Source organism: Hypanus sabinus, chromosome 27, assembly GCF_030144855.1.
Source record: "Hypanus sabinus isolate sHypSab1 chromosome 27, sHypSab1.hap1, whole genome shotgun sequence".
NCBI classification, from domain to species: domain Eukaryota; kingdom Metazoa; phylum Chordata; class Chondrichthyes; order Myliobatiformes; family Dasyatidae; genus Hypanus; species Hypanus sabinus.
Genome location: NC_082732.1, coordinates 27,165,623 through 27,287,518, shown reverse-complemented (window position 1 = coordinate 27,287,518; position 121,896 = coordinate 27,165,623). Strand labels below are relative to the sequence as shown.

General features: G+C 41.2%; 3 protein-coding genes across 6 annotated transcripts in view; 2 read left to right on the top strand and 1 right to left on the bottom strand.

Annotated features, from left to right (window-relative positions):
• Nucleotides 1-2,568: 2,568 nt before the first annotated feature.
• LOC132381904 (zona pellucida-binding protein 1-like) lies at nucleotides 2,569-40,750 on the bottom strand. The gene is made up of 8 exons (XM_059951617.1): nucleotides 40,609-40,750; nucleotides 29,443-29,574; nucleotides 27,814-27,966; nucleotides 24,393-24,611; nucleotides 24,094-24,170; nucleotides 22,638-22,812; nucleotides 17,850-17,952; nucleotides 2,569-3,096 (listed from the first exon to the last, which is right to left on the bottom strand). Exons 1-8 carry the CDS (start codon nucleotides 40,748-40,750, stop codon nucleotides 2,913-2,915), a joined length of 1,185 nt encoding a protein of 394 aa, XP_059807600.1. The 3' UTR covers nucleotides 2,569-2,912.
• A 133-nt stretch (nucleotides 40,751-40,883) lies between these two features.
• Nucleotides 40,884-66,459, top strand: nol9 (nucleolar protein 9). 4 transcript variants are annotated; one of them, XM_059952069.1, is made up of 13 exons: nucleotides 40,884-41,128; nucleotides 42,524-43,131; nucleotides 46,514-46,733; nucleotides 49,914-50,044; nucleotides 53,125-53,269; nucleotides 56,409-56,505; nucleotides 56,796-56,893; nucleotides 57,249-57,410; nucleotides 59,072-59,363; nucleotides 60,221-60,332; nucleotides 62,472-62,649; nucleotides 64,397-64,530; nucleotides 65,486-66,459. In XM_059952069.1, exons 2-13 carry the CDS (start codon nucleotides 42,550-42,552, stop codon nucleotides 65,606-65,608), a joined length of 2,274 nt encoding a protein of 757 aa, XP_059808052.1. In that variant the 5' UTR covers nucleotides 40,884-41,128; nucleotides 42,524-42,549; the 3' UTR covers nucleotides 65,609-66,459. The 4 variants fall into 4 exon arrangements, with proteins under 4 accessions (XP_059808052.1, XP_059808050.1, XP_059808053.1 ...); XM_059952067.1 differs by having other exon boundaries at nucleotides 42,521-43,131; XM_059952070.1 differs by lacking the exon at nucleotides 40,884-41,128 and adding an exon at nucleotides 41,145-41,390.
• Nucleotides 66,460-72,354: 5,895 nt separating this feature from the next.
• The window catches only part of LOC132382156 (pleckstrin homology domain-containing family G member 5-like), a 118,597-nt gene continuing 69,055 nt past the window's right edge, over nucleotides 72,355-121,896 (top strand). Inside the window, 3 exon segments of the mRNA XM_059952065.1 lie at nucleotides 72,355-73,327; nucleotides 104,368-104,444; nucleotides 119,536-119,665. Coding sequence (XP_059808048.1) covers nucleotides 73,255-73,327; nucleotides 104,368-104,444; nucleotides 119,536-119,665 — 280 coding nt within the window. The 5' untranslated portion in view covers nucleotides 72,355-73,254.

Below are 121,896 nucleotides of genomic sequence, written 5' to 3'. Positions count from 1 at the left end.
TGGGGCAAGAATTCCTTATAGTCAGCAGAAATGTTGAATTTTTTTTCTCAAGGAGGAATAGCGGACATCCTTGAAATAGAGCAACTGTTTCAGGAGCCTGGTATTGAGCATACGAATAATATGGTCTGCCCAAGGATTGAGTATAATTAGGGCCAACAGCTGACAGGGATGGCTTTGATCTTCCCAATGCTTAGTAGGGTTCTGGTATGAGAATTGACAGTTCACTCCATTAAGGGAATTTTCTCAGAACATGCACATCTTTAGTGACTTTTCCAGGAACTCACATTCTCTGTAAAAGAAAAATAGGCATAATGGTAACACGGCCAATATAAAATGCCCTTTACTGTAAAAACTTCAATGAAATATAAAATATTAGTACATAATAAATAATTTAATCATTTTCAGGTTAGTTAATAAATATTTGAAAACATTGTAATGTTTGACTTCGAGCCACTTTTCCAACTGTTTGATCCCATTGGGAGGAAATATTCTTTGTACAAGTCAAGTGAATGAAAAGAAAAGAACTTTCAGATTGTCTAGGGCACTAAGCCATCCAAGTGGTTTCATATATCCCAGTCTGACCATGACTTCATTCTTTCCTACTTTAGTACTCCTTCACAGCAATTGATCTTATACTTTTATCCAGTGTACTTACAAGTTACTTCTTAAACCAACAACCACAAGACTTGTTACTCTAATTGTGTTTAAGCTTGTAGTGTCTTACAGTTGGTATTGATTCATGGTCTTTCCCTTTCAATCTTCCCTTTCTCACCACTCTTGCCACTCATTTCCAGTGCTGCCACCAGCCTCAAGAATGCAGCATCACCATTCAGATTCGAAAGATAATAGAATCTAAGAGTAGACATTATTATGAATATTTACTCAGAGGTCTATGAATGTTTGGAATTCACCACCCAATGGTTGCTTAATCTTTAAATATATTCACGGTTGAGATTGAGAGATTTTAATTTTAGCAAAATCAAGTGATGTGCAGATGGGATAGAAAAGTGAAGATAATGTATAATGTAGAAAATTAACCACGATTAACCTACCATCAGGCAAAGCTTCAGCAGTATTTAATATTACTGCTGCTCTTATTTTTTGTGTAAGTATCAATTACTCACCACAGATGTGGATCATATAAGGTACAATATTCCTTCATGCTAGTTCAGCCTGTAGCACATTAAATACTTCTAAAATGTTCTCATAATCCTTATGACTAAAATTCCTAATGGAAAAGCATGGAGGATTTTGATCATCTAAAGTAGCTAAGATTACTTACTTGCCAGATTATATCCTTATACAAGATGTACTTGATTTCTTTATTCAATGTTCCCAGTAGTCAAAAGCGTATGCAATATCTATATCTTCTCCTGAGGGAAATCCTTTATCATTCAGATGACTTGCTTCCACGCTGATCTTGCGGGTTCTGAGATCATGGATGAGGGCGCTGTGATTACCACAGACTGTTCCAGGGCAGGAGATGCCTGATCAGTTCCTGAGTGGTAATGCTCTTTCTGCCATTTATGCAAATCTGTGTGTTCCCAGTGCAGGGGCTTGAGGTTTTTAATACAGTTTCTAATTGCCCTACTCCACTTTGTGTGGTTTGGACCAAAGAATTAAGGGAATGTTTTTTTTTCCAAGGAGACTTTCAGCGCACCCTTGAATCTTTATCTAACTTCACCTGATGATCTCTTTCCATTACAGGATAATGTGTCGGTTTTGCAAGTCTAGTTGATATGAGAATAACAAAGCTTGTCCAATGGAGCCAACTACAAGTAACTAGTGCCTGAGAGCTGAAAATACTGGTCTGGGAGGGAACAATGCTTTGTTTCACTTATCTTTCTAAAGAATTTGGAGGACTGAGGAAACTGGATTGCTGGTGTCTTTCCAGTGGCTAAAGATGCCTGATGGAGATTGTCCAGGTTTTGGAAGACGAAAAGAGGATTGAGATTACTCCTGCTTGGTATTCAGTAACAGGTCTCAAGCATTAATCTTAATAGACCCTTTTTCTCAATTGACCTGACTATGCTGATGCATTGAATATGATGGTGAATATCCTTGAGAAATGAGAAGTCATTCCTATTTTTTTGGGTCTCACCATGAATTGTTATTGTCAGAGGTTAGTTTTATGTTGTGGGGCATTTTGTCAGAGGATCTTTGTCTTACAGATATTGAGTGTGTGCCCCATCCTGTGGTATGGCTCAGTGTAAGTGTTGACCGTGGCTTGGAGCTTGGCCTTCAAGCACATTCAAATCCAGGCATGGTCGAATACCATTGAGGTTGAGATGACCATAGTTCTAGAGTGTAATAGCTGCAGGCTGAACAGATTAACTTACTTACTATAACAGAAGGAGGCAACTCAGGAGGATTTAAATAAAAAACCCATGTATAGTAACATGATTTGTATATAAGCTTCTGTTTATTTCTTTTGACTCTGTCCTGGAGATATCTGCAATGCAGGAGAAAATCACCTACGCCTGTCAATTCCTGACAAAGAACAAAAGCAAATAGATAAAAATACTCATGGACACACATAAGTACTTCTACAAACTTGCACATTCAGAGTCACAGCCAGGTACACATACTCATTAGATACACATGTAGACAATGGTGGATAGAGTCATACACACATCTGTTTATAGAGACACAATATATAGACACAAGGAGATAGACCAAAGCACAAGGCACACAATCTTTCACAGGTCCATTCAATAACATGCACACTGAAAAATACAGGCTCAGGGTCATACACATTATCAGGACAGCTTCTTTCATTTTTGTTGCTCTCTGCTGGTTCCATCTTTGGACCATGTTTAACTGCAACCACTGTGTGTGCCCTTGTAAATTCTTGTTCATTTTTTCAACCTCTGGTTCATGTTTCTGTCACCGAATGCTGCTTTGTCTTCGTTTTATGATCCATGCCCCCAGTTCTGAGCTGCTTCCGTTGGCAGGTTGTATGGGAAAGATTTTACCTGTTTTTCTGTCATTGTCAGATGATGTGGGGAGTATTTCATACTTCTCAAGTTTGCATTTTCCTTTACTCTAAGTGGAGACTGATTGATTCTGACCTCCTTACGCAGGGCTGCCACCAGGCTGCAAATAAAGAGAGATTACTGGAATACCTAATCACCCATATAAAGGTGTTTGTACAGTGATACTCATTTTTAAATATTTCTAATTTGTGTTTTTAATTTTTCCCATTATGACCATTTTCTTTGCTTCAGTATTAGGATAAAGATTTTGCTAGTACAGCTGAAATTTATTGTCTGTTCTTTATTGCCTTTGAAGTTTTCTATGCCACTTCAAAGAGCTGTTAAGAGCCAACTAATACAGAATCAGATATAAATCAGACCACTTAAGGATATCAGGTTTCTCTCCCAAAATTAAATTAGTGAATCGTATGGAATTTTGTGATAATCCAATTCCTTCATTGCCACTTTTAATGATACTAGCCTTTTCATGCTGAATTTAAGTTCTCAAACAACTGAACAAGTGATATTCCATCTGGGTAGTCTCTCCAACCTGATGGAATGAACATCGATTTCTCAAACTTCTGGTAATGCGCCCCCCCCCCCCCCCTCACCATTCCCTATTCCCTTGGGGCAGCAGGCTGAGGGTAGCAGACACCAACAGAATCAACAAACTCATTCATAAGGCCAGTGGTGTTGTTGGGGGTGGAACTGGACTCTCTGACGGTGGTGTCTGAAAAGAGGATGCTGTCCAAGTTGCATGCCATCTTGGACAATGTCTCCCATCTGCTCCATAATGTACTGGTTAGGCACAGGAGTACATTCAGCCAGAGACTCATTCCACCGAGATGCAACACTGAGTGTCATAGGAAGTCATTCCTGCTTGTGGCCATCAAACTTTAAAACTCCTCCCTCGGAGTGTCAGACACCCTGAGCCAGTAGGCTGGTCCTGGACTTATTTCCTCTTGGCATAATTTACTTATTATTATTTAATTATTTATGGTTTTATATTTCTACACTCTTTTTGGTTGGTGCGACTGTAACAAAACCCAATTTCCCCTCGGGATCAATAAAGTATGCCTGTCTGTCTTTTCCCTCTTCCCTCTCACCTTAACTCCTTACCCGACCATCACCTCCCTCTGATACTTGTCCCCCTTTTCTTTCTTTCATGGCCTCTGTCCTCTCCTGTTAGATTCCCCCTTCTTCAGCCCTGAATCTCTTTTATTAATCAACTTCCCAACTTCTTACTTCACCCCTCACCCTCTCCTGGTTTTACCTATCACCTTGTGTTTCTTCCTCCCCTCTTCCCACCTTCTAACTCTGATTCCTCATCTTTTTCTCTCCAGTCCGGATGAAGGACCATGGCCTGAAACATTGATTATACTCTTTTCCATAGATGCTGCTGGCCTGCTGAGTTCCTCTGTCATTTTGTGTGTGCTGCTTCGATTTCCGTCATCTGCAGATTTTCTCTTGCAAAATTGTTATTTCCAGATTATTTCCTGCAAAATTCTCATGAAAAGTTTCCAAAATGATCCAAATGTTGATGAGAAGAAAACATTATGGTTTTAGTAAACAGTGGAGCAAGCTGTTAGTCAAGCTGCTGCCTCACAGTTCCAGCATCTCATATCCAATCCAGAACTAGGGTGCTGTCTGGATGGAGCTTGCACATTTTCCCTTTTACTGCCTAGGTTTCCTCCAGGTGAACTTTTTTCTCACCATGTCTCAAAGACGTTTAGGTTATTAGATTAATTAGCAACTGTAAATGTAAATGTAGGTGAGTGCTAGAATCTCGGAATTGATATGAATGTGAAGAGAATGAAGTGGGATTGGTACAGATGTCTAATGTGATTGCACACTCAATGGGCTAAGGAATCTGTTTCTGTGCTGTATAATTCCACCACGAGGGAGCTGAGAATGAAAACTAGATGGTTAGCAATTGAGAAATATAATTCAGAGATAGGTATCCTTTGAAGTCCATGTGTTGCCTTTGGAGGTGCTGACATAGGGAGCTGAGTAGAGCTGTAGAAACATTAATTGTAGAGAAAACAAACTAGAATTGGCTAAATTGATTCCATGCCAGAAACACAAATTTAAAAAAGAGACCAAAGGGTTTGAAGCCATTTGCTGGAACAAGGGTATCAAAGATGGGGAAGCAGTGAAGTATATTACAAATGCAGAAATAATATTTCAAGTAGGATCCTAAAAGTGCAATTGTAAAGTGACTTTGTGAAGGATTTTTCTTTCCAGGAAAAGGCAATCAGGGAATAGAGTTGGAAGGGTACATGAGATGCTACTGTTAGAATAGTTAAAGATGACAGAGACCATGGAAGTAGAAAGACCCCATTGATGAACTGTTACATCTAAGAGAGGGTAAACTCTGATTTCAAACCTCTGCTGCCTTGCGGCCATACTCGCTCATGGGAAAGGCTTCGGGAGTAAACCCTGAGGACAAATCCGGAGCTGGAGTCCCTAAGGCAGTCTGACGAAGCCTTCAACCTCACTCTGGCAACTCCTGCGACGTCACTGGTGCCAAGCTGTATCGGCCTTTGCTCTTCCCTTGGACAACATCGGTGTTGTGGAGAGGGGAGACTTGCTTCATGGGCAACTGACAGTCTTCCATACAACCTTGCCCAGGCCTGCACCTGGAGAAGACAGTCCAGCATCACCTCACCACAATGGCACAACATGGAAAGCAGCAGTCTACCAGTTATAAGCCTGCACGATGGGCATAGAGTATGGTGCCAGGGGTTGCTTTCAACAGAGGGAGAGACCATCATGTCTCACTGGACAGCTACCGCCCGCCTCAAGCTGGGCAGTCCCCAGCCAATTAGGTGCTGTCCCGCCACAGTCCACCCACTCCACTGGGTGTGTGGGGTTTAGGGATACAAGTAGCCCAAACTGCGGACTGTAAACACTGTACCAGGCACAACGAGAAGACAAAGAAAGAAGCCAGCACTCAGACTAGGATGCTGAAATATATGGACCATGACCACTGGTATATCAGATGACCTTTGAGAGATCAGCGGTGATTAACAATGAACTGCTGAGACTCTAAGGGGACATCGCAAAGCTCCAAGAGACACATCTCACAGAATCGGAAACCCAACATGAGAGAGACTATACCTTCTTCTGGCAGGGGAAAGGCTTAGATGAGATCAGAGAGCTTGGTATCAGCTTTGCCGTGAAGAACTCGCTACTGAAGGTGGTAAAGCCTAGCGAGAAAGGGACGGAGCGGATTTTTTCACTTACACTCCACACATCCGACTGGTCTGTCAAGCTTGCCAGCTCTCGATGATACAGGAGATCCCAAGTCAGGAACAGTTGCTGCTACTTGGTGACTTCAACGCCAGAGTGGGTATTGGCCATGACTCCTGGCCAAGCTGCCTGGAGCGGTATGGGATTGGCAGTATGAATGACAACGGGCAACAACTGCTCAAGCTCCACAAATTGTGTGTCACCAACACCTACTTCCAGACCAAAGCTCAGCACAAAGTGTCTTGGCAACATCACCACTCCAAACACTGGTACCAGCTAGACCTGATAATCAAAAGACGCCGTCACTTGAGAAACGTGCTCAAGACACTCTCTTTTCCGAGTGCCAACTGCGACACGGATCACTCTCTGGTTTGCTGCAAGATCAGACTTCAGCCAAAGAAGATGCACTACGGTAAGCTTCCAGGCAAACAGTGCATCGATGCCAGTAAGACGCAACGCCCAGACAAAGCGGCGGAGTTCATCAAGTCACTGGGGGATGCTCTCCTTGCAGACCCACCAGAAGGAGATGCTCAGCAGAGATGGGACTCTCTCAGGGACACTATCCACAGCACTGCACTCAGGGCCTTCGGGAAGAAATGGGCAAGACACAGGACTGGTTTGAAGCAAGCTCAAGTAAGCTCACTGCTGTCATTGAGGTAAAGCTACTACAGCACAAACGCCACCCCACCAGGCAACACTGCAAGCGCTAAGGACAGCACAAAGCAAGGTCCAGGACACAGCCAGACGCTGTGCAAATGACTACTGGCTACAACTACGCGAAAGCATTCTGTCATGTTTTGACACAGGCAACATCCGTGGAGTGTACGAGGGGATCAAAAAAGCCATCAGTCCAACCCAGAGTAAGATAGCTCTACTGAAAACCATAACAGGTGAGACCATCAAAGACAAAGGTAAGCAGATGGAGAGATGGGTGGAACTCTTTTCCAGAGAAAACAGTATCTCGGACAGCACGCTAGACGCCATGGAATGCCTGCCTGTCACAGAGGAACTGGATGCTTTGCTGACTGCTGAAGAGCTGAGTAGAGCCACCGACAGCCTGCCCACTGGGAAGGCACCAGGACTGGATGGCATTCCACCAGAGGCCAGCAAGTGCACACAGGGGTCCTGCTAAACCACCTGCACGAAATACTGTGCCAGCGCTGGATAGAGGGAGCAAAGCCGCAAGACCTGAGACACTGCAACATTGTCACTCTTCAAAGGGGACAGAAGTGACTGTAACAATTACAGGGGAATCTCCTTGCTCAGCATCGTTGGGAAGGTCTTCGCCTGCGTGGTCTTGAACAGGCTGCAGAAAATAGCCAGAAAGGTGTATCCCAAGTCTGAGTGCGGTTTTAGGTCAGAACGCTCCACAATCGACATCATCTTCTCTCTTTGACAGCTACAAGAGAAATGCAGAGAGCAAAGACAACCACTCTACGTCGCTTTCATTGACCTCGCGAAGGCCTTCAACCTTGTGAGCAGAGACAGCCTGTTCAAAATCCTCGCCAGGATTGGTTGTTCCCCGAGGCTCCTCACGATAGTTCAGTCATTCCACACAGACACGAAGGGTGTTGTTCAGATTGATGGTTCTTCTTCAGAGGCCTTCAACATCTGCAGCGGTGTGAAGGAGGGCTGTGTGCTTGCCCCCACCCTGTTCAGCATCTTCTTCGCAATCATGCCGAATCATGCCTTTGGAACATCAACTGATGGTGTTTACCTCCACACCAGATTGGACGGGAGGCTGCTCAGTCTGTCCTGGCTGAAGGCGAAAACCAAGGTTCGTGAAGTACTCATCCGGGACATGTTCTCTGCAGACGACGCGGCACTGGCAACGGACTCTGAAGAGCAACTGCAACGTCTCATGGACAGCTTCTCAGGAGCCTATCAGGACTTCAGCTTGACCATCAGGCTGAAGAAGACCAACGTGTTGGGCAAAGACGTTGAGCACCCCCACTGCCATTATCATCAACAACTACGAGCTGGAGGTAGTTCACGAGTTTACATACCTTGGCTCCACCATCATGGACAGTCTCTCCCTAGACCCCGAGATCAACAGACGGATCGGACAAGCAGCCTCAACATTCGCCAGGCTGACAAAGAGAGTCTGGGAGAACAGAAAGCTGACGATGTACACCAAGACTGAAGTCTACAGGGCTTGCATCCTCAGCACACTGCTTTATGGCCGTGAGACCTGGAGCCTCTACTCCAGACAAGAGCAGTGTCTCAACGTCTTCCACCTTCTCAGCCTGAGACGCATCCTGGACGTCAAGTGGACTGACCGAGTCACCAACAATGAAGTCCTGGCCCGCGCCCAGATACCCAGCCTCTTCACCCTGCTCCAACAACGCTGTCTCCACTGGCTAGGCCACGTACATCGCATGTCAGACAGGAAGATCCTGAAAGACCTGCTGTACAGGGAACTGGACTCTGGTGAGAGAGCACAAGGACGGCCCCATCTTCATTTCAAAGATGTCTGCAAGAGGGACATGAAGTCACTGAACATAAATGTTGAGATGTGGGGGGACATTGCAAGTGATCGCACTCACTGGAAGCTGGAACTACGCAGAGATCTAAAAAGAGGAGAAGAGAAGCTGAGGCTTGCTGCTGAAGAAAAGTGCACTTGCCAACAAAACAGCACCAGGACAACACCGGAGGACAGTGCCTTAAAGTGCAGTCACTGCAGCCGAGACTGTCACTCCCGTGTGGGCCTCAACAGCTACGACAGACACTGCTCTACCAACACAGACTGAAGCAAAACTTTCCAGGCGCAGATCCATGGTCTCACAAGACTAACAAATGCCATCATCAAGTGTGGAGGTAGGTATAATGAAAGTAAGAAAAGGTTGGGTGGTATATAGGAGACTCAGATGCTGGAATCTGGAGCAAAATGTAATCTGCTGGAGAAACTCAGATGTCATCTCTAGGGAAAGGAATGGTTGATATTTTGGGTCAGAACACTACAGCAGGAATGAGAGTGGATAAATTTAAAGAGGAAAGGGGGAGTGGTGACAGCGGGCTTAGAGATGATTGGTGAACTGACGGGATGAGTGAATGTTGGAGTGAGCAGATCAAGCCAGTTAGGGGAGGGGAAGACTAAATAGGTGGAGGCAGACAAAAACGGAGGGAGGTGGGGGGCGATATTAAGTGGGAACACAAAGGCTACCTGTGTTGGAATCTCATATGTAAGAAAGATGATAAAGGGAACAGAGGTGAAAGGCAGAAAAGACCACGACGGGGTATGAGTGAGCCAGTGGTTGAAATATGTGGGCAGTAAGAGAATGGAATTGGGAGGGGGGAAAAGGATTGAAATGGGTAAAGGGGGCTGAAAAGAGAGTATGGAAAAGGGGATAAAAATAGAGGGGTCACTGGAGGATTGAAAGTGAAAGTGCAGGGCAGAAAGGTGAGGGTGGTAAATACAGGAGAGGGTTCATATCATTGGATTGTAGAGCACTCAGGCAGAATATAAGATGTTCCTGTAGTTTGTGTTGGGCTTCATACCGGCAGTACAGAAGGCCAAGGGTAGACTAAGGAATTGGAATAATTGAAATAGTGTTTAGCTGGGAGCTTGAGATGGCCATTGCAGAGTGCAGATGCTCTGTGCATCAGTTGCCTAGTCTGCTTGGACTTGCCTATGTTTAGGTCACACTGGAAGCATCACATACAGTATACACGATTGGAGGAGGTGCATGTGAATCTTTACCTCAATTGGATGAGCTGTTTAGGTCTCTGGATGGTGTAAGAACAATTGTTACACTTTCTGAGGTGCCAGGGACCAAGGAGGGGTGGTTTGGGATGCATGAGTGAACAAGGTAGTTATTGAGAGAATGGTCCCTGCAGAAGGCAGGGAAGCACGGGAAAGAGTGGGATGTCACTGCAGCTGATAGAAATGGCAAAGAATGATGTAGACACAGATACTGTTAGGGTGAAAAGTAAGAACTATGGAATCCTATTTCTGGTGTGTCTGGAGTGCGTTGGGATAAGAACAGATGTCAAAGAAACAGAAGAATTGGGAGATAATAGATGTAGAGCCACATTTACTGAAGAAAGAAGACATTTCAGATATCTGGAATATAAGCAGAAAGCAGAGATGGAGAAATTGGATGAAAGGGATGGCTGGCCTCCTTATCAGAGACAGGGTGAGAAGAGATGTGCACCACGCAGCTCTGGAAGTCAATGGATTTATACAAAAAGTCCACAGATAGTTTGTCCTGAGATAGAATCAGCGAGTTACAGAAAAAGGAGAAAAGTATCAAAAATGGCCCAAGTGAATTTGAGAATGAGATGGAAGTTAGTAGCAAAGCTGATAAAATTGTAAGATAGAAGCAAAAAGCAGCAACAATGCAATCATTGATGTAACAGAGAAAGAGTTGGGAAGTAGTATTAGAGAAGGTTTGGAATAGGGACTGTTCCACACATATAGTCAACAAAGAGACATGCATAGCAAGGGCCCATATGAGTGCCCATGGGTACATATATAGGATAGTATATTCTGTTGGACAAAGTATAAATCAAATAATGGAGGTTCACACAAAAGGTTTTGACATAACTGCAGGCAGTTTAAATCATCATATAAATAGAATAATACAAATTGACAAAGGTAACCTGAAGGACAAGTTCATAGAAGCAAGCTATTATGTTTAAGTAGCAGAGCCCCAGGAGATGAGTGGATGTTTAAAATTTCTCCTCAGTGTTCAGTGAGGAGAAATTCATGGTTGCTCAAGGGAAACAGGTGGAAATTTTTCATATTCATATTACCAAGGAGGTGGTATTTGCTCCCTTGTAGAGTATTAAGCTGGATAAATCCCAGGGCCTGACCGAGTGCATCCTCCTATTTTGTGGGAGGCTAGAGGAAAAATTGAGCAGGCCTTTGAAGAAATACTTGCTTCATTGTTAGCCACTGGTAAAGTTCCCAAAGACTGGAAGATGGCTAATGTTGTTCCATTGTTTACGAAGGGCAGGAAGGACAAGCCAGGAAGCTACAGTCATGTCAGCCTGACATCAGTAGTGGGGAATTTAGAGGGACAAAGTCCGAATAGGACTTTGTGCATAGAAAATTGTGCTTGAAGAACCTTTTAGTTTTTTGAAGTGGCAGCCAAGGAGTTTGCTGAGGGTGGGGCAATGGATGTTGACTGTTTGGACTTTAGCAAAGTCTTCGATATGGTCCCACATGATAGATCGTTCTGAAAGGTTAGGTCCCATAGAATCCAGGAAGAGCTAGTTAAGTGGACTCAAAATTGGCTCAAAAGTAGGAAGCAGAGGGTGGTGGTTGAAGTTTGTTTCTTGGAAAGGAGGCTGGTGACTAATGTGTGCCTCAGAGGTACTCTTGTCATTGATTAGTTATATAAATGATTTGAATGCACATTCTCAAGGCATGATCAGTAAGTTTTTAGCATGCTGGTCTTTATCAGTCAGGGCATTGAGTATAGGAATTGGAACAAATGGGCAGTTGTATAAGTTAATGGAGAGATCATATGGAGTACTGTATCTAGTTTTGATCACCCTGTTATAGGCAAAATGTGGTTATACTGGAAAGAATGCAGAACCGATTTAGGAGGATGTTGTCAGGACTGAAGGCCTGAGCTACAGGAAGAGGTTGGCTGGGTAGGTCTTTATTACATTGCACATGGGAAAATGAGGGTGACTTTTATGCCTCTCATGATCGATAAAATCTTTTCCCCCAGTGTAGGGGAGTCCAAAACTAGGGATCATAGATTTAAGGTGAGAGGAGAAAGATTTAAAAGAGATTTGAGGGGCAACATTTTCACAGAGATGCTGGTGAGTATATGGAATGACCTGCCCAAGGAACTGGTTAAGCCAGGTACAATAGTATTGTCGAAGAATCATTATGATAATTGCTTGCAGGGGCAGGGCTAAGAGGTATATAAGACAAACACAGCATCTGAGACTAGGTCAGTGCGGACTCACTGTGCTGAAAGATTTGTATCTGTGTTGTATTGCTCTATGACTATGGTTTCTTGTTATATAAAGTTAGGAGAAGCATGATAGGGCAGACATTCAAAATCTCTTTCCAATGATGGGGATATCAAAAACAATAAGGCATAGTTTTATAGAGAGGGGAAAGAGTTCAAAAGGGAATCTGAGATTTATATTTCTACTCAGCATGGTTGGCATCTGGAATATCAGATGTGTTTGTGGGATTAATGTAGATGGGAACAAAGCTCAGTATTAACATAATGAGCTGAAAAGCCTATTTCTGTGCTGCACAACTCCATGGTAGAGACACGCAGACAGAGTGAAAGACTTTGATGAACATACTTGAACTGACAAGTATAGTAGAGAAACATACAAAGAGACAAGAGAGACACATATGAACTGAGACTTCCACAAACATAGCAACAAAATAACAACATTTACAAACATAAATAAAGACAGTCAGTAACAAAAGACACATCGAGGCAGAATAGATAGCCATTCACACAGCCAAGTATAAAGAATAACCTCAACAAGGAATAGACACCTTTTGAAAGTGTCACGGTGAAGTGGTTGCAGTGAGTAGTAAATGCCACCTGAGGGCGTCATACACGCTTTGCTAACATTGTACAACAAAAAGCAGAAATGTTTATGCAGACTTATGAAAGTGATAGAAATACATTTTTTGTCACTATAAACCAACAGAAACTACCCCGGCTAACCTCCACCCCAAAGCATACTCCAGCCAACTGGAACTGGCTTTCTTCCTTTTGTTTAGGCAGTCCTTTGAGATCAAAAATGATTTGCTACACCTCTAGCAGTACATACAAAATGCTGGAGGAACTCTACATGTCAGGAGGCATCCAGGGGAGGGGGAATAAATGGTCAAAATTTTGGACCAGAGCCTTCATCATGACTGGAAAGAAGGCAGAACAGGAAGCTGGGGGAGAGGGAAGAGTACAAGCTGGCAGGTGACTCATGAGCCAGAATATTCCAGGAGCATTGAATTATTTCAATGAGACTCTGACCATATCCTTGAATCTTTATCACTGTCCATCTTATAATCTCTTTCAGTGACAGCACTTGCAATAGAATGTGTTTCAGGAATGTGGTGCTGAGTATCACGAATATGTGGTCAAATCTAGGGGATTGGGGACATGAGCCAGGTGTGTGACAGGAGGCAGGAGCAGGAACATGTGCCAAGTCTGTGGCAGGAGCCATGACTTGGGGATGCGGGCCAAGTATGCAAATAGAACCAGGCACTGAAACCAGTTACAGTAATAGTCATTTGTGGCATATGTAGCAAGGGATGCAGACCTGAGAGTAAAGGGGTTAAGGGATATGGTTTGGAAAAGACGCTTAGAATAAAAGAGCCAAAATGTGTTGATTTCTTAAAAGAATCTCACACTTCATTGTTTGTATGGAGAAGACAACGAAGAGTCCATGACAGGTTCTAAAAGGGGGACAAATTCATGAAAGAATTTGTTTTTTACAATGGAGCTCAATGTGATAACTTCTGAAGTTTTCATTTGTTATAAAGCTGAACTTGGAGTAGGAGTAGTTGGTGGGTGTAACCCAGGTTAATTAAACCTAAAATGGTAAAGTTAGAAAGTTCTACCTGCAGAGGGATGAAAACAAGGTTTATTAATTTTTAAAAAAGAATTTGAAAAAAATACTATGCGAAGGAGGGGCAAGCTGGACACAGGATGGACAAGGAGAAAAATGCAGCATCAGTTAGATGCTGAAGACAAGAACTGTTATGAGTGGAATTAGTAGTGAGTATCTTTACCCTACTAACTTGAAACCCTCAGGGTGAAACACCTGGAGGAGATACAATAGCGATAAAAGATTTATTGAAGCTACAGCTATAATGAGACAATATTGGTAGACACTAATGTCTAAAATCCCTACCATGTAGTTGGGAATCAGTTCTGCAAAATCATACCAAGGCATTTGGTCAAGTTTTGTACAAGTCTGTGGATTGACTTGCTGTGGATGATCAACTATTTCATCCAATGAACCAAGATGGCAAGCCACCCAGATGAAGAACCAGTACAGGAACAAAATGTGTAATGACACAGAGGATTTAATATGGTTGGCTGTGTAAGTTATTTTCATTCGAAGAATCCGAATTTGATTTTTTGCAAGAACTGATTATTTTTGCAAAGACTTTGATAAGTTACTGAATGAGATTTACTGTATTTAAGAGTTGTGAGGTTGGAGAATTGTTGTGAAAGGAGTTAAACTGTGTACATATAATTTTTGAATTTGAATTTAAACTTGTAGGTACAATATACTGCCTGGAACTGAAACTGAAGTTAACCATAACACTTGAGAATAGGAATTATATTTGGTTTTCTAACTAACTAGGGATAAGTAAAAAGGAAAGTTTAGTCTGTAAACTTTTAAATAGAGAGTAACACTAGATCTAATTAGTTAGAGAAATTGGAGTAACCAAGGTTATTCTAATGAATATCACTGATTCTAACTAAACAGGAATTTGTTTTTTGTTGATATCTAAGATTTGATGCCTAACCTGAATGTTTGAATTTTGAATTGTTCTTGCTCTTGTAAATATTTTATACATATTGTTTTTTTCTTAGAAAAAAACCTTATTTCCAGAAGTGTGTGGTTTCTGTTCGCTGCCTCCTTCTGATACCTGGATTCTTCTGATGGCCTATTAGCACCTAGTGTAATTTGATTTTCTCTAAAGAGTGCAACAATTAGTCACATATGATAAGACTGGTGCTACACAGGTGTAAACATAAAGTTCAGTCTACAACCCCATTTCTAACTCCTATCTTCCTAAACTGAAAGGACAGGCAAGTGGGCAGAGGGGATGGGCTGTCTCAGTTGATAAAATCAAATTCTTAGATAGAAGTGACATTGGATCAGAAGATATAGAATCCTTATAGGTAAATATTATAAATTATGATGAATATTATAACTTACAATAAGAAATAACATTTTGTGATTATGAACCTGATTCTGATTTAAATGGGATTAATATGTAGACATGTGAGGTCATGAAATATGACAAAAAGAATCCAAAGGTCAACTACTAACCAAGTGGAGAAGAAACGCAGATGATGAAATACAAAGAGATCTGGGTGCTCCTGTGGGAAAAGTTATAAGGTAGATGCAAGTGTTTAAGAAGGCAAATGGTCTTTATTGCAAAAAGAGTGGAATTTAGAAATAAGTAAGAATAACGTTCACGATACTGGTGAGGCCGAATCTGGAAAACTACATTCTGGCTTAGCATGGTCCCCTTATTTAAAAAATGTTATGAGTGATGAAGGCAGGCCAAGGGAGATATATTTGCTAATTCCTGGGATGAGAGTATTATCCTCTATGAGTGTCTAAAGAAATTAGATCTATAATCTTTGGAGTTCAGATCAATGGAATCAATCTTATTGAAGCGTATCAGATCCAGAGGGGTCATGTCAGGGTGGATATCAAGAAGTTTCCATTAGTAGGAGAACCTCAAATTAGGGGAAATAGTTACAAGATAAGGGGGTCTTCATTCCCCCTAATTGAAGTCTTACTGCACAGGGATGTTCTTTTGAAGAACATGGGAGGTTAGTTAGGAAGATTCAGTCGCTGGGTATACATGGAGAGGAAGTAAATTGGATTAGACATTGGCTCAATGGAAGAAGCCAGAGAGTGGTAGTGGAGGATTGCTACTCTGAGTGGAGGCCTGTGACTAGTGGTGTGCCACAGGGATCAGTGCTGGGTCCATTGTTATTTGTCATCTATATCAATGATCTGGATGATAATGTGGCAAATTGGATCAGCAAATTTGCTAATGATACAAAGATTGGAGGTGTAGTGGATAGTGAGGAAGGTTTTCAGAGGGATTTGGACCAGTTGGAGGAATGGGCTGAAAGATGGCAGATGGAGTTTAATGTGGACAAGTGTGAGGTATCGCACTTCAGAAGGTCAAACCAAGGTAAAACATACAAGGTCAATGGTAGGACACTGAGGAGTGCAGTAGAACAGAGGGATCCGGGAGTACAGATACATAATTCCATAAAAGTGGCGTCACAAGTCGATAGGGTTGTAAAGAGAGCTTTTGGTACATTGGCCTTTATAAATCAAAGTATCGAGTATAAGAGTTGGAATGTTATGGTGAGGTTGTATAAGGCATTGGTTAGGCCAGATTTGGAGTATTGTGTGCAGTTTTGGTCTCCTAATTACAGGAAGGATATTAATAAGGTTGAAAGAGTGCAGAGAAGGTTTACAAGGATGTTGCCGGGACTTGAGAAACTGAATTACAGAGAAAGGTTTAATGTTAGGACTTTATTCCCTGGAGCATAGGAGAAGGAGGAGTGATTTGATAGAGGTGTATAAAATTATGATGGGTATAGATAGAGTGAATGCAAGCAGGCTTTTTCCACTGAGGCTAGGGGAGAAAAAAAAGAGGTCATGGGTTAAGGGTGAAGGAGGAAAAGTTTAAAGGGAACATTGGGGGGGGGGGGGGCTTCTTCACGCATAGAGTGGTGGGAGTGTGGAATGAGCTGCCAGATGAAGTGGTGAATGCGGGCTCACTTTTGACATTTAAGAAAAACGGACAGGTATATGGATGAGAGGGATTTGGAGGGATATAGCCCAGGTGCAGGTCAGTGGGACTAGGCAGAAAAATGGTTTGGCACAGCCAAGAAGGGCCAAAAGGCCTGTTTCTGTGCTGTAATGTTCTATGGTTCTAACATAATGAATCTGTGGAATTGTCCCCGCTGGGTTCTGGAGGCTAGTGGGCAGCTGCTTCCACCAGGCCATCAGACTGATTAATTCATGCTGATACAATTTATTTCTATATTATATTGACTGTCCTGTTGTACATATTTAGACAGAGACATAACTTAAAGACTTCTAGCCCTTGTGTACATGAAGGATGTAAGTAATAAAATCAATTCAATTCAGGTGCTTATCAATTTAATTTCTGTGTAGAACATTTAGAGTGTACCCTCCAAGAGCAAGCAACCTTGTCCTGAATTTGTAAGTTAGCTCTCAGCAGTGCTGATTTCTGCCCTTTGAATCAGGATATATATTTGTGATTCATTCCGTGGATTATAACCATTAAGATCACTATGTCAAAACAAGATTTGTTCAAAGCAATTAATTTAAATTCCATTCCTCCGTATCCCTATCCACTACCATTTTGAAAATCCATTGTAGGTAACAATCTCCAGATCATCATTACTTTCTATTTTTAAAAATGAAGCTGTCTAATCCATGTTGCACCTTTTACCCATTCATTTTAATCTATAACCCCTAGAATTAAATGATCTCTTAGTGAAAAAGAGCCTCTCAATTTACCCCATCTAAACCCATCATCATCTCCTCTCACCCTTCTTTGCTCCCAGGACCACAAGCTGAAATTCTTGAATCATATAATTAAATCTTTTCCATTTCCTCTTTTTTCAAAGTGTGAACAGAAATGTATATAGAAATTAAAATGCTGTAACTTAACCTCCATTTAATGATTCAACAAATCACCCTCAATATTATACTCCGTGCTTTTATTTATGAAAACCAAGATTCCATGCTTTATTAGCTGCTTTTTTAACAAAGCTTGATATGCTTGCCACCTCACTGATCATATTCATAAGAATGAAAAGCTACTCTTACCAATTCCATATTCACTCATATTCCACTTTAAAGGAAAATATGCTTATCACATGATTCACTCACCAGTACATTGTTAGAACAGTGATTCCAAGGAATGTCAGACTACACGCTACAATAGTTATCAGGAGATGAGTGGAATTGAAGATTTCTCTTTCTTTCTTTGGAGCTGTTAGAGTATAAGCACATAAGAATATAATAAACTTCAGAAAGAATAGGCCTTTTGGTATTTCAAACCTGCTCTGCTGTTCAGTAAAGGCATGTCTGATCCAATCTTGGCCTCAAATGTCAATATATCCCTTCACTTAGTTCTAAATATCCACGAGTCTCTGCTTTGAACGTATATTCAGTGACACCACACCTATGGCTAAATGCAGTAGAGAATTATACAGATTAGCAAATCTGAGGGAAGAAATTCTTTCTCATCTCACTCTGAAATTGGCAAGTTTAATGCAGTCTTTATAGAAGAAGCATCCCTCAGCATCCATTCTTATATGTTTCAGTAACATTCCTTAGTCAGAAGACATCTACTTGTGCTGTAAGATGTTTTCCTAAAAATGAAGCTGTGGGAAGAATACTCTTTTCTAGTGATGGCACATCTTTACAAATGTTATTAAGCAGATTGCTTTAGTTACAGGAATGTAAGAACAAGGAGCACGAGTAGGCCATCTGGTCTACCAAGCCTGCTTTGCCTTTCAATAAGATTTGGCCTTGGACTCAGCCCCACCTAACTGCTTTTTCCCCATAACCCTTAATTCCCCTGAAATGCAAACATCTAAAATCAAGATGTAACTGTATCTTAAATATATTTAATTAGGTAGCCTCTACTGCTTCCCTGGATAGAGATTTCCACAGATTCACAAATCTCTAGGAAAAGCAGTTTCTCCTCACCTGCATCCTAAATCTATTCCCCCATATCATGAGGTTATGTTCTCTAGTTCTATTCTCACATACCAGTAGAAGCAACTTTCCTGCCTCTGTCTTATTTATCCTTTTCATAATTTTATATGTTTCTATAAGATCCCCTCTCATTCTTTTGAATTCCAGTAAATATAGTCCCAGGTGACTCAATCTCTCCTCATAGGCCACCCCCTCATTTCCAGAATCATGATTCTGTAGATGCTGGAAATCCAGATTTTCTCTCTCTCTCTCTCTCTCTCTCTCACACACACACACACACACACACACACACACACACACACACACACACACACACACACACACACACACACACACACACACACACACACACACACACACACACACACACACACACACACCCCTGGAGGAACTCAGCAGGTCACCATCTCCAGAATCAATCTAGTGAACCTCCTTTCCATTACCCCCAACTGTCAGCAGAACTCCAAGTGTGGCCTCACCAGTACCCTATATAGTTGCAGCATAAGCACCGTGCTCTTAAATTCAATCTCTCTAGTAATGAAGGCCAACATTCCATTTGTCCTCCTGATGCCAGTTGTACCTGCAAACCAACCTTTTGCGATTCATTCACCTCTGCACACAGTATGCTGCAATTTTTCACCATTAAATAATAATCTGATCTTCTACTTCTCCCTCCAAAATGGACAGCCTCACATTTACTGACATTGTACCCCATTTGCAATCACTTCAGCACTCACTTAACCTATCTATATCTCTCTGCAGACTCTCCATATCCTCTGCACAGCTTGTTTTTACACTCAGTTCAGTGTCATCAACAAACAGATATACTATACTTGGTCCCCTCTTCCAAATCATTCATGTTTATCATGAACAGTTGCAGGTCCAAAACCAATCCCTGCAGCATTCTACCTACCACTGACTGCCAACCAGTGAAACCCCCATTTATCCCAACTCCTGGTCTTCTATTGGTAAACCTATCATCCATCCATGCATTACCTCCAAGTTCATACATCTTTATCTTATGGATAAGTCTTTTAGGTGGCACCTTATCAAATGTCTTTCAGAGATCTGAATATATAGCATCCACTTGTTTCTCTCTATCCATTGCATACATTATATCTGCAAATAACTCCAGTAAGTTTATTAAACAGGACCTGCCCTTTGTGTATCTATGCTGTTACCTTTTAAATCATTCTCTGGAGACCTTTCTTGCTTTGCTGATTTGGATTTGATATCCGGTAGACTTCCCTGAATTCTACCATTATAGCAATCAGTTGAAGATACTGCTCCCTCTCCGTTTGTTTCAAAGCCTTGAGGACAAGCCAGGCATTGAGTCCTGCCAAATCTATGCTGGTAAAAGTTCTTTGGGCATGGAATACAGATGGAAGTCCAGTTGAAGCTATAAGAACCTGGTCCACAAGTCACTGTGTGAAAAGCATAAGAAGGCAATCGACCCATTAAATATTATTTTTGCATCTGGACAAAGGGAAAAGGTATCGGTCTTTCAGCTCTTTCTGCCCTAAAGGTGTTCACGCTAATCACATATCTTTCCTCTATATCAGAAGTAGAAAAATTAGAGGACATAAGTTTAAGATAAGTTTTAGGTATAATTGTATCAATATTCATGGCTTTACTTGTCTTTCAGTCATCACCCTCACCCTTATCTTTATCACATTGCTGCTTTAGGGCATTTTGCTATGCATGTTGAATTAGTGAATGGTATATAAAAACATGTATTTTCATTTTGTATTCCTTATTGACCTACCTTATAAAAATTTACTAATCTCTGTTTTAAAGACTGCTGTTTGATGAACATTACCATTGGCAGTGTTATGAAGTAGCATTTACTTACCAATAACTCACTCACTCATCAATGCAGTTTGAGTTCTGCCAGGGTTATTCAGCTCCATATCCTATCACACCCTTGGTTCACACATAGTTAAAGAGCCGATTTCTAGAATTGAGTTGAGAGTGACTACGCTTACACTAAGGAAGAAACCCTCTGCAAGGCACAGGTAATGAACCTGATGGAATATTCTCAACTTGCCAGCAAATATCAGGAAGATTAACACCATCCAGAACAAATCAGCCTTAATGATTGGCACATCCAACAACCACCATAAACATCATTTCCTCCATCATCAGTGCATACATACAGTACAAAACACTGCAGTTACTCACCAGGCTGCTCTGCCAGCAGCTCCTAAACCTGTGAGGTCTACCACAAAAAAATAAAGGGCAGTAGAGACATGGGAACACCAATGCTTGTAGGATCTTCTCCAAGCCAAACTGAAGACAATGAACATTGAATGGAAAATACTCCACTGACTGGAATCATACCTCACATAAAGGGAAACAGTTATGGATGTCAGAGAACAGTTATTCCAGCCCCAGGACTTCACTGCAGGAACTCCTCAATGTAGTGTCCTGGGCCTAGTCGTCTTAACTGCTCTATCTTAACGATGACATTGGAATGATCAGTAATAATTGTATAATGTTGTATTCCTTTTCAGGTTGGAGGGGCAACACCTCATAATCCATCTAGAAAGCCTCCAACCTTTGGTATTTTTTCATTCTTCCTCTACCCTCTCCTATTCTGGCCTCTAGCCTCTTAACTTTTCTCCACACCTCCCTACTCCCTCCCCCAGTGCCCTTCCTCCTTCCCCTTCTTCCATGGTTCACTCTATTTTCCTGTCAGATTCCTTCTTATCCAGTCCTTTACCTTCTCCACCTATCACCTCCCAGCTTCTGACTTCATCCCCCCCTCCCCAATCCACCTAGCTTGTCCTCTTTCCCCTTGCCCCCACTTTATTATTTTGGCATCTTCCCACTTCCTTTCCAGTGCTGATGAAGGATTTCAGTCTGAAATATTGACTGTATATTCATTTCCATGGATGCTACCTGACATGCTGAGTTCTTCCAGAATTTTGTGTATGTTGCTCTGAATTTCCAGCATCTCTTCTTTTCCTTTTCCAACTCATAAGAAACTGCTGGAATGCAACAAAACCTTGACTTTATTCATCTGTGAACTGATAAATATTTGGCAATAATATCTGCAACAGAGAGATTTTAAGCAACAATTCTTGACATCCAGTAGCATTGCCTTCACTGAATCCCTAGTCATCATTGTACTGGGGCTCACCATTGACCAGAAACTAATCAGCCACATAAGAAGAGCAGGTCAAAAGCTGAGTATTGTGCAGAGAAAGATATACCCCCTTCCCTGTAATGCTTTTCTATTCTCTACAGGGCACAGATAAGGAGCATGATGGAATATTCTCCAACTACCTGGATAAGTACAATGCTAACAAATCTCAGGAACCTCAACATCATCCACAGATCAGCCTACTTGATTGGCACACCCAACAACCATCATAAACATTTATTCACTCTTTCACTAGTGCACATATACAAAACACATTGCAATTACTCACCCAGGCTACTCTGCCAACATCTCCAAAACCCGCGAGATCTAAAACAAAGAAAGACAAGGGCAACAGCAACAGGGGAATACCACCATCTGTAGAATTCTCTCCAAGCCATGCACCATTCCAATTTGAAAATACATTGCTTGTTCTTCGTTGTTGCTGGGTTTTAATCCTACAGCTCCCTGCCCAACAACATTGTAAGATTACCTTCAGATGAAGGAATACCGCAATTCAACAATGTATCTGAACATCACACTTTTATGGGCAGTTAGGGCTGGGCAATATATTATGGCCTTGCTGGTGATGCCCAGATTCCAAAAAATAATATTAAAGAAATTCTATTAGCAACAAGGGGAAGATACTTCTTCACTCCTTTCAACCTTTTGTAAAGAAAATGTGCTTCTTTAATAGGATTTTTGAACAGTCTGTCTTCAATTTTAAAATTATGTCCCTTTATTCTTGATTTCTTCATCAAAAACAGTAATTCATTTGCATATCATGTTTGAATAATATAAAATATATTTACCACAGCAATCCATGCAGGGTTTGTTCTTCCCAAATAACTTCCCCATTCCTGTCAAGCAGTGGTCCACCTTCATTGCCTTGAGACTTCCCTGCACATAGTACAGAGGAGGAACATTGTTGGAAGCCTCCATCACAGGCTTAGATTGGGTAATAAATGTATGTATTTCCTGGTAGGCCTGTAAAAACAAGGAGTTTATCAGTTACCTTTCCCCAAAGAGATGCATAAGAAACTTACATGACATTTTTAACATCTAATTCATAGCAACCTATACACTCTTTAGACTTAGTTCTCACACATTTCATGCCTACTTTGACATTTATTGCCCAACATCCAAACTTCATGCCCATGTATTTCATGTCCACTTAACATTCTTCATGCCTGTTTGTAAATCAAAAATGGATCTTATTTGTGTGTTTTCCTGTAACTTGAGTGACTTCCATTGGAGCCACAACCCAATTATGATGCCATTTTGTTTTTCACCATATTGAGCTAGATCTTCAGAAGCCATGCTGCGCAATACTGGTCGCTGAACTCCAAGTTTGCCAGATGCCAATAATAGAGGTGCTTCACTGAAATACTGAACAGCTCTCTACTCCAATACTAAGCTGCAGCCTTATATCATTCAAAGCCCTATGCCCCTCACTTTTGGCTGTACTGAAACGCTTCCATACTTTGGATGCTAGGAGAGCAGGAAGCCAGCAAGTGTAAAATGTCATTCAATTCAGAAGTGTTATGTGCTAAGAACAAGTTGTGATAAGAACAGTATGATCACCAATTGATATGACTGGCAATCTGTCTTCCCCATAAGTTCCATACAACAAATTAAACTCAGGACATATAGCAAGAAAACAAGAAGTCTAATTCCATCATCGCCAAAGTTTCACTCAGGTGCTGCCAGACTAGCCTGAGGTGAATAACTGCAGTGTGCCTTATATATGCATGCAGGTGATGGAGGGAATGGATGTTTCACATGGTTGTTGTTTCAGACCTATATTGCAAATGGTGACTCCCAATACTACAATAACAAGCTAAATTAAAACAACATTTACAATTAAATGTATGAGCCTGGGTTCATATTGAGTATGGGTCTGAACATGCAGTAATAACCTTGCATTTTGGTGGATTTTGCTGATTTACTTGAAGCAAGACTGGTAAACTGCCCTTGGAACATGCTGGAAGAATAACATTCCCTCAATATGTTAACACAGGCACAGCATTAGTAAGAGAGCATTTTTCCTTCTACACTCACAAATCTAACACTAACTAAGCAAGGGTACTGCAAATTAATTAAAGCCACAGTATCCTACCAAACACTACCAAGACAAGTAGATTAGCAGTGAAATATATAGTAAAGTTTACTTTTTCATATTCCTTCAAATAATCCCAGAGCAAGCAATACTTATACATTAAGTATTGTTTGGTAAAGGAATTAATCTACTCCCCATATAGTCCTTACCTCCCTTAATATCTTTTCATTGTGGCATTCTTGGCCAGTTTTGCATGGTATAATTACATCTTCACTTTGTGGCTGCACTGTGTTGGAAAAGAAAATCAGCTTTATGTAGAAAAGGAAGAAACTTAGACAAGACTGCACTGTGAGATTTAGTCACATATCCTGTTTTGCACTACTGAACAGTGAGGCTTAGTTCCACATCAGATATTGAATTTATTCACTTGCATTGACTGTCCTTGCCTTGCTTTTTTAAAAAAACTTATTATGAAGTAGTCCTTGTAATTTAGTCCACATCTATATACCTGTGATATTGAGCTGAATGTGATGTTCCAACGTGCCTTCTGATGTTTGCCATTGTATACAATTAAAGGTTGTATATAATATCACACAGGAAAGTTGCTCACACATAAAGCCCAACACTGTCTTCAGAGATTTAACAGAATTCTGCACATAAATCTTTTCACAGGTTGTAGTTTTAAATTGCACATTAACTTGGAGACTTCGAAATGGCATGTGGTAAGCTGAAGCAGAAGAAAACATATTTTACTATGTTTTACTTTACATATTATCTGGATTGAGTCTCATTTGTAAAACAGGAAATATCAGCATGGTTCCCTGCCCCTAACTCAAACTTGTATCCAGTTCTTGCTCAAAACCACGATGAACCCCAGAAAACTGATCAGTCTAAACCAAGTCAATGTAAGGAAAGGAAAATGTACTGCATAGAATTGAGATCAGGCCTTTAGGTAGTGACACAGGAGTCTGCATAATGACAGAGGTCATTGGGTGGCGTGGGAAATATGGGGTCAGATATAAATGGTGAGGATGTCATAGGTGAATGGTGGTAGTACATTCAGCCAGCAGAGAATGGGATTGGAGTGCAGGGTGTTGGGGGTTGGGTTTAACTTCATGGGTTGAGCAATAGCTTAGCCTTTGGAGGGTCAGAGTCAGAGAAATTTGGCTACATGATCAGTCATGGCCGGCAGAGAAAAATCAGAGACTTGAGGGAAGGGAAGAATGAAGTCAGCCATTGTTGGAATGAAGGAAGATGAGGTAGGGTATTGGGGAATGAAAGTTAAAGTTTCCTTTCCAGGAGATGCCCTCGTTCAAAGAATAGGGTTGTCCTTCCTCCACAATTGATACTGCCATCACCTGCATATACTCCATTTCCCAGACATCTGTGTTCATCCCATCTTCTTGCTGCCTTAACAGGGGTAGAGTTCTTCTCATCCTTATCCACCACCCCCTGAGCCTCAGCATCCAACCCCTCATTCTCCACAACTTCTGCCATCTTCAGTGGGATCCTATCACCAAACACATCTTTACCTCCTACCCCCCAACCACCACTCTTTACCTTACACAGGGACTGCTCCCTCCATGATTCCCTTATCCATTTGACCCTCCCCACTATTCGCCCTCCTGGCACATATCCCTCCAAACAACAAATATACTACACTTGTCCATATACCTCCTCCCTCACCCCCATTCAGGGCTCTAAATAATCCTTCCAGGTGACGCAACACTTCACCTGTGAATCTGTTGAGGTCTCTTACCTCTTCTCATCTGCCTATCACCTCCCACTGGTGTTCCTTCTCCTTCCTTTTCTACTATGGTCCACTCCTCTCCTATCAGATTCCTTCTTCTCCAGCCCTTTACCTTTCCCACTCGTCCTGCTTTACCCTTCACCCTCTAGGTGGTCCTCCTTCCCCACCCCCACCTTCTTTTCCTGTTCTGAAGAAGCATGTCAGACTGAAACGTCAATTGTTTATTCATTTGCATAGATGCCACCTGACCTGCTGAGTTCCTCAAGTATTTTGTGAATGTTGCTCTGGATTTCCAGCATCTGCAAAATGTCTTGTGTTTGGGAGTTAAGGTTATAGCTTGCATTGGAAAGTTGTCATTTCATGATCAGAGGTTGCACAATTAGAGGAAGGGGCTTGTTTAGGAGGAATTAGGGAGTTGGAGATTCCTGGTTTGGGGCCATTGTGTGATAAGTCAAATCTGTGATAGGGCACCAAAGGACAGAACTTAACTACAATATGTTACAGCAGCAGTCATGGCTATATTGATCTGAAGCCCATTCTCCCACCTCCTTCCCATAACCCTAAACCCTTTACCAATCAAGAATCAAGATAGGACTGCAAATCTTGCAAAGGCAAAGGAGATGGAATATGCTTTATGATCAACTCCTTGGGGTATACAAATATCTTGGTGCTGCCGCAGTCCTGCTCACCCAACCTGGAGCATCTCACGATCAAGTGCCAGCCATTATATCTGCCACGGAAATCTCAGCAAACATCTTGGTAGCAGTGTACATCCCACCTCAGGCCAGCGTCGAACAGGCTCTAGAAGGACTGAGCGAACAGGTATGAAACAGCATATCCTGATGCCTTTCCTATCAATTTGGGGGATTTTCACAAGGCCAGCTTGAAAAAGTCCCTATATTATTGCCAACAAATCATTTGTAGATCCAAAGGAACCAACAGACTGGACCACTGCTGCATTACCATCAAGGGTGCTTACTGTGCTATCCCACACCCATGCTTTAGATAAAGTCTGAACACCTGGCTGTAATTCTACTCCCTGCGTATAGGCAGAAACTGAGGACTGTACCACCAGTTGTGTGGATCAAAAAGGTGTGGAGAAGGGAAGCGCAGGAGGACTGCTTTGAATAGGTGGACTGGACTAGATTGAGGGATTCATCTTTGATTCTGAATGATTATGTCACAGTTGACACTGACTGTACATACCCGAATCAAGAGTCATGGATGAACCATGAACTTTATTATAGCCTTCTGAGGGCTGGATCTGTGACATTGAAGTCTAGCGACCCAGGACTATACAAGAAAACCAGGTATAATTTGCAGAGGACTATTTCAACAGCGTATCAACTCTGGCTGAGTTTGCAAACCATTGCTTTGTACAAAGTGAAGCCTGACATCATGAATAGCAGCAATGCTTCCCTCCCAGATGAACTCAACACTTTGAAAGGGAGAATAAAGCCTACAGCTATGAGGATCTGTGTAGCACCCAGTGGCCCTGTGATCTCTGTCTCGGGGGCTGATCAGACTGTCTTTCAAGGTGACATGCCCTGATGGAGTACCTGGTAGGACTCTGAAAACCTATGCCAATCAAATGGTAGGTGTGTTCAAAGACATTTTCAATTTCTTATTGCTACAGTCAGAAGTTCCCACCTGTTTCAAAAGGGCAACAATCATACCACTGCCCAAGAAGAACAGGGCGAGCTATCTTAACAACTGTTGTCCAGTAGCATTCACATCTACACAGAACAAGCAAAGCTTAAATGTTGTGTGGGTAGCAAATAATAATCATTTTAACAGTACAGAGGGATTTGAGTGGTGCTAGACCAGCAGATTTTCTAGTCGACTGCATGTTATTTCTATTAATAACTCGGCACAATCTTAAGTGACTTTTCAGATGTTACGAAGGATCAAAGAATCAGGAGATTAGCTCACATGGATGCATGATTCACAATGAAATAGTGTCAGTCATGCAAACACAACTCATCAACAACTACCCAAAAAAGTTTTTGAATGATGCAGGACATTTTGCTCTTGCATTTCACTACAGGAAAATGTATTTTCAACTACATAGCATAGAAGTTGGTGCTTTCCAAGTGATTTACACTCTAGTGAATTTTGATAAAGAGAAGCAAAAAATTATTCTTTGAATTTTTAGTTAACATCGTGAAAGTTGGCTCACCTACTAAACAAAAACGGAGTGTGAGCCTCTGTTCCTTCTGGTCATAGATGTACTTTGTGGTGCAGTAATAGAAACCAGTGGCCTTCGAAGTTTCCCAGTTTAGCAACATCAGACTCCCATCAAGCCGCACTCTGTACTGATCACCCTCTCCTCCTAGACAGATTAATTCAGGGGTCATCAGAGAGAATCAATGAATTCTACAAAATAGTAGAAAGTTATCTGACCCAATATAGGCTAGGGTTAAATTGCTGGATTGCTGCCAATGCGGCTCAAAGGACCAGAAGAGGTTATTCTGTGCTATTTCTCTAATTAAAATAAAGTACGCTAAGCCAGCCCTCTAAAAGGACTAACCAGTCAGTCCATTGCCCTACTCTTCAAAAATAGCCCTTCACTTATGATACAGATTTGCAGCAGGGACTCATCTTATACCAGGAGTAAAAGTTTTTCTGTACCAAGGTACAGTTTTACCAAAGTGGAGTGAAGCAGCCTCATGAAAGCACTATATGTTAATGCATTTGTGAAGAGGAACACATGACCATATAAGAAGACTGTTCAAGATAGTCTTAAGACAGAGAGATAGAAGATGATGTGCCTCATTGTGCATGTTTTCAAGTTTTTGAATCTTCGGTATGATGGGAGGAAGAAGAGAGAATGACCAGGATGAGAGGAGTCCTTGATCATGTTGTCTACTTTCCCAAAACAGTGGCGAGGAGAATGGGTTTCATGATGTGTTCACAACAATGCAATTTTTTGCGGTCCTGAACAGATACGTTACCTAGCCTTGATACATCCAGATAGGATGCTTTCTGTGGTGCATCTGTTAAAATTGGTCAGGGTTATTGGGAACATGTCAAATTTCCTCAGCCTTATGAGGAAGTACAAGCACTGGTGTATTTTCTTTGCCTATTTCCCTTCTCAGAAATCTGATAGTTAGGAGACACCGACTTAAGTTAGGATTCAAGAAGAGTTGAAAATAGTTTTCACCCAAAAAATAGTGACAGGTTAGAGCTCAAAGCTTGGTTAAGTTGTAAAGGCCACAACCTTCAACAGTTCAAAAAGGTACCTATATAATCAGGATTCCACAACTGAATTTTCAAATTAAATAAACTTGTTTTCTCTGAGCAGTGGAAATAACAAAAATTATAAATTGGACACTTTTTATAATAAAAGCAAATATTTGCTTCCCAATAAATGTAAATATTTGAATTAGGAACAGCATTACTGGTGAGGTAAATAGGATTTTTAAAAAATATTATTTTTGTTATCCGTTTACTCCCTTAAATTATCACCCCCATTATGTATTTGCTTTTTCAGTTAGTGAGAGTGACGGCAGATACAGTAATTCGGCAGAAATTAATGGAAGAAGCTTGCTAAAATGGCAAGGAAACAACTTATTTTCTTACTCCACCCACTTTATCCTAAAGGGAATGGTGTGAAGTCACAGGAATTTAAGAAAACGGAGAAGTAGGAGGGCAATAAATTAACAAAATAATTAGAAAGTTTTTCTTAATGAAAATTAGAGAGAAGAATCAGTTTTGTTGCTGACTACTGCTCATATTGACTCCATTCAACAACATATTTCATTCCTTGACTCTCCATTAGTTGCAGTCTCAGTTTTGATTAACATACCTGTGACATGTGCCTGGGATATCCCCTCTCTCCACCAGAAAGTCACAGGATTGCTGATGGTTTTCTGACTCAACTCTGGGGTCAGACAGTAAATAGCAACAGGAGATCCTTTCAATGGGATGAAAACTTCAACTGAAAGGCAAGTTGAGACACCTGAATGTATATCGCAATACATTTCAATAATTCCACAATTTCCCAATGTTTATCTTTCTTGAAGGCAAACTGAGGAGGGGATCCAAGGGCACTTTCCAATAATTTGAAATGAATGGGAGGAAGCACATCCACTACCTGATTTAATTGAGTGAGAAACATTCATTGTTTTGAAAATGCTTAGCTGTTATGTATTTTCTCTACTATTTTTTGAATAGCTGGGACCATTGCCTTTGAATTTAGGGCCAGATTTCAGGAATGATTAATTGATCGATCAGGGAGGGATCCTTTACCTTGTGCCTTCTTCCTGCCCTAACTGCAATCAATAGTCAAAAAAGCCTTGCAACCTAACGCAACCCAATAATCTAACCTCTACGCTCCTGTCGCTTTCGTATATTATATTAGTGACAATAATTCTTTAGCTTCAGGATTTGGACATTCGGTTAGAGTAGAGTAAGGGTTACACCATTAGCACTGAGGTTCGGTGTATTAGAAACCGAAGGAAGTCATTCAGCCCTTTTTAGTTGTTTTGTTTTAGGTTGATAAGGATAGTTTTGGGATTAGAGAGGTGAGTTAGGGGTCAGGTTAGGGTTTAGAGACATGGATATTGGGGAATTAGAGGTCAGAGCAGAGTCAAGGCCTCCATTCTGCATTTGATGGCCAGCGATATGGACAAGTGATAAAGGATGCTGTGATCAGATGTCAGGCTGGCAGACCAGGTCAGTGAGTCATCAGCAAGTTCTGGGATTGAAGTTCTACATGGAAGAAGCTGCAAGTGATGGTGACATGACACAAGAGCAGAATTAGGCTATTCAGTCTATCAAGTCAGCAAGACTGGATTTTGTGGCTTATTGGTTGGGGTCCCAGTCATCGGAGAGCCTAGCATTTGAGGCCTGGCGATCAGGGTGCTCATTGGTCATCATTAATGAGTCGGGGTCAATATCAAAAATCAAAGCCTGAAGGTCACTCGGATGTCTCGAAGTCAAGGCCCAGTAGCCAGAGAAGTTGAAGCCCAATTTTGGCGAATCTGCAAGTCCACTGGAGGCTGGAGATGGCCCGTCCTGCTGTTAGGAGATGTGTGCGTGTGCGTGTGTGTGCGCATGTCCGTGTGCGTGTGTGTATTTCAGAGGTAGGAATGAATGGGGCTTGTTTTGCTGTTGTTGCTTTGTTGCCTTCTGTGTTTAGCTGTCTGTGGAATTTGTTGTCACTGGCAGCTGTGAAGGCCGATTCTTTATGTATATTTAAGGCAGAGGTTGATAGAGTTTTTTAATCACTGATTTTTATTGCAACACCAACAAATTACATTCAATACAACCGGTTGTCAATTACATTTTGACTGTTTAACCCAGCCACCCCCCAACCTTCATCACCATCCCCCCCACCCCTCATCTTCTTCCTGATCCCCACCCCATCTCCATCCCTCCCCCCTCCACCTTTCTCTCTCCCCCCCCCCATCCCTCTCCCCTCCAGCAACCAACTGAATAGCAGAGCATACACAGATGGAGCATTCCTATTTTAGCAGAAGATCTTTTAAGTTAGATATCAAATTTGTTCACATTAAGATTGTGTTTGGTCATTCCAGGTAAGAAATGTCCAAAAAGCTCTGAAGCCAGTGAGTACTTGAAATATCATGGGGAGGTTTCCAACGCAGGACTACAATCTTCTTAGCTGCAGTCAAGCCCACCAGCCACACTTTACGTGTTTTTTCCATAAGGGAAATGTGGGAATCGTTGTTTAGAAGATGTACAGTGGTAATTGTACCCCCGTTAGTTCTGTAAGAGTACTGATAATCTTCCCCCACAAACCAAAAACCCCTGGACATTCCCATACAACATGTATAAAAGAGCTAATGGTTCCGTGGGGGCAAAATGAGCAATATAGGTCAGGAACCAGTCCCATTTGATGTCTAATTCTTGGTGTTAGATATGCTCTATGACAAAATTTCAAGTGTATATACCAAGGATTTGGGTTTTTCGAAGCATCGGCAGCATTATCCCAAATCGCATCCCAGTCTTAAGTCTTGTCCCAATTCAGATATGTCCCTATAGGTTGATAGATTTGTGATTGGTCAGTGCATGAAGTGATACAGGAAGAAGGCAGGAGATTGGGGCTAAGAGGAAAAATGAAACAACCATGATGAAATGACGGAGCAGACTTGATGCACCAAATGGCCTAATTCTGTTCCTATGTTCTGTGGTCTTATTATCCATTATGTGTTCTGCCGAGCATTATGGGTATGCTATGCTGGCACTGAAAAGCGTGGCGACACTTACAGACTGACCCCAGCACATAGTTAGGTTGTGATGATTGTTAATTCAAACAGTGCATTTCACTATTTATTTCAATGCACATGCGATAAATGAATCTGAATATAAATCTTTGGGCCTTGAATGAAATGTCTTTTTTATCCCTTTCCATAATCCATAATTCCTCAAAATATTTCCTCTCCCACTCAAGTTATGTTTTGAATGTTATAATTCCTATATGCATGGTTTCCAATCAGTTCAATAACAATCATAACCCGGCCTGAAATGTCAACCATTTATCCCTCTGCATAGATGCTGCCTGACCTGCTGAGTCCCTCCATCATTTTGTATGCATTGTTCTGGATTTCCAGCATCTGCAGAATCTTTCATGTTGATAACAAGCACATAAGTTTTTCCTCATGTTGTCTAACAATTACCTTAAATTGTTCTCTGATTAGTCAACCTTCTAATAGAATAAAATCAGAATCTCCATGATTTTGGATATCTCTGGTCTCAAACTTCTACAGAAAACAAATTAAATAGTCCTTCTACCTCAATGTCACTCAAATCTTTCATATGTGTATTTTTTCTAGCAGCTCTTCTCTCCACCCATTCGAAAGCTGCTACATGAAATTGCGTAGTCGGTATTTTATAAATGTTCAATATAACTTTACCTGCAGACATTGTCCATATGTCTTAACAGATGTTGATTTCCATAAATTTGTTCAATTAAATACTATTAGAAAAACACTAGCTTCAGTTGTGTTCATTTTTTAAAATAGTGCTGAATTTAACATATATTTGGAAATCTATGTACATAACATCAACCACACTCCTGCCCTGTTACACCACTGAAGTTCTCAATTGATAATTTATTTACACTTGTTTTCTACTCATATTATTTTGTCATTATTTTCCACTAAGAGTTCCTTAACACTGAGATGAGATTGACTGGTCTATCCTTACATTTGCTGCACCTTCTTTGAAAAGAGATTTGCAGTTCCCCTGTCTACAGGTCTCACTCATAAAGGATTCAAAGGATGTAACCAGACCTGTAATCGCCACCTTCACTTCACCTTGCCACTTGCCATCTATGTGTTGGGCTCAGGGAAGATTCCCTGAGACATTGACCTTCAGGAACTTGAAGCTGTTCACCATTTCCATCGTTGATCCTTAAAGGGGCCTGGTGTGTGTCGTTCAGAAAACTTACCCACACATTTTTATGTGCATTCAAATAGATCTGCATTTACAGTATATATGTTCAAAATTCAACTTATTTTGCCTTGCATTTACCTCTGCTTCATCCCTTCTGTTTCTGAACTGCTCAGATGAATTGTTGACAATCCAAATCATTAATTTGGTTTCTTCCTTGATAAATTCTTACTCCTTGTTCTCATGTTGTTTTGTTCCCCCAAAAGCTCTTTATATAACGTAATCTCTTACGAATCAAGCTTTAACAGTTAAGTTAAACTCCCACAATCTTGGTTAATATTTCTTCAATTTCAAGGATAGATCTCTGCCAAGGAAGAATCTGTTTATCTTGCAATTGTGTTTTCTTACCACAAAACTGATTACATTTCTTCAGGATTATTTTAGAATTATCATTTAGCAGTCATGTTGAAGTATTAAGATTGTATTTAAAACCACTATTGACCCAGCAATATTAAATGCACTGAAAAAACCCCCATAACTTCCTGCATTATAAATTTTGAGCATAAAGCTAATAGAGGAACTAAGTAGGTCAGGCAGCATCCATGGAGGCAAAGAACGAGTCAACGTTTCAGTCAAAACACTGCATCTGGACTGAAAGTGCAGTGGACATAGAATATATAAGTTATAACAAGCTGAAAAAGAAAGGTGCGACACTGTCTGGCAGGTGATAGGTAGAATCAGGCAAGGAGAAAGATGGGAGCTGGATGTGAGGATGGGTGATGGAATTAGGAGACAGAGGCTTGTGGATCTTAGGTAGAGAGAACTAATGACAGACATTAAGAAAAAATTCAACTCCCCTTCCCATTTTCACATTGACCTGTCTGTCCTCGACCTTCTCCATTGCCAAGATGAAGCCAACCACAAATTAGAAGAATAGTACCTCATGTTCTCCCTGAGAAATCTGTAATCCAATGATATGAACATTGAATTTTCTAACTTTGTTTAATTCATACTCCCTGTGGTATCTTTCTCATGTTTCACCACACACCTCTGTCACCCAGTTCCATTCCTCTTCCCCACCAATTTCCATCTGCCTATCAACCAACACTGCACCTTCTGATTCTCCTGTCCGTTTCTTCAACTAGTTTCATCTGCTCCTCATCATTTTGTTATCTGGTTCCACTTGTCACCTTCCTTATATGTCAGATTCCAGCATCTGCAGTGTATTGTTTCTAGTTCACTTTCCACCCCGTCTCCACCTCCAGCACAAGCCCTCATCTACCCCTTTGTCATATTTTATTTCTCTTCCTTAATCTGTCTCTTCCCTTTGCTCATCAATCACTAACTCTTGACTTGACCCCTCCCCTCCCTTCACCTGGCTGCGTGTGCCCAGCATCTCATCTGGTTCCACTTGTTGCCTGCCATCCTCTGCCTCACCACTCCCTCTCAGCTCTTTACACTGGCTCTCTTCTGTAAACACTTGACCTAAAACTTCAACAATTCCTTTGCCTCCAAAGATTCTGCCTGAACCTGCTGAGTTCCCCCAGAAGCTTGATTTTTGCTCCAGATTCCATTATCTACAGCATTTTTGTGTCATCTTATAAACCTTGAATATCCGCATAGGTTGTAATGACACCCACATCAAGGTGATGCGGCTTACCTGTCTCTCCCTCTCTTCCAAAAACTTGATGAATACGGTCTGTGATTTCAGAAGTTCTCGCTAGTGAATTTGTGTAACGTAGGAATTGTTCACTCAGAGTTTTGACTGGCTTGTGATCATCTGTTTGGTCATTTTTGTTGAGCCGACAAGGTAAACCAGCAGAACACAGAGAGTTTCCTTTAAGATGGAGAAGGAAAGAAAAAAGGATAAAATATAAAGGATAAAACACTCAGAAAATATATGTGAAACAAAAAGGGCAAGTGAAGGATAGAAAGGAAAGCAAGATGAAAGCTTAATTATTATCAAATTGAGACACTCTTTTAAAAATTAGTGCTAATTTAAAGCTACCTTTGTTTATATTCACTAATTAATCTGTTTATTATCCAACACCTTGAGAACAAGGTGGCTGAACTTGAGGAGGAAGTAGCTGACCGGTGTTGTAGAGAATTGGCAGATGTGTTCCAGATATCCTTTTGGGAGGTAGTGTGCACCCCAAGAGAGCCACAGGTTGAGACTCCAGAGCAGAAAGAAAGAGACAGGTGAGTTACTGTGGGAAGGAACCGCAGAGTAAGAGGTGCACACTGTCCGGGGGCATCAACTCCAGAGTTGGAAGTGTCCAACCATTTTGAACACCTAACGATGCTCAACAATGATCATGAAACCCCTGAGGTGGTAGGCAGGATGGAGCAGCCTCACAGGACCCTCTCTAATCCTAAACCTAAACCCCGTGAAAAGAAAGTAGTGATAGTAAGGGACTCAGTTATTGGGGGGGGGTTGCGAATCAGGTGTGTACTAACAAGCAGTCTCGTACGGTGTGTTGCCTACCAGGAGCACAAGTAGGAGATCTCCCTGGATAAGCAGATAAGCTCCAGACCAGAGCTGGGGTGGATCCAGTAGTCATTGTCCACATCAGAACAAATGACATAGCTAAGAGCAAGCTGTCAGTTCTGCAAGACAAATTTGAAGAGTTAGGTGGAAAGCTTCGGGGCAGAACTGACAAGGTGGTCTTCTCAGAAGTCCTGCCTGTGCCACGCGTCAGTCCAGATAAGACGGAGGAGATTAGAAGATTTAATGTGTGGCTAAAGTCAATGTGTAAGTTGGAGGGGCAGAGGTTTATGGGACATTGGGATGACTTTTGGGGCAGATGGAACCTGTACCGCCAGGACGGGTTGCATCTGGACTGGAGGGGCACTAATACACTGCATAAGTGTATGCTTCGGTTAGTTGAGGACCGTTTAAACTAGGGAATAGTGATGGGAGGCGGTGGGGGAGGCTGGGAACTTAGAACAGGCCAGGCTCAACTGTTTAAACATCTTAGTGGAAAATAACATATTCGGACATAAACCAACTATAGCCTTCAAAAATACAAAAATGGGTCAGAATTGTATGAAAAATGTCAGTAATAGACTGTATAAATGCAAGTACTAAAAGTAAAATAAATGACCTGGAATTATATGCAAGTACATACAAGTACTGTATGATATAATAGCAACAACTGAAAACAGGCAGACCTCAAAGGATGGTGTTGAATATAGAATTAAAAAATATACTTTTTTTAAAAAATTACTTAAGAAAAGCTTAGCGAAGATATGTCGGTGAGAATTGAAAGCTGTAAGGATAAGGGAATAATATTGGATGTATGTAATAGACCTTTAATGTAGATACTGATTTTAATACACAACTCTAACAGAACATTAAAAAAGCAAGTTCTGAGGGTGATATTATAGTTATGGGTGACTTTAATTTCCCAAATATTAAGTGAGAGAACCCAATGACTAATGGATTACAGGAAATTGAATTCATTGAGTTATTGAGTAATTGTTTTTTGACCCCATATGTTAATGCACCAACAAGAGGGGAGGCCTGTCCAAATTTGATATTCTCCAACAATCACTATGGAATTTTGAGTTCAGAAGTTGTTGAGCCTTTAGGAACAAGTGATTGTAACATCGTTGATCTTGAAGTTTTTTGGGAGAGTATATCAATAAAAACCAAAGCCATTAAATTGAATTTCAGAAAGGCAAAGTTTGTGCAGAATCGACAAAGACTTAAGAAGGTAAACTAGAAGGTACCACTTAATGTCGAGTTAGTTGAGGAACAATGGCATCGACTTAAAGAGATAATACATACAGTGCAGGAAAAGTTCATACCCAAGGTCGGGAAAAGCAATAAAAACAATAGATCAACTACATGGCTGAATAAAGATATACATTAAAAATTATCGAAGAAGACACAGTTATATAAGGAATACAGAAAAATAGTAATGATGTTGACCGTAGGGCATATGAAAATATGAGAGCTTTAGTCAAGAGGGAAATTCAGATTGCCAAAAGGCAGGTTGGGAAGGATATTGCTGATAATGCTAAGATTGACCCTAAGAAATGTTTTCAATAATTTAAAAGTAAAAGAAAATTTAAGGAGGAAGTTAAATGTATTAGGAATAATAGTGGGGTGTTAAATTATATACAGAAGGACTTGGGTGGATACTCTTAACTTATTTCACTAAAATTATTTACCTGCAAAGACATTAACAATACGCCAGTAAGTGTAGAGAAAAAAAGGTGTTTTAAGTGACTTAGAAATCTTAGAAAGCGAGGTCCTGCTTCAGCTGAAAGTTAATAAATCTTCAGGGCCAGACAACATATATCTAAAGGTACTTCAAGAGATTGGTGATAATATATACCATACAAACACCTAACATGTATTTTTCAAAAGTCATTAAAGTCTGGTGAAATCCCTAAGGACTGGTAATGGGCTAACCTTGTCCCAATATATAAGAAGGGTAACTACACTGACCCTGACAACTGTCGACCAATAAGCTTAATGTGTATCTCAGGTAAGATGATGGAAGCAATAATAAAGAATGAGATGGGAAAGTAGATGATAAGAACAGACATGTTAGCAGAAAGCCAGCATGGATCCAGAAAGTGAAATCATGTTTTACTAATATGCTGGAGTTCTATGAAGAGGCTACTAAGATTTATGATAACAATAAAGCGGTTGACATCTACTTGGACTTTCAGAAGGCTTTCAACAAGGTACCTCACGAGAGGTTAAAAATCAAATTACTGGACATAAGGATTTCAGGATAAGGTGTGCAAATGGGTGCAGAATTGGCCCAAAAACAGAAAACAACAAGTTATGGTGAGAGGATAATTTTCACCATCAAAGATGGGTTCCGCCAGGATTGGTTTTGGAGCTGCTGCTGTTTCTAATTAAATTTAATGATTTGGATAAGCACATAACAAATAAACTAGTAACATTTGCTGATGACACAAAGTTAGAGGATGGGCTGATAACATTCAGGGGACGGAAATAAATACAGTTGGATCAAAACAAAATGCAGATGTGGGCAGATAAATGACAGATGAAATTTAATGTAAAGTAGTATATGCAGGAAGTAGAAATATTGTATATAAATATACAGTGGAGGGTCTTGAATTAGAATGTGCACTGTATGAGAAGGATTTGGGCATCCTGGTAAACTCATCACTATCAACATCAAAACAATGCATTATATGTCTTGATATATAATTAGGAAAGTGATTAGGAAAGATAATTAATGTTGGGTTATATAATGCACTCAGTGGAGTTCAAGTCTAGAGACATTCTTCTTAAGGTGTATAATGCACTTGTGGGGCCACACCTTGAATACTGTGTACAGTTTTGGTCACCATATTCTGTAAGGGATGTGAAGGCACTGGAGAGAGTCTAGAGAAGGGTGAGTAAACTCATTCCAAGACTGTAGGCTACATAGAATGGAAGGAGACGTGATAGAACTGTTCAAAATCATTAAGAGTATAAGTAAGGTGAATGCCAGCCGCTACTTCAAAATTAATCCATCATCAATGACACAGGGCCATAGGTGGAGACTGGTTAAGAGGAGATTTCAGACTGACATCAGGAAGCATTTCTTTACACAGCCAGTTGTGGACACATGGAACAAAATACCTAGATGTGTAGTTGAGAGTATTACCTTCGAGACTTCCAAATCTAAACTTGGTAGTTATTTAACACACTATGGGAATAGGATTTTGGCAAGCTTTGTTGGGCTGACCGGCCTGTTCTTATCAAAAACTTTCTAATCTTCTAATGTTCTGTTTAATCTGTAAAATTAATTTAACAGTTTAACTAACCTCTTACCCGCCTTAGGGATATCAGAAGACTTACAGTAATAATGACAAAACAACCACACATCTCTACAGTTGAAGGATGTCAATCCTGTTAATGGGATTAATTGAGGACAGTTTGAATTGAGTGACTGAGAGCAGGAGAAAGAACATTAAGCTCTGATGTATTCCAATCCCATTGTTGGATTTGCAGACCTCACAAAGAAACTTAATATTTATACTTTTAAGATTCCACTTTTAAAAGCATCTATTGCTAAAAATGTGACTAAGCCAACAAAGGTGAATGTTAATCAGAAACTTACATAAGGACAAAAGAATTTTTTAGTAAGTGCTTTGAATGACATTTCTTGAAGCCTAGTTAAAAGTTATATTTTAATTAGTTGTTAACAAACCAGCTTGTTTGTACGTGTTAAAAGTTATATTTGTTTATATGCTGAGAAGCTACTGTTGAAGTAATTGTGTTGTATACACCACTGATTAGCATTATTCATGGAAATGTTTGGTTTTTTGTTTGTTACTTAGTAGATATAGTTTTGCAAAAATAATTAATCACCTGTTGGTCTTAATCACTTTGGACCAATTCAAGATTGCCTCTAAGTCTACTGTATCTACTCTGAATTCTTCTCGGATGCCAAGAGATTGTTCACAGGTTCCAGTTAAAGTGGACTTCAGAGCTGTCCATAAGTTATGGTTACTATAAATCAGGGGTACCAACCCTTTTTTTATGCCATTACCCCCCTACCATTAACTGAGGGATCTGGGGACCCCTGGTTGGGAACCCCTGCTCTAGATACATTCTGGCGGGGAGTTAGCAGATTGTAATGTGACGTGCCATCTGATCTCTTTTCATGGGGTCCTTGAGAAATTGGACATTGATCTTGCAACGATGCATCTATTATTGCTGTTACTTTGGGTCCAGATTGATGGAAATAATTGGGTGGATTATCTGGTGTTCATTCCAGCACTGATTGGCACCAGCCTTGGTACCATCGACGCTGAGATATTTTTCTGGTCGCTCAATTAGACAAAGTATTGTGATGCATACTCCCGTTCTAATGATAAAACAGGATTTTCAGCATAATAAGACTCTGCTCCAACATTTTGTCAAAAGGACGGCCACAATGGAGTTCTCATTCCTCACTATATCCTTGCCAATCATGCCTTTCCAAAGGGCTGCATCTCTTTCCAACCTGGTATTGTCACCCCATTGTCTCCCTCTGAGATGGGGGACCAAGATGCTTTCACGTGTGGCGCAGAAGTTCCACTTTGCTTTGTCAGAGGTTTCCAGGATTGGGTCATGTGCACTTGATATTGAATTTTGGTTCTGTGAAAAAGTGATCTGAAGGATCATGACTTTTGATAATTCCATGGGGAGTCACTGTGATTTTGGACTAACTCATTCTTGATTGCTAAGATCAGTGTGTAAGGACAATCTTCTTTCTTCAATTTGCTCTTCTAAATGAAGGTACAGGCTTGTTCTTTAAAGTGACAGCCTCATAAAGTGTTTGAGTACCCATGCTAGGATTGTGGATCAGCATTCGGGTTTGTCATCATTGGGATTGTCCTTGAAGGCCCTAACTTTGCAAGTTCCAAACATCACACAGTCGAGTAGAGGGTACCTGTGTGTGTTGCATGTGTGTACTTTATATCATGGAACACACCAGCACCATACAAGCTTCTCAGAACTGGGACTCAACCCAGTGACAAGGGAGACAAAGATGTCTAGAGACCAGACTCTGTTGCATGGGTGGTATCTCACACATGGAACTACTATCTAGCAGGTACCCTCTTGGAACTCCTATCCACTATGTGCCTCTTGACATCTCACCTACCCTCTTCCCACTCATCTTTTTACCACCTCTCCGGACTAAGCTCCGGTCTCTGGCTCTCATTACAATCAGTATACCAAACTCCAGCTGCATACTTGACCCAAGTTCCCAACGCTCGACTCCAGCACAGCTGGACGACATTGTTGACCGGAAAGCCACTTATCAGGCCTATGTTCCTGACGCCCCCACAGGAGATCCAGCAACACAGAAACAGGAAGCACACGCCAGTAGTGCCAGTAGTGCCAGTAGGGGGGGGATTACAAAATTCTCAAGAGGGGTAAACAAATTCTGGACCCCGGCTCATATGCCAAACGAACGGGTGAGGGAGAACCCGATGTTGGAACAATCGGATGAAGGGTTCTCTGCAAAGGCGTCTTTAAACTTTGGAAGTTGCTGAAGAGCTTCGCGGACTGCTATGACCTCCCGCCACCAGGAGGCGCCAAACGGGAGCGATGTCGGTCGGCCACCTACATCTCGTAGGCCAGCACGGTGTGAGCGGGACCGCCGGGGCCAGAGCCAGTAAGCGAGGCTTTCTGTTAGTCATGTTGCTAAAATGCAGCTCGCTAAAGATGGGGAAGCGAGAATGAAGATAAGTGGCTGGAAATGAAGACGGGAGGCGCAATGAAAAGGGATAATTTGGTAGCCTCGTTGGCGACAGTGGCGTAAAAAGAGTAGAGAAAGTAACGTGGGTCGTGATCGACTGGAGGCATAAAGTGGGGAGGGGTAAAGAGACAAAAAGAGTGAGGTTTGGAGAGGGTTGCAGAAGAGGAACAGAGGCAAGGTTAGGGATAGTTTAACATTTTTGCACGTTATTTTGTATCTGCCATGTTCTTGTCAACTCATTCAGCTTGTCTGTAATCCCTTGATATCTCTTTGCAACCTCCTCTCTGCTCACAGTAATACGGTGTTTAGTATTATCAGCCCAAATGGAAATATTACATTAGTTCTCTCAGCCAGATCATTGTATAAATTATGAATAGCTTCTGTGCAAAACACCAGCGCCAACAGTATTGTCACAGCATGTAAACTTGAGAAAGATTCATATGATCCATTCTTGCTTTCTGCCCAATAATCAATTCTCAGTGTGTGTCAGCATTGCACCCGCTTCTGTGTGTTTTACAACTTTGTTAGCCACCCTCCTATGTGGGACTTTCTCAAAAGTTATGAAAATCCGTTGCTCGTCACGTGCCCAAATCAGGAGAAATGTGCGGATGATCGAATGAAGCTAGATCAATTCACATTGAGATCAAAAATAATAATGTGAGGATTAACAGTTTTATGTGATTGTAATGTGAGAATAGGTATGCTTAAAGCATCATGGTTTGCTCACAATATTTTTGAGTTACTGTAAACTGTGATGATTGTCACATGAGGCATAGGAGCCGTAAATAATTGGAATTTATTGCAACGTGCACTATAGTGAGCAGTCAGTATTGTGGCTGACTATGTTTAATGCATTAAATAATTATCAAGGAATATGAAGTTAGCAACAAATGATTATCAAGGTGTATGGAGTTAGCAACAATTATAGGGAGCTTTTAATTGTCGGCAGTTTACGGGCAGTGTGCTCACACAATGCCATTATCCTGACGGGGTTCAGAGCTGGCTGTGGAGGCAGTGGAGGTTTGGGAGTGATGACTGATTAAATATTGAGAGTTTAGAGAAGAGGCACAGTTAGGCAATGAAAAACAAATATCTGAGACCATTTTTATTTCTGCTACAAAGTAATGAAAAATAGCAGAGACTAAAACACAAGTATTTTAAGAAATGTGGTAGGCAGTACATTTTCTTGGTCTTCCTAATTTCCAAGGAATCATTCTGTAAGATCTGTCTATCAGTGTGTAAGCATGAATCAGAAAGTTGTATAGACTTGTATAAGGGACTGATTTTAATACTATTTCTCCTCTTAAGCAGCTGGATCGTCCTGAGACTAACAGAAAATGAGAGTCAGTAGTCCAGGGCGGATGAGTCTGAACCAGGCTGTTCCCACAGCAACTCGGCGCCGCAGGTGGAAGCGCAAGACCATGTTGGTGCTGACTGATGTTTCAGGGGCCAAGCAGTTGAGTGTGCTTACGCGCCGGTGCTGCTTGCTTGCGCCTTGTCGCCGTAGACTGAAGCGACCACGCCATAGGCCCAGCGCCATCAGTGCTGTTCAATGGGAAAGTGCAGAAGAAAAGCTTGATGATGATGATGATGAAGATCAGAGATCAAATACTGATCAGCAGCATGAGGAAGAAAGTAACACTGGGCCGTCATCTCAGAGCTTAGATGGAAAGGTCAATGGTTCACTTCACAAAAGCAGGACGTTAGTGGAGCAGACCAATGGAACTGAGGAGGCAGAGGAAGGCACAGAGCAATGTGTGAATACTGGCTTGTTTACAATTAATGGTGTACTCAGTGGTGAACCATATGAAGATTTTGTTGATAGTGTCACTGCATCCTCTGATGTCATAGCAAGATTACATTTCACTGCAGTGAACATTGGGAATGAGCAGAGTATCGTCCTCATGTCACCATCACAGGTAAGGGGAAAAGGTTTAATTCTCTTTTTCCTCCTCCGTCAACCCCTCCCTTATCTCCAAGTGCACTGGGAACAAAGGTTGATTTTTAGACAGGGGGCCTCTGATGAATAGTCTGCACAGGAATAGATGATTGTTGTTTGTCATTTATGTGAACTATTTGGATGAGAACGTACAAGAAATGGTTAGTAATTTTACAGGTGTCATTAACAGTAAACAAGGTTGTCAAAAATTACAAAAGGATTTGATCAGCTAGCTAAGTACAGTGAGGAATAGCAAATGGCATTCAATCCAATTGCATCACCTTGTAAAGGTATGCAGCCCCCAATCCTTTGTTCATATCCATCAACACAGGTGCACCACGAGTCTGTGTGCTTAGCCCCCTCCCGCTCAACTCACTTTACACTTATGACTGTGGCTAAGCACAGCTCCCATACCATATTCAGGTTTGCTGTTGACACCAGTGTCATAGGCCGAATCAAAGGTAGTGACGAATCAGCGTATAGGAGGGAGATTGAAAATCTGGCTGAGTGGTGCCACAACAGCATCCTCTCTCTCAACATCAGCAAGACCAAGGAGCTGATTATTGACCTCAGGAGGAGGAAGCAAGAGGTCCGTGAGCCAGTCCTCATCGGAGGTTCAGAGGTGGAGGGGGTCAGCAACTTTAAATTCCTCGGTGTTATCATTTCAGAGGATCTGTCCTGGGCCTAGCACGTAAGTGCAAGTATGACTGAAGCACGGCAGTGCCTTTACTTTCTCAGAAGCTTGCAAAGATTTGGCATGACATCAAAAACTTTGACAAACTTCTATAGATGTGCGGTGGAGAGTATATTGACTGGCTGCATCGTGGCCTGGTATGGAAACAGGAATGCCCTTGAATGCAAAATCCTACAAAAAGTAGTGGATATGGCCCAATCCATCACATGTAAAGCTCCCCCCACCATTGAGCACATCCACACGGAGCACTGTCACCTGAGGTTTGATCATTTTAAGCGCCCAGCTGAATTTGGAAAAGTTGGGTACAAGCAGCAGGGCCAGGAGTGGGGAATGACCGATATATGCACTGGGCCAGACTGGAAAAAGTCAGAGTGTACAGGCCAGAGGCGAGGGATTGGCTAGTCCAGCTTGCTGCTCCTCAAGTTTTATTCGACTCAGCACAGAACTGTGGCTGTGGTTTGCAGCTAACAAAGTGTGAGCTCACTTTTGTGAACTTCAGCTCCGACGTAGATTGGGAGACCGTTTTGCCGAGCACCTACACTCTGTCCGCAAGAAGAAGCAGGATCTCCCAGTGGCCACCCATTTTACTGCCACATCACATTCCCATTCCAATATCTCAACTCATGGCCTCTTGTTGTGATGAGGCCATTCTCAGGTTGGAGGAACAACACCTCATATTCTGTCTGGGTACCTTCAACCTGATGGCATGAACATTGATTTCTCAAACTTCGGGTAATGCCCGCCCCCTTCACCATTCCCTATCCCCCTTTTCCCTCTCTCACCTTATCTCCTTGCCTGCCCATCACCTCTCTCTGATGTTCCTCCCCCTTTTCTTTCTTCCATGATCTTCTGTCCTTTCCTATCAGACTCTACTCCAGCCCTGTATCTCTTTCGCCAATCACCTTTTTCATCCTTCCCCTCCTGGTTTCGCCTGTCACCTTGTGTTTCTCTCTCCTCTCCCCCACCTTTTAAATCTACTCCTTGTCTTTTTTTCTCCAGTCCTGCTGAAGGGTCTTGACTCAAAATGTGCACTGTACTTTTTTCCACAGATGCTGCCTGGCCTGCTGACTTCCTCCAGCATTTTGTGCGTGTTGCTTCGATTTCCAGCATCTGTAGATTTTCTGTTTCTGAATGCTATTTGCTTACTTTTATTGTTTGCACACCTTTTTTATTTTGATTTCTGTATGTTGGGTGTTTTGACAATCTTTTTTAATGAGTTCTATTGGATTTCTTTATTTTGAGGCTGATTTTAAGAAGATGAATCTCAAAGGCTGTATAAAGTATACATACTTCAATAATAAATGTATTTTGAACTTGAACTTGAAACCACTCCATGGTTGCTCTGACAATGTGCTTTGGGTCATTATCATGCTGAAAGACGAACTTCCTCCCCAGTTCAGCTTTCTGGCAGAGGTTAGCAGGTTTTTATCCAGGATCTTTCTGTATTTAGCAGCATTCATCTTCCCATCAATCCTGGCTGGATTTCCGGTCCGTGCTGCTGAAAAGCAGCCCCATAGCACGATGCTACTTCCACCATAATTGATATTAGGGGTGGTGTTATGCAGTTGATGCACAGTATTAGATTAACACCACACATGCCGCTTTGTGTTGAGGCCAAGAAGTTACACTTTAGTCTCATCTGACCACAAGACCTACTTCCACATCTTTATAGCATCTTCTAAGTGATACTTTGCAAACTCTTTATAGGCCGGGAGATGCTATTTTTAAGTCAGGGCTTTTTCATTGCCACTCTTCCATAAATACCCTTTTTGTACAAGGCCTTAGAGTTTGTGGAACCTCGAACTTCATCTCCAGTTGCAGCCACTGACTTTGGCAGCTCACTCAGAGTGACTCATCATCACAATAGCCTCTCTTACATGTCCCATTCTTCTCCAGCACCTTAAGTTTAGAGGGGTGACCTGACCTTGCAGTGTGACTTCGGTTTTGTGTTTTTTGCACAATGGACTGCACTGAGTTCCAAGATATGTTCAATGCCTTTGAGATGGTCTTGAACCTTTCCCTTCTCTTGTATCATTTCCCTGACTTGTCGTGAATGTTTTTTTATCTTCATTTTAGTTTGGTCTATTGAAAATCTACTTTACTGTTGGACCTTGGAGGGAGGGGCATTCTTATGAATTCATTGAAAACAGGTGATTCTCCAATTTTTCACATCAACAAATAGGGTGGGCTGGTAAGGTAATGTTGTATAATGCACCTATGGACATTGGGCCAAAGGACCTATTTCTGTGCTGTATACTGTGTTGGCGCGTGGCCAAGTCATTAAGGCTTTCGTCTAGTGATCTGAAGGTTGCTAGTTCGAGCCTTGGCTGAGGCACCCTGGAAACTTTCCAAGGCACAAATCCATGGTCTATCAAAACTAACAGAGGCCTACACATTGTGTCACTCTATGAAATCTTGACATTTCTGACCATCCTGGGACACAAGTCCCTATCTCCTGACAACAACTCAAAACTTCTGCGATTCAGACCCCCCCCCCCCCCAGAAGCCCTTGATCCTTCCTTTGGCCTTTTCCAATGTCATATTTTCTTTTGTGAGCTCAGAGATTGACTTTTGTGAGACATTATATCATCTAATCATTGTTTAGAATGAAAGATATTCTTTTACCATGGTTTTCAGTTTTCCTGTCACTACTGTTTTTGTTTTGTAGCGGTTGACCTTTCGAGGAAGGTGTCAATTGAAATGCCTCTATGGGAACGTCCAGGTATTCGGATTTACAGTTGGACAGGAGCAGCCCCCATACCATCTGTACTCCTTACCAACACACGCTGCCCTGACCATTGAAGCTCTGCCTCACTGCAAACCAGGCCGGACGAAGCGTGACATGAAAATGGAAGTAAAAACAGTTCTACGACAGCATGTACCATCAGGTGAGGATCTGGAATCCACAGAGAGAAATATCCAGTTGTTAGGTCAGATGCTTCACCTGCCTGTTTTACCATTTGGGATGGCAAGGGATTGTTGACCTGTGTAACAGTGTGGTCATTTATTTATTAGCATGCAGTGCAGAATAGGCCCTTCGAGCCACATGGCCCAGCAATCCCCTAATTTAATCCTAGCCCAATCACAGGACAATTTACAATGACCAGTTGACCTACCGAACAGTATGTCTTTGGACAATGGGAGGAAACCTGAGCACCTGGAGGAAACCTATGCAGTTACGGGGAGAACGTGCAAACACCTTGCAGGTTGCATCAAGAATTGAACCAGGGTCGCGGATACTGTAAAGCGTTGTGCTTTTAAAATTAAGATGTGTTAGAATTTGTTCTTGCTACTTGTTATGACTGTCTTACCTGCAGTACAGCTGAAGTGGGTGTATTCCAGCACACCCATGGATATTCTTTCTGTGTCTGCTCTCCCTAATTTGAGGGGACCAAAGACTTTACTGCATCCTAACCTGGATCAACTTCCATTCACCCAAACGCGGATATAGACTAGCTCTGGTTAAACAACACATTGACTCCAAACTTTATATCTGGGTTTTCAATTTATTCATCTATATATTTACCAATAAAACAACCCTTTGATGTATCTATTCTTCTCCATTGAATGCTGCGCTGTGGATAGTCATGCCTTCAGCTGCCAAAATTCTTGGTTCTGTATTTCCCTTCTTATGCCTCTCTTTCCTTATTTAAAAAGCTCTTTAAAGGCCATAACTTTGCTCATTTTCAGCAATCTGTCTCAATTTCTCCTTGTTTAACTAGCTGGCAACTTCTGAGTTTAATAATCCCTTCGTAAAGATGCTTGGAGTATTTTGTAATTTAAGGACATATAATTGCAAGAGAAAGTTTGTGAGCCCTTTACAATTACTTGGTTGTCTGCATTACTCATAAAATATGGTCTGATCTTTTTCTAAGTCACTGTGGGTTCAGTGGTTTTCTAATAGTGGACAAATGAACAGTGACTTTAGCAAGTTCTTGAGATTTCTGCAGGTCTTTTGCTGTTGCCGGTTTCTTTTTCTCCTCCTTCAGCATTGAACTTTGTGCTCTTAGTGTGATCTTTGCAGGACGCCCACTCCTAGGGAGATGAATAACAATACTGAATTTCCTCTATTTGTACACAATTTCTCTTAATGTGGACTGATGAACACTCAGGTCTTTAGAAATGCTGTGTCGTCTTTTCCAGCTTCATGCATCTCTACAATTTTTCTTCTGCGGTCACTGAAAGTTGTTTTGACTGAGGCATGGTGCACGTAAAAAGACATATTTTTGAGAAGAGCAACCTCTGTCAGTAACCTGACGAGGTGTGTCCTTTTAATAGGGTAGGACATCTCTACAACCCACACCTCCAATCTCATCTCATTGATTGGAACACCTGACTCTAAATAGCTTTTGTAGAAGGCACTACCCCAGAGGTTCACATACTTTTTTTGAACCTAGACTTTGTTTAAATGGTATACTCAGCATTGATGAGAAATACAGTTGCTTTGTGTGTTATTAGTTTAGGCAGATTGTGTTTGTCTACTATTGTGACAGATGAAGATCAGGCCACATTTGATGAGTAATTAGTGCAGAAAACCAGGTAATTGCAACAGGTTCACAAACTTTTCCTAGCAATTGTATATAAGCAGAACAATAATGGTATTTTCTATTCTATAAATCTGCATCTTTATATTACCACAAATAACTGTCAACATTTCTAAGAAGACTACAAAGTTGGTATAAAAATAGAATGCAAGAAGGTCTGGGTTATTTTGTGAAGTTAAAGGTTATTTGGATTTACATTCAGTGGCCACTTTTTTAGGTACACATGCACATCTCATAAATGCAAATATCAGCCAATCATGTGGCTGCAACTCAGTATATAAAAGCATGCAGATACGGTCAAGAGGTTCAGTTGCTATTCAGACCAAACATCAGATTGGGGGAGATTGTGATCTAAGTAACTTTGACCGCAGATTGATTGTTGGTGGCAGACAGGGTGGTTTGAGTATTTCAGAAAATGCTGATTTTCTGGGATTTTCACTCAAAGTAGTCGCTACAGTTTACAGACAATGGTGTGAAAAATAAAGAACATCCAGTGAGTGGCAGTTCTGTGGGTAAAAAAGCCTTGTTAATGAAAGAGGTCAGAGGAGGATTGTCAACTGGTTCAAGCTGACAGGAAGTCGACAGTAACTCAAATAACCACGTGTTACAGCTGTAACCATCTCTGAACACACAACACGTCGAATCTTCCAAATGACCTTTAACTTCACAAAATAACATAGACATTGCATTCTACTTTTATATCAGGTGGTGCCTAATAAAGTACAACTGAGTATATGTTGACAGGACCTTTAATCTGTACCTACCCTGTTGTTAATTGCCCTTGAGGTGTTTGTTGAGATGAACTGAGATTTCTCCACCTCGAAATTGCTTCCCTAATTACCTGCTAAATTCAGGTTTGATAAATCTTGGTAATTGACTTGAATCAGCTTGAAACTTTATTTCTCTGTAATTGCTGCTAGATTTAATGAGTACAGGTAGTCCCCATTTTTTGAACGTTTGCTTTACAACAGCTCGCTGTTACAAAAGACATACTTTAGTACCTGTTTTCGCTAAGAGGGTTTCGCTTTTACAAGAAAAAGCCGCCCGCTTTATACACGTGTTTACCCCGAGAAAGACTACAATGACCATGAAGCCTTGTGCGGGCAGTTGTTTGCGCGTGAGTGTACATGCCGATTTTTTTTCTCCAAATCGATTTTGGCTTGCTGTCTTCCTGAGTTTGATAAGTGAAACTACACTGTACATACAATATTTCTACTTTATATAGGGTGTATAATTATCATATCATTCCTGCTTTTACTATATGTTAGTGTTAGGTTTTATGTGTTATTTGGTTTGATTTGGTAGGTTATTTTTTGGGTCTGGGAACGCTCAAAAATTTTTCCCATATAAATTAATGGGAGTTGCTTCTTCGCTTTACGATATTTCAGCTTACAGACGGTTTCGTAGGAACGCTCTACCTTCAGATTGCTGGGGAAACCTGTATTTCCAACCTTCTCCATTTTAGTTTTGGATTGCATCCACGCTGTTTTGCTTTTGTGGTCTTAATCTTGGCTCTTGTTGCAGCTTCAAGACACATTTTGATGAAGGAAGTGACTTCTTCTTGCTCAGTCCTGCTGTTAGAGCGTCTCGATACCCCAGAGACACTCTTTCTGTCCAGCTTCCCAGAATACAAAGAAATATTTACATCGCATTCAGTAAGTTGTTCATACAATTTATAATCATGTGCAATCACTTACTCCATGCACCTGTAGTGTCTAGGACTTTATTATTATTGAGCACCACCTCCTCAGTGAATAAATATAGTGTCGCATCTGATACTGAGGCTGTGTTATGAATAGGTTTGTACCATGATTGCATTTCTTGCTCCTAGTGGGCTTCAAAAATCTGAGTGAAATAAGATCGTTGAGATGGGATATAATAGAAGATGAACTACACCCCAGGGTTCTGAAAGAGGTAGCTGAAGAGATTGTGGAGGTATTAGCAGCGATCTTTCAAGAATCACAAGAGTCGGGGGTGGTTCCAGAGGACTGGAAAATGACCAGTGTCTCTCCACTCTTTGAGAAGGGAGGGAGGCAAATGGCAGAAACGAATACCTGGGTTAGCCTGACTTCAATGACTCATAAGATTTTAGGAGTCCATTTTTAAGACTCTTTTGAAGACCCTGACCGGGAGTTACATGCTGACTTTGGTTCTTTGTGGGAATGGGACCCACTCTCGGCCTCACGACCAGCAGTTTTTTGATATTCCAAGGACGCAGCCTGGAAGACTAGTGTGTCTTCAGAGTGCCAGACTTTCATAATTCTAGTGACGTTCTGATTCTAGGCCAGTACCCCTGACTGAAGTGTCGAGGGAGAACACGGAATGTCAGGAGCAGCGGGTTAGCTGCCGAGAGTTGTGTGTTCAGAGAGATGCTCCTTTCTGGTGCCGACTCTCTGGGCGCAGAGCTCGATAAAAGCAACGCAACAGACTTTTAACATCATAAATCAGTGAGTTGTTTGTTGTGTCTCCCCTCTCGCTGTGAAATGTGGACACATCTTTTTCCCTTATGAGAGAGAGCGCCTGTGGAATGTTGAATTACCAGTGGGGGTGGGGGGGGGGGTCATTGCTTTCCTGCTGCTTGTGTGTGGGTGGGGGGGGCTTTGGAGTTCTAATATTTGTCATTCATGCTTTTGGGCATTTCTGTTTTCGAAGAAAAAGAATTTCCGGATGTATATTGTATACATTTCTCTGACATTAAATGTAACTATTGAAACCTATATAGAGGATGAGGTTTCAGGGTGCTTGGAAGCACATAATAAGATAGCTCCAAGACAGCATGGTTTCCTTGTCTGACAGATTTGTTGTAATTCTTTGAGGAAGTTAGCATGCAGATTAGATAGTGGAGAATTAGTGGATATTGTTTACTTGGACTTTCAGAAGACCTATAACCATATAACAATCACAGCACGGAAACAGGCCATCTTGGCCCTCCTAGTCCGTGCCGAACCCTTAATCTCACCTAGTCCCACCTACCCGCACTCAGCCCATAACCCTCCACTCCTTTCCTGTCCATATACCTATCCAATTTTACCTTAAATGACACAACTGAACTGGCCTCTACTACTTCTACAGGAAGCTCATTCCACACAGCTATCACTCTTTGAGTAAAGAAATACCCCCTCGTGTTTCCCTTAAACTTCTGCCCCCTAACTCTCAAATCATGTCCTCTAGTTTGAATCTCCCCTACTCTCAATGGAAACAGCCTGTTCACGTCAACTCTATCTATCCCTCTCAAAATTTTAAATACCTCGATCAAATCCCCCCTCAACCTTCTACGCTCCAATGAATAGAGACCTCTTGTTCAACCTTTCTCTGTAACTTGATTGCTGAAACCCAGGTAACATCCTAGTAAATCATCTCTGCACTCTCTCTAATTTATTGATATCTTTCCTATAATTCGGTGACCAGAACTGCACTCAATATTCCAAATTTGTCCTTACCAATGCCTTGTACAACTTTAACATTACATCCCAACTTCTGTACTCAATGCTTTGATTTATAAAGGCCAGCGTTCCAAAAGCCCTCTTCACCACCCTATCTACATGAGACTCCACTTTCAGGGAACTATGCACAGTTATTCCTAGATCTCTCTGTTCCTCTGCATTCCTCAATGCCCTACCTTTGACAAGATGTCTCACTTGAGCCTGCTAAGCAAGTCAGAAGCCTATGGTATTACGGTTGGGGCACTAGCATTGAAAGAAAATTGGCTGACTGGCACAAGGCAAAGAGTGGGAAGAAAGGGGGCCTTTTCTGGTTGGCTGCTGTGTGGCTAGTGGTGTTCCCCAGGGGTGGGTGTTTGATCTTCTACTTTTCTGTTATTCATTAATGATCTAGATGACAGAATTGATGGCTTTGTGGCAAAAGTTGCAGGCGATGCAGAAACAAGTGGAGGGACAAGGAGCGTTAAGGAAACAGTGAGCCTGCAGACATACTTGGACAGAATGGGCAAAGAAGTGGCTGTTGGAATACAGTGTATGCCATGCAGTTTGGTAGAGGATTACAGGCATAAATTGGAGGTCCAAAAGTACTATTTCAGGATTCCCTGGAAGTTATATTTCCTGTTGAGTTGGTGGTAAGGAAGGCAAATGTAATGTTAACATTTGTTTCAAGAGGACTAGAGTATAAAGCAAGAATAGAATATTGAGCTTTATAAGGCACCAGCCGGGCCACGTTTTGAGTATTGTGAGAAGTTTTGGACCTTGTATCTAAGGAAGGTTTTGAGGAGGGTCTAGAATAGCTTTAAAAGAGTGGTCCTGGGGATGAAAGAATTAATATCTTAGGAATGTTTGATGGTACTTGGACTGTACTCACTGGATTTTGGAAGGAGAGAGGGGATATCCTTGAAACCTGCAAAGTATTGAAAAGCCTGGACATGGGGAGTTCCTGTAGTGAGAAAGTCTAGGACCAGCAGGCACAGCCTTCGAGTAGAAGAATATCCCTTTAGAACGGAGGTGAGGAGGAACTTCTTTTGGTGGAGAGTGGTGAATCTGTGGAATTCTTTGACATAGATGATAAGTCATTGGGTGTATATATATAAAGTGGAGGTTGATAGATACTTGATTAGTAAGGGTGTCAAAGGTTACAGGGCGAAGGTGGGAGAATGGTGTTTAGAAGGAATAATAAATCAGCCATGCTTGAATGATGGAGCAGACTCAATGGGATGAATGACCTAATTCAGCTCTTGTGCCTTTTGATCTAATCAAATTATGCAATGAAGTTTTCTTTTACCTTTCAGAAAAGAATGAATTCTGGGAAACTTGCATTTCATGAATGCGCAGCTTTGTCCTCTATTGGTGTGGCTGTTCTCCCTGATGATCAGGGGATGAATATGTCAGAAAGTTGGATGACCACTGTCCAGGAACTTGTAAAGACGTGTCTGGGTGAGCATCTCAGACTTGATATAGATGGAGAAAATGTTATTAATCTTCCTGTCCCCACTGTCTCTTGTAGCAGTTCATTCCAGATACAAACTGCTCTTTGTGTAAAAATTTAACCTCTTGGATTGTCTTTAAATCTCCTTACCTTTACCCTATGCCCTTGATTTTTAAAAAAATATTCTCCTACCATTGTGAACAGACGATGTTTATTTGCCCTTTCTATGCCACATATAATTTTATATACCTCTAACATGTTATCTTTCAGCCTCCTTCACTTCAGGGAAAACAGACCAAATGTCATCAATTTTTCCTGATGACTAGGGCCCACCAGTCTCGATAACATCCTTCTATACCCTTTCTGCACCCCCTCTAGCGAAGCCACATCCTTCCTATAGTGCAATCAGAGAAATTCACAATACTTAATTTGCAGCCTGCTGTGACGAATGTGTAGTTTCAAATTTGCATTACTGAGAATTGTTTTCTACTTGGTCTTGTAAAGTGAAATCATGCCCATCCAATCATTAGGTAAATGGGAACATGACAATGTGCTGGAAAAGATTATTGCTGCAGGAGGTAACAAATAGAAACATGGGTATAAATGGATTTTTACCTAGTCAGCAAAGTGTAACAAGTAATCACAAAGGGATTGGTGCTAGGGTCTCATAGTTTTACAGTTTATATAAATGATTTAGGCTAAGTGATCAAAGAGATGATTGCTAAATTTGCTGATGACAAAGATGAGTAGGGAAGTATATGGTGAGGAAGACATTAAGGGATTACAAAGTGATATATAGTATGTAGGTTAAATGAGTGGGCAAAGATCTAACAAATTATGTGATGAGAAAAAGTGAAATTGTCAACTTTAACAAGAATAGTTTAAAAATATATCGGTATCCTTAAATCATAGAGTACTGAAATGCAGGTACAACAAGTAATTAGCAAAGGTTTAATTTATTTCAAAGGAACTTAAATACAGAAGCATGGTTGTGCTTTTTTTATAATGTTGAAACCACATCAGTATTGCGATGTTATAGTTGTTGGTCCCCTTAAGAATATTAAAGTACTGGAAGCAATTCATAGAATACTGATTCCTGGCACAGAGGAAGCATTTTTCAGTCTCGGCTAGCATCTGCTGGAGTTTAATACAGTGAGTAGGGACTTAACTGAAGCATACACAAACCTGAGAGATTAAATAAGGTGTATTTGTTGAGAACGTTGGAGTGACAAACCTTTTAGAGAGCATGTGTCCAAATTGGTGATATTTTTTAAAAGCTCTCTTGCATGCTATTGTAATTTTGAGCAGAGGTTATCACTGATTAATTACTTAGTAACAATAATTGCAGACTTTTTCTGAGGAAGAAGGATGAATCCTATTACTTATGTGTGTTCATTGTTTTACTATTAGTAAAAGTGTAACAGAGACAGATTGAAATAAAGTAAACATTTTTCAAGATTTGTTTCTTTATCATATTTACATCAAGATGGTAAAATGTGTCATTTCCATTAACAACCACCACACTGTGGGCTGTGTTGGGGGCAACACAGCAGATGTCGCTCCACACTCTGGCACCAACATGGCATGCCCGAGCACCACGGAACAGAACAAGCAACAAAACAACAACAGCAAAGCAAGCCCTGTTCCTTTCCCTCCAATTTTTGAAAACCTGTTCAAAAAATTATTAATATTTTAAAAAGCCAATTGGAAAAAATAACGTTTTTAAAATCCTATTGTAATTGTAACTAATTGCTATCCAAATACTAAAATCTAAACCAGGTCTCTTCAAAACGCATCATCCAGCATCAGGTGTTCTTGCAACCGTCCAGCTGGCGCCAAGACGGCATGAGATGTTCCTTATGAAAACATCTCACTGCTCTCAAGCTGCAAAAAAAAATCATTCATTTTTTAATTTGGCAATGGAGATAATCATTATGTGTTTTGTTATCATGGGTGGAGTTTAAAGAATCGAGAGGCAACACTGCGTGTCTTCGGGTGTGTTGCCTGTTAATGTAAATGACATATTTCACTGTATGTTTTGATGTACATGTGATAAATGAACTTATCCTGAAAAATACTTCATTTATTTCAATCTGTCTCTGCTATACTTTTAGTAATAGTAAGCAAGTATTTTGCATGTGTCATCTTGGCCAAGCATGCCCAAGTTCACCAGCCTGAACTGGGAGTTACTTTTGAAAAATAAGGGGACCACTTATTTAGTACAGATATATAACACAGTTTATTTTTTCTCTCTCACAGGGTTGAGGTGTGGGCTGTGAGTCTTTCAAACTCTTTCTCAAAGGATAGTAGAAGCAGAATCCTTGAATATTTTAAGGAGAATACATAGATTGTTGATAAGTAAGGGATGAAAGATTTGACAGGAATGGGGAGTTGAGGTTGTAGTCATATTAGCCATGATCTTGATCAAGTTCAAGTTGAAGTTTCTTGTCGTCTGACTGAACCGTATATACAAACAAACAAAACAACGTTCCTCTGGACCACATGCACCCACAAGATATATACACAGCACATAAAACAAAATGGTACCACAAGTTTGCTAATAAACATTAAATAGTATAGTAAACAGTTTGCTGTTCTACCAACGAGACCTCGCTGGTGGCAGGATATTCATTAGACTCACAGACTGAGGGAAGAAGCTGTTACCCAGTTTGGCAGTTCTAGTCCTGGTGCTCCTGTACCTCCTTTCTGACTGTAGTGGGTCAAAGAGATTGTGGGATAGGAGGTAAAGGGTCCTCAGCAAAGCTTCAAGCCCTTTGTATAAAATACTCCCAGTAAATGTCATAAATGGAGGGGTTGGGGTGAGGTAGTGAAACTCCTGTGATACTCGGTAGTTTTTGCTATCCTCTGTCAGGTCTTGCAGTCCAATGCCTTATACTTCCATACCACAGGGTGATGCAGCCAGACAGGACAATCTTAACAGTGCTCCTGCAGGAAGTTGTTAGAATGATGCTGTAATTGTGTAACTCCCATTGAAGTGGTTGACTGCTGTTGCAGTGTATATTGAGCCAGAAAAAGAATTATTACCATCTCTCAATGTAATCCAAGTGGACTGTAGCAGGGTCATTGTGTTATACAATTAAACCTCTGGTCCTGTTATGTAATGTAGTATATGTGATTCTATTTTAGAAGATGACAATGGCTGTCCTATCATCTTGACATGTGGAGGGAAGAACGTGGGGAAGTCAACATTCAACAGACATCTCATGAATTCGCTTCTGAACCAGTAAGTTTTCAGACTTCATCTGGTATTATCCTTTAAATGATAGGAAATATTTGCACAGTTCTATCATTAGAGTGTGAACGTTTTAGCTGCAGACATGATTGAATGTCTATGCACTGATCCTCCTGTGTCTTGTGTTGAACGCTCACAGATATTTAAATAATTTATTGAGCAAAGAAGCATAATATGCTATGTGTTCTAAAATACTAAAAGCTGTTGCTCTTTTTATGAATTGTATCTCTAAGGAGATAGCAGAGAAACATTATTATGGTATATTTCTCTTCACCCCACAGTGTTCCATGTGTGGAGTTTCTGGAACTTGACATAGGTCAGACAGAATTTAGTCCCCCTGGTTGCATGGCATTACATTTGGTGACCAAGCCTGTTTTCAGTAAGTATGCAACTGAACAAAGCTGAGACAGATATGCTTTGAAATATACTGTGATTAAATAGAATCTTCTTGGAGTAAATGTTCAGACAGTAGATAATGTCATGCCTAAGTTCCATCTCTAAGAATACAAGCAGCCTACTTTTATTTTAGCTGTGTTGGAGGATACACTTGTTGGATTGCTCTTCACTTCTTTGTTCTTTGCCCATACCCTCTTATTCCTCCACCTCCACATAAGCTTCTTATGCATGTATTACCGCCTTGTACTCGTACTTCCCTTGCTTATATCTTGACTGTTTCCTTGCCTCCATTCATGTTCTTTGTTTTCCCACATTCTTTTTTTAACTTTTTTTAATAGGTCCACCTTACATGCACCAGTGTGAGCCCCGTAAAATGGTATATTATGGTAATGTGCTCTGTGACCGGGACCCAGATCGATATATGGAAGTTGTGAGGTATCTCTATGCTGAGTACAAGAAAGAAGCTCCACTGATCATAAACACCATGGGCTGGATCAAAGGTCAGAAAGCGTGCAGTACTAACTAATGTATTGGTGATGAATTTTCATTTGATCCTTTAGGTCATATCCTCAAGTTTTTTAAATGAATTCTCACAATGCAGAAAGAGGACATTTGGTCAATCAAGTATCTTGTTACTGTATTGTGCTGTTACCCAGAATAATCTCCCACCTATTTCCTATAATCAATTCCCACTGACTTGCCCAAAACTTGTACCTCTCAGCTATATAAGGAATAATTTACAGTTGGCAATTAACTATCAGCCACATCTTTAGGATGTTGGAGGAATTGATGTCTGTACGGGAAACCTACACCATCGTGGGGGAAGAGGGGTATGGAAGAGTGCAAGCTCCAAACAGAAAGAATTAGGGATCAGGGTCAAACGCAAGGTGCTGAATCTGTAAGACCACAGCATAACCTCTGCACGCTTGTGGCCGTCCAGAAATCTGGATATTGGAATTGGTTTCTTTCCAGTGATTAAAACCCATCTTCCCCAGAAGTTCGAGTGTACCATTTCCTTCCATTTTACCATGAGGTGAATGTTCTTTGATATTTTGGATTGTAACCCTCGTTTTCATCCAGGGAGTTTTGGACTAAGAACGCCAAAGACAACGAGTTGTAGAATTTACCTATCTAGTATCATACAATTGGTCGTCTGTTACGTTCCTTAATGACAGTAAGAAACCTGTGTTGGAGAGTTTTTGAAGTGGAAAAGCCTTTGCACTGTGATAGTTGCACTCTCTCAACCTCGGAAACCCTGGTCCAGTGTGCAGGTAGTCGTCATATCTGGGACCTTCCTTGACTGCAGTGGATGACCATACTGTGTCTTCTCTTGCCCTTCGTTCTCCAGGGAGTGTTGTGGAACCTGACTGTTGATCTCATCCACCCAGTCAGCTGAAGCTGACTTTGCGTGCTAGGTCAGGCATGTCACTGGCTCACCAGGGTAGGAGGCTTACCAGCCACCCTTTGCTGGTTTAGCCTGCCTGTCGAAGCAATGTACCAGGATGTGGTCTCTGTCGCACACAAACAGCTACCTGGAGCCATAGGTGAGAGCTGGATGTCCAGTGGGGACCAAAGGTGGATGAACTGCCTCAGAATGGTTATGACAAGCTATGTTACCAGAAGTACTACTTACCCCGGACACTCCATACACCCATAATATGTTAAAATCCCTACCATATACACACAGTTTTTGTTTGTCCCAAGTAGCTGGCAGCATTGTCGTTAGAATAAACGTCAGACCATTATATGCATATATTGCTGCCAGACATTTTCCTCTGGAACTGAATATACTTTGCAATTATGTCATCACCTGCCACTATTGTCATAGTGATCTGAATACCTTCACGTTCATTTTAAAGGTAACCATGAGAATGGTTTTGAAACATGAACTCAGCCGTATCTTTTGGTAACTTCACTTTTGTATTCCTTTTGTTCAGTTTTTGATTCTGATGTTAAATTTAAGACCACTTTTGACAATTTCTGATAAACTTAGCAATGGTTATAGAAAGGTGTTAATTTGTGGTATTTGATAATCATGTCGAATTGATGTATGCCAGCCATCATACATCTTAGAGAAAATTCCCATGCATTTAGCCTCAGTTAATTCTCTACAAATCCATCTGATCTTGTATCATAACCTGCCTCTCTTTCTCTTCAATAGGATTAGGGTTGTCTGTTTTGGTCGATCTGATTCGGCTCTTGGCCCCAACACATGTAGTGCAGCTTGTCAACACAAGGGGGAGCCAGGACTCTGTGCTTCTTACATCGGAATTTGTGCAGACAGCAACTGGGTGGCAAACCAAGGGGAAACACCAAATTCAGCAAAAACCTGTCGACCTCAGGACATCCCCCAATTCATCCGATGAGGAGATGCAAATGCATGTGGGACTCCAGGGGCACAAATTGATGTACATTCATTCTGAGTTTCCTGGAGTGGAAGATGGTAGCTGTTTGTAAGTAAAAAAAAATTAACTACATTATTTCAATGTCTTCACATTTCTGTAAGCTCCCAACAAGAACATAAGCATCCATTCACTCTATAAACAGTGTACAGTAAATGTATAGGGTACTAACTATTTTCTACGATGGACTTCTACGAAGTCTTTCAGAAATCTGCAACCTCTGCCACCCATAAGGATTAAAGTTGTTGGTTGAAGTTTGTTCTCCTTTGTTACATAACCATTTCCACCTCTTCACACGTTGAACTAACCGCAATAATCTGGTTATTTCCACATGTGAAGCCCCTACCCAGTCTTATCTATGAGTCATGGAACCATTGAATATTTGAGTGAGTACATGCTTGTGAGATTATTAGTTGACAAGACAGTTGTTTGCTAAAGCGACGTGGTTCAGTGTGTAAGGTTGAGATGATATTTCAAATATGCTGACTCGAAGTATTCAGCTAGTAATGAGATAACTAGCCCAACTAATGCATATCAGGGTTAACAAAATATTTCCTGCACTTTCTCCATCCTTCATTTTCTAACAATGTTGGCTTTACAATATGCTCTCTTCATGCTTCTGTTAATCTAGTTTACTTTAAAACATTTATGCCATTGCTTTTCTATAATTATATGGTTTTTACTACCATATATACAGTTTCAAAATCCCTGAAATCTCCCCTTAGTTTCTCTTCTCAAAGAGAAAAAAAATCTGTTTGTTTTTTCCAAAAGATATCTTTTGTGATTCTAGTATTAGATGCCTGATACAAGTATAGCTCTGTGTTGGATGCAGTATAGATAACTACCGAATCTTCCTGTCCTTACACTGTTTTGAATCTACTAATTATTAATTTTTCTCTTCCTCCCAGAAAATACCGCAGCAACGTGCTAAGAGATTTGGCTCTTCTGGGTTCTTTCAGCCACCTGCAGCCTTTGGACATCGGCCACCCCTTGTCCTTGCATCGTATGCTGCCGTATCAGGTAATTTTCGTTCCATAACTAATTTGATTTTACTTAACCCACACACATCCAACGCCCACACTTTGAAAGATTTGATTGTCTGGCTGTACAACTACGCCCAGCTCATAGGCAGAGACTAAGGACCACAGCACCAATGGCCAAGGGAGGCATAGGAGCACTTACAGGACTGCTTTGAGTCGGTGGACACGGCAATATTCAGCGATTCACCTTTGAAGATGAATGAATACACAGTTGTGACCAACTTCCTAAAGACTTTGTGTGAATGAGTGCATGCTTTGAGAATTTATCAGATGTACCTGAATCAAAAGCCGTGGATGAACCAGTCTACTGAGGGCTAGATCTATGGCATTCAAGACTGTTGATCCAGAACTGTACAGGAAGTTCAGGTGTTATTTCTTCGGCAGTTTGAATGGGGCACAACTGCGCAAGTGTGTGGAGGTCGGCCAGTGAGAACAGCAGGAAGAGTTTAAAAGGAAGACAGATTTACAGAGCGGGCGTTGGAGGAATGGGCGACAGAGTAGGAAGGCTTTGGCGATAAAGAGTCAAAGCCAGGTAGGTTATCTGTTTAAAATAAAGACAGAGAGTATGTGTGTGAGGCCGGTTTTCTGTGCTCAGTGTCAGATGTGGGAGGTCCTGGAGACTCCCGGCCTCCCAGATCATCACATGTGCTCCAGGTGCACCGAGCTGCAGCTCCTTAGGGACCGCATTAGGGAACTGGAGCTGCAGCTCGATGGCCTTTATCTGCTCAAGGAGCATGATAAGGTGATAGAGGAGCTACAGGCAGGTAGTCACCCCGGGACCATAGGAGACAGAAGTGGGTAAGAGTCAGGAGAGGGAAGGGCAAGAAGCAGGTACGAGAGAGTACCCCAGTGGCTGTCCCCCTTAACAATAAGTATTCCTGCTTGAGTACTGTTGGGGGGGGGGGAACAGCCTACCTGGGGGAAGCAACAGTGGTCACACCTCTGGCACAGAGTCTGGCCCTGTGGCTCAGAAGGGTACGGGAAGGAAGAGGATGGCATCAGTGATAGGGGACTCTATAGTTAGGGAGTCAGATAGGCAATTCTGTGGACGCAGGAAAGAAACGCAGTTGGTAGTTTGCCTCCCAGATGCCAAGGTCTGGATGTTTCTGATCGAGTCCATGATATATTGAAGTGGGAAGGAGAACTGCCAGAGGTCGTGGTAGGAAAAGGGAGGAGGTCCTGAAAACAGACTACAGGGATCTTGGAAAGAAAGAAATAAAGCAGATGAGCTTAGAGCATGGATCAACACTTGGAGCTATTATGTTGTGGCTATTTCAGAGACTTGGATGGTGCAGGAGCAGGAATGGCAACTTCAAGTGTCAGGCTTTAGGTTTTTCAGAAAGGATAGGGAGGGAGGCAAAAGAGGTGGGGCGTGGCCCTGTTGATCAGAGATAGTTTCACAGCTGCAGAAAAGGAGGAAGTCACGGACGGGTTGTCTATGGAGTCTCTGTGTGTAGAAGTTAGGAGTAGGAAGGGGTCAATAACTCTGCTGTGTGCTTTTTATAGACCACCCAATAGTAACAGGGACATTGAGGAACAGATAGGAAGACAGATTCTGGAAAGGAGTAATGATTACAGGGTTGTTGTGGTGAGAGATTTTAATTTCCCAAATATTGATTGGCATCTCCCTAGAGTGAGGGGTTTAGATAGGGTAGAGTTTGTTTGTTGTGTTCTGGTCGGGTGTCAGGTCTGTCAGAGCATTTTGGAGATATTGATCACAATTCTGCATGTTTAGCCCACTCTCTACTCACTCTACACCTATGACCAGACACAGCTCAAACAGCACCTCTAAATATGCCGATGACACAACTATCGTTGGCAGAATTTCAGATGGTGACCAGGAGTAACAGGAGTGAGATAAATCAGTGGAGTGGCAACAACGCCCCTGCACTCAACATCAGTAAGACCAAGGGACTAATTGAGGACTTCAGGAAGGTGAAGTCGAGGGAACAATGAATCCATTGAATGGACAATCAATCCATGTGCACTAACCCAATATTTTTTTTGCACTACTTTTTAAATTTAATTTTTCCAGATTCCAGTGGGTGGTGTTTGGACTTGTCTGGGTAGTCTCTGTTTGTTTACTTTTTTACTAAAAATGGATACTTTTGTCCCCTAGGTGCCATTTAATGCAGTTGCACTGCATGTATTACATTGTGATGTGACTCCCACCCATATCTTGTATGCAGCCAATGCCAGTCTGGTGGGCCTGTGCAGAATACCAGGTGGTGTCAACTCCCATGCCGATGGACCTGTGCTGCTCTCGCAGACTCCAGTATGTGATTGCTTTGGTGTTGGTAAGTATCACATCATGTGCTACAAGTCAAAAACGCTCTTCACAGTTCAAATTCCACCTCACTGCCAGAGTTAGCAAGTGGAAGGTCAGCTGTCTTATGGAGCTCAATAAGATAACTAAGGGCACTATGGTAGCATAGCTGTTAGCATGATGCTATTACAGCCTATGGTTTCAGAGTTCAATTCTGGCACCATCTGTAAGGAGTTTGTACGTTCTCCCTGTGACAGTTAGGTTTTCTCCAGGTGCTCCAGTTTCCTCCCAGAGTCCAAAGACATACTGGTCAGTACGTTAATTGCTCATTATAAATTATCCTGTGGTTAGGCTAGCGTTAAATAGGTTTGTTACTGAGTGGTGCGGTGCGTTGAGCCTCGTTTTATGCTGTATCTCTAAATAAATAAATAACCACCGATAGTAAAGCTAAATGATCACTTCTAGTTCATTGATGTATCTCTGATGCACTCTGGATATGTTAGGATCATGAGGGGTACTCATTAGTGTCATGTGGTCAAATTTGGCAGTATTTTCCCCCAAAATTACTTTGAATATGAAAGAAATGTTAGCCACATTACTGGGAGATGTGATTCCATGTGAGTAGGCTAAAGGACTGGAGCTCAATATTTTCTGCAGCTGGCACCCTTTAAGACTGTATCTCTTTCCTCAGTTACAGTAGGGCAAGCTCTCAACTTTCTGCTCTACTATCTGAAACTGCTTACCTGACAAGGGTGTTCCTATCTAAGCAAAGTTTACTGTTAAAGTGCATAGCCAGCCGTTACTTCCATGTGTTTTTCTTATTGAAAGATGGGCAAATATAGTTAACTTGCCCATCTTCTGATCATCACAGGAGATTCTCCTGGCTGTTGTTTCAGTGCACTGTCTTCACTACCAATAATTCACTAAACTATTGAGTAACGGAAGGCAAACTGTGCCTCCTGGCCATCGTAATCAGGTTTAGTCTCAAGTGGTTTCAGACTGTCCCGGGCCTGGTCTACACCTGGAAAACATTGTTTTTATTATGTACTATTTAGTTTATTTGTTGTACAGGGTCACTTCTCCTTCTGTTGCAGAGTATGTATTTCACAAATTTATCTCACAGTGTACTGATGCAGTGGTTTTCTTGTGTTTGCAGTTGGGAACAGTCATAGATCCAAGACAATAATAAATCAAGGCAAACTTTAAGAAATTAATCTAACAAATAGACTTTACAACTGACATTGTGGAATAGAAGTTTTGCAGCACCCTTTAATTTTCCCGTGTGATTGGCAGGAATGACACTCAACAAATGATGATACAGCCAGCTATTTATGGTGGCAAAGGCTCTATTCAATGTGGGGTATGCCTGATCAGTTGTAAACTAATCTCTCCTCGGGTGCTTATATCCAGGAGCTGGAAGAAGCAGTGATATGTGATTGGGGTAATCAAGCACTCATTTGCGTAGAAAGATCCCACCTACTTTTCAATGTGTACACATTCGGCCCACTTTGTGGAAGAGCAATTCCTAACAACTGCCATTTAAGGTTGACCCTTGGCACCATACTGCTCTAATGTGGCTTTAAATCTTACTTCATTGCTTGCTCAAAGACTTATTTTTCTCCAATGATGTCAACCATCTCCCTTCTTTGTGAAATTTATGCATTGGAACCCACTGTACAGAGCCACAATAAAGTGGACAAATTAAGTTAGGTACAACTTTGACTTTAGAAATTTAGGTGTTCTGCATTTGGGTCTAAATTTAGATCCTCTCTCCATAGGAATCATACGTGGCATTAACTTGGAAAAGAGATTGTATTACATACTGACTTCAGTTCCTGTGGCAAGGCTGAAGCAAGTGAATTGTTTGCTTGTGGGGGCAGTCACCATCCCCCATACTGTCTTCAGAAACCAGGTAAGTGGTGCCTTGGGAAGCGAATGTCAAAGGATAGAGATTGCAGAGCGAAAGTCTTACACTTATCTGTGATTATTGTTGAGGGTACTTCAGTGGTCATTTTACTATGCAAGGAAATTTGGAATCTTATGGTGGTATATATTTGATACAGGGTTGAATTGATTAGGGTTATGAATTATTCATTGTTAATTGGCAGTATATTGGGTATATATCCTTTGAGCTTCTGGTACATGATGAAGTTGTGTAATAACTTTTGGGTGGAACTGATACATGCCATATATATCATATGATATGTGTTATATGAGATATATAAAATGTAATATACGATTGGTATCTCATTTCAAGAGCTGCTAATGTGGCATGTTATATCAAGGATAAAGGGGTGCTCTTTTTTGTTTTGGTTACGGTAACTCGGTGATCATGCTGCAAAGATATTTCATATTTTGTCTTTGGGTTGAAGGAGGGAGGAGGAAGGAAGAGACCATGAGGAAAATCCATGTCCATATACAAATGTTATGTAGTCTGGTGTACGTTTCATTTTTATGGTATCACAAGAGCATGGAGCAGCAGCAACAGGAGACCTCCATCACAATTGTGTCAACCCAGAGGAGTGAGTACAGAGCACTATGGAATGAATTTAAACTTCCGTGGTTGGGGAAGGGTTTGGACTGGTGCAGAAGGTGAGATGTGTGTTCTTGGAGAGGGCATTATTTGTACTTTAGGTTAACCTTCCCCATGCCCTCAGCTCCTGTGATTCATCAAAAGACAAGGTGATTGACAAGAATGGGAGAGAAGTCACAGTAAATCAGAAGTAGGTTTTTGATGATGGTCATATTTAAAGTCTTATGTAGTGGTGCAGTGACCTAGAATACTCTAAAGGCTGGAAATGATGGCCCAAGAAATTGTTGCAGATTCCCCCAAGCCTCATTTTTGACTGCCTTTGTTTCCTTTTCAGCCTGGTGTGACGGGAGAGGTGCCATATTTGACATCTGACTATTCTTTCACTATTTCTGGAGCTGGAAAGATTAAAGTTTGTCGTCCTCTGAGGAGGCGTGAGCATCCTAAAGCTGTGTCTTAATGGAGAATGCCAATGTATGTTTAAAAAATGAGGAGGGTGTATATGTACTGCGGTTTAATAGGCATTGTGCCTTAGTTTGGGGACGGGTTTAGTACAAGGGGCACAGAGTGGTGGATAGAAGAGCCTGCAGACTCTTTACAATTTCAGTTTTGGGCTACGTTCTGTTTATTCTTCCTCTTTTCACTCCTGCTCTCAGTCTGTCAGGATGTAGCTTGTCCCAGAATTGAATTGGAGTTCTTTAAAATTTGTGACCAAGCATTTGTTTTAATAAAGGGTCACTCAGTACTGTTACTTCTGTTCTGGTTTTGTTTTTGCAAATGTGCAGATGTTGATTGATACATTTCTTAGGTGAACATTCAAAACTGCTTTGGCACTGCTTGCAACAAAGCTGGGTCCTGCTATCTACCCTCCCCCTTGCCCATTGTTCTGGCCAGATTTTATCTTTGAGATAACACCTGAAAACCTCAGTTTATCTGATTATTACATTGCTGTATGCAGACAGTTGTGTATAAATTAAATTTGTATTTCCCACTAAAGTGATTAACCTTTAAAAGTACTTAAAAGATGTTAAAGTACTTTTGGGAAATTGATGTATTAATGCTTGTTTTTATTCACTAATTATATTCTGTTTTCTTGTATGAATCTCACTTAGCCAGAATGACAAGTGCCAGTGTTTGGATTGCATTAATTTTGATCTATATCTGCAGTCCTGGATGTAAGCACAAGGAGATGCTCTTACACCATAATTTCACCACACTAATCATTAAACCTAATACTCCTAACTGACCAAAACATGAGAAATTAGTACATTGTAACAAAAACTTGTTAAATAAATGTGATTTTTTTTTTCATCTGGCTGCTCAGTCTTTGTCCATAGACATAATTGATGTTAGATCTGGATTCCATTGATTTTTATTAATTAAAGGTATTAAGTGATATATGGAAAAATATTGGAGTTAAGATGTAGGCCAGTCATGATTTAATTAAACGACAGGGCTGGTTTAAGGGAATGAATAGTGTGGGAAGGAGGTACAGTGTTATTCCATAATTCCTGCAAGAAAGAACCCATCTGTGAATAATAGGTGAAGACGTAATTGAGTATGTCTGTAATGTGCTCTTATATGCTGCTAGCACATACTGTGTATGATGGCACAGATTAAATGGCCCTGTTGATGCAAAGCCAGAGGATATTTGGTTTTCTCCCAGTTTCAGAGAGCAGTAAAATAAATTTACATTTTTTATTTCTGTACACATGTTCTGGTAAATTTTCTTGTAAGCATGGACATGGTGTGTTAAAATAGTATTGATCATTGCTGACTGCATTATCCATAAATACCCCAAATGAATGACGGTAAATGATTCTGTTCTTTTTCTGTATCCAGAATATTTCTGTCCTTTATCTTGCACTCTTCAATGTCAAGATTTTGTTCAGTCTCTGGTTTTGGAATTTTGTTTTCTGAGTTCATTTGGCACATTGTGTGAGCTTAGCTTGCTTAGGAAACTGGAATTTCTATGAATAATGATTGTTATTGATGGAACTTTGCATTTGGTAGGATGGGGATCTGTTGTGGAGCAGAATGTTACATGTCAATCAGTATAATGTTCAAATCATTTTGCACAATACCTTGGGAACAAATGCAGAAATATGTGAAGGAAAGCTGTAACATCTTTTAGCCATAGTTATAGAGACACACCACATGGAAACAGACCTTTCAGCCTAACTTGTCCATACCAACTGTGTGTCCAGTGAGCTACTCAAATTTGCCCATGTTTGGACCATAGCTCCCTAAACTTCTATCTCTGTCCTTTCTAAGTGGCTTTTAAATATTGCTAGTATACCTGCCTCAACCACTATTTCTGGTTGCACATTCCAAAAAAAAGCTGCCTCTAGTATCTCTCCTCTGATCTTAAACCTATGCCCTCCTGTTTTTAGCATCGCCTCTCTAGAAGAAAGATCTGACTGATTCAGTTGAAACTACCAAAATTTAAGGTCTCTCATGCACACCATCCTTAGAAAGGGCACCAATTTTCTGAAAGGTAAATTGCCAAATGCCTTTCTTCACCTGAAACTGGTGGCAATTCTTTATTCCAGTGTCTCAGATGTAAAATTTTACAGCAGAGAAGGGCATTCAGTTTAATTCTGTGCCAGTCTAAAATGAAACAATTTAGATTGCTTCCCATTCACAGCCCTCCGTCTAGCCTTGTAGCTTACAGTTTTTCTTGTACTTGCCCTAACACTAGCCCAGTGGTCCCCAACCACTGGGCCATGGACCGGTACTGGGCCGCAAGGAAACAATATGATTTGGCGATATGAAATGATATGAGTCAGCCACACCTTTCCTCATTCCCTGTCATGCCCACTGTTGAATGCACGTGAGGTCATCGGTCGGTCTTTAACAACTACTCGATGAGTAAAAAACGAACGTTTACTTGAGAGTTTCTTTGGAATGATGATAACGCAGAGACAGTTGAGGCCGAAACTGCAAAAAAAGAAAGCTTCCTTCAGCAGAAAATACGACGAGTCGTACATAATATATGGCTTTAATGAAGCCCTCAAAACTGCTTCAGCACCTTGAGTCCAAGAACCTGCATTTAAAGACAAACCCGTTGAGTTTTTTGACCAGGAAAGACGTGAGCAAGCGGGACAGAAGCAAGTGCTGAGAGCCACCACCTCCACAAATGCTGCTGCTCTGACAGCGTCGTACTCAGTGGCTAGCCGTATTGCTAAGGCTAAGGAGCCTTTCACCGTGGTGAAGAATTGATTCTGCCTGCTGCCAGGGACATGTGCCGTGAACTGTGGGAGAAGCTGCAGCTAACAAGATGGCACAGGTTTCTCTTTCAGCTACCACAGTTTCAAGGAGAATCAATGACATAGCGGAGGACATCGAAGCACAGCTGTTGGAACAGCTTAATGAGTCACCATGGTATGCTATCCAGGTCGACGAGTCTACCGATGTCGACAACAAGGCAATACTGCTGGTTTATGTGCGATAAATATTTCAAGATGACATGCACAAGGATATGTTGTATGCACTGCCGCTGCCAACTAACACAACTGGAGCAGAATTATTCATGTCTTTGAATGACTACATGTCAGGCAAACTGGACTGGTCATTCTGTGTTGGAATATGCACAGACTGGACTGCAGCTGTGACTGGACGGCTGTCTGGTTTCACTACCCAAGTCAAAGAAGTTCCTGAATGTCAGTCTACATACTGTGTCATACACAGGGAAATGCTGGCTAGCCGAAAAATGTCACCTGATTTTAACAGCATATTGAGTGACATTGTTGAAGCTATCAATCATGTCAAAGCAAAGGCCCTTAACTCACGTCTGGTTGAGCAGCTTTGCGAGGAAGTGAATGCAGAACACAAACGCCTTCTTTTACACACTGAAGTCAGGTGGCTATCAAGGGGGAGGGCCCTAGCCAGGGTTTTTGAGTTAAGAGAACGCTACAGAGATTTCTTTCAGGAAAAAAGTCACCACTGGCAGCAAACTTCAGTGACAAGGAGTGGATAGCAAAACTCGCTTATCTGTGTGACATCTTCAACCTGCTCAATGAACTCAATTTGTCACTTCAGGGGAAAATGACAACTTTCTTCAAGTTGGCAGATAAAGTGTCTGCTTTTAAAGCCAAACTGGAACTGTGGGGATGGTGAGTGGACAGAGGCAAATTTGACATGGTCCCAACATTAGCTGGGATCTTGGGAGAGACTGAGGCTGCACCATCCTTCTCACAGCTGGTGTGCAATCACCTATCTTCGCTGTTGACAAAATTCAGGCATTACTTCCCGACCGCAAATGACCCAAGACGTGCAAAGGAATGGGTCCATGACCCATGTCAGCATGAGAAGAAGATCAACTCGTTGAGCTTGCAAGTGACGGTGGGCTGAAAAGTATGTTTGACTTAACATCTCTGCCAGCATTCTGGATCAAAGTCAAGGCTGAATATCCTGAGATAGCCGCGAAAGCACTGAAAATGTTGCTTCCATTTCCAACAATATACCTCTGCAAAGCAGGGCTTTCTGCAATGAATGCAACAAAAACTAAATTACAGAATGGACTGGACATAAGAAACCCCCTTCGAGTATTCTCCCATCACCCCTCGATGGGACCGTCTTGTTGCAGGGAAGCAAGCTCTGGGCTCCTACTGATTCAGCGATATCAATGATTATATATGATCAAACGAGGAAAATGTGTGCTGTGTTTAATATCCAAATATTACTTAAAATGTTATGATGCTATTGACTTATAATTGACTTATCACTATATACATGTGAGGGAAATATGCACTGTGTGTTTAATATTAAATTCATTAGATAAACCCTTTTAGAAACAAAATTGAGTGTATTAGCCACTTATAAGTAACTTATAGTTGACTTATCATCTGTATTCTGGTAGTGATTAACACCCCCACCCTCCCCATGGGCCGGTCCGCAAGAATATTGTCAATATTAAACTGGTCCGCGGTGCAAAAAAGGTTGGCGACCCCTGCACTAGCCTACCGTCTTTGAAGTAGTGAGTGAAATTACAAAGAAACTAGGAAGACTTAACAAGAAATTGGAATGTTGTCTGAAAGGCTGGTAGAAACAACATTAAAACCTTCAATAATAATTCCTGATTTTGCTACTAGAATTTTTTTCATGATTTTCTGTTAACAGAAACCTGACCTTTTCTGAATTTGAGGGAAGTCGTAATTAACTAACCCAAAAATACTGTCTGCCATGCGAGTGAGGGAATTAAAATCTGTAACCATTCTGCATCTGAGCTGAAAGTGTTTGATGGAACAGGCAGAAATATCAGCAGAGTGCAGAAAGAGCCAGTTTACTCCATTGTTCTTTGAATAATTTTTCCAGCAATTCCACTCCCTTGATTTAACCTCAGGAACAATTCTCGATTGTCATGTGTTTGCTATTTACATTAATGGCCTGGAAGAGAAACAAGATGGAAGGTTTTCACATTTGTTGAGATTATGAAAATAATGAAGGGACGTCATGATTATACAAGAGGATATAGATGGATGGAGTGATTGGGTGAAAATTTGACAAATCGAGGTTAAAATGAGGAACTATGAGGCCATGCATTTCTGTCAAAGGGATTTAAAATGTGTTTAAGAATAGGCAGATTTTGTCACAATTTTACAGGGTTTGGTGAGTCCATGCCCGAAATATTGTACACAGTTTGGTCCCCTCACCTAAAAGGTTTATAGTACATCGGAGGCAGTCCAAAGAAGATTCACCAAGCTAATTTCCAGGATAAAAGGCTTGTCCTGTCTAGTGAAGTTAGACATGTTTGAATGTATATTTCTTGGAATTTAGTTTGGGTATATATTTCTTAGAGTTTAGAAGAATGAGGGATGGTCTTATTTGAACAAGTGTGATAGAGGCCAGACAGGGTAGATGTTGAAATGTTTTCACCAGTGAGTGAGTCACAAACAAAGCAACTTAGCTATAGGACTGGGCTTTTTTAATTTAAAAAAAACCTGAGATTCATAGAAATTTATTCTCCTGGAAGTTTTTAAAAAAGATGCCGAGTAGCTCTATTTCAAATCATAGGTGCAGTGGACCAGACAGCAGTCTCTGTCATGAGCATTCATAAAATTGCAGCAACTTTCTAATGCATTCAGAAGTTTGATTTTTCATCCCATGCCTTTTTTTTTGTTTTACTAGAGTTTTGTTTGTATTTTTCCCCTTTCAGTAGAGTTTATTTGTCCAAGGGCATGGGTTACATTATGTTCCTATTGTCCAGGCCTAAATAATGCCTGGTTGTTCAACTAAGTGTGCTTAATTTCTATTAATAAAAAAAAATTTTATTTATATGTGATGGGGCTGGCAGCATCTGCAGAAGGAGCTACTGGTTTTTTTAATCAATATGTTTACTGACCAAATACTGGTAACCTTTTTCTTTATTTCGTCTATCAAACCAGACCTTAATTTTACAGATATTGGGTTTTGATATAAATATTCAACTCTTTAAATTGGTGTTGTGGCATTGCATACATAATGTCTGTCTTATTAATATATTCATTCCTTTTTGCCATCAACAGTCATGGGAAATCCCTTGATTTGATCCCATGAAATAGTTGCTGGGTACAGGAATGGAGAGAAATGGTCACTAGCCCTCCACCTGATCCCAAACATGTGTTCTTGCCAGAAAATGCGTGGGCAGGATTGTGCTCCAGATCATGTCATCGGTTTAGTGAGATGGAAACCTAAATTCTGGTGAGCCATTGTGTTGAGGAGAGAGGGTATGTTTGAGATTGAATGTATATAAGAGAATTCTGTATGTACATTAAAGTCGAATACAGTTTTGAATGCAGTCTGCTTCTACTGAGAGTGAAGAGATAATCAGGGGGTTTCCAGATGTGTCTTATTGCTCCGAGATGGCATATCAAAGATCATTCAGAAAGGAGAGCAGCATAGCCCCCAGTCTAGCTCCAGACAAACAGGAGAGCAGATCCTTGCTTTAGTTTCCTTTGCTATTTTGTATATACAATAAAGTTCAAATACAGGAAACTCTTTGTTCTTCATTTACTTAAACCACGCCTTTCAAAAATAAATCAGTTGGAAGTTTCCTTTTCAAATTACAGATTTTTTGCAGTGCTTCCACAAATAAACTAAAGATTGAACTGATGAATTTTTGTTAGGTTAATTTAATCAGAGAAAGGCACAATGCTTTTCAGCTTCGAATGCAGGATGATCTCCAGGAAACGTTAATGTTGCCTTTTTAAGAGCCTGAAAGCTTTAGCCTATTTAATCATCTCCATATGCTGATCCTGGCTGCTACGGAAGGACTTGGCACAGGAATTGGACTGCACAGTGGCAGAAAATAAATATGGGCACTGCATGTTTGCGGCTGGGGAGAAAAATTCCATCTAAAATATTTGGGCTTCTTCAGACAGACCCCATAAAGGTAAACAGATATCAGAGAGGAAATTAATCTGCAGTCTGGTCAGAGGAACCAAGGCTCAGTGGTAGTACACAAGGCACAAGACAAACTTCTCCACACTGACAGAGCTGGGGCTGCCGAAAGGTGTTACTGGGCTTTGGAATCTTGCTGCCATGGTGATGGTCATTATGCGTGAGATGCCGGGCAGCTTAACTTTCTGATTTGTGATCAGATATCAGCTGCAATAAAGTGGTCTGAGAACGACAGAAGAGAAAGACTCCAGAGAAAGCAGATTGCTAACAGGGGGAGGTGCAAATGAAGGAGCAACAAAGAAGGAGCAACTCAAAGGTAAAGAGAGAGTAAAAGAAGCTGTAAAAAAAGGATGCCAAAAGAAAAACAAAGTGCGAAGACTAGCATAGTCAGCAAAGGAGAAAGCACTAAAAATAAGTGAGAAGTTTGTGAGAATTGGAAGTGAATTAAAAGTTGGTGAAAAATAAAGGAACAAATGAGAGCAGCAAAATGAAGAGTAGAGTAAAATAACAGAGGAGCCCACAGCTATACAAACTGAATAGATTTAAGCGATGAAGGGAAAAAACATAAACCAGGAAATCAATGAGAGGAGTTTTACTCGTGCTGAAGCCTTTATACATTTTTGTCGACTGATGTGTGGAAAGGAAGTTTATTAAAGCACAGTCTATCCATATGGTATTTGGATCTCAGTATTTGGCTATAGCTGGCAATCATCTGCAGTGCAAAGTATGAACTCTGTCCTTACCAAATATGGGTCCCCACCACGAAACTGGCTCAACCTACGCCTCCGCATGCAGCCAAGTAAGTACAACAATTGATCCCTGGTAACGTGGCGGTATTTGTGTTTAACAAAATTCATGAACCTTGTGCAGAGTTGATATGATTTGGAATGCACTTCCTAAAATGGTGTTGGTATCAATTGCAAGTGAAACTTTCAAAAGAAATGGGATATATTCTTGGAAAAGAATTGCATGCCGGGGGAAGCAATGGTATTAATTAGAGCTTTCTAGGGTCTGGGCACTAAGAGCTGAATGGTTTCTTCTTGTAATTCCAAGTCCTCGTTAACTAACTATCCTTTTACCTGTGGCCAAGTGCTTCAATCATTATGAATGGACAGTCCAACATCCACTTCATTTGTTCAATACTGATGGATTATATTACCAGAGATTATTATTAGGCTCTGTCTCTTTTGTCGGAGAGGCTGCTGATGTGCATTCATTGGATCTTTATAAGACACATCTTCCTACTAAAGAAATCTTGTCAATTAAGATCACACTATCTGAGGGACTGGTGTTGAGAACCTTTATATAATTCTACTTAAGTAAGATTGTTCAGAATTGAATTCCTATGCCCCTCTCCTATTCTGAATGTGATTACACTCACTGGGGTAGAGCCCATGAAGGTGACTGCTGTTAAGGAATTAAGATATTCTCTTCTAAGGGTGCTGACTTTCACAAAGGAGAGTGTTCTCACTAGGACAATGTCATGGGGATCATGCATGATGCCCTCTAGAACAGTAATCACTTGTGGAACCTATCATCAGCTGGTAATCAAAATCAGTTGAAGCTGGGCCATAAGTGAAGAAAAATACATCAGGTATTGACATAAGTCGGGGTCTGTAAACCATTTCTTGTAGTTCTTCACCTATGCAAAGAACTATTAATTTTAGTGGTAAATCCCTTAGACATAATGCAGGCCACTGTGTTCCACATTGTTATGTTATACCAACGAAAGAGAGATTCACCAAGTTCACATAACATTTTACCACGGAATGCATGGAAATGTTAATATTTACATGCAATCACTATACATAACTATCAAGAACAAATAGGTCAAATGTTTGATGTACTTATTAGAAATGCAATTAGATTCGCATTAGCCAATTTCTTAGAGGTATTGGACCATACTGTTCTGTGTTCCAGCCAGGATGATGTTCTTCCTGTTTTTGGGCAATGGAAGAAACAGTTTCAAAAGTAGAATTTCCAGATGGTCAACACAGAGCATTAACTGTTAGGGAACCTCAGTCACCTTCCACCTGTGACTTCCCCTGCACTGAAACAGAATACCCCATAGAAGAAGTAGGATTTGCCTTTTTGCGACAAAGATTACATTTGAAAAAAATTGTTAGTAGTAGGTTTCCCTCCAAACTGCTGAGGGCTGTGCATTTATTTGTAAGACTGCATTCAATTTTGGGCACTACATCTCGGGAAGCAGGTACTGGCTGTAGAGTGGGTGCAGTGCAGATTTCTAAGAATTGTATCAGATTTAGACAGCCAAGTAGGATATAAACTGCAATTGTATTTACTCAAGAAGGTGAAAGGAAAATTCATTTGAGGTTTTGAAATATTACAGCATTATTCAGGAAGATACTGAAAATAAAACTGCTGATAAGAGACTCTAGTTAAGATAGTTCAGGTGTGAAATAAGCAAAAGGTAAATGAAATCTGGAACATCTTTCAATTAGAGTATGCATGCAATCTAGAGCTTTCTTGACTTAGTTATAGTGTAAATTTAGATATATAGAAGTACAAATCAACTGTGATATAATAGACTTGAAATCTGTGGCCTCTTCATACTCCTATATAGTAATGAAGGGGAAAATGGTCTGCTGTTCCTGTGTAAAACCAAATGAAGCTTGAGGGCTGATTGGGCTCATTTTGCAACCCCTTAGCTATTTTTAGGGGTTGAATAGCGTTTACATTTATTTCAGACTACAGTTTGGGTTTTATCTGTCAGCAGAACCTTTCTTGACTGGAATCTGATAATTATGAGATGTTAACACAGTCAATTGATTCTTGTTTTTGTCGATTCCAGTGTGATTCTTGTTAACTGGTTCCCTTTAACGTAATCCTACACATTTAGAAGTCAATTAGCAATTCAACCATTCACCTTCAATTCCTTAATGCTTCCAGTGTGTAATTCTATATATTTTTGCAATCGTCTATATTTCTACATGTTAAATCATGTTGTATTAGCACCCCCCCCCCCCAGCCAAGTAAATTCAGTCAGTAATGTGGTAACTGACTGCAAATAAAGAATGCCCCCACTTCATATTTTCCTCAGGAATGGGACTCAAAATTTTCTCTGCCAATCGGTGACACCAAAAAATGACACCAAAATCGGTGGTGTGAACAAGGTTGTCTAATGTTGTGACAGGATCTAGATCAACTGGGAATATGGGTAAAGGAATGGCAGGTGGAATTTAACTCAGCCAAGTGTGAAGTGTTCGTTTTATGGGAAGTTACAGTGCCTGTAAAAAGCATTCCCCCCCCCCCCACCTCCTTGGAAGTTTTTATGTTTTATTGTTTTATAATATTGAAACACAGTGGATTTAATTTGTCTTTTCTTTACACTAATCAACAGTAAGACTCTTTCATGTCAAAGTAAAAACAGTTCTCTACAAAATGATATTAATTAGTTATAAAACACAAAATAATTGATTGCATCAGTATTCACCCTCCTTTAATGTGACACACCAGATCATCACTGGTGCAGCCAATTGGTTTTCAAAGTCACATAATTAGTTAAACGGAAATCACTGTGTGCAGTCAAGGTGTTTCAATTGATTGTAGTAAAAATACATGACAATCTGGAAGGTCCATCTGCTGGTGAGTCAGTATCCTTACAAAAGCTACACCATAAAGACAAAAAAACACTCCTAGCAACTCTGCAAAAAAGGTTATTGAAAAGCACAAGTCAAGAGATGGATAGAAGAAAATTTCCAAGTCTCTGAATAGCCTTGGAGCGCAGTTACGTCAATCATCAAAATATGGAAAGAATATGGCACAGCCTAGAGCAGGCCATCCTCACAAACTGTGACTCTGCAAGAAAGGGACTAGTGGGGGATGCCACCAAGGGACCTATGACAACTCTGGAGGAGTTACAAACTTCTGTGGCTGAGATGGGAGAGACTGCACATACAACAACTGTTGCCGGGGTGCTTCACCAGTTGCAACTTTATGGGAGAGTGGCAAAGAGAAAATCGCTGTTCGAAAAAAAAACTCATGAAGCCTTGGCTAGAGATTTTCAGAAGAAGTGTGAGAGACTTTGAAGTTGTGGTGAACTACATATACCTGTCTGGACACGCCCCCCCCCCCCCCCCCCCCGCTGACTGCTCCTGCTCCTGTGGCTCCTCCCACAGACCCCGGTATAAAGGCGATTGGGGACGCTGCCCCGGCCTCAGTCTCCAGGATGCAGTGTGGTGGTCAATTGCTGCTTGTTCTTTGTTCCAGCCAATAAAAGCCTATATCTTGCCTCACGTCTCCAAGAGTTATTGATGGTGCATCAGAAGTCAGCTGAAAGAAGATTCCATTTTCTGATGAAATCAAAATTCAGCTTTCTGACCATCAGACAGTGAAGCGTGGTCATAATAGCTGCATCATGCTGTGGGGATGCCTCACTGCAACAGGCCTTGGAAGGCTTGTGAAGGTAGAGGGTAAAATGAATGCAGCAAAATACAGGGAAATCCTGGAGGAAAACCTGATGATGCAGTCTACAAGAGAACTGTAACTTGGGAGAAGATTTGTTTCCAGCAAGACAATGCATAAAGTTAAAGCTGCACAGGAAAAACTTAAAAGCAACAAAGTTAACATTTTAGAGTGGCCAAGTCAGAGTCCAGACCTCAATCCAATTGAGAATCTGTGGCTGGACTTGAAAAGGGCTGTTCACTCATGATTACCATGCAATCCGACAGAGCTTGAGCAGTTTTGTAAAGAAGAATGGGGAAAAATTGCATTGTCCAGATATGCAAAGCTGATAGACACCTACCCACATAGTCTCAAGGCTGTAATTGCCACCAAAGAGGCATCTACTAAATACTGACTTGAAGGGGGTGAGTAATTATGCAATCAAGTATTTTGTGTTTAGTAATTGTAATAGATTTAGGTCAAATGTAGAAATTTATTTTCACTTTGACATGAAAGGGTCTTTCTGTTGATCAGTGTCTAAAGAGCTAAATTAAATGCACTGTAATGTAATGTTGTAAAACAATAAAACATGAAAACTTCTGGGGGGGGCAGTGAATACTTTATATAGGCACTGTAAACTAAGGCAGGACATACCCAGTAAATGGCAAGATCCTGGAGTGAAGTTTTTAAGGTTCAGGTAGGTAGTTCCCCGAAAGTGACGATACAGGTAGATAAAGTGGCGAATAACGCTTATGGCACGTTTACCTTAATCGGACGGGGCATTGACTGCCAGATTTGGGATGTCACGTTACAGCTATGCAAGATGTTGGTGAGACCACAACTGGAATATTGTGTGTGGCTCAAGTCTCCACATTGTAGGAAGGATGTGATTAAGCTAGGTAGAGAGCAGAAGAGATTTACAAGGGAGTTGATCTGTCTGGAGGCTTGAGTTTAAAAGAAGAGAGTGGGTAAGCTTGAGACTGTTTTGCGTAGACTGCAGAGGCAGAAGGCTGACCTTACTGAGGTTTATAAAATCTTGAGGGGCACAAATAAAATGGATGATTAGTCTTTTTCCCTGGGTAGGGGAATCGAAAACTAAAAACTTCATCTGTAAGTTGAGGGGAGAAAGATTTAAAGGGGCCTGGGGGACAGATTTTTCACTTAGAAAGTGGTGGGTATAGGGAATGTGCTGCCAGAGGAAGAGGGAGAGGTGGATTGGATTACAGTGTTTAAATGATAATTCAATAGGTTCATGGAAAGGGGAGACTATGAGAAATAATGGACCCAGTGCAAGCAAATGAGACTAGCTTAGGGAAGCATCTTGATCGGTATGGAAGAGTTGGGCTGAAGGGCCTGTTTTCGTGCTTAGTGACTCCATACGCAAGTACAATTGCTAAACTCTGGCAGGGTAGTTGTATATTGAGTAAGATGTGTATCATCTTTTTCTATTTGATAAACAAGACCTGAAATAGACACATTTTGCACATTTCTGGGTCCCTGCTCCTCTTTCCACTTTACGGCTGTTTTACAATTGCACTGATTTCCTGGCCAAGTTCCTGTCATTGTGTGGTCATATGTTTGAGAGCAGTGATTCTGATTCCTCCTCCTTGGGACTTAACAATCCATTGAGCTAGGACCAGAAGTCCTGGCAATGGTTCATTACTCTGATTGTGCTAACACTTTCTTCTGAGCTTCTATTGCTTGGATATTTCACTCTTGTTTATCTAAACCTTATCTGACACCAAGCCAAAAGAAATTGGAAATGAGACTCAGAAGAAACAGAAAATATGAGCAGGGGAAGACTGAGCTAACCAGACAGTGAAGTCATTCTACTCTCCTGATCTCCTCCCAAAAAAGGGAAAAACAAATTTGTTTTCACCTCTCCGCCAGCTAAGGTGTTCGTGCAGCTTGGATCCAGCAGGGATCCACTTTCTCAATTGGTCTTGCATGCTGCAGCTTTTAAAAAGAATATAAAACTGTATCTGAAAATAAATCCTTTATTCAACTTGAGATAAACTAAAACGTATAGTATTTAAGAACATAGTATTTTCAGAAGGCCCTCCACTATGCCAGGGAAATTACTCTCCACTTGGTTGTGGGGGGGGGGGAGGGTGCTGGTCCAGCCCCATGAAGCTTTAAGAATGATATAAAATAATAAAATGATGCTGGAAAAATCAACCTGCCTCACTGATATTCTGTCCACCATCCTAAACATTTGTTTCCCTCACTACGAGAGCACAGGACTGCAGATTTAATATCTACATAAATCACTGCAGTTACTTCTCATGAGGCAGAAGGCAAAGTGTGTACCACCTCTAATAGGTTCCTATCAAAGTCGCATATAATGTTAATTTAGAAATAAATAGCTGTTCCTACATTATCATTGGATCTAAATCTTGGATTTCCCCACCCAAACAGGCCTTCCTTTCTTTGATGTTTTATAAGCTTGTGATAGTGCCCCGAACCTGAATGTTTCTGGGAAGCTTAATTGAGGAAGAATTTGACTTGCTGCAGTCCAAGAAGATAGAACCACAGAATGTTACACACAGAAACAGGCCTTTTGTCCCTTCTTGGCTGTGCCGAACCATTTTTCTGCCTAGTCCCACTGACCTGCACCTGGACCATATCCCTCCATACACCTCTCATCCATGTACCTGTCCAAGTTTTTCTTAAATGTTAAAAGTGAGCCCACATTTACCACTTCATCTGGCGGCTAATTCCACACTCCCACCACATTCAGATGACTAACCATTTTCTTGGGGACTTCTGGGATGGGCAGTCTAGCAAAATCTTGAAAATAAGTTATTTAAAAACACTTGCTTCTAACTCTTGCATCTTCCTAGTTCTTGAATATTTATTCTCCACTTCCTTTTTCCCCTCTCTGTTGCCTCTCCCCTCTCCTTAACTTCCCCTTCCTTTGTCTTTAATCAACTATTTCACTCCTTTCCAATTCTTTCACACATCTCCCCGAGCCTACATTTTCCTCCACCATCCCTACACTTAGTTGTCATCATCCCTCTTGCCTTCCTCCCAATTTTGCCTCTCCCCCTGCCTTCAATCTAATCCTATGTATGATTTTTTGTCCCATGTTGTTCTCTCTGACCTACTTTCCTGGGCTTTCATTATCTCCATCTACATTTTCCTCCTTCATCTTCATTTCCCCATTTATTTTTCCTCTATCAGTTTTCCCCACATTTTGTTTTGCTTCCTGTCCTGTTATTTTCTTTCTCCCTCACCTTCCCCCCTACATCTATCCTCCTCCACCTTTTAGTTAACCTTCCTTCCCTTCTCTAATATTCCACAGGGAAATCCATGGACCACCGGAAGCTCTGGGTCCAAACCTAGAACAGTCAAGCCCTGGAGTTCTTTCATGCTTCATGAGCTGCTGATGGGTGCCCTGGATCTGAATGCTCATGGGAAGCTTAGTGAGTTTAAAGGAATGTATGTTTATATCAAAAAATTGCAGCCTCTTTAAAGAACAGAGAAATTTCAGGAAACAAATACAAGTCCATTCTCATAAATACAAACAGAAAGCTTAATACAAAATGCTGCAGGAACTCAAGTCAAGCAGCATCTATGGAGGGAAATAAACAGTCAACATTTTGGGCTGAGACCTTTCATCAGGACCAGAAAAAGAAGAGAACAGAAGCCAGAGTAAGATGAGAGGAGGGGAAGAAGTGCAAGCTGGGAGGTAATAGATGAAAACAGAGAGAATAGGTAAGGGGCGATGGGGGGGGAGGTTGTAAGTACCTGGGAGTGGATATCTGAAAGAGGTAAATGGCTAATAAAGAAGGAATGCAATAGGAGAGGACAATGGAGCATGAAATAAAGGGAACAAAGAGGGGAACCAGAGGGAGGTGGTGGCAGTTGAGGAGAAGAAAAGGGTAAGAGTGTAACGAGAATGGGTGGGCAGGTGGAAAATGTGAGAAGAAGGGAGGAAGGAGAAATTAATGGAAATTGATGTTCAATCCCCCATTAAATTTCTTCTTCAGCCCTTTACCTCTTCCACTTGTACCCTCGCAGCTTCTTATTTCATTCTCCTTCTGCCACCCACCCACCTTCGCATCAACAGACCTCACCTATCACCTACCAGCTTTTACTCCTCCTCCTCCCCCACCTCCATATTCCCAAATCTGCACTCTTCCTTTCGAGTCTCAGCCCAAAACATCGACTGTTTATTCCCCTCCATTGCTGCTGCTGGACTTGATGAGTTCTTCTGGCATTTTGTGTGTGTCTTGCTCAAAATTTCCAGCATTTGCAGAATCTGTTATGTTTATAGTTATTTCAGAGATTTGGAGTACATATATGTAGAAGCTGCATTACAAATCCAGATCTCCAAGTTAGAATCCATCAGAAGCTCCACCTTTGCTTTAAGTACTGTAATTTAGGGTTATTTTGGCCTTTGATTCACCAGACTGATGCCATTCTTAAAGTTTTAAATTGTGAGGGTAAACGCAAGGAAATCTGAAGATGCTGGAAATTCAAACAACACACACACAAAATGCCGGTGGAACGCAGCAGGTCAGGCAGCATCTATAGGGAGAAGTGCTGTCGACGTTTCCGGCCGAGACCCTTCATCAGGACTAACTGAAAGGAAAGATAGTAAGAAATGGGCAGATAGTAAGAGGGGGAGGGGAGCACTGGCCCTGATGTATTTAGCTTCCCCCCCTCCTTTTTTCTCTCTCTCTCTCTGCCCATCACTCTACCAGTTCTCCATCTCCCTCTGGTGCTCCCCTCCCCCTTTCTTTCTCCCTAGGCCTCCCATCCCATGATCCTTTCCCTTCTCCAGCTCTGTATCCCTTTTGCCAGTCACCTTTCCAGCTCTTAGCTTCATCCCCACCCCCTCCAGTCTTCTATCATTTCACATTTCCCCTTCCCCCTCCTACTTTCAAATCTCTTACTATCTTTCCGTTCAGTTAGTCCTGACGAAGGGTCTTGGCCCGAAACGTTGACAGCAATTCTCCCTATAGATGCTGCCTGACGCAAATTGTGAGGGTAATTTGCATTGACCAACGTCACAATCCCTTAAGAGGAATGAGGGCTGATCCAAGTGAGGTGATGGATTCAAATTAGAGTATATAAATTTGAACTTGCATTGGGTGCTTAAGCACTAGTATTTGAAGAATTTCTTCACATGTAGAATAGTAGAAATTTGTTACTCTTTCCCATAAAAGGTCAATAGAAATTTTAAATATGAGATATATTGTGTATCCATCTCATATTTAACATTTGACCTTTAGTGGATAGACAAAATTCAAATGACTATCGAATTCACTGGTTCCCAACCTTTTTTATGCCATGGACCCCTACCATTAACCAAGGGGTCTGTGGATCCCAGACTGGGACCCCCCAATGAATGGTCCCTTCTGAATGGTAGAATCGCCTTGAAAAAGATGAATGGTCCCTCCTGACATTATTAATAACTTTAAATACTCAGTTTGTCATTGAATCGTGATCATGTATGTACTTCTTCTGAACCAAGTTATAAACCTTAACTTTTTACATTTTCCTCTCAATCAGTAATGGTCACTGAGTATTTCTATCCTGTAAACACGACGAGATCTGCAGATGCTGGAAATTCAAACAACACACACAAAATGCTGGTGGAACACAGCAGGCCAGGAAGCATCTATAGGGTGAAGTGCTGTCGACGTTTCAGGCCGAGACCCTTCGTCAGGACTAACCGAAAGGAAAAATAGTAAGAGATTTGAAAGTAGTGGGGGGAGGGGGAAATGCGAAATGATAGGAGAAGACTGGAGGGGGTGGGATGAAGCTAAGAGCTGGAAAGGTGATTAGCAAAAGTGATACAGAGCTGGAGAAGGGAAAGGATCATGGGACGGGAGGCCTCAGGAGAAAGAAAGGGGGAGGGGGGCACCAGAGGGAGACGGAGAACAGGCAAACAACTAAATATGTCAGGGATGGGGTAAGAAGGGGAGGAGGGGCATTAACAGAAGTTAGAGAAGTCAATGTCCATGCCATCAGGTTGGAGGCTACCCAGCCGGTATATAAGGTGTTGTTCCTCCAACCTGAGTTTGGATTCATTTTGACAATAGAGGAGGCCATGGATAGACATATCAGAAAGGGAATGGGACGTGGAATTAAAATGTATGGACACTGGGAGACCCTGCTTTTTCTAACGGACCGAGCATAGGTGTTCAGCAAAACGATCTCCCAGTCTGTGTCGGGTCTTACCAATGTATAAAAGGCCACACAAGGAGCACCGGACGCAGTATACCACACCAGCCGACTCACAGGTGAAGTGTCGCCTCACCCGGAAGGACTGTCTGGGGCCCTGAATGGTGGTGAGGGAGGAAGTGTAAGGGCAGATGTAGCACTTGTTCCATTTACAAGGATAAGTGCCAGGAGGGAGATCGGTGGGAAGGGATTGGGGAGACGAGTGGACAAGGGAGTCGCGTAGGGAGCGATTCCTATGAAAAGCAGAAAGGGTGGGGGAATGTGTTTGGTAGTGGGATCCCGTTGGATTTCTATCCTGTGCTGCTTTCTGTGCTAACACCAAGAGAATCAATCTGTTAGTGCTCCATCACTTGCGCTGTTTGACTTAATCAGCTCAAAGTATAAGTTCTTGCTCTTCTTTAGTCTGACTCTTTGCACCAAATTCATTGCTCTATTTTAGGAGTTGTTGCTTAATTCGTTTGCGCCTCACATTCAGCTGTAGAATGTGCTGAGTCTCCTTTTCCCTCAACTGTGCTAAATAATATTAATACTTACAAGGGTGAAAAGTTAAACCCTGCCCCTTTTTTTCTTAAACTATAAAGTGCCCACATTTTTTTGAAAAAGATGAATTGTCAAAGATGAAGAAAGCCTTTGTCTGAGGCGGTGCCGCAGTGGCCAGTCCTTTACTGAGTGCCACCCTCAGCAATCCCACAGTCCCACTCTTTCAGCTGATGAATGCAGTTCTCTGTCAAAGGAAAGGAGCCCTCCAGGCCGTGCTTTAATGTCTCTTGCATTAGCCCTCTGCAGTGGGACATTGGTTCGGCTCGATAGACTGCGTACTCAGAAGGACTGAGCCCTCGCTGGAGCTGAGGGCTAGTTTAGGAATGTTTCTTGGTGATAGTCCTGGAACCACTATAAAATGTTTCTTTACTGGAGGAAACGTGGAGCGTATGAGCTGGAGAGTCTGCCAGCATTGGAGGAGTATGACGGTTCCATTGCAGAGCGATATATATGGTCTTCCACTCTTGATATCCTGGAGGAACTGGAGGATGGTAGGAGCAATTTATTTTGTACGGCGCCCTATCAAAAGGCGCAAATTCACAGCGATACTCCAATGTGATTGGAAATTCAGGCAGAAGTATATAATTGGTTTTGTTAAGGTTGGGATGGCAGGAACAAATGTTTGGGAAGCCTAGTTGATGCAGTTTAGGTTAAGTTTCCTGGGATTGCTTCCACTTGGGTTGGAATAAGGTAAATTGTCCAATCCAGCGTTTAGAATCAGTAACCAATTATTTGTGCAGCTTAACCAGTGCTTGGATGTAATGTGATGCTCTGGAGCCAGTTTCATATAGTTGCTATGGCAACATTAGGGCTCAGTTGTTTGAGTTTTTTGTGGTTGAGTGTTGCTAAAGCTGTTTCCTGTGTTTGGAGGTGATTCTTGTGATCATTGAGCTGCCTCCAAGGTGGTTTTGCTTTGTGTAAAACCCAGTTTACCACACGGCAAAATTGGAGGGAAGCGACACCTGAAGCACACCTCCTCCTGGTTGAAGATTAGATAACATTAGCTAACATAGAAAGGACAGTTGTGCTTGACTCTCAGCCACTTGCTTCCTGAGTGAGTCAGGCCTCATATGCGGTGGATTAAAAACTTGCCAAGTTTGAAGTCAGCATGGTAAAATGTTCACATGAATGTGTTCTTGTCTATGGCCACCATCTGGATATCAGATTAATCTGGCAATTGAACTTTTTGAGTATTCATGGAGGCTACATCAATTGAGTATGATTCTGCATCACTGGGGCCCGAGATACTAGATAATGTGATTCATACAGAATGCATTCACTGTCTGGTCTGGCTATAATTGATTTCTGTGAATATATTCAATGTGACAAAAACAGTTCCATCGTAATAGAACAGAAATACAAGGCACTTAATTAATGTTGTTATGATGAGCAAGTTGTTGCAATTATAATAGTTGGTGGAAATCATTGATGATGTTTCCACTAAAAACAAAGAGGTGTCATTAAAAGTAAATTCTTTTGTCTAAGATCAAGCTTGGTATCAACTCTTCAATTCTGCCAGAAAATACCATGTAATACTGCCACATCCAATTCCTTCATGTTTCACTTTCCATCCCTGATGTACATTAGCCACACGTTCATGATCTTGAAATATGTTGGTACATGCTGCCAGACAACACATGGACTGCAACCATTTAAAAAGGCCCACAATGGGCACCTTTGCAAAGCCGATCATGCTGTAACAATCGAATCCTGAGAATTTGTATTTGAAATGAGGCTTAAAAAAAAAACAGCTTTCTTCACACAAATCTTAGCCCATCTTAAAGTTCAATTGTTACAACTTTTAGTTTGCTTGATTGCTTAATGTCTAAGATTGGGGCCAAGGAATTCCAGTAACATTTGTGGAATTTGTTGAAGCATGTTTTGTTTGCTTTCTTTTGTGACTTAATAAAATGTTTAGTAAATGCTTGATTACAGTTTTGATGATACCCAAATCAGTGTGTCTGCAAAGAGATAATTAGTTGATTTAAACAAATACTGAGAAAATGAATGTGAGTTACTGATCAAAGTTCATCTCAGCAGTTGTACACTGCTTATTATTTCCTGCTGCTTGAGGAGCAGAATAAACTCATGAACTGTTAGAAAAGTACCTTCTCATTCACTGATAACCTTCACTTACTCTTTATTGTTTAATTGTTTTATTGAACAGTTAAAGTCTAATGTGGAATAATTTATTTCCAGACGTGATGAACCTTCAGTGAATCGTGATGGAATAATTAGCTGAAATAAGCTGGGAGTTTATCCAGCCATGTGAAATGTGTAGTGAAGTTAGATCTCAGATATTGCAGGCATCAAAAACTAAATAATAAGTGGGGGGGAGGAACAATTAAGAATCATGTCATCCTGAACTATTATCTTGGTCATTATGTTGTATTGTTGTGAAATTGCCTACAGATTAGTGAATGGACCCATTATCAGTTGGTAGTCATTATGAACAGCATTACAGTATGAACATCTGCCTTTGGTAGCCCTATGTCTGAAATGCTTAACAGTCCAGTCATTCTGAGTTACAGTAACAACAAAGGCCACTGTTTTTATGTTGACTACTTTGACTCCTCCTGCTCTTTATGATTTTTTTGCCACCTCCACTAAAGCAGATGAATAGGCTTATTGTTCTCCTAACTTCAGCCTGGGAATCCAGTGCTCTTGCTTTTTATTGAGCTCATTGGTATATATGATAGAATATATTTTTTCAGCCACAGCTTCACAAATAAGCAATATCTACAGTGGATGAAAGCAATATTATTGAGAGTTGAAGGATGTGGAGTTTCTGATTCTGCACTTGACTGCCCCAACTCTGTTCATCTGTTAATGCAACCCTCATCTATACCTCTGTTAACTTCCAAATTTCCAGGCTCCAAAAACTTATTGTCACTCAAAATACTGCTGCCTGTTTCTAAACTTCAAATTTCATTCACCCCTGTGTTTGCAGACCTTCTTGGGTTCCCAGTTAAATAAATTTTAAAATTCTCACCCTTGATCTTTTTAATATTTAGTCACCTGAACACAATTTTGAGCCTCTGCATTAATTTTTGATTGATAAATCTGTAAAGTATTTCAGGAAGGCATACGTCGTTAAAGGTGTTATACAAATTGAAGTTGGTGTATAGCCGTTAATCCAACAACGTACGTCTGGTGAAACAGTTCAATTGATTGGAAGAACAGAAGAAAACAGGAGAGAGGCTCAGTCAGTCAGTCCCTTAAGCCAGCCCCACCATTCAATATCATCAATGCTGTCTTCAACTCCTCTTTAGGGACAGTTCCCTATAGCCCTCAATTCCTTGCTGTTTCACATTTATTTATTTCCATTTTAAATATATCTGATGATCTGGCCACCACTCTCAGGGTCTGAGAATTCCAGAGGTTCACTAACCTTTGAAAAAGGGATTTCTATGCACCTCAGTTTTTTAAATTAATTTTTTAATACATTTTCTACATAACTACAGATAAAAAACCCCAGATCAAAATGAAGAACATTGATAGAGTGCAAAAATGAACATTCAATAACAATATGATACAAAGAAAGATCATTGAAAAAGCACCCAAATTGAAGACAAGTAAAATTAGTATCCTCCCCAAGCCCCACAACACAAAAAAAAAACTCCAGACCAACCACAACACAATATAGAGAATATAAATCAGGACAATCAAACCCCCAAAGCTGTAAATACACTTAGCAACAGAAGCAACACTTTGCCTACTACCAAAAGAAAAAGGAGCTGAAAGCAAGGAACCGAAAAAAAAACCCTTAGTTAAGAGGAAGGTTATGAAAGTACTCAATAAAAAGTCCCCAGACCTTACGGAACTTTAAATCCAAATTAAGAACTGAATAATGAATTTTTTCAAGGTCTAAGCAGGCCACAATGTTGTTAAGCCATTGAGCACCTGTGGGCGGGGCAACATCTCTCCATCTAAGGAGGATTAACTGTCTAGCCAGGAGAGAAGCAAAAGATAATATTCGAACTCAGACGTAAATCTGTCTCACCCCAGAAACCGAACAAAGCAATTAAAGGGTTTGTTTCTAGGCGGTGATTCAGAATATACGATAACGTTATGAAGACATCTTTCCAAAATTTCTCCAAGCTAGGACAAAACCAGTACATATGGATGAGAGAGGCCTCGCCTCTCTTGCATTTATCACAAAGCGGACTAATGTTAGGGTAAAATCGAGATAATTTAGATTTAAACATATGGGCTCTATGAACAATCTTAAACTGTAAAAGGCAATGGCAAGCACAAAGAGAGGTTGAATTTACCGATTTGAGAATCGAGTCCCAAGTCTCGTCAGATAAGGAGGTATTTAAATCCTGCTCCCATGCCATTTTAATTTTATCCACAGGGGCACATCATAAGGCTGCTAACTTATTTCAAATAAATGATATTAAACCTTTACCTAGTGGTTTAATGGAAAGAAATAAGTCCATAACATTTTTCTCAGGCATTTCAGGGAAGTTAGGAATTAAAGGAACAATAAAGTGTCTAATTTGGAGATATCTAAAAAAAAATGAGCATTGGGCAGATTGAAGTTAGCAGAGAGCTGTTGAAAAGATGCGAAGCGATTATCAATAAAAAGATCTTCAAAATGTCTAATACCCTTCCTATACCAATCATGGAATGCTGAGTCATACATAGTAGGTAAAAAAAGGTGATTATGTAAGATAGGGCCAGAAACGGAAAAACCATGGAAACCATAAAATTTCCTAAACTGAGCCCATATACACAAAGTGTGTCTAACAAGAGGATTAACTATTAATCTGGACAAACTACTAGGGAATACAGAGCCAAGAAGTGCAGAGATAGATAATTCTTTAGTGGAGCTCAACTCCATTGCCACCCAATTAGGGCACTCGGGTTGGCCATGGAAAAAAGACCAAAAGGTAGCACAATGTATATTGGCTGCCCAATAATATAAACGAAAGCTAGGTAAAGCCATGCCACCCTCTTTTTTTAGGTTTTTGGAGATAGACTTTATTAATTCTAGAGCGCTTATTCTTCCACAGATATGACAAAATAATAGAGCCTAAGGAATCAAAAAAAGATTTAGGAATAAAAATTGGGATTGATTGAAATAAATATAAAATTTTAGGGAGAACATACATTTTAACAACACCAATGCGACCTACTAAAGACATAGATAGAGGTGACCATTGTAACAGACTGTTTTATAGTATATGAAAGATTGGCAAAATTTTCACGAAAGAGATCTTTAAACTTCCTTGTGACTGTAATCCCAAGATAGGTAAATTGATTATGAACTACTTTAAAAGGGAGATCACGAAATGTTAATTCTTGTGCTTCTTTATTAATTGGGAAAAGTTCGCTCTTATGTAAATTAAATTTATAGCTAGAGAACTGGCTAAACTGATCAAGAAGTGAAAACATTGGAGGTAAGGATGTAGACGGATTTGAAAGAAAAAGTAATAAGTCATCAGCATAAAGAGAAACTTTATGCTCAACACCCCCTCTCCAAATCCCGGTCAATTCAGGACTATTTCGAAATGCTATCGCCAAAGGTTCTATAGCCAAATCAAAGAGAAAGGGACTTAAAGGGCATCCCTGAAGGGTGCCACGTTTGAGGTTAAATAACTGAGATTTCTGAAAATTAGTTAAAACAGAGGCAGTAGGGCACAAATACAGCAATTTGATCCAAGAGATAAAACTTTGACCGAAGTCAAATTTTTCTAAAACTGCAAAAAGGTAGTTCCACTCTATACGATCAAATGCTTTCTCCGCATCAAGGGAAATAACACATTCAGGAATCCCAGTTGGAGGTGAATTTAAAATGTTAAATAAACGCCGAATGTTAAAAATAGGAAGATGGTTTTTAATAAAACCAGTTTGGTCATCAGAAATAATAGAGGGAATACATTTTCTAATCTATAAACCAAAACTTTAGCCAGGATTTTAACATCAACATTAAGCAAAGAAATCGGCCTATACGAGGAACACTCTGTTGGGTCTTTACCCTTTTTTAATAAAAGAATAATAGATGCCTCATTAAAAGAGGGTGGCAATTTGCCATAATTAAACGAGTCAGATAATACTGAGAGTAACTGAGGAGAAAGAAGTGAAGAGAATGATTTATAAAATTCTACAGGGAACCCATCAGGTCCAGGAGATTTCCCTGAGGACAATGCAGAAATTGCAAAAGATATTTCTTCTGATGATATAGGCGCATTAAGTTTGGCTTTAAAATCAGATGAAAGCGAAGGAATATTCAGATTATTTAAAAAATGATCAACAGAGGTATTGTCATTCAAAGATTCAGAGGAATAAAGTCGAGAATAGAAATTTTTAAATGCGTCATTAATTTCTAAGTGATCCAATGTAAAGTCTCCGTTCTGCTTCCGGATCTTTGTAATATGTTGTTTGGCTTTGGAACGCCTCAGCTGATTAGCTAGGAGTTTACCAGGTTTGTCACCGTGAATGTAAAAGCGACTCTTACTTTCAAGAAGTTGGCGTTCGACAGGTTGAGTAGACAGAAGATTAAATTTATTTTGAAGTTCTATGCACCTCAGTTTTGACTGACTGTCCCTTATTTTGTAGCTGCTTCTCCTTATTCATGACTCTCATAGGTGGAGATATCTCAATGGCCGCCTCAAGATCTTGCATGTTGGAACAAGATTACACCTCATTCTCCTAAATTGCAAGGAATATGAACCCAGACTGTCTAGCCTCTCTTGATAATATGACATTTTCATCTCAGGAATTAGAAGGATGGAAGTTGGGTGATTTTGAGAGCAGGATCTGGTTTTGGGAGGAAGTTTTGCTGTTAAGCTCTGTCTACAGTATGATCCTACCCCAGTTCTGGTGAGCCCATGCTAGGAGCAGAGCTTCGTTGTTTTATAACTTCCTTGTGCCAAATTAATATCATCCTTAGACTTTAGTTCACTTTAACCTCTGTAAGGATGTCCTGCAAGGTAGGAATGCCCTAGGCTGGTATTGAATCATTTTCTGATGCCAGACAAGGGCTAGATTGCACTCCCTCTGTTATTCAGAATGAGTCACATTCATCTTCTAACCAAGAGGGGGTTGCTCTCCTCATTGATGATCAACAGCAGCTCTCTCTCAGTCCATCTCTCTCTCCCCTCTCTCCCTTCTCCCCCTCATGCTCTCTTCCCACGTGCTCTCTCCCCCCTCCCCTCGCGCTCTCTCCCTTCTCTCCCCCTCGCACTCTCTCCCCTCTCTCCCCTCTCCCCCACACACTCTCTCCCCTCGCACTCTCTCCCCCTCCCTCCCCCTCGCGCTCTCTCCTCTCTCCCCCTCACGCTCTCTCCCCTCTCTCTCCCTCCCCTCGTGCTTTCTCCCCTCTCCTCCATGCTCTCTCCCCCTCTCCCACGGGCTCTTTCTCCCCCTTCACCCACTATGAATTTATTAGAGAGTTTCCAATGCGTGGCACTTTTGAATTCCTCCCTTTATCATAATCTTGCAAGACATGTAAACTAGATAAAGCTTCTAACTGAACATCCTTTTCAGAAAGCTATTGAATACAGGAGATGGGATGTTTTGGTGAAGTTGTATAAGAAGTTGGTGAGGCTTAATTTGGAGTATTATGTGCAGTTTTCATCACTGCCTACAGGAAAGATGTAAATAAGATTGAAAGAGTATGGGGGAAATTTACAAGGATGTTGTGGGGACTGGAGGACCTAAGTTATAGGGAAAATTGAATAGGTTAGGACCTTATTCCTTGAAATGTAGAGGATTAAGAGGAAACTTGATAGAGGTATACAAAATTATGAGGGATATAGATAGGGTAAATGCAAGAAGACTTTTTCCACTGAGTTGGGTGGGACCACAGCTAGCAGTCGTAGGTTAAGGGTAAAAGGTGAAAAGCTTAAGGGGAATATGAGGGGAAACATCCACACTTAGAAGGTGGTGAGAGTGCAGAATGAGCTGCCAGCGCTAGTGCATGGGAGTTCGATTTCAACATTTAAGTGAAGTTTGGACAGGTAAATAGATAGTAGGGGTATGGAGGGCTATGGTCCCAGTGCAGATCAATGGGAGTAGGCAGTTGAAATGGTTTTGACCTGGACTAGATGGACCAAAGGCCCGTTTTGTGCTGTACTTTTTTATGAATCTACGACTCCAAGGCTAACAATGACCAATAGCAGTGGCCGATCAAACAATATATTAGAAGTTATTTCACATGGGTCAGATCATTCTTATATACACACACAAAATATAATACTTTGAAATCCTGGCTGTATCAGCCAAAGAGCTTGTCTATGAATAGACAAGAAAAAAATGCTTTCTCTGTTCATCTAATATAAATGGTTTTTGACACACCTTCTGCAGCATCCCAACTGAGCACAGGGACTTTACTTTGATGAATCCCTCCCTTTCTGTGAAGTGAAAATGCAGGGCTCTTTCTCATTTCCTTCGTGCTTCATCTAATGTGCAGAAAGACCTTTAACCCAGGATAGTAAACGTGCAAGACTGGGCTGTGAATGTGCTCTTAACAGTATCTGAGCACTGCTCATCAGAAGCCACTTCCTCTGACTGACCCCTGTTTCCTTCCATTCAAGGCAGACAAAAAAATTTAATTGTGATCTGACTGAGGGATTCTGAATCAATATTTCTTATTTCATCCAGTTATTCTAATCTAGTATCTTCTCACTGCCTCCTCCCCCTTTGCCATACCACTGGAAACTAAAAGGATATCCTGTGGCACATGAAAGCAAGGGACTTGGAATTGTATGGATCTTTTTTACACAAAAGAAACTTAAATTTATATAGTGCCTTTAATATGGTAAAAACATTTCCAAAAGTAATTCCTTAAACAGAATATGCCACTTTAGTTGAAAAAGAGGTAGGAAGGGAAAAAGTTTTAGGGGAGAATTGAAGGCACAGCCACAATTAGTTCAAATTGGCACCGGAATTTTTTTTAAAGTGTATTTCTTTTGCTATGCAATTCAGTTCTCATTTTGCTTCAGTAAACTGTGAAGCTGACAGAATTATTTGGGAATGGAGTAGGAGGAGTTTCTGAGGCTCTTTGTGATTGGCTTTAGTTCCCATCTGTCCCACCTGTACTGGAGATTTGGTCAGCCCCTGCACACATTGCAATGGACCCCAGCTGTTGTTTTGTCTCCTCCCCTAGCCTACGTGGGACTGACTAATGCTGTGTGTTAACCTTTAAGTTATCTGTGTTATTGGTGCAATGATGCATTCAGTCAGCTGATTCAGTTTCACTGTCAGCTTGCAGTTGCTGGGCCTGGAAACTGCTGGCAACAGATGCTTCTCCTGTCCTGCACTTAATCAGCTACTTGAAGCTTGGCAGGCTTGTTGTGAGGCTGATCCTCAAGCCTTGGAAGAATTTGTATTTTGTCTGCAATTTTCTATAAAGTGCTGGAGATTGACAGGAACTTCATGCTTTGAATTTCTCCAATGAAAAACCAACCAGGAATGATCGCAGGTGAGAAATTGTGTAATTGCTAGGAGTCAGTATGCATTGGGTAAACTGTAGGACAAACCAGCGCAGATCTTCATTTTGCTTCATTGCCTGTCATTTAAGATGTCCTTCGCATAATGTGTTGGTTTGGTTTACAACTGTCCATGATATGATGGTGTATTTTGTGGTGTCACATTGCAAGAAACTATGTTCCTTGTGATTGGCCTACAGCATTGTGAATAAACTACAGTTGTTGTCCGGACTCACTAAGTGCAAAGTTCAGCATTCTGAGTCAGAGCTACGTGCTGTGCACTGAATTGAATGACAGAAATAATGTTCCAGATCCGGACATGCACAAAACTGTTATCTGTGAAGCATTCTTGTTTTATTAGCCTGCCTCTCAAGACCTTGCAAATTGGACCTCCATAAATATTAAAATTTCAATATTGCCTGAAATAATTAGACAATCCTGCCCTTTTATTGATCACTAGTGCATCGTGTGCAGTTCTGGTTAACACAATATTGGTGATAAAAGGTATAGCAAAAGGCTCCAGGAGAAAACAATCAATTGAAAGAGTAGAAGAGTTGGCTAATTAGGATTATAAAAATCAGCCATGCCATGTCAACCATGAACAGCTGTTCTATCTTATCCTGGAAGATGGAGCTGGAAGTGTCAGCCTCTGCTCAAAGATTGGCGAATTCCAAGCTTGTTCACAGAAACAATATTTCAGTGAGTCAGTGATCTGTTATGGAGCTGGTGCCCCAGACAGGTGGTGGAATCAATGTGTTGGTTTTCTCAAATATATACCAAACTTTCTTTTCAGAAAATAACATACTGTTCTCAAGAAGATAAGTAATTGGAAAATTGTGCATCCCCTGTGAGATACAGGTCACTTGGATTTATGGGTCTGAGAATCTCTACAACTGTAGCTGGGTTTTGCTCTCCATGTAACTCAGTCTGATGTAGATTCTTTGATAGAGATTAATTGTTAGTGTTAATTAGCAATATGATTATTATTAGTCTGTATTTGTTTGGAAGAAGATTAGTATTCATGTATCATTGTGCATATTTCCATATACAGTATCAGAGTTGTATTGTACATGCATACTTTGACAATAAGATGAACTTTGAACCCTTGATGTGGCCGGATGAATAACAGAGCCACATGATATTTTCTTGTAATTGTATTTTAACAATTTTAACAGAGTGGTAGCTGTGTGGAATGAGCTTCCAGTAGAAGTGGTAGAGGCAGGTTCGATATTGTCATTTAAAGTAAAATTGGATAGGTATATGGACATGAAAGGAATGGAGGGTTATGGGCTGAGTGCAGGTCGGTGGGACTAGGTGAGAGTAAGCTTTCGGCACGGACTAGAAGGGCCTGTTTCCATGCTGTAATTGTTATATGGTTACATGTAGTTTAGAGATGAGACTTTGAGGTGCAACATATTATGTGGAATTCTCCTTTCTGCTCAATCAACCAACTGCAAGCATCCGTGCCTTGCGGCCATTCGTCTCTGTGCACTGATAGGGGATCTGATCACTATCAGTGCTAACTCTAACTGATTTGGATTCCATCTGCAAGGAGCAGACTGTCATTGGAAGCTCAGTCTCTTCCTGAAGGGGTGGGCTCTCTTGGTGATGCACAGAAAATGCTGGAGGAACTCAGCAGGTCAGGCAGCTTCTATGGAAATAAATAGACAGTCGACATTTTAGGCCAAGACCCTTCTGCAGGACTGAGAAGGAAGAGGGAAGATGCCAGAATAAAAAGGTGGGGATCGTCGAGGGGAAAGGCTAGCTAGAAGGGGATAGGTAAAGCCAGGTGGGTGGGAAAGGTCAAGGGTTGGAGAAGAAAGGATTTGATAGGAGAGGAGAGTGAACCATAGGAGAAAGGGAAGGAGGAGGGGACCCAGGGGCAAGTAATAGGCAGATGTAAAAGTAAAAAGTCAGACTGAGAATTGAGGAGGAATTTGTTTACCGGAAGGAGAAAATGATACTCATACCATCAGGCTGGAAGGTCCCCAGACTCTCATGATGGCTTCTCTCATCTTCAAAAAGCGATAATTCATCATTGTGCCTTGTTCTAGTATGTATTATTTGTTTGTAAACTTTAATCTGTAGTTGGCTAAGAAGCAAGCTCATCCAGTTTGCATTAAATATCTTTTTTTGATTCTCCAGATGCTTAGCAGCTGACGCATCAGGAGACTCAAATTGCATTATACTTGTGCACACTTGTGTGTACAATCTGCGCGTGTCGGTCCAAATTGTGTAGCCCGGCTGTCTGTCTGCTCGCCTTCCCTCCCTGTATTTATGCTTGTTAGTCCTGTGTTTTTCTGCTTGCTTGTTGTAACTTGCACTGCCTGCAGCACAGAGTGGTAATTCTGTGTTGCATAATCGAGGTAGCAGCACTCTATTGGCTGGTCAATGTGGAACCTATTTAAACGGAGCTCAGAGACGGAAAAGAGCCAAATCAAAGGTTCTGGCATTTCTCAAGTGTAGCACTCAGCACATTGTTCACATAAAACCTATTGGCAGGTATCCTGATGTGGCTGTTTTTAGCTCCTGGCCTCACCCTGTCCAAGGAACGATTACTCAGCACTGTCTCTCATGTAATTCCTCTTGGGCAGAAGTTTATACAGCTCAGACTGATGAAAGTTAATTTGTCTCTGGGTCATTTCATTCTGCATTCCTCATAACCTTGACACTTGGTTCAGTGGAGAAATTAAAGCTGTGAATACAAGAGCAGTGATAGGATTAGTTCTGTTAGAACACATGGACTAATCTGCCTGCTTGTCTCAGCTGCCTGCTTATTCCCCAAATAATGGGAATTACATCTTTTGATCTTGCCTTCACTTCCAGAAAACAACAGCCACACAGTTCTGGTCACCAACCTACAGGAAAGATGGCAACAAGATTGAAAGAGCACAGAGGAAATTTACAAGATATCATTGGGACATGAAGACCTGAGTTACAGGGAAAGGTTGTATAGGTTAAGACTTATTTCCTGGAGCGCAGGAGAATGAGCAGAGATTTGATAGAGGTGCAAGGGGTGCAGATAGAATAAATGCAAATAGGCTTTGTCCACTGAGGTTGGATGGGACTAAAACCAGAGGTCATGAGTTAATTGCAAAAGGTGAAATGTTTAAGTGGAATACGAGGGGGAGCTTCTCCACTCAGACAGATTGGAGGGTGTGGAACAAGCAGCCGGTGTAAGTGGGTAATGTAAGTTTAATTTCAACGTTTAAGAGAAGTTCGGATAAGTTTCTGTATGAGAAGGGTGTGAAGGGCTATGGTCCAGGCGCAGGTTGATGGGAGTAGCTCAAACAATAGTTCAGCACAGACTAGAAGGGGTGAAGAGCCTGTTTCTGTGCTGTGATTCTCTGTGACTGACTAAATCATATCTTCTATTTATAAAGCACCCTTAAGTCTCTTTCTAAGCTTTGTTACCAAGGTGAAATAGTGGAGCAGATGATCAAGACTAGGTCAAAGGGATTTCCTGAAGAATGATCTAAAGGAAGAGAGGGAATTTAAGAGGCACAATTAATTAGTAAAATGTATTCCTGATTTTAAAATCAAGACAGTTTTTCAATGAGAGCTACATAGACCAGCAAACACAGGAAAGAAAGGATAAATAGGATTTGGTATGTGTTCAAACAGCCACAGATTATGGAGAGTAGAACAGAACCACAGTAAATACGTGACAGCAATAGGGAATGTTTGACTCATTGTGTCTAGACTGCTCAATAAAATAACTAGCTAACATAATTCAACCTTCCACATTTGGAATGTAAACTCACAGGACATACGGGTTTGCAAGGACTCGTCCAGGTAATTTTTAAACATAGTAACATTTTCTACATCTATTTGTCCTTTGAGACTCTGAGTTCCAGGCCCCTACCAACATCTGAGTTAATTATTTGTCTTTATCTCCCCTTAAAGCTTCTATTGTTACGATAACCCCTGGCTTTTGTTGCCTTATTTATTTTAATCTGATACAACTCAGTTAAATCTCCTATCAGCATCTCCCAAAAGCTTTGCTTTTCTGATCTTTCTTTATAGCTGCAATTTTCCTGTTCCAGCAACATTGTTGTGAATCTCCCTACCTTCACCAGTGTGTAGGCACACCTCTCCTATGTATAATAGAAAGTTAGAAAACCTGCTGCACAATACAGGCCCTTCGGCCCACAAAGCTGTGCTGAAGATGTCCTTACTTTAGAAATTATGTAAGGTTACCTATAGCCCTGTATTTTACTAAGCTCCATGTACCTATCCAGGAGTATCTTAAAAGACCCTATCGTATTCGCCTCCACCACCACCACTGGTAGCCCATTCCACGCAGTCACCACCCTCTGCATTAAAAAAAACTTACCCCCAACCCCTGTACCTACTTCCAAGCACCTTAAAATTATGCCTCTGACTCTGGAAAAAGCCTCTGACTATCCACATGATCAATGCCTCTCGTTATCTTGTACACCTCGATCAGGTCACCTCTCATCCTCCATTGCTCCAAGGTGAAAAGGCCAAGTTCACTCAACCTATTCTCATAAGGCATGCTCCCCAATCCAGGCAACATCGTTGTAAATCTCCTCTGCACCCTTTCTATGGCTTCCACATCCTTCCTGTAGTGAGGCAACCAGAACTGAGCACAGTACTCCAGGTGGGGTCTGACTGGGGTCCTATATAGCTGTAACATTACCTCTTGGCTGCTAAACTCAATCCCATGAATGATGGCCAATGCACTGTATGCTGCCTTAACCTGCAATCAACCTGCGCAGCAGCTTTGAGTGTCCTATGGACTTGGACCCCAAGATCCCTCTGATTCTCCACACTGCCAAGAGTCTTACCATTAATACTATATTCTGTCATCACATTTGACCTACCAAAATGAACCACCTCACACTTATCTGGGTTGAGCTCCATCTGCCACTTCTCAGCCCAGTTTTGCATCCTATCAGTGTCCCACTGTAACCTCTGACAGCCCCACACTAACCACACCACCCCCAACCTTTTGTGTCATCAGAAAATTTACTAACCCATCCCTCCACTTCCTCATCCAAGTCATATATAAAAATCATGAAGAGAAGGGGACCCAGAACAGATCCCTGAGGCACACCACTGGTCACCGACCTCTATGCAGAAAATGACCCATCTACAACCACTCTTTACTTTCTGAGGGCAAACCAATTCTGGATCCACAAAGCAATGTCCCCTTGGATCCTATGCCTCTTTACTTTCTCAATAAGCCTTGCATGGGGTACCTTATCAAAAGCCTTACTGAAATCCATATACACTACATCTATGGTTCTACCTTCATCAATGTGTTTAGTCACATCCTCAAAAAATTCAATCAGGCTTGCAAGGCATAACCTGCCTTTGACAAAGCCATGCTGACTATTCCTAATCATAGTATGCCTCTCCAAATGTTCATAAATCCTGCCTCTCAGGATCTTCTCCGTCAACTTACAAACCACTGAAATAAGACTCACTGGTCTATAATTTCCAAGGCTATCTGTACTCCCTTTCTTAAATAAGGGAAGTAAGGGAACAACATCTGTAACTCTCCAATCCTCTGGAACCTCTCCCGTCCTCATTGATGATACAAAGATCACTGCCAGTGGCTCAGCAATCTCCTCCCTCGCTTCCCACAGTAGCCTGGGATACAACCCTTCAGGTCCCAGTGACTTATCCAACTTGATGCTTTCCAAAAGCTCCAGCACATCATCTTCCTTAATATCTACCTGCTCAAGCTTTTCAGTCCACTGCAAGTCATCCCTAAAATTGCCAAGATCCTTTTCCGTGGTGAATACTGAAGCAAAGTATTAACTAAGTACCTCTGCTATCTCCTCCAGTTCCATACACACTTTTCCACTGTCACCCTTGATTGGTCCTATTCTCTCACGCCTTATCCTCTTGCTCTTCACATACATGTAGAATGCCTCAGGGTTTTCCTTAATTCTGTCTGCCAAGGCCTTCTCATGGCCCCTTCTGGCTCTCCTAATTTCATTCTTAAGCTCCTTCCTGCTAGCCTTGTAATCTTCTAGATCTCTATCATTACCTAGTTTTTTTGAACCTTTCATAAGCTCTTAGTTTCTTGACTAGATTTATAACAGCCTTTGTACACCACGGTTCCTGTACCCTACCATCCTTTCCCTGTCTCATTAGAACGTACGTATGCAGAACTCCACACAAATATCCCCTGAACATTTGCCACATTTCTTCCGTACATTTCCCTGAGAACATCTGTTTCCAATTTATGCTTCCAAGTTCCTGCCTGAGCCCCATATTTCCCCTTACTCCAATTAAATATTTCCCTAACTTGTCTATTCCTATCCCTCTCCAATGCTATGGTAAAGGAGATAGAATTGTGATCACTGAGAGACCTGACACCTGACCAGGTTCATTTCCCAATACCAGATCAAGTACAGCCTCTCCTCTTGTTGGCTTATCTACATATTGTGTCAAGAAACCTTCCTGAACACACCTAACAAATTCAACCTGATCTAACTCCTTCACTCTAGGGAGATGCCAATCAATATTTGGGGAACTAAAATCTCCCACCACAACAACCCTGTTATTATTACTCTTTTCCAGAATCTGTCTCCCTATCTGCTCCTCAATGTCCCTGTTACTATTGGGTGGTTTATTTTAAAAAAACACCTAGTAGAGTTATTGACCCCTTCCTGTTTCTAACTTCCACCCACAGAGACTCCGTAGACAATCCCTCCATGACTTCCTCCTTTTCTGCAGCCGTGACATTATCTCTGATTAACAGTGCCACACCCCCACCTCTTTTTCCTCCCTCCCTGTCCTTTCTGAAACATCTAAAACCCGACACTCGAAGTAACCATTCCTGCCCCTAAGCCGTCCAAGTATCTGTAATGGCCACAACATCGTATCTCCAAGTGCTGATCCATGCTCTAAGCTCAACCACTTTCTTCATAATACTCCTTGCATTAAAATAGACACATCTCAAACCATCATTCTGAGCATGTCCCTTCTCTCTCACCTGCCTATGCTCCCTTTCACACTGTCTCCAAGCTTTCACTGTATGTGAGCCAACCTCCCTTTCCTCTGTCACTTCAGTTTGGTTCCCACCCCTCAGCAATTCTGGTTTAAACTCTCCCCAATAGCCTTAGCAAACCTCCCCGCTGGGATATTGGTCCTCCTCGGATTCAAGTGCAACCCATCCTTTTTGTACAGGTCATACCTGCCCCAAAAGAGGCCCCAATGATTCAGAAATCTGAATCCCTGCTCCCTGCTCCAATCCCTCAGCTACGCATTTATCCGCCACCTCATTCTATTCCTATTCTCACTGTTGAGTGGCACAGGCAGTAATCCCGAGATTACTACCTTTGAGGTCCTGCTTCTCAACTTCCTTCCTAACTCCCTGTAGTCTGTTTTCAGGACCTCCTCCCTTTTCCTATCTATGTCATTGGTACCAATATGTACCATGACCTCTGGCTATTCTCCTTCCCACTTCAAGATATTGTGAACGTGATCAGAAACATCCATTATATAAATATATAATGACCAGAGCTGTACTCAGTCAGCAAAATGTACTCTAACTTGAGGTGCATGTAGTTGTAGGAAGGCTGTATGTTGTTGCACAAGCAAATTGGTAGAGGACCTTAGTCTTGCAAATATAAAACATAAAATCCATCCATTTGTGTGTTTTGCTAAACAAGTTGACAATGACTTGGATCTGGTCTTTAAACTGGTCTTCTCCGTGACTTTTCAGATTTGACCGGAAGGATTTTTCCCCCTTTTTTTAGTAATTATATCCTCAAATGGAATGCCCAGTCTTTTTTTTTTTGTTTTAAGTTAGTTTAGTGGGTTTTTTTCTTTTTCTTAATAATGGCAATTTTTGATTTTTTTTTATTGTTAAGAGGAGTTGTGGCTCCTTTTATATATTAGCTCAATATGATACTATGCATGATTTTGACAGTGTACACTCATTTTTTGTTGTTTGTACTTCTATTGGAATATTTACTTGATATAACTTCTCTGATTTGTATTTGTCTTTATATATTTTTAAATCAATAAAAAAGATTTAAAATGAATGAAATGATAAACATGCAATAATGCAGCCCTTGTGTGTGTACTGCAAGCTCAACGAATGAAGGTGGAGTGTCCTTGGTTTTTGAATGCAGTCAGCATGGGTTGTACATTTTCCCATTGACTATGAAGGTTGTCTCTACTCCCATGAGAACCAAGTCAACATCCTTCTCCCCTGCGCTGAGGCCATAGCTAGTGCCAGTAAGTAATGTTGGGCTGACTATGTCAGTTACATTACTGACACTAGCCTTCTGAAATTGGCATCCTCTCTTCGAGAGGACAGAAAGAAAGAAAGAGATCGAAGGTTGAGCTCAAAGCTTCCTTGAAGAAGTTCAACATGTCCCATGACTCCTGATCAGTCAGAGTGAGGAGAGAGCATTTAGGAAGGAGGCTTGAGAATCTCATGAATGTGCATTGGGAGCGTTTAGCGGCTCTGCATGAGTGGCACTCTGCCTCGCAACACAGTCACTTTTACCCCATCTGCGAAGGAGTTTGTGTTTTCCACATTAGCCATTAGCCACCTCAGAACCCCCAAAACTGAATGGAAGTAAGTCAATCTCAATCCTAAAGGACTACCTAAGAAATATACCATTCAAGCATAGCTTCCCCACCCTGATATCTACACCTCCGTTTATAAAGGAATGTATTCTGTATGCCTTTAAGGTCTCTTGAAGGAGATGGGCATCTGTGTGCATGTGTACTAAAGTTGAGTGGTTACAAAGGCATAGCGATTGAAATGAAGAGGGATTGAATTAGACAGTTATAAAGGTAGAAGATGTTGGCTTTATGACTGTGTGGATGCTTGGAATGAAACTTGTCTCACAGTTGAAATTCAACTGCAAGCAGGCTGTTTTGAATTCCAACATTTGCCAAGGGAAGGATAGAGTCAAAGGCTGCGAAGAAATGTTAACAATCAGGATCTAAGATGATATGACCAGTCTTGTGTGTTTTTGCAATACAACCCCATTAGAGGAGTGCAAAAGATGTGTTGATCAAGTAGGGTCACATTTCATGGCATTGATGTAGAAAATGACACCGTGTTTTGAAATGATATTACAAAGGAGCAGCTTGTAGGTGGGAATTTGGACAATAACCTTGAAGAAAGTGCTGAAGCAGGAGGAGAAGCCATTATAAGAGATCCTCTGTCTGTGATCAAAAAGATACTATTGAAACATGATCAAGACCTTTATAATTGAATAACACATTCTTAAATATCGAACAGATTCTATGAGTCTAATTTTCTTGTTAATTCCGTACAGAAATATCACAGTGTGCTGTTATGTGGTGTTTACAGGAGTATTTAATAGTCTACCTATGGGAATTAATTAGCGTCTCTTGTTTCTTTTCTTTCTCTCATGCTTGTTTTGGTTTTTGCCTTTCCCTTCCTGTCTCTCCATCACTGTCTCGCTCCAGAAGTGGAGGAGCACCTGAACAAATTTCCAGACCTGTGCCCAGTGACATTAAATCTGATTCTGGTGGGGCATTTGATGGGTCGGATCTAGATCCGATGCAGCTTTGAAATGAAATCTTGTTTGGCTCTAAATGTAATTGTCAGTTCTGAGAGCTGCCCCTGTAAGTGATTGTGAAATGGATTCCTGAAGTGTGTGTGGGAGATGCTTACAAAGATCTGTTGCAATGTATGTTATTGAGCTGCCCTGTGGAGAGCTCTTGTTAAATACAGTGACTACTGTGCTATGTCCTAATTAGAGAGCAACTTACTTGGCTCACTGTGTACTGGTGGGAGTTCTTCAACATAAATCTCAATGAGCTGACTATCTTTAACAATATGCTGTAGAATGTTCTAAACAAAAAAATTTTGAGTTGCATGAATTGCCAAGTGATTTTCTGTTCTGCCTGATATGCTAAGTGACCCTATTATCATCCTCCATAAACATCAAACCAAAGTACATTGACATAATATTGGTACTTGCTGACCATAGATTTTCCTTTGTTCATCACTGATCTATGGATCTTCACCGTCCCATGGGTCTCCCTTGCCTGTCACAGACCCATAGATCTCCCAAGTTCAACCTGACCTGTGGATCTTCTCCTGACCGTCACTGATCCCTGAATCCACCCCTGTTAATCACGGATTCATGGATATCTCCTTGTCATCCCTGACAGGTGGATCTCTTTTGTCTTTTGCTGACCCATTGATCTCCCCTGTTCGAAGGTTCATTTATTATCCAAGTATACAACTCTGAATCTATTCTCCGGGTATCTACCAAACCAAGAAAGAACAGCAGCATGATCATTAACTGCCAAATTCTTCCTCCCCCACCTCCCAAAAAACAAACAAAAAACAGAATAGGCACATCAACCCCAAAACCCCATTTGTCCCGCACACACAAAATCAAGAAAGATCAGCAAAAAGACGCAGAATATAAAAAAAAACTATGAGACTGAAAAAAAGTCTGTAGTCCAAGTCCATATCCAAAATGTAGAAAACCTGGGTAGCATTCTCCAGGCACAGCAGTAGGCCTTTCCCTCTGCAACAGCAGAGCGACCCCACCAGTCGGTGCTCACCTTCCACATCCACTTTGATGTTTCAATCTCCCTTGTCACTTTTATCCACGAAATGGAGTCAAACATCAGTTCGTGCCCTATAGCCAATCCACGGCCTTCTCGCCATGAGGTTCACGCACGCTGCCTCTGCCTCCGGCAATCCTCTCAGAGACTGCGGAGCGCTGAAACAATGATCTCCAAACTGAAAACCCCAGGCGACAGTTCCAGAGTCACACTTGGTGTTTCCTGAATCCCCTCTGTCCATTGCTGACTGGCAATTCACTGATCTGCGGATTCTTTCTGTGGTTCATTCTCAGTGCACTACGTTGCTGCCATTTCTCCATTGTATTTCTATCAAAATGTTGAGTTTTTGCTCTGCTAAGTTTCGTACAGTTGATCAGGGCTTGATAACTCCATACTCTCGGTGCACAGTGCTATTTCTTTATTACCTCTGTCACACTGAGTTACTACTCCATCACTCTCAGCACACTGTGGAACACTGCCTTATTGTTTTCAATACGCTGTATTACTATTCTGCCACCATTTGCATCCATTGCTCCTTATTTTCCTGCTCTGTTACTCTCAACTGTGTTAGTACTCCAGCATTCTTAATGCCCTGCATAACAGCTTTTAACTATGAATACCTTGCAGTTCTCTTTTGTTAATTTCAGAATCCTGGACTCCTGCTTTGTCGGTCTCAATTTACTGGGTTTTGCTCTCATATTTTCTTCTGCAGGTGAGCGGAGTTTAACAGAAGAGAAAGTTCTATTTTGTCAGCATCAGGAATGCATTGACAAGAGGAGGGCTATTAAGGTAAGGAGACTTGCTTCTTGCGGCTGATAGGCACATGCTCACATTCTCACTCTACACATATTATCTCTTTCTGTCTGTGGTGCCATCTACCAATACCATCTCCTCCAGTACCATCTCCACCAATACTAATTTTGACCTCATCCCTCTGGGATAATCATATAGCCAGAAATTTCAACACGTCCACTTGTCTGCAGAGATTATGGATTTATACAAGAAGTGCATGTTGAACTGTCCCTGTTTACACAGCACATTGAGCAAGGCCAGTGGATGGACATATTGGAGTGGGATGTGAAATTAAAATGGGTGGCCATATTGGGATGGGAATGGGATATGTCCCTCCTTGGCCTTCTCCACTGTCGTGATGAGGCCACACTCAAGTTAGAGGAGCAATGCCTTATATTCTGTTTGGGTAACCCCCAAACTGATGGCATGAACATCGATTTCTCAAAATTCCAGTACTGCTCTCCAACAACCCCCCCCCCCACTTCCCATCCCCTTTTCCCTCTCTTACCTCATCTCCTTGCCTGCCCATTGCCTTCCTCTGGTGCACCTTCCCCCTTTTTCTTTCTTCCATAGCCTTTTGTCTCTTTCACCAATCAACTTCCCAGCTCTTTACTTTATTCCCTCTCCCCCTGCCTTCCAGGTTTCACCTATCATCTGGTGTTTCTCTCTCCTGTTCCCCCCCCCCCACCCCTTTAAATCTGCTCCTTGGCTTTTTTTTTCTCCAGTCCTGCAGAAGGGGTTCAGCCCAAAACACCAACTATACTTTTTTTCCATAGATGCTGAGTTCCTCCAGCATTTTGTGTGTGTGTTGCAATGACATTAATAATTCAGGCTAGAGATCCTTTGGTCAAAACTAAAACAAAGGGCCTAAAAAGGGCCAAAGTGTCCTTTTTTAAAAGTGCTTTATACCCTACTATCTGCAACTTAAAATTGCCTTTTTTTAAATCTCCTTTTCCCGATTCTGTCCAAGGAACTCGGGCCTGAATTGTTACCTGACACATTGAGTATTTATAGCAATGTGAATGCAAGTAGCCTATTGACCATTGGATGGCAGCATCACTCTGCTGATCCCAGAAAATGAAGCTTGGGTTTCTGGGGAATCCTTTCACTTACTTGTAAACATTTTAGTTAATTCTTGAAGAATTACCATTGATCCTATTTATGATTGCCTTTGGTCCATCATGATTGCTTATCTCTTTAGTCATGGAACCATGAATGGGAATGAATGGCCCTTCTGGGAGCTACCATTCTCTTCCACTCTTTAATCCTTCATCCGCCAGATGGCGTGACTCTCTCAAGGGGCAAACACATGACCACGTAATATCCTGGTTTCTAAGCAGATCGTTTATGAAGTTCTTTGAAAATTTACTTGACTTGATATCACACCCTCCACAATCATGACAAACCTTACTGCCTTCCCTGCGAATGTGCATGCCTCTCAGGAATACTTCCTGGCCTTGGCCCCAACCTCAAAGAAGCTCAGAGCATCCAGCAGGAAGGGATTGGATTTCCTTTCTTGAGATTTGTTGTTTAGGTAAAATCTGTTGCGTATGACTTTTAGGAGTTTAGCCATTTCTACCCATCATTGTTAGGAGTGATAAGGGTTGCTCTGTAACAGAGGAAATGTCATAAATAGAGTATGACGAGGAAGGTGTTAAAGAAAGTGTGGGTGACGCACATTACGTTGCTAAGCTATGGCCCTGCTGCATGCTCAGTTAGATCATGCATTGTTTGAGCATTACAATGACTACAGGATTTGGCTTCACTGTGCTAAAACAACAGTGTGACAAGCAACTTTAAAATCACAGGTGTGAAAGTAACCCATTGCTTTGCAAAGTCAGTTAAGGGTTAAAATTGTGTTTTGTGTTTCTGGGACTTTTGTAGTGGAACACCTCGGGACCTCTTATATTGCAGCTAGCACAAGGGAAGTTCAAATGGATAAGTTCCCAGGAGAAGTATTCAAGTGTGGAAGGTTGGGAATGCAGTGGTTAGAAGTTATTTGGTGTAGGTAGGCTTATGTGATCTGTAGAGTCAAAGCTCAATATGTGTGGTCTAAAGCATAACAGTAGTGAGGATGGTGTATAGTGGCCAATGGAAAATGCTCCTAGAAACAAGTAACAGTGGGTGACAGGTCACTAATTAAAAAGGTGAGAAAATGGGATGGAGGAGAGGAGCACAAAAATTCCAGAGAGGTCAGTAGAGCTAAGGAATGGGAGAGAAAAGTGGTCAGCAATAATCAAGCAGGAAGGATTACTCTACCCTGATAATAGAGGAGAATTCGTCCCCTCCCCAGACAGGCCCCAATATCTGTCACCAAGTACTGAGCAGCGGCTGGGGTACTGATAGTTTTTGCAGTAACAAGAATTTCAGCTTTGTTCACAAGATATAATTTCATAATGCTGTGGATCCAGACTCTCAAGTGTTAACTCACCTGGGCAATGCTCCCAGCACTGTATGTGCTGTTTTTTTTTCTGTGTGCACAAGATCATCAGACAGTGTGTGCTGTATCAGACAGCCGCTCCCTGAGAATCACACACTTCTCATCATCTCTTGTTGCTGTGTTCATTCAGTCACTGCCCAAGGGAGTACAGGGAAAAAGTACAGTGGGGTTCCTGCTCCAACAACAACCAACATTTTCCTGTTGAAAATCTCCTTGACTCAGGGCTTTACCCTCTAGAGGTTTGAGAATTAAAGCAACATTTACATCCGAAATAGTTTTATTCTGCTCCTTGCAGAATCCAGCCTCTAGACAGTAGGGCTGCTCAACTTTTTCATGATTTAAGCTTTCTAAATTTAAATCGTAATGTATTTGGCTTGGTGATATAGCAAATGTAGCAAGCCACTAGGCCAAGCCCAGCTCACCAGATGTCTGAGATTCCCCTGGACCCACACAAATCCTATGACAAAGAGGTAAGTTTTTGAGCCTTTGTTAATATAGCTCCAGGAATGTTGAAGATCGTGAACGGTGATATGAGCTGCCAGAGTCTTGGCTTGTCATTTGGTCATACTCCCCTTCTGAGGCAGAAGATTGCTAACTGCAGTGGCTGGTGAGAAATGAGATCAAGAGTTAAAGTTGGTTCTGTCTTTAAGGTTGGTAGTGGTTTAGAAATCCCATAGACGCTGATAGAAGTAGGGGGTTCTCACAGTATCCCAGACTAACATTAACCTCTCAGCCAATAGTTCAGCTGTCCTTTCAATTCATGGCTGTTTAAGCGATCTTGTTGTGTATAAATGGCTGTCACATTTGTCTGTATTTTATTTCTGTGTTTCGTTGTGTAATATTCATTTTAAAATTTGATAATACTGAATCAGGGCTTCTCTCTGCACTTTTTCCTGCTTGGTCTCATATCACTTTTTTAACCCCGTTCCTCACAATATCCGATTCTGCTTCCACCTTCACCAACCCACCACCTCTCATCCTCTCTATCCTGCCTCCTCCCCACCACCCCACCCTATCATCATTCTTAGGGCCTCCATCTTCCCCTTCCTCAATTCTAGTCTCCTCATCCCTTCACTCTCCTAATTCTTGACCCTTAACCCTTCCCTTCACTTCTGCAACCCTGCCTCTGCTCTCCCCCTCATTCAACTGGCTGCCTGACTAACCTTACCCATTCCTGTCCCTACCTCTTCTGTCTTCTGATTCTTGACTATTTCTGGCCCGATTTCTTATAGTAACACAAATAACCATTTATATTTTTGTAATGTCTGGCTGTGCTCTAACCAAGCTCCCATTATTGAAGAACAATTACCTGGGGCAGAAGCAGGGTTGCAAGTTGGTGACATTGATTGTCTTGTTTTCTAATCCAACAGTAGGGAAGACAAGGAGTAATAGTGCAAGTGAATATTTTTAGGCATGAGTTCCCAGCAGCAGCAAATCTGAACAATGGCCTTTTGCAGCTTATTCCATTCTATTTGATTTCTATTCTTCCTGCAGGAAACATCTGTCCCCTGTTTAAGCTCTCAGAGAGCCCTCCTCATCGATCCATCCGTTTATAAACATTCAACTCAGACTGTTTGCAGGCAGACTGTTTGAGCAGAAAAACACTTTATTGTACAAATCTACATCTAAATGCACTTTCATTCAATATTTGGGTGAGTGAACAAGCTATGCCTGATGATGAATGTGTGATATGTGCACTGTGTGTGACTTATACTAAAAATAAAAAGGAAATCGGTCTAAGATGTTTGTAGTGATGGTGAACAAAAATGATTGACATTTGCACTAATAATGAAGGGAAATCAGTGTGCATTTTCATTTATAATGGACAGAGTTTATGATATATTTGCTGGCATTGAAGAGATATATTTTTGATGATTGAAGAAAAGTTATCTTTATTTAAGTAGACTTGGTCAATTTTGTTGCATTAGTTTACAGTCTGATCTCTTTGATGTATTTAGCTTCTTTGGAATTTACAGTTCTTCCCAGGATGTGTTCCTTACCTTCTGGGAAAACTGGGGAGAATATCCAGGGCCCCCTCTGTTTCCTTGACCGTGCTTGACCTGCTTCTGCCACAGCTGGTTTGGAGCAAACTTTTTCCTGGGAAGTAACATTCATCCCAGACAATAAGAGCACATGACGGAGAAAGAGGGAGTGAGCAGCCTCACTTTGGTACACTCACTGCTGAACCCACTTTAAAAATACTGATGTGTGTTGCTCTTTCCCAATATGCCATGAAAAAGTGGAAAGAACAGACAAATCTGCTTGACAGTCGCCACAGTGAGTAGCTGTTTTTCTTCCGATGGTTTGCTCAGTTTCAGTTTTATTTTGCTTCCTTCCTCACCCACTTGCACTATGTGTCAAAGAGTGGAATTTGGACTGATGTTTAGCTAATGCAGTTGTTGTAGAACCAGTAAATCAGCTTATAGTTGTGTGGAGTATTTTCTTCATTAATGAGATATACACATTGCTGACAAAGACAGCAGTTATTATCCATTCCTATTTGCTCTTAAGAGGTCATTTGAGTCTCTTCCTTGAATTAATGCATTTGGCAAGGGTATTCCCATCATGCTGTTTGGTAGAGAGTTGGTGGGTTTAAACTTAGTATTGTATTTCTATTTGGATGGCATGCAGTTTGGAGGGTATTCCATGGAATACCGTGCAGTGGCATTCTCATACAATTTTTTTAAAATGCTCAGCTGAAATGAAAATTGATTGTTCTTCTGGGGCCTTAAGATTGCAACCTGTGCTGCCCCCATTTAATAGCAACCGGAATCAAAGTTCCCAAGGTTCTCCCCATGTGAACTTTGCGTCTTTCCAGGCCAGATGAAAGTGTAAGATGGAAACCTAGCAAGTCTGCGATGCCAGTGTTCTTCCATGAAACTGAGCTGTAGTAGTACAGTTCTGTCTTCCTCCAAGACAGATGGAGGGACATTCCCCTGTTGTCTCCAGAGATTGCAAAGCCTCGTATCATAGAGGAATAACCTGGACAATGAATAGCCTACATTTGTGACAAGTTGGCAAAGCTTGTAATGTTTATCTGCTACAGCTATGTTTTGTGTGTTCAGATTTGAAGAAATTTGGGTGTTCCCCTTGGATCTGAACAAAGGGTGGTATTAAATTGTGTTTGGACAATGAAGCAGTTAGGATGATGTGAGTGGGTTGTTAACATGCAGATCTAAAGTTGGAATCAGTGAGTGGAGGACAGATTAATGAGCTGACTAAGTAACTTCCCCTCTGTCCCCATCTGCCTCTCTTCACACCTAGTGCGATAGCCCATTCTGAATATTAGATACAATGGCTGATAGGCTGTGGAAAGTATCAGTGCAATGTTCAGTCCTGTCTTTCAATGCTCTAACGCACACCTTTCTGTGACCATTTCCTGGGACCCCAGTTTTCACCCACGCCAAAGGTGGCAGAGGGCACGTGATCAAGATTGGGGATCAGTAAAGAATGAGTCTGGAATCTCCTCCTTGTAACAATAAAGAACAGGAGGGAAATCAGGAAGTTGGTATTTGAATCCAACGTCCGCTTCTCTGGTGACTGAATGATTGTAGGGAAGACAGGAATGTCAGCTTATCCAGACATCTCAGTTTTCCCCCTTCACCAAGTCCTGCATTCCCAGGCTCTGTCACCTTCAGTGAGACATTTAGGGCTGTGTTTACACATTTGCAAAACCTCCAACTTTAGAACAAGAAAGTTGCAGTAAAAACAGTTTCTTTTACAAACTCGATGAAGCTGTTCCCATTTTGATTTCAGTTTGCTGAGAGCACCGGGGCGGTGGGGGTGGGGGTGGTGTGCATGGGAGCACAGCAATAAAAGCAGGAAGTGACATTTCAGCAGGACAGAGAGTATCTGGGGAGGAAGAAACACTGTTAACTTATCAAGTTGGTGACCTTTTCTCTAAGGATATCATTTGAATTGATGAAGATATACAGTATCTTTTGTTTTTATTTTTGATTTCCAGCATCTGCATTTTAAAAAAAAATTAAATATAGGGAACTACATTCATTTCTGGGCATCACATTTTTAAACAATAGATTGGCCCTGGTGGAAATAGAATCAGTAAGGAGATTAAAAGCTCAAAGATACGTTTTAAAAGCATAATGTAAATACACTTTTAGAATTTGAAGTGTGATCTTTATATTTTAAAAATATAAAGGATTTCAATTAAGTGGATTAATTAGTTCCTCTACAATATAGCGGCTATTGACACTTGACTTTAATTTTGGAACTGGTTGCCTGTGGGTAAAACCAGAAAACCTCAGATTGCATATTAGTGGAAGTCAGGAATTCACCACCCAAAGGAAAACAAATGCTGCAAGCCATTGTTTCAGCTCTGGGGATTGTTAGATTTTTATTGGGTAATGCTATAAAAGAACTGGAGCAAAATGGAACACATGGAATGAAGACAAAGTTCAGCAAAGATTTGGTCAACGTGGGTGTTTGATTGGGTCCCTGAAATTCTTCTGGTTGAGGTTCTCTCCACATTCAGTATGTTCACAGTCTCACTCGTCATGGGCTGTTAGAGGCACCACAATGAGCTGGATTCTTCTCTCAGCCAACAGAATGGCTGAATAGCATGTTGCTGTAAGGTTGATTATCTGAGATAGTAACACTTTCTAAAGCAGTAAAGAATGGCTGTTGATGAAAGAAGCTGTGACTGCCAGCAACAGCGTTAATGAGTCTGGCATTAGATGATGAGAGACTCTGGCAACAGATACTGAATGATGTTATCGACTAACTGAGTGAACTCAAAGATGAGTGAGCATGAAGATGGTAAGTAAGTAAGTCTGGAGATAAGTAATGAATGAATGACAATCAGTGGTTAATTGGTTCTTTGTTGAACTGGTATCTCAGCTCCAACAAAAGTTCCTGCAGGAGTTTAGCTAATCCTTAGAAATCAAAGGGCAGCTGTTCAACGTAAAACATCTGCCTTCCAGAACTGAGGTTGCCCAAACTGTATCAAGTACAGTGCTTGTGCTTGCTCAGAATCAGAGCTGCAAGCATTCTCCGAACACTTCCAGTGGTGTTCCTCCACAATCGGACCACAGTGTCTTTTGACCACTTCCAGGACTCTCAGTGATGACCATTGATGATAAAATTCACCACCCCTTTCAGTGGGCCAGCATAGTCTTTAATCAGTTGAGGAAAGAAGTATTTGTCGATCAAGACCCTGGATTTGACATTAATTTGCAGTTTACCAGGAAGATGTAATCCCTGTCCTGCTGTATGCTTCAGAGACTGGAAAATTATCACCAATGCTGCCCACAAAATCTCATTCAGATATGCTGAAAAGACATGCCAACTGATGTCAGTGGCCTCTCCTAGAGAAATTTTACACTCAGATGGCAGCATTGGACAAACTACATTATTAGCATGCCAATCATCAGATTCCTGGAAAAAGATTCTGAGCTCTGTCATAGTAAGGTATCACCAGACAGACGGAAGAGAAGATTCAGCCGTGTGCTCAGCACTGAATAGACTCTGCAGCTGTGGCCAACAGCCATTGGCTGTGGGCTCGCACCCGGCTATTTGTTTACTTCTGTATCGTTTGCATGATTTGTGCTTTCTTTTGCACATTGGGTATTTCTTGGTCTTCAATGTGTGAGTGTTTTCTGGATTCTGGTGTATTTATGTGTTTTGTGGCTGCCTGCAAGAGGATGTATACATATTTTGATAATAAATGTATTTTAAGCAAAGCCTAAATGAAGAAAAGCAAGCATCCGAAATGACCTGTGGATCTCTGGCCCATGTCTGCTCAAAATCAAGAAATAATCTTTGAGATGCTGCAGGTACACAGAAGTCCTGCATAAGTGTTAGAAAGAGCAAACTGTCTTGCGACCAGTCCAGCTTCCCCATTTGGAGAAGTGCCTGAGACACAGCAGACATCATGTTGAGGTCCTTTCAGAGGAAGTGGCCTGCTCGACCCAAAATTACATGACATTTTATATGCTAAAGATCAAATGACAATTCTATATTTATAATGTATCTGCAATGTTTCCTTTTGAATTACGTATAAATTTCACGCCTCCTTCCTCACACCCACATGAACGTTCGATCAGCGTTATTTAGACTGTGGGTTCACGGCTCTTAAGCTCTCATTGTTCAGAGCTGCATTTTAAATTTGAGCTACAGTCCATATTCAAATCTGAAGATTGGTACTGAAGTTTATGTTTTGCTGTGCACCTTAAGTCTAGAATATGCTCCAACAATGCTGACAAAAGCCCCCATCCTATTCCCCCCCCTTGGGTAAAATGATGCCATCAAGGATGTTAACTGTAGCTCACCTGGAAGCATTGTCACCTTTTGAACATGTTCAAGTCTCACATTAGCAACCTGAGCATAAAGTTCAGAGATATAATCCAGTGCAATACTGCACAGTCAAAGGTGCCATCTTTTAGACTAGCTGAATAAAGCAAGGCCCCATCTCTCCTTGCAGATAGATCCAATAAGATCCCATGATACAATTGGGAACGTGAGTGAGTGACTTCTCTTGGTGCCCTTGCCAGATTTTACCTTTCAATGGACATCACAGATTACATTTCCATCACTGGGAGTTTGCTGAACACCGTCTGGCAGCTACATTTCATAGGGAAAAATAGAGATTTCAGTATAAAAAGCTTTTTAAAAATGTTTGGGTAATCCTGAGGTTTTGAAAGGCATCAGATAAATTCAAGGCTTTTTAGCATTACACCATTAATAATCAATCGGATACTGAGGTGATGGTGTAATATTTAGTACTTTGTTGTCTTGGCACCAGCTTATTCTCAAATGTTTTTAAATCCAGAAGACCATTGTCTTGGATCTTTCCAATATTAAAAATGTGTTTCCCTTGCTTTGCCTTATTCTGATGAGAGAAAGAGAACAAGCTGAGACTGTGCGAGGAGATTTGATGGAGGTGTGCATAATTATGACGATACAAATAGGAAATGCAGGCAGGTTTTTTCCACTGAGGGTGGGTGAGACTAGAACTAGAGGTCCTGGGTTAAGGGTGAAGTGTTCGAGAGGAACATGAGGGAAATCTTCGCAGAGTGGTGAGAGTGTAGAGTGAGCTGCCGGCAGAAGTGGTGGATGGGGTTTGATTTCAAAATGCAAGAAAGGTTTTGATAAGTACATGGATGGAAGGGGTATATGGAGCTATGGTCAATGGGAACGTTATTCCTTGGAGCGTAGGAGAATGAAGGGAGATTTGATGGAGGTGTACATAATTATGAGGATATAAGTAGGAAATTGGATAGAATAGCCATTTGGCATTAATTAGATGGCCTTTTTTTCTGTTGTACTGCCCTGTGATTCCATGTCTGTCTTGAAGCTGTTGTTCAGGAGCAGAATAAGGTTATTCAACCCTTCAAGTCTGCTCCGCAATTCAATCATGGCTGATTAATTTTTCCCCATTCTCCTCTCTTTTCCCCTGTAACCTTTGATACCCTTACTAATCAAAAGCCTTATCAACCTCTGCTTTATGATCTGGCCTCCACAGCTGTACATGGCAATGAGTTGCATTTTTCACCACCCTCTGGCTAAAGAAATCCTTCTTCATCTCTGTTCTAAAGGGAAGCTCTTTTATTCTGAGGCTGAGCCCATTAATTCCATACTTCCCCACTATTGGAAACATCCGCCTCACTTCCACCCTGTCTAGGCCTTTCAATGTTCAGTAGGTTTCAATGAGACGCCATGCCCTTCATTGTTCTAAACTTCAGTGAATACAAGCCCAGAGCCATCAAAAGCCTCTTATATGTTTACCTTTTCATTCCTGGGATCATTCTCATAACCCCCCCCCACCCCCACCGACCCTTTCCAATGCCAGCACATCCTTTTGTGAGAAGGAAGGTTTGATTGAACTTGGAATATGCTAAAGGGTTGGTACAAGATTGTTGGCTGATATAAAACTTCTCACGACACTCAAAATATGGTCTGACCAATGCCTTGTAAAGCCTCTGCATCACATCGTTGTTTTTATATTCTAATCTCTAACACTGCATTTGCTGTCCTGACTATCAACTCAACCTGCAAGTTAACTTTTAGGGAATCCTACACCAGAACTCACAAGTCCCTTTGCACCCTGATTTCTGAATTCCCATCTCATTGAGAAAATAGTATACACATTTATTGCTTCTATCAAAGTGCATGAGCATACACTTCCCTACACTGTACTCCATCTACCATTCTTTGCCCATTCTCCAAACCTGTCCGGTCCTTCTGCAGGCCCCTGCTTACTCCATCTTTCTCTGTACTCTGTGTAAACCTGGCCACAAAGGCATCATTTCCATCATCCAAATCTATTGACATATAACATGAAAGGAAGCAGACAAAACGAACCTTTGTGGAAAACCACTAGTCACTGGCAGCCAGCCAGAACTGCCCCCCCCCCTTTTATTCCCACTCCTTGCTTTCTGCTCATCAGCCAATCTGCTGTCCATGCTAGTGCCTTTCCTGCAATACCAGAGGCTCTTATCTTGTTTAACAGCCTCGGGTGCAACACTTTGGCAAATGCCTTTTGAAAACTCATGAAAATAACATCCATCGACTCTCCTCTATCCATTTTGCCTGTTTGGATAGGATAGCATCCAGCATCTTCTGGCATGAGTAGTAGTGCAGTGAAGGTCATGGATAATTTATTAACCTGAAATTACTGTGAGGCATTTCTGCCTGAGGAGCTACTGAATCAGACCCAACTGCCAATACATATTATGTCCTGATCCGCTGCTCTCCTCATGCTGTTAAGTGAGACTCTCGCTCTTTTGCTCACTTGCTCTCTCTCTCATCTATTTTCTACTTTTGCACTATCCAACTCCTAGTTCTATCATTCTCCATTTTAAATTTCTTTCCTTCTCTGTATTTTAATTTCAGTCTCTCTCTCATCCATTCATCTTATCCTCTCTCTCTCTCTCTCTCTCTCATTCTCTCTCTCCCACTGCTCTCTCATCCCTCTCTCTTTCTCTCACACCCCCTCCTCTCGCCCTATCATCCCCTCTCACTCTTTCATACTTCCCACTGTTTGCATTCTCCACCTCTGAGAGATTATGTTCTCCACTTTAATGTTGTTCCCTCTCTGGGATATCCTGTGCTTCCATCCTTCTCATTCTATTCACCTGGTTTCTCATCCCCTCCGACTGTTCACTTTCTTCTCTACCTTCCTGTTCCCTGAACACAGGCTCAGCACCACATGGATTAGTAGAACAACCCGTGAAACGGATATGGAATATTCGAGGGCAGAAAGATTGCAATTTCACCTGAACTGTAACACGTTCATCCCATTCTGAGTTGCGTTCTCTTAGGTTTAGAATTAATGCGAGTTGCAAAATGTACAGTTGATTAATTCAGGCAACCAATATTAAGGGACTGGCAGATCTGTAGTGATGTCTGATCGCTGCGTGAAGGCTGTATAATCACTCCACAAGATGACAATCAATGTTTGTATTATTCACAGACAGCCAAACAAATGACTTTTCTGACCCTTTCCTCAGCAGACATTCACACACTCGCACAGGGCACTAGGAAATGACCTTTCACAGAAAAATAAGGCAGGCTGATTTCCTTTCCCTCACCCTTAGGTCACTAGACTACAAACAGCCCCCAAACCCAGACTGATCTCCACTCTCACTCACAAGGGTCACCATGCAGTGGTCAGGAGCAGAAATCTTGACCAATTTCCCTTGCTTTCAACCTCTGAGGAGTTTGACAATGATCAGTAGCAGATTTAGGACTGGGATTATGCTCTTTAACCCCTAGGGCCAGTTATGTCATTCGTGATTGATCTGTGGTTTAATTCCTAAATCCACTCTACATGATTAACCTGGCATTGTGCATTTGCAGAAGAATGTATTTTGTGTGTGGAAGGTTTCCTTTGGCTTCATCACTGTAACCCTGGCCTTTATTTTTAAATTGTCATTCATCTGAGAAAACCTGAGTCAGGAAATAGTTTCTGTGTACCCAACAGATTCACTTACTGCAGAGTAAAGTATCAGAAAAACAGGCTCTTACGTCTACCAGATTCACCCTGATCATTATGTACTTATCTGCACCTAATTTCAGTTGCCAGCACTTGGTCTATGGCTATGTATGCATTGGCAATTCAAGTGCTCATGTCAGTAGTTGAAAACATATCTTACTCATAAACTCTCTTAACAAACTACCCCTTACCCTAAACTTGTACCTCTAGTTTAGGCATTCCTGACATGGCGAATAGTCTTATACTATCTCCTTATCGATGCCCCTCACAATTAATTATGTGTACCTCTATCAAATGTCCCTCAGCCTTCTCCATTTCAAAGAAATCAAGTCCAGTCTATTCAGCAACGTACACAAAATGCTGGGGGAACTCAGCAGGCCAGGCAGCAGCTATGGAATGCCCAAGGGTTTCAGCCCGAAGCATCGATTGTACTTTTTTCCATAGATGCTACCTGGCCTGCTGAGTTCCTCCAGTATTTTGCTTGTATTGTTTTGATTTCCAGTATCTGCAGATTTTCTTTCTTGGGATTGGATTCCAGTCTATTCGGGCTGCTTCCATAACTGAAACTCCCCCATTTCTGGCAATATCATGGTTAATCTCTGCATCTCTCCAGCACAATCGTATCCTTCCTAAAGCACTAAGACTATAATTCCATACTGTTTTTCAGCTGTGCATAACTTCTTTCCAAAGAACTGTATTAGTTATTTACCCCAAGTAATGAAGGCAGGTCTCCTGTATGCCTTGATCACCTTACCTACTTGTGCTGTCATCTTCAGGCTGTATACCAAGGTCTCTCATTGACACCATCCCCAGCTAGCTGCTCTGACCTGTCAAATCACATGGACCATGACCTTTATGGGTCACCTCCCACTGGTTACTATGAGATTTACAGATGGGAATTCCTTCCTTGGAGTTTATTACATTAAGCACAAATGCTTCCCTGAATAATATTTGTGGCAGATTCTTGGAGAATCCAAAATCCTTGGAGGGTTCGACTGAAAATAATAAAACACAGAGTAGTCAAACACACCTTTTATCTTTCATTTAAATGATATTCTGGGATGCGTCAAATAAAAGGATAAGCCTTTGTGGATATCAATATATGTTAGCAAGCTACTTCACTTTTCTGGAGGTGTATTTCTGAAGTTGTTTGGGTAATTTGTTTTCCTCCGACATACTGGGATATTTATATAAGTTTGTGCCATTTTTTTTGGCTGTGGCTCTGCTAAAACCTAATTATGTAGAAGCAAAGGTTTCATGGCATGTGGCTTTGGATGGAAGGTCATCTGCAGCCATCCACGGGAATCTCTGCACAGCAGTTCAGTTTCCAGTTCCAAGCACAGTATGTGGATCCAAGGCTCTGCAAAGGATGTTCACAGTGATTTTCCATCAAATCACTGATCGCTTTCTTTACCCATGCCCAAAGTTTAATCTGCAATACCTGCTGTGGGCGTATCTGATGGGACAATGTGGACAGTGCTCAAGTCAGTAGCTAACCTGTGTCCTGGCTCCCTGGAATGGTGCAAAGGGGTCTCCTGACTCATGGCTCATGACCGGTGACTGCCCACTGGCTGAATTCAGCCAGTGCAGAAGGCATTTTGTCTATCTTTTACAGAACAGAAAGATAGTGAAATGGTGAAGGAAAGATTTAAGTGGGATACTAAATAAGATGAGAAGCAGGACCGCATTAATTGGGTTGATTAAATGCTTTACCAGAGCTCAGCTTTGAACTGGTTTCACCAAATGGAAACACCAAGGTTTAAAAGGCATCCCTAGTACAGTGTCGTATTTTCATTGATCTGAACTTCTTAGAGCTCTTTCTGTTGTGTCTGACACAGATTTCGAAGCTCTTGCTCACCACAACTCTTTTCTGTTGTGACATTTGTGATATAAATGTACAACACTCTGCAATTCCGCTCCCTGTTGAGAGAACTGAAACTAAGAATGTTTTTGAAGCTACTTATTCCACTTCTCACTGCATTTTTCTGAGAAAGAGATCCATAATAATGGTGGGTTGCAAACTGTATCGGATTGATTGCAGGAAACTAAACTTATCCAGAGGTTCTGGATCTGCACTCTATGAAGTTCTTATTAAAACATCTATCTTCTCGGAAAAGAGCAGTGGATAAAATACAGAGTGTGCAGCTGTGACGTAGCATGTTTGGAAGGACTGAAGAGTTCACACTGAGGTTTTTGAAGTGGCAGAATGCCAGGCGTGTTAGCAAAGGAACTTCTTATTTCCCTGAGCTAAGCTAAAGACGTCACTAAGCACCCGTTATTTCTTGTCTACCAGGAAAAGATTAATTATGCAACCAACGGCCACATCAGTCATTTGTACTAATGAAAAAGTGTTTAAACTAGACAGAAAAATGGTATGATCAGTGGAATATCCTGATTGTGTTCATTCTAGTGAAGAGCTGTGTGGTGCTGTGATAACAATGATGAACTCTTGTCATCACTACACCCTTCTCAAAAATGATCAGAGACCGGAATATCCCAAACACATTCTTAGTTTTATATGCAATTTCGGATGAAGTCCTGAGTTCAACTGGAGATGAGAAAACTTGTACTCCTCCTCCTTTCAGATTCAGGCACTTGCACACGTAGCTCTTGGAAATGATTGTATTCTGCATTGTCTCTGTCCTATCGCTCATTTCTGCCATGTATTTCACTTACGTCTTTGCTTTTACTTTCAGGTGTGCCATCATGGTGACTGTAAGGAGATTAACAACCAGTCTCCACTGAATCTCTGTGCATCATGTGACAGCAAAATCCACGAAGCAATGCACTTTGATCGGCATATCCGATTTGACCTCCCACCTCAAGGTTTGCTCTTTGTCTCCTTCCACTACTCACGTCCTACTTAGTGGGACTTGCTGTGTTTTCCTGACTGCACTGGCAAGGTGCCTGATATTGTTCATCATGCCTTCACCTTCACAGCACTCAGACCATGTTGGGGCATTCAGGCAAAGAGTTTATTACGCAGTCAGGCAAACACAGCAGCCCTCTGCCAGGTCAGTTCCTGTCTTTTCCAGACTGACCTTGAAATTATTGTTAGTTACTGCTCTGTCCCACATTCCAGTCCTCTAAATATTTCTCATCATTCTTCCATTACTGAATCTCAATCTGTTGGTTCCTTCTCTCAATATCTACGTCTGTGTGAGGTTTCCCACTCCATCTCGTTACTGTTTGACTCTGTAGCAAGAATTCAACGGATTAAGCTCCTTCATTCATTAGTCTCATCAGGTCTCAGCTCCTTCGGCAATCTGATTTTTTTTGGTTCTGGATTCCAGCAACTGCAGTTTCTTGAGTCTCTGATGGACTCTGCAATTCATAGAGTCATACAGAATGGGTAAAGACCAAATCCACACCAATCATAAGGCACCCATTCATATTCGTCCATCTTCTAGTACTTAGTCTATATTTCTAAGGTCCTGTGTAACAGCATTAAATAAGTACTACAGTTAGTTCCCCTTGGTCAGGAATGAGAAATTCTGCTGGGCCACCTGCTCTTAGTACATTGATTTTGTTTGAAGAGAAAGGTTATTTTTATGTTGGGTGAAGACAGGTTCAGGATCAGTTCAGGTTTCCTGTCTCTCAACTGTCTGCCAATCCACAAAATGTAGCATATGATACACCTTCTGAGTGAATGATCCAGACCCCACCTAATTATCTGGATAATTTGTATAATGATGGAATGGAAATTTAAATTTAATTAAGTGGGAAATAGAAAGATGATTCATGTTAAACCCATCTGCTCCACTAATGCTCTTAAGGGAAGAAAATCCCTTGCGTGCCCTGACATATATGCGACTATATCCCCATACTTGCGTCCCTCACAATACATTCAGCTTTGTCCAAAATGTTAAGAAAATAAATAATAAAATCAGACAAACTATGGAGAATCAACCTCAGTGGCAGGTTTCGTCATTCCCAGAATAGTCTATTCTGCAAACTCTTCTTCATTAACGTATGAGAAGATGTGCCAAAATTTGGCAGCCTTCTGAAGCAACCTCACGTGGTCAGACTCAGTGTGACACCTTTGAACTAACATAAATGGATTCTTCCAAGGTACACATCACTCTCACTTATAACCAAAGTTCTGGTCACTCAAATCTATCAACAATTTTATTTAATTCTTTCACATAATCCAGTAATCAGTGGCTAGGTCAGCATTTGGTGCCCATGTCTTATTGTCTTTGATCTGAATAATTATCCTCCTTGGAGGTCAGTTAAGAACCACATTGCAGTGTGCCTGGTTGCATGTTTCAGGTAAGATCAACACGTATCATTCCATAGAAAGAAATTAGTGAACCGATTTTGGTTTTACAGCAATACTCAATTATTCCAGAATTTATTTAATTGGCCAAATTTAAATTCCACAGCTGTTATGGTTGGATTTGAATTTCTGCCTCTTGATCATAAAACCTCTGAACTGTCAGTCCCTTTCCCTATGCTGCAGCTCTGTGTGAATAACTTAACAAATTGCAAGGATCCAAGAAGGCAGCTAACACCCTTTTGTTCTTGAGAGTAATTAGCATTGGCAATAGTTGGTTTTGCCAACATTACACCCGTTCCATGACTGGATGGAAAAATGCGAAGTTTATCTTTTACAAAAGGAAAATACAGTATGATTTTTTCAGCATTTTTCCTTTCTCAGGTACCTTTTTTTTCTAACTTCTTTTCTATATCAGTGGTTCAATTGTTCAATTTCAATGATTCAGTGGTTCCATTTAATGCCTAAGAATGTATACAGTACACAATGTGAAATCCTTGCTCTTTGCAAACGTCCATGAAACAGAGAGAAAAAAAACCCCAAAGAATAAATGTCAGAAAAATGTTAGAACCCCTCCCACTTCCCATGCACAAGCAGCGGCAAAGCGTCAACACTTCCGCTCCTCCCACTTGTTCCAGCAAAAAGCATCCCACCACCAACCAAGCAATAGCAAGGCTCCAGAGACCTGGATCTATAGACCACCAAAAGCTACTGTCTGTCTGAACACTGCAGCACCTCAACAGTTCCTCGCTCTCACTAGTGAGGGAGGGAGAGAAATATC

Coding starts and splice junctions, on each gene's coding strand:
- LOC132381904 (XM_059951617.1), bottom strand. CDS start 40,750: ATGTCGTCCAGCTGTGCTGGAGTCGAGCGTTGGGAACTTGGGTCAAGT. Junction 27,967..29,442: donor ATCCCAGGCACATGTCACAG/GTATGTTAATCA, acceptor TAATCTGTCTAG/GAGGAGAGGGTGATCAGTAC. Junction 24,612..27,813: donor ACTCCGTTTTTGTTTAGTAG/GTGAGCCAACTT, acceptor CTTCTGCTTCAG/CTTACCACATGCCATTTCGA.
- nol9 (XM_059952069.1), top strand. CDS start 42,550: ATGAGAGTCAGTAGTCCAGGGCGGATGAGTCTGAACCAGGCTGTTCCC. Junction 57,411..59,071: donor CACCATGGGCTGGATCAAAG/GTCAGAAAGCGT, acceptor TCTCTTCAATAG/GATTAGGGTTGTCTGTTTTG. Junction 60,333..62,471: donor ATCGTATGCTGCCGTATCAG/GTAATTTTCGTT, acceptor TTTGTCCCCTAG/GTGCCATTTAATGCAGTTGC.